At 42.6% G+C, this 144,179-nt stretch overlaps 1 protein-coding gene across 2 annotated transcripts; it reads left to right on the plus strand.

Annotated features, from left to right (window-relative positions):
• The first annotated feature begins 25,734 nt into the window (after window positions 1–25,734).
• Window positions 25,735–101,427, plus strand: LOC123364542 (opsin-5-like). Of its 2 annotated transcripts, XM_045006756.1 has the most exons (6): window positions 25,735–25,954; window positions 59,730–59,817; window positions 70,382–70,544; window positions 72,827–72,954; window positions 75,441–75,775; window positions 99,738–101,427. In XM_045006756.1, the coding sequence occupies exons 2-6, from the start codon at window positions 59,730–59,732 to the stop codon at window positions 100,353–100,355; spliced, it is 1,332 nt and encodes a 443-aa protein (XP_044862691.1). In that variant the 5' UTR covers window positions 25,735–25,954; the 3' UTR covers window positions 100,356–101,427. The 2 variants fall into 2 exon arrangements, with proteins under 2 accessions (XP_044862691.1, XP_044862692.1); XM_045006757.1 differs by lacking the exons at window positions 25,735–25,954; window positions 59,730–59,817 and adding an exon at window positions 61,816–61,936.
• Window positions 101,428–144,179: the final 42,752 nt, after the last annotated feature.

Consider the following 144,179-nt stretch of genomic DNA (forward strand, 5'->3'; position numbering starts at 1 on the left):
CCAGGATTCCACCCGAAATGTATTATTTCCAAAGAAGGTATTGAATTGTAGGCCCAGGGATGCTACTCAAAAGCTATAGTCACAAAGCTTTTCCTCTAATGCAGCCTCCACTATGATAAAGCTCTTCCTGAGACAAAGATTAATCTAGCCCATATATCTAAGATAAAACGTCTCAGATTTGCTATAGCTATGTCAGACACTGATTGCTAGACATTTCTCTTCTCCACTTGCCACTGTGCCAATCAATCTGGAGTTTACCCAGTAGGATTTAGATGAAAGATTATTTCTGAATATTTAAAAAACAGAAGTGTCTGCTATAAATGTCTCTGAGGAAATTCATTGAGAGAAATTCAATTATTTCTCAGATGTACATTGCCAAGTTCTTTGGAATGCTAGCTAGAGTTAAACCTATAATATACATTGCTTCCACTAGAAAACTCAATGTGCTAATATATTTTCCAACTGCTCGCTACTTGTGACATCAAATTATTTTCAGGGACAGCAGTATTTCTGGGAGCTATAAATTAGGGTACAAAAGAGGAAAAATCACAGCATTGTTTTCTCCATCTTTTTCTCTTTTTTTCACCATGAAGTAGTGATCAGACTCATACCAGAATTTATACCAAAATTTCTTTCTTGATGAAACATTTAAATAAAGATTTAATTATAATGTGTTTATACAATTTTACAAGAATAAACTCATTGATTTCTAATACATAACTTGGATGTTGAGCTCCCCTTATTAGATTAGTATTAGTTGAAACCCCAGTTGAACAACTATAATATGACAGAGGCTGACTATAAACTACTGCAATGTTATATTTAAATTCAACTGATGTTAATGATTGTGTGACAGTATCCAATGTGTTTTACTTTTTCAGACTAGAACAGAGGTGTTATCCTCCCACTGCAATCCATTGCCTAGACCCTTTTAGCATAGTTCATGCCTGACGAAGTGGGAAAGTTCATCTTTCATCTTTATTATACTGACTAATAATTCTGAGCTGTAGATTTTCCTTTACTGAATGAGCTAATCTAGATACATACTTTAAATGTCGTGTTGAGAGAACCTTTCAAACACATGTGAATAGCACGGTAGAGCTGAATAAATCTGAGTGATTGTAAATACTCAGAGAAGCATTAAGTTACGCTTACAATACTCTGTTTACTGAAACACATGGCATATGTAATGATTATAACTCATTTGCAGCAAGTCTTTTTAGTTGTATTTAACATGGTTAAAGAAAAAACTCGTTTCTTTAAGAAACAGTATGAAGTTGTAGAAAAGGAGCAATACACCTAAACAACGACATTAACATATATAACAGATTGAAAACTAGAATGGGCCAGATTCTCAGCTGGTGTAAATTTGCACTGCTGAGAATCGTATCCTGAGTTTCTAACTGGTTTCTGCATTTAGCACTATGACAATTACATTGCTACATAGATAGTTGTATCTTTCAGACACAAATGCCTTCTGAGCTATGGGGGTATTGAAAATAGTAGTATAGGAGACGTTTCTATTTGCTGTTGCCTTCCCGTCACTCCCCAATAACAGCAACCATTTAAAACCAGGAGAAGTTTCCAGTTTCATGTCAAGTTCACAATTATACAAAAACAGTATTTAAAATAAGTGTTTCCAAATCCAGAACAGCATCTGAATCCCCTCTCAGCACCTCACAGGATTAGACCTTCTTTTGCATTTGTTTAATTTGTAATTGATGAACACTGGTAAGCAAAAGCTTTAGCTTTTCTGAGCAACTGGCCTGAATTTGTTTTTGCAATGTTCTTTCTGAAGGTGTTAAAATTCAAATGAGAAAAGACTATTAGAAGAGTGGCTTAGTACTCAAAATCGTCTATTTAAAACAGGATGTCTGCACTCCTTGCTCTGGATGACTTTACACAGTGATGTATTCTTTGCTGCCCAGTGTGCAGGAGAATATATGCAACAGAATAAGGGCAGAAAAGCAGCTCCGTGATAGAAAAATCCTTCACTGCAGCGCCACCTCCCTCCTTTATGTGGCTGGTAGGCACTAATGGCAGGAGCAGAGGAGCAGCAGTTTTCCTCTCTTAGAACATTTACAATGCAAATATGATAATGAATTACTGCTGTCCTGAAACAGCTGTTGCTCTGCCTCTGTGTCTTGAATAGCCGCCAAAAGGGTGTGGGCAGCCGGATGGCATTTGCCAAGCTTCTGGCAAGACATCAGGTGCAGGAAGCCTTAGAGGAAGAGCCTGGGCAGGGTGAGAATCTTGAGGCAAGGCTTTTGCTCCTGTGGATCTTGGTCCCCCACAACTATAGCAGCCCCGCTGCCAGCTGCTCTCCAGCCGAGCTCAGCCTCCAGAGACAAAGATGGACCAGTGGTCCAGAAAAGAACACACATCTTTGGAGGGCTGCACTCCCCTTCCACATGATGGTAAATGGAAAGATCAGAATCTGGACCATAATCTTCATTCAGACCTAGCACTTAAATAGTAAACCTCCATAGCCAGCAAATATATGGCTTTCCTCATGGAGAATGCTCTGAATTAACGGTTTAAAGAAACCACTAGGCAATTCCTTTTGTTAAACAGGTCATTAAGCCTGCCTGGTGTGTTTAGCCAGCTATGGATACTTAATGATGATAGTGTTAATTCATCATGATGTTCCCTACTCAGCAGCTGCACAACATGCCTTAACCAATGTACCATTTCCAAAGAGCCTGAAATTCACTTCACACTTATTGTCCCAAAAGTCCATTCTTGTCTGGCACAATTTCAATATAGTTCTTTGAACTCCCGAGCCTCACATCACATTTTCCTCCTAGAGAGATTACATACAATCCTGGCCCACAATAATACATCAACTTTGCATTTAACATAATAAGTTTGCCGGAGTAAAAAGTGAGTAAGGTCTACAGGATTTGGCACAGTACAACGAGACATGGACTTCCTTCCTCCATCCCTAGCATTTTCCCACTCATCTCTACATGTCTCTTTACATAATTTTTCATTATGTGAGTCAGTGCCTCAAAATAATTCAGTAATATTAATGACAGCTAACTTGTCTATGGTTTTGATTTGCCATTAGCCTATAGTTTCAATCTTTAATCACAAAAGAAGGGTGCCAAAAGAATATTCCTTTTTTTATCCAAAGTACAAAATACGTTGAGGAGGAAGGTGGTTGAGATGAAATTCAGTGTAATAAAATCCTGAAAATGCCTCTGTGTGATGAGACTATGCGTCTTTGCGCCGTGATCTGCGTGGAGTTGCAAAGTTATAAGAGAGCACTTTAAAAAAGAAAGAAAGATAAAAGAAAATCATAATATTCATACAGTTTTGAGGAAATATGGTCATTAGTTCTGCAGGTCTATGGTAAGATGTCTCGCTATTAAACTGAACATAACATGCTTGGAAGGATTTTATTTTTATTGGTAAACATCTATTTCACCACACACACAACCTGAAGAAAAAATGTTTCCATCGATAATTGAAATTTCAGACAGGCAAAGTAAGAAAAATGATGCTTGAGAATTTATTAGAGTTGGATTTAAAATTGTTTACTTGGTATATTTTGACATGTGATATGGATTTGTGGTTTAATTATTATAAAACTTTATACTTTTTAATCTCTGTATCTACTGTCATAAATTAATATTGTCTGAGCCCGCCTTGTCTGATACCACAGTAATTTCCTGCAACTGTGAAAATTAAAATCAAAGTTGGAAAAATGCTTAAATCTCATAATTTTGCACAACTGCAAAAATTTTAATGGTTAAAAACTGAAAAAATGTTTATGAAGAAACATTGATATCTGTTGAAGTTATACAAAAAAATCAAATTCTGCCAAGCCTACATAAAAAAACTTCAGAGGGTTAGCCATGTTACTCTGTATCAGCAAAAATAATGAGGAGTCCTTGTGGCACCTTAGAGACTAAAATAACTATGTTAGTCTCTAAGGTGCCACAAGGACTCCTCGTTGATTTTATAAAATTACTTGAATCTGTCTGTACATGCAACTCTATACCAATGATTCTCAAACGTTTTTTGCTGGGACCCCCTTTGAAAATATTTCAGGCTATGACGGCCCCCCTCCATACCATGCCACCCTTGTTTATGCGCTGCTGGTGGTGGCAGCACTGCTTTCAGAACTGGGTGCCTGGTCAGCAGTTGCCGTTTTTGCAACCCCCTGTCCCATACAATAGTCTTGTGACTCCCCCCTTTTGGGTCAGGACCCCCAGTTTGAGAAACACTGCTCTGTATGTTAGCTTATGCATTCATCCCTGCTTGTCTTTACCCTGATTTTTAAAAATACAATAGAAAAAAGAAGATAGTTTATGATAGTCAAGTAATAACTGTATGATAATACCAAATACTATCAGGAACAATCAAGGAGTGAACGAGCTTTTGACAGTACTTGTGATACACTTAATTATATTTTTTTCATGCTGGCTTTTGTGCACAGGGGTCCATACATCAATGACTCTGTGGTAGGTTAACCAATGGAAGAACCATGTTAAACCCAACCATTGATCTATACGGGGGCTCTGACTTTACAAGGCATGTAACATGGCCAGTTAAGGCTCTTCAATCAATTGTTTACAGCGTGTATTAGCACAAAACAAGGCCGCCTTGATGACTATGAAAAATTTGTCTACTCTGTCCAAGGTCTGTGGAATTCTTATCTGGCTTAATGTTATGAGCAGGACTGCTGCTTTACTATCTTAGCACTATAAGCATAGATGCCAACTCCATGGGTGCTCTGGGGCTGAAGTACCCACAGAAAAAAAAAATAGTGGGTGCTCAGCACCCACCAGCCACAGTTGTTTGGTGGCCCCACTGATCAGCTGTTTGGTGACTGGCTGGAGGCACTTGTGGGAGGGAGCAGAGTGGGGGCAGGAAGAGGCGGAGTGAGAGAAGGGCCTTGGGGGAAGGGGTTGGCTGAGGGCGGGAAAAATAAAAGTCAGTGCCTGTGACTATAAGGTCACTTTCCGTGTAACACACTAACCCAGGAATTAAAATGATTACTCTAAGACATGTCCCTGAGCTCATCTATTTGTTGCATCTTTTTCCTCCCCTAAATCCAAAATAATTTATCATTTTACTTTAAATCTGTAAATGATTTGTTCTGCTGGGGTGTCTATCCCCCACAAGGCCTCACTAAGTAAAAAGGGCCAATTAACCAGGCTGCACCTGCAGGAGAGTCAGGGCTGATAAGGCTAATGGTTGATGAAGCCCAGAGAGGGGAGGTAGTTTGCTTGGCATAAAGAGAGGCAGTTAATAGGAGAAGACTGTAGCAAAGAACTTTGTAATCATGAGAGAGAGAGAAAAAAAAATGTTGGCAACAGACTACTGGGCGCTGTGGTCTAAGCCTGGGATCCTGCCTTGGAATACAGCCTTTGGCAAGAACCCAAGAGGAGGTGAAATAGCCACAGGAGCAGAGGAAGCTCCAAAGGTAGCCCAGAGAGAGGCCAGAAGATAGAAAGACAAGGTAGGAAATAGCCCAGGGAAACAGCAACTAGGTCAGAGCTTAAACAGACCATGGTTGCTGGGCATAGGGCCCCTGGGCTAGAAGCTGGAGTAGTGGTTTGGCCCAGGTTCCCCTGCTAGCCACTGGGGAAGGGACACAGATGGGGCAGTGGAGCAGAAGGCTGCCTGAGACAGTTTTTGTCCAGTAGGAGTTTGATATTCCAGGAGGGGAGGACTACAGTGATCTGGCCAGAGGCACAAGCTATGAAAAGAGAGTAATCTGACTCCAGAGAGAGAGAGAGACACACACCAAGGGGTAAAAAACTGAAGGTGTCAGAATGTCATGAATTAATCCCCCACCCTCTGTGGACCCCAAGGAAACACCACAGTAGTGAGTAGTGAACCCTATGACACTTGTGTAACCTTTAATTATTATGTATTTATATAGTATTCTTCAGTATCCCATTTAGATGCTGTCCAATGCCAGACAAATTCAGATTTCTCATGCTAAAGGCTCTATTTGGTATATTTAGCATTGGTTAGAATAGGAAGAAAATGACTCTAAAGATGTGTGAACAAATTTTTTTTCTGTGGATGTAACACCATTGACTTCAGTGGAATTATGCTAACAGAGAATTCAACCTGTGATGACTAGAAAAACCTGCTGTACATTTCACGCCCCCCCACACTTCCAGATCACTCCTATATCCAGCAAAGTGTGACCTCTTTAGTGGAAGTGTTGCCTTACAAACATGATATCCCAGAACCAGAAAAGTATTATTTCTTATGATATCCTCTTACTTCAGGGTGGTGATTCAAAAGTGGTATTTATAAAAGTGACAGTGGTAATTATATTAAAAAACAAACAAACTATAGGTAGAGGGTAAATAGCAAATTATTCTAGCCATGGGCTAAATCTTGTCTGGAACAGCTGATATCTCTCATAAAATTTTCTGTGCATCATGTCTGGATAAGTAAGGGAATGGTTTAGAAATCTAGAAATGAGAGAGAGATGACAGATGTTCTTTCTCTCTGATAACCTCTCTAGCTTAACCAATGCTTTTAAAACAGTCCACAGCTGTTTATCTTTACTGATTGTTAATTACTAATTGTGTATTCATAATCTTCTTTCCTTGTTTGTTTGAGGGTGGATTTCCCACTGCATCCCTCTCTAGGATTTTCTTTGTATCTTAGGGATTTTTTTTTCTCCTTTTAAACCTTTAGAATGGTAACCTCTTGTTGCCTTTCTGCTCTGTGAGGAGGCCAATCAATCTAAATGTAACTAATTAGAATTGAGGTTGAATCTGGTTTCATCAGAGATCTTGATCTGGCACAAAGAAACTTCACTGATGGAAAAATAAGAGAGATTGAGGAGAGAAGATGAATGAAAGGCCAGTTGCAAATACAACGTACTCATCTCTAGCGAGGGTTTTATTGAAGATAACATTGCTGTTCATCAAAAAATTGAGGTTATGGAAAATGTCCTACCCAATTCTTTTCTATGAATGAATTATCCTGGAATATATGGAATGGGGAGAAATTTTTGTTTACGGAACTTCCTTACTCAGTTTGACTCCCAATTATCTACTCTGCAAATATTCTGAATACCTCTTTAAATCTTCCCCCATTTAAATATTCTTTATCAACTATGTTTTTTAGAACAGTTCTAGTAACTCTAGCATTACCCCAGTACCTGGAATTTATTATGACTAGAGTGTGGCAAACAAAGGGTAAGATACAATTTTTAGATAAAACTTATTTTTCCTGATATCAGAACTACTCAGAAGAAAATTATTGGCACCACACTTTGAATTCTTGGCATTATGCTGCCAAGTTTATGGATTGTCTTTGGCAAAACTGAAACTTAAAGAATTTTTTAAAAACCAACACATTTTTACTACATGGAAGCCAAAATCACTGTTGGGGTTTTTTTTTGTTTTGTTTTTTTCTTGCATGGCATACATAACTCATTGGTCTTAACTGTCTAATTTGAGCTGCAATCTCTTCCTATGCTAAGACAAGCTTTCACTGGGGAATAAGGAAAGGGTCTTGAAGTCAGTGCTTAATAGCAAGCTAGACTTATTCTCCTGTATATGATTTATTAGAGCCCTGAGACGAGCATTCCAAGAGAAGAGCGGGTCAGGACTCCTATTTTCCTTAGTGGTAGCAGGCTGCTTGTTTTTCAGGGGGAGGAAAAGACTAGGAAGCGGGTTCTGGGAATTAGCCATCTGTTAGTGATGGAGCCACTCTGTTAAGAGTTGGGGAACGGAAGGCCTGTCCATCCCTCTCCCCATGGCAAACCAAGCTGGGAAAGGAGAGGAGGCTGTGGCATTTGTAATACAAGTTCCCCTCTCTCAGGTAGCTGTAGGGTGGACAGCATCAATGAAGGAGTTGGTATCTGCTGGACTGATGATGGCCCGGTGAGGCAAAGCCTGTGGAACATATTGACAAGGATGTGGAGAAGTTCTTCTGCTTGGCTATATTTTAATCAATTTTTATATTGCAGAAATTCTTGAGATGTCATTTTGGGAATGTTTGTTAATCTTTGTCTTAATGTGTAATATACACCTTGGTTTTAGGAACAACCTCGTATCTCTTATTCTGTGGCATTGCAGGAACATCCTGTCATTTTGTTGTGGGCTGTTGTTGTTGTTCCATACCTCATATTGTCGTAGTGGAGGGGGTTTGTTTTGTTTGTTTTTGTTTTTGTTTTTTTGTTTTTTCCTGTGACTATAATTATGCATTTCCTTGCTACTATTTATAGTCTGAGAAAATATCAAACACTGATTGGTAGACTTCTGGAAGTGTCCTCTAAAACAAGAGGGTGATTCTTCAAGAAAAATACCTGTTAAAAAATTTCTGGAAGGTTCTAAGTACCCAAAGTGTTTTGTTTTTTTATGGACAGTTACAGAATTTGTGCGTCCATAGATGCAGTGAATTAGGGAGGTGCCTAACTTTCTGAGTTGTCTTGAAAATTCCACTAGGTACCCATTTGCATCTTTAGGCACCTAAATACCTTTGAAAATCTGTCCCTAAACCACTATTCAGACGATGAAAGACTCCCATGGCTTCTCAACTACATGTTTTATCAGTTTTCCCACTGCCATTCCAGCAAAGAAACCAAACAAACACTAAGTGACTTATCTGAATGCAGAATTTGTCCGAAATATGTTAACCCTACTTACATTTTTTTTAAAGATGCTGCTATGATGAAAGGGTTATTTAATACCCAGGTAGATAAATAACTTAAAATCTATTTGGTCTATCTTTCCATTACAGAACAAAATTGCATTCTGTGACCCAAAGCAATGATGTCTATGTATGGAAATCCATATCAAAGAGTGTACCAACACAATGTGAAATTGACTATGATAAAATGTAAATATTTCTACTGAGTTTGTGCAGAAACGTGCATGGTGTTTGTCGGTAGATCTAATGTCACATAATTTTAGCCTGGTCTACACTAAGCGTTTAAACCGGTTTTAGGAGCGTAAAACCGATTTAACGCCACACCCGTCCACACTAAGAGGCCCTTTATATCGGTATAAAGGGCTCTTTAAACCGGTTTCTGTACTCCTCCCTAACGAGAGGAGTAGCGCTAATATCGGTATTACCATATCGGATTGGGGTTAGTGTGGCCACAGATCGACGGTATTGGCCTCCGGGCGGTATCCCACAGTGCACCACTGACCACTCTGGACAGCAATCTGAACTCGGATGCAGTGGCCAGGTAGACAGGAAAAGCCCCGCGAACTTTTGAATATTTCCTGTTTGCCCAGCGTGGAGCTCCGATCAGCACGTGTGGTGATGCAGTTAAAAATCAAAATAAAGAAAGAGCTCCCGCATGGACGATGCGGACGTGATCGCTGTAAGGGCAGGCAAATCTGTTCTATCAGCGCTCCGTTACAGAAGACGAAATTCAAAATCATTTTTAAAAAATTTCCAGACAGACGCCATAGCAGGGGCTCAGCGCACTGCTGCGTGACAAGTGTAACGGAAAGCCAAAGAATCAAATGGACGCTCATGGACTGGAGGACTCAAGCTATCCCACAGTTCCTGCAGTCTCTGAAAAGCATTTGCATTCTTGGCTGAGCTCCAAATGCTTCTAGGGTCAAAAACAGTGTCCGCGGTGGGTCAGGGCATAGCTAGGCAATTTACGCACCCCCCCCCACCCACCCCCAGAAGTGAAAGGGAAAACAATCCTCTCTTGACTCTTTTACATGTCACCCTATCTTTACTGAATGCTGCAGATAGACGTGATGGTGCAGCACTCAACACCAACATCCTTGCTCCCCCCACGCTATGGATGGCTGATGGTACAATATGGCTGGTATCCGTCCTCATCATCAGCCTATTGGCACATGGGGCAGTGCAAAAGGACTGGTAACCATGCTGACTAGCATCTGTTAGGTCGATCAAGGGCGCCTGGCCCTAATTTTTCCTGGTAGATGGTACAGTATGGCTGATAACCATCGTCATCATAGCAACAGGGGGCTGAGCTCCATCAGCCCCCACCCTTCATGTGTAAAGAAAAGATTCAATTGCCCCTGGACTAGCAGAGGGATGCTGGGCTCCTCTCCTACACACTCCTTACTGTCCTGTCTGGACTATCATAGCAGCTGGAGGCTGCCTTCCACTCATATCTCACTAACAAGTCACTATTAGTTATTAGGAATGTCTTATTCCTGCATTCTTTATTACTTCATCACACAAGTGGGGGGACAATGCTACGGTAGCCCAGGAAGGCTGAGGGAAGAACGGAATCAACAGGTGGGGTTGTTGCAGGAGCACCCCCTGTGAATAGCATACAGCTCATACTTTCTGCAGGATCTGACACAGAGCAGCTGTGCTCTCTGGTTCTATGATAAAGTGGTTCTCTAGTACACTTGCCCATATTCTAGGCAGGACTGATTCTATTTTTAGATACCAAAAAGGAGGGATTGACTCACGGAGTCATTCCCAATTTTGGCTTTTGCGCCCCTGGCTAAGAGCAGCCAGGGGCACTTATGACAGCAACAGATGGTGCAGTGCAAAAGGACTGGTAGCCACGATCATCTTATTACCAATTTATGGCATGGTAGATGGTACAATATGGCTGGTAACCATCTCTGCTATCATGCAAAAGCATGCTGCTGTGTAGTGCTGCTGAATCGCCTCTGTGAGCGGCATCTAGTACACATACGGTGACAGTCACAAAAGGCTAAACAGGCTCCATGATTGCCATGCTATGGCATCTGCCAGGGCAATCCAGGGAAAAAAGGCACGAAATGCTTGTCTGCCGTTGCTTTCCCAGCGGAAGGAGTGACTGACGACATTTACCCAGAACCACCCGCGACAATGATTTTTGCCGCATCAGGCACTGGGATCTCAACCCGGAAATTCCAAGGGGCGGGGGAGGCTGCGGGAACTATGGGATAGCTATGGAATAGCTACCCACAGTGCAATGCTCCAGAAATCGACGCTAGCCTTGGACCGTGGACGCACACCACTGATTTAATGTGTTTAGTGTGGCTGCGCACACTCGATTTTATACAATCTGTTTTGTTAAACCGGTTTATGTAAATTCGGAATAATCCCGTAGTGTAGACGTACCCTTTGTTTGCAAAGCTGGCAAAATGTTTAGGTGTGGGGGGAAACATAAACTGAAAACCTTTTGTTAAATCAGCTTTTCATTTCAAGCTTCATGATGAAAAATACAATCTAAGTTGATTCAAGAAACAAAACTCAAAGCCTCAGTACGCTAACTGGCAGCATCATATAGCTATAATTACATCTGGTATCCTAGCAATTCTATCCTGCAGTTCATGGACAGTCAGGCTGAATTTTGTGACACAAATCTGTGAAAAGCAAGAAGGATAGAAGAGAACACTGATTTCTAAAGGTCAATATTGATGCTCCTTTTGGGTCGAAGTGGTTGGCCAGTATTTGGGGCCTTGCAGGATTTCCTTTTGCTAGGAGGAGAAATGAATGACGAGTCAGGCGTATTTTTACAAAGAATGTACACAAAGTCCTGCTTCCCTGAATACAGTAGAAACAAACAGTTTCCTTGCTCAAATTATCAAACCTGCCTTTCCAGTCAGTTCTGTACCCAAGAAGCTCTGTTTCTTGGCTTCCTCCCAGGGTCGTGTTCAGCACTGCCTCTCACTTTCGGCTAAGTTTTTCTTTCTCACACATGGCTTACTAAATAACCCCCTAGCCCAGGGATTTCCCTACCCCACCCCCGAATTTCCCCAACACCTCCCCCAGTTTTTTGAACTAGTTAGTTACATACAATGTTGCCAGTTTAGTGATTGTTTGGAAATTTGAATTGAAATTGAAACATTAGTACACACTTTAAAAGCATATACAGTGTATGATAAAATATGTGTATCTGAAAAAGTATAATAGATTTGAAAAGTATGAACATAGACTAGCTTCCTTGTACAGCTTTTGTTTTTTTATGACCATGTCAGTGCATTCATTTCAGGGACATTGGCCAACCTAATAATTTCAAATGATGATTTGTAAGCAAAGTCTAAATGAGCTCTCCCAGACAGCTAGAGATGAGCTAGGGGCTGGGGGAAAAGGCTTCAGGACCAGATTGTATTTACATTCACACCTAATCTACCTAGGTATCCAGCAAAAAGAGCTGCATTGCCCAAGTGATAGATTTTTGGCTGGGGTTGGGTTACACATAACTTGAATGTGGGGTTGGGAGGGGGTAATGTAGTGTTGTTGTTCTGATTGTATGAGTAAAGGGCAGTAGAACTGTACTTAGCCTGTGCTGATTGAGGGCATCAAGAAAGAGGGTGAGGACAGGTGTTTTGCTTGATGGTCTGCCTGAGTCGCAAGTACTATTTGACCTGCCCCTTTCCACTGTTTAAAGACAGAGCTGATTAGGTTCCATAAATAGTCTTTTGCTTTAAGTGACCACTACAGCTGAAATCAGGTCTAAGTGCTTAGACCTGCTGTGAGACAGTGTTTCTGTGGAAGAGATGGCCCAGTCTGTATTAGCAGTGAGGTTCCCCCCACTGAGAGCTCAGCTGAACTCACTGAGAGCTGGGTGGAACCTCAAGAGACCAACTAGCAGAAGTCACAGTGGCAGGTGGCAGCAGAAGGTGATAGCACAGGGCCACTGGCAACAGAGTGGTGGAGTGAATGGTGGCACAACGAACAACACTGGCCAGAGCGAACAGTGAACAGCTGGAGGAACGAGCAAGGTGCCTTCTTGCCCACTGCCTGGGTGGTGAACTCATATGAAAGCACCTCTGAACTCTGAGTCTCCACTGACCAAGGACCACACCGGTGAGCGTTAATGACGATGTTAAGAATGCTGGAGACACAACACAGTTCATGCGAACAAACATGGCTGTGGCATCATAGTTTCTATTTAAGCAAAAGATACCACACACTACAAACTGGAGGCCAATGTTAAGTGCATTCTCACTTGTTCATCCTGAAGTTGAACACTGGTTCCAAACAAGACTGGCAAATGCTCACTATCTTTCTGCAAGAAACACAGCTGACTGGCTAGAAGCATGTGGTGCAACAGTGAAAGGCTCAACAGTTGAAAAAATGAAGAACACTCTCACCACAAAAAAATTTTATACGTGGCTGATGAATGCACCAATGCAAATGGGCCTCAAGTATTAAGTCATTGTGTATGTTATCTTGATGTCAGCGGTAGGCCAGTAGATGCATTTCTAGATCTTCATGTTATAGAAGACATATCGGCTGTATCTGTGACAACCCACATCTTAGAGTTAAATGCTTGTCAATTAGACCCCAAATAAATGGCTGCTTGGGCATTTAATGGAGCTGCAAACTTCTCTAGAAGACGTGGTGGAGTACAAGATTTGCTCAGAGAAAAGTGTATCCCTAATTTCTCCTATACATGCTGCAGAGGCCATCTACTCCAACTAGCGCTAGTACGAACTGCAGACTCTTCAAACGACATTTAAAAAGCTATAAATTTAATGTCTTCATTAAAGACTGAATATCTTGGAAAATATAAAAGATACACTGGGACTGAAGTTCAAATGAGTTCAACCTTGGAAAACCCTTTAGCTTTCTCATGAGTGATCCTTGGCTGTTGTCTTAAAATTACTCCAGCCATTATTATTGGCTTTGTAAAATATATCTACCAAGATGGGATGGATCTAAGTAGTGAGGCTGGTGGATTACTTTCTCTACTATGTTCAGAGAAGACTATTGCCATTCTCTCTTTCGTAAGTCTACTGTTGAAACCACTTGGGTCATTAAACAATGCCATCCAGACATCTGCTACAACAGTAGTAGATCTTTTGTCCAGCAATAGAAGCTACATGTAGATCAGTCAGAGAGCTATTCATTGAAAAAGTACTGGAAGAAGCAAAGACTGTCCAGAAGTTGACTAATGAAGGCATTTATATTGAATCCTTAAATGAAGAGGACAAGAAGTGTTTAAGACAACTGAAAGTACATAGACTTGATTCTTAACCTACAACAGCGACTTACAGATTCTACTCAACCTCTACGTAGCTTTTACAGGTCCCTGTCCTATAAAACACCTCCAGTTGAGTGGAGTGAGGCACTACCAACAATGGGGCTGCTATGTGCTCAGGACAGAATAGAGAATTTGAACATTGGAATATCATACAACAAGTCAAATCTTCATTAATTTGAACTTCTTTTTTTTTATCATCACTAGTGGCTTGACCCAATCTTCATGCTACGTTTCCTGGGATGAAAGAAGTAGGGAGTTCATCTCTTGCTTCTCCCAGTCACAACAGCTACAGCTGAGCGTTCTTTCAGAACACAAAATTCTATTCAATGAGGCAAAAGAAGTCGCCTGCTGCCTGATCATGTGAATGATCTAATGAGCATATCAGTTGAAGGAATGGAAGTACCAGACACATGAGAAGCCACCAAAGATGGCTTCCACCATTCAAAAAGTTCATTAAGAGAGTTGTGCAGAATTATAACAAGAAACCAAGAAGGATGTAGATGATGTGCTTCATAGAAGGCTTGAGTAGCCAACTTTAATTTGTGTGATTTTAAAACAGTTAACGCTAATAAAATTGGTCATGAAACATTTTTCAGTTTTTTACTATGGTGCCATAGAGCCCACTTTCACCCTCACTGTCTCACCCCTCATCGGCCCTGCCCCCTGTAAATTCAAACACCCACCCTAATTTCAATTCCTGTGGAAAATGCTTCCCTAGCCCCTGTGTTTGCCACCAGTCCCAGCTAATCCCCTCAGTCCACATAGTCTAGCTTCTGACCAGACCTTACCATGTATCCCACTGCTTTGGCCTGTGGCTGGAAACAACAAGCCATCACTACATAGTGGCATTTAACTGCTCTCTCCTTTTAGTCTGATCAGAGTGCTTAGTGCACACACCTGATTTAACAAGGCCTTTGCTTGTCTATAGATCCAACACCTACTTGATGGCAGCCTTTAAGTTCAAGACTAACTATAATGTGTATATTCAGGTTCATATTTTAATAGTTTTTTACATATTGGTAAAGAAAGGACTTGAAAAAGGAGCAGTGTAATGGAGGTATTGGCATTTGCCATAAATATGGCATAAAACATGTGTATATTAAATGTAAACTCTTTTTATTGGCGGAATTCCAAGCAGTATCTTGTGGTGGTTTTAATTTTTACTTCCTGGGATTTATTAGAATACACTTGGGAATTTAGTTTGGTTCTTGTCCTCACTGTGAACATAGAGGTGGATCTTTATCTATGATTAAGTCAGGCTTTTGCTTCTTGCACATAAGCTGTCTATTGCTGACCAGCTGGGTGGTTCAGACTACTTGCCTAAACTGCCCAAGAGAAATCTGCTGCTTGCCTCGTATTCACACTCCTGCTGGGGCAGGGAAAGGGAGGGATTAAAAAGAAAAAAGTGAGATGCTATTGCATTTTCCTGTGACTTCAGAATTGGCAAAATGCTTCAAAGGGAAGAATATACATTAACGATGTTGCTTGATCTTGAGTAATGGAATTGCTTGGCACCTTCCAGCTCACATAGACATAACTGAAATAATGACTGTACAAATATTAGAAGCCTTATCACTCCAGGCTAGATCCACTACACGAGACAAGGAGGCAGAGCCCTCAGCTGATGTAAATTGTCACAGCTCCATTAGAGTGAATGAAGGATGTGCCCCAGAATATCTTCCTGGGACATCAGGAAATGTGAGTGAGAGTAAACACCACAAGGGTTAGCAATAGAAACAACCACGAGGCACCTGCAATATTTCTCTTTAAAGGCTTTATAGCATTTCACATAGAAAACACAATAAGTAGGTGCCAAGGCACATGAGCCAAGAATTCATTTGTAGCATATAATATCACATTACTGAATGCTGAACAGCATCTGAATAGGGTAGTTGGACTTTTCCCCCCCCATATACGCTCCAAGTGGAGCCAAGATGTGTAAGAAAATGAAACCCTATGCTACGTTGATAGGAAAAAGTTACATAATGTCCACAGACATCAAGAAAAATACCCTTTTGTCTAGAAGGAAATAAAATGACATGTGGCAGACTCTGGCAAAAATTACTGTTTTCCTACCTTAGGCCAGATCTGGTGGGGAACTTAGAATTTTTGGTTGCATTTGTAAAACAATTCTTTTTGCTGCCTTCAACCAAATTGTAGTCCACTCCTGTCCACCTTGATCATGCCAATGTCCATTAGGATGACCTGATGATTCTGATGTGGATTAGTGAGCTGATTCTTGTGATCTTCCCAAACTTAACTAACACTCTCTCACACTTTTTTTGTGTAGTATATGTAACCTTTAGGGCCCCATATAGACCTGCTAGCTATGTGGTGCTTCAGGGTTGAAGCTAATCTCCGTATCTGAGAAATAAGGATGAGATTTAATGTGGGAGGGCAGATTATCCCACATATGCCTACCATGAGATTCTTACTCCTTCCTCTGAAGCATCTGCCAGAAACAGGACACTGACCTAGAGGGACTCCAGGTCTGATTCAGTATGGTAGTTCCTACGTGGAGCCCAGGCTATTTACTCTGGACTCCATGCACAGTTGCCCACATTTAGAAAAAAATGGAAAAGGAGAGTTATCCAATTAAGCGGAGGATTTGTGGGCCACTAGCATCTCAGCATTTTCTTGGTGGCTAGATTGGGGGTGACTGTACATCTAGTGAATTTTTAGAATAGTACTGTAAAGTGTTTAAATACTACTATCCCCATTTTACAGCTGAGGACAGGAAGGTTAAATAACTTGATTAATCCCACAAAAAGTGTCTGTATCAAAGCCAGGGTAAGAGTGCAGGATGTAGTGTTCTCAATCCCGTGTCTAGTCCACTGGAGCTCTCTGCCCTGCAGCTATTTAGACATGAGACTGTGTAACCTCTAGTCAAGCTGATCCTCTGGCTGCTCAGCTGAGGAAGCTGGCTCAGCTGCAGGTAGCTGGTGTGGCGAGAGTAGAGGCAGCAGGGTGTGATGGTCTCAGAGTACCCAGGGCTGAGAGTCACCTTGTCACCAGGGCAGTGTCTTGTTTGTGCTTAGATGGGTGTCTGCTCCCTGACACCAGCAGCCCATTAGCCACTCAAGCACTCGTCTCTGCCCTCTGCCAGCCATTAGTTTGTCTTGCAGGCTGTGACCCAGGGTCCCAGTGGGGAGCCAGCTGTGGTCACTCGATTAGGCAGCCAAACCCCCAAAAGCTGGTGGATATTCCAATACTTAGATTCACCAACCCAGCATATAACAGCTTCTTTATTACCTTACTAGTTACTCTGAAGTCCAAACAACACAAATTCCCTTAAAGTGATCCAGCCTCAGGCCTCCATCCAGATACCCATGTCAAATATGATGAAAACTTCTTCTTTCATCACATAAAAGAGAAGGTTCTACCAATCTCAAAGGATCGGACACTTTAATGAATGAGGTTAATGAATGTTTCAGATCTTCGCCAAATACACGCTACAGCTGATTCTTATTAACTAAAATAAAATTTATTAAACACAGAAGAGTATGGTTAAAAGATCAATATACATACAGACATGCACTCAATTCATTGAGGTGCAGATTGATTCATAGCTGAGATGGTGAGCTTCGTAGTTGCAAAGAGTTCCTTTAGATTTCAGTTCATAGGTCATAGTCCAATGTTCAAATTTCATATTCAGGGTGTACTAGAATAACTGGGACCTCAGTCTTGTGACTCAAACTTCCCCTGATGAAGTCTAAGCAGTTCTGAGATGACAGAATCAGGACCCAAGGATCTTCTATCCAATTTCATGTCCTCTTTGACAAGATGGGATTTCCTCTGGGAACAAAAGGTAATTAGGATGACTTTGAAGGAGGTTCATCACTGGTACTTTGCTATATGAATTAACTTAAGGCCATTTGCTTTTTCCTCCACCATTCACAGTACATTTCAAAGAGAGATGAATACCAAGATATCCTGAAATATCCCATGTTACAATTCAGTTTAATGATATCCGAATACAGCATAGACAGGGACTGTTGATTACATTGTGGACCCTACTCGTACATATGTAAATACACAAACAGTATCTCCCTAGTCTTGTGAGGGTTATTTATTTTGCAGGATGTTTAACCCTTTCTAGCCATGCGTCACACCGGCTAACAATAGATACACCCCAATCCCTGAATCCCTTTGAACTGTTCCTTTGTAGTGTCCAGCCCCTTCTCCACTGAACACCCACAGAAATAACAGCTCTGCTCTCCCCAAAGGAACAGTACACATCAGCTTGTAAGAGTCAGCTCAGGACCAGCACTTTACATAAAATCACTGCGTTAAGATCTATTTATAGTGAAAACATGGATAAGTCTAGTATACAAGATTCAAGTGATAATGAGTAAGGGTACTGGAAACAAAAGGTTGTATATAAAACAAATTAAAAATGTGCGTTCCAGAAACTGGACTTAACTAACAGGTTAACGTCTTGTTTAAAGTCCTTTGCAGCGTTTTCAACCAAGGTTGGCCGGGATCGCATCTTCATGAATGTAAATACATTGTCTCTTTGCTTCCTATGTGCAGGATGAGGCGGTGTCTTCTTCGCCTCCTACCAGTCCTTAATTTGTGCCAGGGCTTGCCAGGGCTTAAACCTGCCACCTCTCGTTTCAGCAGTTTGTAGCCCTGGCACCTCTGGGCTTGCTGCATCAATTATGAATGTAAAAAGATTGCTTGAGCCCCAGCACCTCTTTCAGTACAAATGAAGCACTGACTCCTATATATACCTCCCACAGTTCATTGTCTCCCTTCGGCTAGGATAACCACACGTAGCTTGTAGGTTTTTTTGAGTGCAGCTTCCTTGTTGACTTTAAATTTCTTTGTAAACATCTGACTGTGTGTAAATAGACATCCATTGTTACTTTACAATGCTTAATTTATGTGCTGATAGAAATCTAGATTTCTGATTGCCTGTCTGGAGGAAAACCTCTTTTCACCTCTGCTGGTGATTAATGCCTTGATATAGCCTTAAACATGTTTTTGGTATGTGTGTGTTGTATAATTACAGCTCCTTACATAATACCTGTACATACATTTCATTAATATTGTTATGAAATGTCCAATATGACCCCAGCTTTCATTTAACACCTTGTATGACATTCTTTGCTGAACCAGAATGCATACCGCAGAATCAAGATATTCTTGTAACCGCCTTACCAGTTGACATTATGGGGTTCTTGGGCACAGATGGTCCAGTAGTTAATGTGCTAGTTTGGGACCTGGCTTCAGTCCCCTGCTCTCCCCCAGGCTTCCCGTGTGACTTTAGGCAATTCACTTGGTCTCTCGGTCAGTTTCCTGAATCTGTAAAATGGGAATGATAGCACTTCTCTACATCTCAAGGATGTTGAGGATAAATACATTTAAAGATTTGTGAGGTGCTCAGACCCTACTGCAAAGGGAGCCACAAGTACCCTAGATGGACAGTTTGTCTCAACTGTAATGTGGTTGGTGGCAAACTGACCAATGCTGGGGCCCCACAACACATAACAATAGAGGGAACTTATTCCTATAGTTCTCAGACTCCAAAAGCCAGGGATCTGTAAATAATCTTTGGGATACTGACTGTTCAACTAGTAGATTTTTTTTTAAGGGCACCAAGTGGATCAAGTGTCCAATTACTCTGGTATTTAGTGCTTTCATTTACCGGTAAATACACTTAGGTGTACTGATAGTCCATTAGTTTGTGACTCAAACTTTTGTTTTCAGATCTCCTTGCTAAAGTAGGCACAGTCTATAGTCTTTGGAGTAATTTGCTACCCATGCAATATTCTAGCTTTAAAATTTCCTGAATGATTGGCAGTTTCTGAATTCTAAGTGTTGCCTACTTAAAGATGGCTTAGTAGAAGGAATGGAAAAACTAAGCTTTTTGTATCTGTTCACATCCGATTCAGCCAGTTGTCTGAGGGCAGATCAAGTAATAGAACAGGAAGAGGCATTAGTGTTTAAGCCTAGCTGAGCAGAGGAAAGGAACATGGTATGAGAGTCAAGCTCAAGAATTAGGCTAGGGAGGAGAGCTCTTGTAGAGTGAAGAGCTCTGGGTGAAATAAGGAAAGGGTCTAACAATTTATATGGAGGTGCAGAAATCATTGGCTGCTCCACATGATGGCTTCCTGACAACATCTGTTAAGCCGTATCTTAATATCTGTGTAATTTTACTTAAATCATGGAAGACTGTTTCTTGGTTGATACAATATAGATATTCCCACCCACCCCCTTTAGTTTGGCTAGTAGAATGCTTTTGCAGGTGGGTGGAGACTACCTAATATTGACCTCCCACTATTAGGTCATGTATTTGTTTTATTTAGACACTTGTATGATGGTCTATGTATATGTTTGTAAAGAGAACATCGCGTATGACTAGTAAGCCACCAGGGCCAGAATAAACTAAGTCTGTGAATACATACACCAGTTAGGAAAAGGTTGAAATAACATCAATAATCTCCACAGTAGGAAGAGGGACCCATTTTCTTACCACCTAATTTGTTATAGGTTTGTGATAATTACTGAATTAACATTTGACATTAACTTCATTGAAGTAAAAATTTGGTGGCTTTTGTCATCACTGAATTAAATGAACAGGAACAAGCTTGACAACTGATATATAGTTCTAGTTGTTGCCTGTCTCTCTGCGGGGACTCGAACCCCAACATAGTTGAAAACAAACGTTTGGCTAGATTGTTTAGCTAGTGTATATAATTGTCTAAAGAACACATAATTAGAAAATGATTTCATCAAAAAAAATTTTTACTGGGGGAATAAACATCAAGCTTAGAACAGAAATAGATTCAGAAGCCAAAATTGTCATCCTCAACATCTCTATCAACATAATTAGACATCTTTACAGGCAAAAACTAACCAGAATAATCACACAACCACTTGTCGTTCATACTGTTAGTGGCTCTTTAAGAACTGAGCCGCCATGTTGGAGGCATATGGCTGCTTGTTTAATAAGGGGTAGTTGTTCATGTTCAGTATTTGACTTGCCAGTTATGGCTCTGATCCTGCAACCCTTTACTCATTGTCACTGCTGGGAGGGAGGGAGGGAGGGCTCAGTTTCTCCTGACCAACCCTCCTTGCTCTCAATCAGATCAGTTCTTGCACCCTCACCTTCAGTTAAGTCTATCAGTTCTTCACTTTTTGCCTGGTTGTTTTTTCTTGGAGGCAGTCTGGTGCAGGGCTGTCGCCACCTTGCTATCCCAGGCCTTTCTACCTCCCTTTCCTTCTCTGCACTCTCCCCTTTATGGCAGCCCTTGCTTCCTCTATTGGTTGCTGCTGTGGGTGCCTATCTCCATGATTGGCAGCTGCATGGGACTATGATAAAGCTGCTCGCTTGCAAACAGGAGAGACTCTCCTCTCTCCCCCCACCCATCTATGTTCAGTATGGGATTTGTAGAAAAATTACTGCCCTGAGTGCAGCAAGCCCAAGCTCTTTAAAGTGCTAGTGTAGACAGCGCTCAGAGCTAATCCCCTCGAGGAGTGCTGGGAGAGCTGTCTCCCAATGCTTGCGCCTGACCACTCTTGCACTTCAAAGCACTGCTGTGGGAACGCTTTGAAGTTTCCAGTGTAGACGCACACATGCACATGAGCAGTCCCATTGTATCACAAATGTAAAGTTAAGCATGGCCTTTATTTTCTTGTTTGTGTGTGACTCTTGTGTTTGAATGGTGCTATTTGTTGGAAATACTGCAATATATACAATGTATTTGAATTTCATTAAGAATATGTAGGCTGTCTACCCTTAATTCATTTTTAGAGTGTGTGTGTGTGTGTGTGTGTGCGCGCGCGCGTGTGTGAGAGAGACATAGTGCTTAGTTTTAGTGCTTGAAACCATTTAAAAATGGTGATATGATATAAACATTAATTTTCATTCTCATACATGAACATTAGAAAGTGTGTTCATAGGACTGGTTTTTCTTTTTTGTGTTGCTTCTATTTCTTCCCATTTGTCCTTTTGAAAATGACTGACTTCATGCTGAAACACAATTTTTTCTGTTCACCTTTCACCATAACAAATGATAAAGAGCAACCAATGATTTCTTGAGCTCACTTTAATATTGAATGTGGTTCTTCTTCTTTTTACATTTGTTTTTCCTAGGGATTTAGAACAAATGAATAAAAGCAACTGTACTGTATCTGACTTCATTTTGGGGTGTTGTATGTAGGTAGTTTCCCCCCCCCTCACAATACCTGTGGCATCCTTTCAAAATCAGTTCTCTTTTGTAAGTACTTTGGAGGCCAACACGTTTCTCTTGATGCTTTATGACAAGTGAATAATTTAGTGAAAGTGACATGAAAATACACCTCATGGCTTTGCTATGAAATGTGAACAGTTAGGCAGAGTTTTCATGTTTACATAATCCCCTGGCTCTGACTCCACATTAGAACAACACCCTGCCCCTGAAGCGCTTCTGTAGTTGTGGACACGGCCAGAATTGCTGCTCTGTGTTGGGAAGGGAACACTAAAGGCTGGAGGAAACAGGAAGTTACCCCTGACTTGCACCAAAGCTCTGAGTGAAAGCCTCACTTGCAGGGCACAGACCTGGCAGGACTGGAACCAGCTACCAAGTATTAATATCTGGACCTATTGTTGTTGCAACAACGTGTAAACCACTGCCAGTGGCCTCGCATGCTTCTCCTTCCTGTCCGCCCTGTGTCTGGAGGGGTGTTAACTGGCCACTTCACCTTGAATGGTCCCTTGAAATATGTTCAGTCACAGTCTATTCCAACCTTGTATTTAGCAGTGACAGGAGTTTCCCAGCCCCGCAGAAGAGCTCGCTAGCTGGAAAGCTATTCATATTCTCTCCCTCCTCGCCCCCCATTAGCTAGCCAAGGTGGGGAAGAGAGGCCCCCGAGGTGGGGGAAGTGCAGGCTGAGCCTCCAGGCGCTGAGGCACAGCCCCGCCTAGCGCAGGGAGGCCAGGCACCCCGGCTCTGGCTGGCGGCGCGGCTCGGGCAGGCAGCGAGCCGCAGGGGCTTCTGCCCAGAGCCGGCAGGTTGCAGCCTTGTGCCGAGCGAGTCTGTGAGGCTCGCGCGGCGTCAGCCCGGAGCGGGGCGGGCGAGGCACGTGGAGACAACCGGGGTCTGCGGGGTGTTTGCGGGTGCGGCGGAGGGGGGAGCAGTGCGGCTCCTCACGTGGCGGAGTCTGGGCCCGCGCCTGTTAACACTTCATGCGCCTGCCAGTGTCTGCGCCGCACACAACCCATTCCCCGGCCGGCAGCTCCCCGCGGCTGCGGCCCCTTCCTGGCAAAGCTCGGGGGTGGACGTTACACTCCTGAATGCGATCTGCCCTTGTGTCTGACGGGCTCTGCTTTCTATCCCTTCCCTCACCCGATCGCTGGCTCCCCTTCTCAGGCCTACCTGGCGCGGAGCCTGGGCTTGTGGCCAAAAGCCACTTGCAAGGAAAAGAGCCTCCAGGCATCAGCCTGTCTGTAACTCCGACTGCAGCTCCCCCCGCCCCGCCTCTCTTGCAATAAAGTCCTCGGGGGGAGGGGGGGAAATCCCCTGGAAAAACCCGTTGTTTGTTGTTGGTTGTTGTAATGGTCTTAAACATTAGGCGCAACCAGTGTTTTTTGGCAGCCCCAAGGAGAAGGGAAGCTCCGGGGGATGAGACCGCTCAGCAGCCTGGGCAGCGCTGCCTGCAAAAACAGTGGGAAAAGATAAAGCTGGGGCTACGTGGCCTGGATCCTGTCTATTTTTGGTCCCCAATTCCCAAACTGTTTAATTAAAGAGTACAAGCCTAGCAGCTGCTCCTGCACTAAACAATGCCAGAGCATGAAGCTTCTCCGAGCATGAGCGCTTGCAAAAACTTGGATCTGGCGCACAGACATAGCCCAATCTTGCCGACAGAAACTAGTGCATAAACTGAGAACACGTCTTAAAAGCCGCCCCTGACGTCTGCTGGCCCATCATGCTGCAAAACCCCCGCTCTGGATCCTACTGAATTCATCCAACAATGTGGTCCTTGTCCTCCAACTTCCATGGCATGAGTAGAGAACAGGTGCAGCTGCTCCCATTATACCTCCAAAATTCCAGCCCGTGGTACATCACACACCTGATACAGCATAAGCGCTACAAAACCCAGTGTCAGCGTCTGGATCCAGCTTGATTTTTGGCCGCAAGTCCCAAATGTGCAACGTAAATATGCTTGTTCCTCCTGCAGTGGAAAAGTTGGATCTTGGCGCATCCTGTCCCAGTAGTACTGGCAAAACAGATCCCTGGTGCACCTTGTGGCTAGACAGCAGATGTAGTCATCCCTTTACATCAAATACATCTGTACCCGATGCACTGAGTTTCTATGAAGCCACAGTAATCCAGGTACCGCATCTTGATCTTTCTAGATATTGCCATATTTCAGACCATAAACTTGAGATTTGGCAGTGAAAGGAATGTAGCCGGTCAGGACGACCATTCTATATGGTTTTAGCTAATGAACTCCTCACTGGAGATTTTTTTTCCCCCAGGGCAGGCTAGAGTACTTAGGAACACATCTTCCATTGGTGTTCTCAAACTGGGGGCTGGAACCCCTTCAGGGGTTGCGAGGTTATTACATGGGGGGGGGGTCATGAGCTGTCAACCTCCGCCCCAAACCCCGCTTTGCCTCCAGCATTTATAATGGTGTTAAATATATTAAAAGGTGTTTTTAATTTATAAGTGAGGGTCGCACTCAGAGGCTTGCTTTGTGAAAGGGGTCACCAGTTAAAAAATAAATAAATAAAAAATTGAGAGCCACTGCATACGTCTAGTATTCACTTGCCAGGATTTATCGTGGATGTTTATAAGTAAGTGCAGCTACATTTGACTTCTGTTAATACAGTACAATGTAGAGGTTTATGGCAGTAACTAAATAGCTGGATCCAGCAAGAACTAGGTGCCAGAAATGTGTTCGTTCTTACACTAATATTGGAGCCTGAATTTTTGTGCTCAAATAAGAGCAGCAGCAGGTGTTACCTATTTTGATACAATATGAAGCCTTCGCACCAAAAATGGCAGGCTCCAGGTGAGGTGTCTTTGCAGTGCTATTGAGCAGGAACTCACTTAGATCTGGAATGGCAGCAGCTGCCTTTCTTCTCTGTTTAGTTGGTAGAGTCTTTGGGTTTACATCAAAACAAAACACAAACAAACCACTGGAGCTGGATCCAGTAGGAGCCAGAGGCTGGGTTGATGGAAGTGGAATTTTGCAACTCTTGTGCCAGTTTCCAGATAGAGTTTGGTGGGAGCAGCTGCATTCGTCCCCCGTCCTAAATACAATACACGTTGTGGGATTAGGGTTAATATTTGGCAGGATCTGAGTTTTGTGTGTGTGTTTCCAGTGCTATTGTGGCAGCAGGATGCAGAAAGGTCCAGATATTTTTCAGCGCAAGAAGAGCGGCTGCCCTCGTTTCCTATTTAAATGGTACGATTTGGGTTTGGGAGGCTCCAGTTGCCAGGCTCCAGGTGCAGGATCTGGGTACAAGCGCTCGCCCAGGCTCTTGAATCCAGGATCTGGATCTTTTCGGGCTCAGCAGAAGTCGCTCTCGAGCCTGTATTTTGTCGGTCGCACTTCGGAGGCTGGAGCCGGCCAAGCCGCAGGATCCGTCGGCCTCCAGGGGAACTCAGCGTTCGCCTCCCGCAGAGCGAAGCCTGAAAAGCCAGGCAGGGCGCAGGCACCGTCCGCTGCCGCCTTGCAAGCCGCGGGGGGCTTCTGAGTGTCAGCCCGGGGGCGGGGGCGGGCGGCAGACCGGAAAACTCTCCCCCCACCCCAGCCTGCGCACGTCGCTCTGCTATAAGAGGAGTCCCCGAGACGGGGCGGAACGGACTGGGGTTGCCAGTGCCATGGCAAGTCCCCCCGCGCCAGCAGGAGCCGGGGAAGCGGAGGAGGGAGACGAAGAGGCGGAAAGTCCTTCAGTGGCTGCTCTGTGCGCCGCTGCCGGCGGTGCCCCTGCACGGCGGCCGCCGCCTTAGCCCCGGCGCTGGGGCAGGGGCTGGGACGGGCCCCGCCGCGTGAGCCCGCAGAGAGGATGTGGCGCCTCTAGCCAACTTCCCCCGGGCTCCGGCCAAGGTAGGTCCCCGGCGGCTGGAGAGCGCCCGGCGGGCGGCTGGGGCCGGGCAGCGGGACCCCCGCTAACAGCCGCCGAGCAAGTGCAGCCACAGGAGCGGGAGTCCCGCATTGGCCGGGCTAGGAGCTGGGGACCCAGCCGGGCAGGGGCGGGTGCAAGCACCAGTTCTCCCCGGGGAGACCGGAGCGGCGGATGGCGGCGACTGTGACTGCACTTGCGGGACAGGGGAGAGGCTCTGGGGAGTGGACGGGTTAAGGGGATCCGCAGACTAAAGGGCACCCCGCAGGCTGCAGGGCACTCAAAGGCAACTGGCTAGATCAGGAGCGTTGTGCCTGGTCTCTCTCGCACTTCTCCAAGGACCCCGGGGCTGAGTCCCGGAGCGCTCTTTCTTGCTTGATCCCATACTGTATTGCTAACCTCAAGCTTGGCGGTTGCTCTTAGTTTGCAGCGTGTGAGGTTTTGAGAGAACTTCCCTCTAATGCTGTTTGTTTACACTACTGAAGCAAAGGACAGCACCTCCTTGCCTGAATCACATCTAGTCTGGCCTGTCCTAATAGAGAGTTTTCGATTTCCTCCCCACGCCCCAAATTGCCCAGGCCCACTTGAGGACAGAGACCTAGCCTGAGAGACCAGGAAGATCTCGACGTGTTAAAGAAATTAATTCTATATCTCTTATCTCTATTACTTCGTTCAGCATTTCTGATCTACATTCGCAAGGGGAGATATGTGCGTTTATTTGGGTCTTTTGTTATTACCACAGAAATTCTCCAATCTTTTTTTTGTCATTCTCAGCTTGGGGCTCAATTTTGTAAACTTGCATGCGTTAACTACTTGCAGCAGTAAAGTTAAGTGTTTGTAGGGTCAGGCAGTTAGTCTGTAAACTCCTGGTTTGAAAAATGAATACCTATATCACTCTATGAATAACAGATCTTTTGCAATAGTTCATATGTATGTACAGTAACAGATGCCAACACTGAACCTTTTGGGCTGTAATTTCCGTGGGTTTCCTGTTCAGACATTGCCACCAGTTTTTACTGACTAAACATTGAGTAAAGGGTCATCCCTATATCCTTACTGACACATTTTACAATAGTAATATTGGAGCACTTTTAATCTTCCAAGGACAACCCTGAGGCTAAGTATTATCTCCATTTAACAAATGGGGAAATTAAAGCATATGACAGAACCAGACTGTTTTTTTTTTTATTAATAAACTAACAGTTCAATGTTTTTGTGGATTGCTTGTGAACATGCTCAGCAGGGACGGCTCCAGGCCCCTGGCTCCATGCGGGAGGTCCACTGGAGCTGCGGGACCGGTGATCGGCAGAGTGCCCCCCACGGCATGCCGCCGTGCTTGGGGCAGCTAAATGGCTAGAGCCGCCCCTGATGCTCAGCATTGCCTGCTCTCCTGAGTCTCACAATATTTGGTATTTTACTTCATGCTCTAGCTCTTGGATTCAAATTATTATGAGACTCTCAGTTCTCATTTAAAAAATAACCATAAATTCTAGCTCTTGTTATTTTGGTGAAAGGCTTGAAAACATGACTGCAACGGTCTCAAAAAAAAAAAAAAAAAAAAGGTAAAGCAAGAACCCAGAATTGATTATTTTAGAATCTGATGACTTTTAAGTCAAGCGTTTGTTTTTGTTTTTGTCTAAGGAGGGATGAACGTCATGATTTTTGAATGTTTGAGGTATTTACTGATTTGTTCTCTTTACAATTATTTGTACCTCTTCACAAACACATTTCAGCTTCTGATAAACTAAGGAATTGTTTGCTCGGATTCTTCCTTGGATTATTTGATAACAAATTTTGAGATTTGATTTGTGGATTGATTAGGGAAGGTTTTTTTTTGTTTGTTTTGTTCCCTCACTGAATGACCAAACCTTTTATAAACTGCTTCTGTTGTGATCTAAATGTAACTTAGCTAAGAAACAAGTTTAATTTAGTGATTACATAAATCTCAGCTGCTAGCCCAAAACTTGCTCTTTTGTGAACAGTCGTACAAACAAAACTTTGCTCAGATAACTGTTCTTGAGGAAAAGAGTTGAAAGGGCACAAATACTGTGGAAGTGAAATTGTTAATATTTGTCTGCCTTTACAGCCCATCAGCCACTCTGACAACATGCCCAAGTATCCTGTAAATAAGGGTATTGTGCAGCACTTGCAGTGTTGGAAGATCTGGCCTTCATGCAGTAAGAGCTATTCCATGTGTACTAAGCTTGCAGAGACATCACTGTTGCCCCTGCACTGAAGTGATCTCTGCAATGTCATCTACCAAAAGGAGACTGACCAGGGCCAGAGAATAGGTGCATTCTGTTTCCAACCTCGTTCTTCTCCATCCTATGGCACTGTACGTTTCTGTATAGAGCTTGCCCCATCCTGGAAAAGTTCCTTCAAGTTCTAACTGAGCATAGCAGGCCCCCAGCTGCAGATAGTTGGTATAATTCATCCACAACCCACCAAGCAGAATTACCTGTGACATCAAGAGCACATGCATAGGTGGCCAGTGACCTGACTGTTGGGGGAGGCTAGCTCCCGGCCCCTCTCCTTGTGCCTGAGGTCCCGTCCCTCCATCTCCGCTTCTCCTCCTTTTCCCACAGAGCTCCCCCAGCCCCAGAGCACCAGGTGGCCAAGTCCGGGTGGCAGGCTGTGCTGGAACAATTTTAATAGTGGGGGTGCTGAGAGCCATTGAACCAAATTGCAAACCCTGTATATAATGGAAGCCACTTCAAGCCAGGGGGTGCGGCAGCACCCTCCGCACCTCTAGTTCTAGCACCTATGCCGGGCAGGCAGCACAGCCCCAGTGCCAGCCACCCCCAGACCCTGTGTCAGGCCAGCTAAAGCCAGCCACCCTGTGTCAGGGCAGAATGCTGGGAACTGAAGGAGGGGATTCTGGGGGACAGGGGCACACCAGTCTGCTTGGGGAGGCATAGCCTACCGCAGCCTATGATACCCACCACCCATGGGCACACTTACTTTCCTATGGGAGGGTGTAATCTCCATGAGAAATGGCTCATAAAGAGAGTGTCTAAGCAGTGGATGAGTAAAGCTATGCCCATATGTCCACATTACAGTGTGCTCAGAGACAGCACAACCCTGACAAATCTGTTCTGCCACTTTCAGCTAGTTTGATTGCAATGAGGCTTGTACTCCAAAACGCTCTAGAAAAGTTATGATACCCAGGGAGATGCTGGTAGTAAATTCAACCTGTTTTTACATATAGTAGAGCAACAGGTGGACCTCTTGAGTCACTTATGTTTTCTGAAATTACTGTTATAAGTTGCTATTTGCAGTGCATCAAGGCATACAATTTCCAGCACTGTAACAAAGGGTTCAGAGTAGTTGCCTGTCAAAGCATATTGACCTACTGGCAATTACATGCTGTAATAAGGCACAAACTGGCCCTTTATTATACACATCATACAGGGCAAGCATGGCCTGGTTTGGATTCTGGATAGAACAAGGGAATTCTGTAAGTAGTATGTATTTCCCTGTAGGCTTGGGAATTACAGGCAATGCATGATGGGAGAGGAGCTAGGTTATAAGGAACAGGAGTACTTGTGGCACCTTAGAGACTAACAAATTTATTTGAGCATAAGCTTTCGTGGGCTACAGCCCACTTCATCAGATGCATAGAATGGAACATATAAGAAGTGTGTGTGTGTGTGTGTGTACACCCATACAGAGAAAATGCCATACCAGCGCTAAGAGGCTAATTTAATTAAGATGACCTGTTATCAGCAGGAAAAAAACGTTTTTGTAGTGATGATCAAGATGGTCAATTACAGACAGTTGACAAGAGGTGTAAGGATAGTTATCATAAGGAAATAGATTCAAGTAGTGTAATGACTCAGCCATTCCCAGTCTCTATTCAAGCCAGAGTTAATGGTATCTAATTTGCAAATCAATTAAAGCTCAACGGTTTCTCACTGGAGTCTGTTTTTGAAGTCTTTCTGTTGCAAAATTGCCACCTTCAGGTCTGTTACTGAGTGGCCAGAGAGGTTGAAGTGTTCTCAGATTTGTGTCTGTTTATACTTTTGCGTAGAGACTGGCACATGATTGTTATAAGGGGCAGCTTCTTCTCAGTATGGAATGAGATCTGGGCGACCTGCTGCTGCACTGAAGAAAGCAGATCTGGTGTGGGGCTCTCCACAGTTAGAGCCGGAGAAGCACTATCCAAAGAAGGATGTGAAAAAGTTTGTGAGGAGGTGGGCTATAGAAGGGCCCTATAAGAAGTGAAACAAGGAGAGAAATGCCTGAGGCAATATGGCTCTGCGGTGGACTGGAGGCCCAGTGTTGGTGCTGCTCCTTATTTAGGGGCCCCAGGCTGCAACTTTTGGGGAGGGCAGGAAAAAGTTCATCTCCCTCCCCCTCCTGCCCTGCAATGACAACAGAGGAGGACTGAGTCTGGCCCTAGGGAAGGTCTCGGTTTGTTGAGTCCTGGGAGGTTAAGGTACTGTGTCAGCAGGGTAAGGCTATTTTGCCTAGAAAGGAGGAAGGGGTATTGAGCCCTAGAAGGGCAAAGGACTATTTCGGTATGGACACTTGTTTGCCTTGGAGTTGGAAGGGAGGACTTTATAGTTTAAACTGCCAGCCCAGAGACTGAGGGCTAGTCCCAGCTTTTCTGGTTAATAGTTCTGTGCCTTTTACAATCCTTATTATGAGCCATTCAGGTACCTTGCAGAGTAACTATCATTACAAATAGAAAAACTTGTGCAAGCTCTCAGGTCACTTCCCATGGAGCCGGGAATAGCCCCGCTGTCTAATAGAATAGTGCCAAGTCTCCACCACTTTGTCTCACAGCCATTTGGAAGGAGGAGGCCAAATCACAGGCCGCTTTTACCTGTGTACTAATGCCATGTAGCTAGAGCATAGAGAAACATGATTCTGCTACTTCTGTGCTAAGAAATCTGGTTAGTTAGCTTCAGCAGAGAGGTCCCTCGTACAATCTCTGCTGATGACCCAACGAGGGGCACTGTTACATTTGACTCTGCTGTGTGTAATCACTAGAAAAGCCACAATCTTCTTCCAGCTACAAGAACAGAAACCAAGAATCCTGATGCTCCTCATTCTACTGCTGTCTCTCTCAACCTCTTTTTATAATCCACTGATGTATATGTTATCTATCTCCATGGTCTGTTCCACATAGAGCATAATAGCTTGCTTTTTCTCCTCCACTTAGACCTACCACAAAAGTAGTAGAAAGGATCTTTGCTGTTTGTTTGAAGGTTGTGGTTTTAAACCCTGCTGATGAGCCTTGGGAGGGGGTGGGCAGGGAAATGGGTATATGTATAAAATTTAGTTCAAGATCTCAGGAGTAATAGCTGGAATGACTTTATATTGCAACATTGTATTTAGAAATGAATGTGGATGCTGTGCTAATAATTGTTTTGCTGTTGTATTTTCAGTGTTTGTAGTCATCAAGAATAGCAGTGGTGCCAACTCTTGTGATACTTCCCAAAAAAAAGTCACAATATTTGGTCTTTAAGAAAAACTCAGCTGCTGGAGTCAGGTGATTACATGAGACTCCAATTTCACTTTTTTTAAAAGTAAGTTGCTAGCCCTCAAGACATGGAGAAGCCAGAAAACATGACCAGAGTGTACCCCAAAAGCTCTAAGTCTAGAAGACCAATAACAAGAACCCTATATATATATATTTATAGAAAATAAATTTTTATATTATATAATATAATCCCCCCCCAAGGCCTGAGTTATCACTTATGAATGTCTGGGATTGGCAGTATTAGACAGGATGTGGCACTTTCTGTGGATTATGTCTGAAACAGAGAACAGCGGGAGATTTTGCTGAGCCCAGAGGCTGCAAGACCCTGTGTCAACTCCGGAAAGGTCAGAGCTTGTTTTAATAAACCTGTATTTCAAGAAAGCAATCTCATTCTCTAAGGAGTAACTCTGGCACGTAGGGAAACTTGACGCCTCCAAGCCCTGGTAATGAGCAATTGATGCTGTCACTTATAGGTCACCAATTTGAATCCTGCCCAGCCTAGCAGGAATTAAAAGTTGTTCCTGTCTAATGGATGTTTAGTGATTGCCATATAAGAGGAGTTTGAGTCCTGGTTCCACCACCCACATCACAAGCTCACCACCATACTTTGCACTAGAATGTGCAAGCTTTTTGGAAAGAGTCCAGGAACCTTTTATACAGTGCTGAACACAATGGAGCCTTAGTCTCAAATGTATCCTCAAGCAAGAGCTCCTGCATCAGGGACCAAAATCACATGCATTAAAATCAAATGAATTAAGCTTGAGAGAGTTGGCAACACTGTTGTTGGGCTAACCACATGACTTGGGTGGGGTAGGGGTTGACTCATGATTTTTGAACTTTGAGACCAGCAATACTGGGAAATTGTAGGTCTTTAGTACTCCTGGAAAATGAGGCCCCATGCAAGCTTGGTCAACCCATGAGCAGCTCAACTTTCCTGTGGATGACCTTAACTTTTCTGCTACTAAGTCACAAGAGGTGTGTGTGTGTGTGTGTGTGTGTGTGAGAGAGAGAGAGAGAGATTGGGGCTTCATTTTATTTTGTTTATTGAATATGAAGTATTGCTTATTTTTCCTCCACAGATTTAGAGCAATACACAGTGGCTTTTCTCCAGATTGCCTACTACAGTATCTAATTGGGTCTTCAGTGGTTTGCCAAAGGATGATCCAGAAGTCAGTACTAGGATTAGAATTTGGGAGGTTTTTGTCTTCCAGGCTTGTGTTAACAATGCTCAACCACACCCTTTACATGTATGAGTACTAGGCTCTAACCCTTCACTGCTGAGCCCTCAGTCCTGTGCAGAGCCAGCACTATGCCCCTCTTAAGTTCTTAAAACAGGCCTCAAGTGGGAATATAGTGTGGAGCCTCTTGAGGAGTGAATTTTGTCCTTAAGACCTTTTAATTGATCCTGGATTGCATGGGTCATGGCAGCCAAGGTCTCAACCGATATAATATAATTACCTTCTGAAATCTTACCTAGAGGCTCATATTTATACTGGAGAGAGGAAGCCCTTTTCAAAGTCAATAAAATACTTTCAATATAGAAATGAATGAATCCCTTTTAGATACATCTTGTTGAAAAAGTGCATTCTATTAAAACAGAACTCAAGACAACAGAATCTGGATATGGTTAGTTTCCATTGAAGTCATCTTCCTGCTGACTTCAACAGGAGTTGGATTGGGCCTTAAGCATCAGAGAACATTTGGAAAGGCTTGAGGAAAAGTAAACTGATTAGTTCTGATCTTTTCCTTTCTCTTTTCGGTTCTGTAATCAATCAAGACATAAGGAAGAAATGGAGGGGAAAGCAGGAAATGTCTAGAGAAATGGAGGCCTTGGGGAACCTTGAGGGGAAAAAATCCCACAAAGGATGAAATCCTGTCTCCATTGAAGTCAATGTCAAAATGACCATTGACTTCAAGGGGGGCCCAGGATTTCACTGAACCAGTTGTCGATAATATTATGGGATGACTTTTTTTTTTCTTCAAAACCAGTCACTTAAAATTGCATCCACAAAGGGCTGGATTATGCACTTGTGTATATGTAATTGAGGAAGCATAGTATTTAATGGGCTGCGTGGTGTGCATACAAATATGCAATTTCATCCACTTTATGGTTTGGTGGTGAAATATTTGATTTATTACAATGAAGATTTGGGCAACATAAGGTAAATTTTCAGGCCAATGTGCAGAAAACTAGGTTAGTAATTCTTATTCGTGTATTGCTGAAAATGTATTTGTATAATATTTGAGTTATTGTAGGTTTGCAGACAAGCTTCCTGCCATGTACTTTAGGGTCTACTTATAGCCCCCTGTTTAGGATCAATAAACGATGTATTTAGAGTACTGACAGTTGCCACTGATGACAAACAGGCTTAAAGCCACTTTGCCAGTATCTTGTGGAGATTAGGAACTGTCACAAAGATATCACTTGAGATGCAGAAATTGCTCTCTGAAGTCCTTAGAGATAACTTATTGATATAGTATTCTAAGATTTGATTTTTAGAGTAGCCATAAGGTGCAAATGCATACAAATAAACCACAAAGAGCTCAGTTTTTATGGTTTGCATTAATTCTTCTACTTGCCTAATTTTTTTATACCCGTTTTCCCTTTATTATAAATTCACTGGCTCTGCTCACCAGACTTTCCTTTTTTTGGTGAACTACCCACTGGGCTATATACGCCATAAGGTGTTGGCAGAGCTGTGTGCTTAAACAGGAGTCAACAGTTTATGCCCTTTTGATTTTTCATCTGTTTGCTGCTCTGGCTGTGCATTCCTCATTCAGTTTCCATGAGATTTTTGTCCCATCTGCTTCCCTGTATGCTGCATAACTCATGTTGGTGAGACTTTCTGATCTGCATTCCTACCAAACAGGACTGGAGTTCAAGCAATATTGGCATCTTTTGATTCACATTTTTTTCCCACCCAAAAAGTATGACTTGTGCTGAGCTTCCCATCAAAACAGCTTTTCTACCCAGCAATTTGTTTATCCTATCTTTAGGATGTCCACCACCACATTCCCAGTTGGCAAGACACTTCCATGTTAATACAATTTGCTATAATACTTCTTTCAGAGATCTTGTAGCTCAAGTGGTAGAGGCTTGCCTTTTGGAGCTGAAGGATCAAGGTTCTAATCCTAGCTCCTAAACTGTGTGTGAGACTTGTATATAGCTGTGGCTATTACATATACATTTATTACAACCAAAGATTATCACAGTTGGGCCCTATGCTCCCTTCCATTATGCAACATGGGGGGAACAGAGGCTCTAAAATCTCAAGAAATGGAGCAAAGAGTGGTACATACAGAGTACACAGGGTTAGGTGGTATAATGTGCTGCCACTACTGTGTAGTTACCAACATGGAGGGAATGGTGGCATTATGCAACTGAAGCTCTGCGTTTAATGGAGAGTATGGCTGGCTGGTCAGAGGAACTGAAAAAAAAATGCTATACAGAACAGCTATTCCTCACTTCCGGTGTGACAAAAAACACACACAATTCCTTACACCGTGTTCACATGAGTGCACCTGTCTTTGGAGGAAAACAGCAGCACAGCAACTGAGCCAGACAGTCATGATGCCAGGGCTGGGGCAGAGATCATGCTAAACTTTGTTCTTTTGGGATGGCAAAGTATTCTCTGGAGATCTCAGGTCACTGTGTATTTGTAACAGGGTGCTGGCTTAAGAGGCACTGAACCAGTCCCTGTTAGCTCTGAACCTGCTAGCATAGCTCCCATCAAGGGGAACTGGCGGGAGCTGGCAGGGTGTGCCTCATTAAAGGAGCCTGAGAGCAATCACCTGTGAGCCTGCTGAGAGGAAGGCCTATAAAGCTAGTAGGAAGGAGGGGAAACAGGAAAGTGAGGAGTGAGGGCCTGTTGTTCCCAGCTGCTATAAGAGCAAGCTGTTCCCTAAGGGGCTACCTGACTGGTATTGAATTGTCTATAGCTGTATATATGTGGTGGTGGGAAAATACTGGGAAATAAAAGGGCACTGGTGTGTGAAAGAGTGGTCTCCAGCGAATTGTAGATGAGTGCTTTGTTGCTCGTGGTACAAGTATTCCAGACCACACTTCAGCCTGTCTCATGATCTCCAGGGCATGATGTGATGGTTATTTGGGTGGAAGAAAGCACCAAAGTTCAAGTATGCTTTTCCCTTCTGCAGGTTTTTTAACCTGGAGAGGTCTATGCAAGGGCTAGAGAGAATTATCATCCTTGAAGAGATGCTAAAGAAATGTCAGAGCCCATGTGTCCTATTGTTTGTTTTTGCAAAACCTCTCTGTACATCAGTGTGAGGTGTTGCACTAACCCTTAACTATCTGTTTATGACCTCTTTTACCTGTAAAGGGTTAAGAAGTTCACCTAGCCTAGCTGACACCTGACCAGAGGAACCAATGGGGGAACAAGATGTTTCAAAAGGAAGGAGGGAAGTTTTCCTTTGTTTAGAGTTTCAGTTTCAGCCGGAGTGAAAAAGATCAAGGAACCAGCCTCTTATCAGAGTAGTAAGTTTTAGAAAGGGATAAATAGGTTTATGTTTATTTTCTTTGTAACTTGTCTTGGTACCATTAAGGGAATTATCAAATTTGGGTATTCTTGTGTGTATTAAGATTTTTGCCCAGGGGAACATCCTCTGTGTTTTGAATCTGTTGTCTGTGAGAGTAGCTGGTATGCTAATCTCTCCCAGAGGGTTTTCTTTTACTTTTCTTTAATTAAAAGCCTTCTTTTTAGATACCTGATTGATTTTTCCCCCTTGTTTTTAGATCCAAGGGGGTTGGATCTGGATCCACCAGGAGTTGGTGGGAGAAAGGAGGGGGGATGGTTAATTTCTCCTTGTTTTAAGATCCATGGGGTTTGGATCTGTGTTCACCAGGAAATTGGTGAAGTCTCTCAAGACTACCCAGGGAAGAAAAGTAGTGCTTGTAAGTGGTGGCAGCGAAACCAGATCTCAGCTGGTAATTAAGCTTAGAAGTGTCCATGCAGGTCCCCATGTCTGTACTCTGAAGTTCAGAGTGGGGAAGGAACCTTGACAGGTGTCCTTGCAGCCAATGAAGAAAGAAGAGAACATTGTGTAAGTTATGACCCCATCTTGTTGAACTGTGCCTGTTTGTAGGCGCCTAAGACCATCAGATATTTGTCAAATGTCACATTTCACAGACAGTGAGGGGGTCTTTTCTTTTTTTGCCCAACAAAAATTAAAAAAAAAATTAATTTCAATGGGTGGGCAAAGGTTTGGGATGGTTTTTATTTGTCTTTTCCCGTGTTAAAAGGTTTGGTGCTTAAAATATTCAAAGAAACGGACTAGTGCTTCAAACAATAGGCTGTTAATGAATGTCATGCCATCTAGTGGACATAAGAAAAATAGAATATCTAAAGTTCTAGAGGTAATGACGAGTCTGTCTATTCACACATACATGGCCTGAAGTAGCAGGATTTGAACACTAATGTTTTTATGATGGTGGTTGGACCTAACTTAAGAACATTACTTAATGCCAGAAGATCCACCTGAATACCCCTCTCCATGAATTACCTTATGCTCTGTTTCTCTTTGCTTTTTGTATAGTGGAATCAGAACCTTTAAATTTTTTTTTGTTATTGGGACATCATGTGCAATTCTGTTGCCATGGCTGATACTTAGTAACATAACACTGCCCCATATTTGCTGTGAGACAGCCTCTGTCTTGCTGCTGGCTAAGATCTGTGAGAATAGCGATCTGCCTTTGTACGCAGACCTCTTCAACCACCTGCCAGCTCACCTGTCTTCTAGATACCCTTTATGGTCATTTAGACTACCACAGGATATGACAGTGGAACCTGTTCAGCACAACAAGTGGTTAGTGATGACAGCTGTTAATCACTCTCTTGTTACGGAGCCAACCATCTGTTCACCAAGTTTTGATCTGTGGTCATCTCTGAACTAGTTTTGAACAGGACCAGACAACTGTATGGCCAATCTCTTTAGATGGGGTTGTTCTAATGACCTGCAATACAGCTATAGTCAACTTCACTCTGTCACTTATCACAAGGGGCAGTAGATGGCATGCATATTCCTATTTTGGCACTGGACCACTTTGTAAGGGAGTACATCAATAGAAAGGGATACTTCTCTATGGTATTGCAGGCACTTGTGGATCACTGTTAGTGTTTCACAGACAACAAGGCAGGGTTGGTCTAGGAAGGTGCATGACACACATACCTTCAGTAACACTGGTCTGGTCAGAATAGGGTGACCAGATGTCCTGATTTTTGGGTCTTTTTCTTATATAGGCTCCTATTACACCCCCGCCCCCCGTCCTGATTTTTCACACTTGCTATCTGGTCACCTTAGTTCAGAAAGATACAATCAGGCACTTTCTTTCCAGACCAGAAGATTACAGTGGGGGATGTTGAAATGCCATAGTGATTCTGGAAGACCCAGCATATCCCTTGCTCCCATGGCTCATGAAGCCATACATGGGAGACCTGGACAGCAGCAAGGAGCACTTCAACCATAGGCTCAGAAGGTGCAGGATGACCGTGGAATGTGTGTTTGGCAGATTAAAAAGGTATGCTCAAGATGCCTTTATGGTTGGTTAGACCTCAGTGAGGAAAATAGCCCCATGGTCATTGCCACATTTGGGAATAGCCCCATTTTGTACATTGCCACATTTGGGAATAGCCCCATTTTGTACATTGCATAACATTTGGGAATCTCAGGTTTGCTCATGGTTAGAGCACTGAGGCAGATAACTTGGTGGCTGATTTTGAGCAGCCTGACCAAAAAAAAAAAAATTCTACAACATGGGGAAAAATGTGCAGAGTCTTTCAAGAGAAAACAGAAGTTTCTGTGGTAATTCCAGGGGGTACACAAGCAGGGTGTTCAGGTCTATCAATTTTTACAGTCACTATAAAGATCTTCCTATAAGATCTGATCGTATGCTGCTGGAGTTGAGGGAATTCCCTCAATAACATTATTGGGAGTAGAATTGAAGTTACAGTCAGTAACTCTCTCTCTCTTTAGAGACTGCTTGGCTCCCAACATAATAAAAACAAGGGGAAAAATGAGGCTCAGTCAAGGTACACAGAGGCTTTGGGATCAGATCCCTGTTTAAGTCAATGACATTATGCAATTCTGAATGTGAGGAAAGTACTACTGGGTCTTACTGTATGGGGTGGGGTGGGGAAACAACTGTTTAAATTGTTATAACAATGTCTTCACTCAGATCCACTAGGCACAAATAAATGCTCTTTGAATGCTAAATTTCAGTGGAAAGTTCAGGATTTATTTTTCAAACTCTTTTGGGAAGGTAGTAGGGAAAAGGATGCAGAGCTTTTCTCCCTGGCTTTCACCCTGTGACACTGTACCTCAGGGGTACACCTTGCACTGCCATGTTCATCCTTATGATATGATTGCATGGTATCCAATGCAAAGTTTGTCATGTCAGGTGTCTTCGGAAGGCTCATGATGCACTGAGCATTGCTGTTATAGTAAGGTTATGTTATAGGGTGTAATTTCATGTATATAGTTATGAGGCTGAAAATGTGTCCTCATGGCTTAAAACAAGCCCAGGCAAAACTCCCCAGGAACAGAGGGGCAGTTCACACCTCATCAGGGCATGTATGGAACAAACCCAGCCCAGCCTCACAGGAACAAAGGACACTGGCCTAGGCAGCAACAAAGGATCTGTTGGACTCTCGAGTGAGTCATCCCCTTTCCTTTGGTCAGTTTGGGACTACGATGCGGTAATGCTCACCCAACTCTGAAGGGGGTGGGAAAAGCCAATAGGGAAGAAAGAACATGAAAAAAGGGAGAGACATTTGCCATGCGCTCTCTCTTCTACCTCCATCTACAGATACCATCACCAAGCGACTGAAGCGCTGATCAAAGGGGAGAGCCTGGCCAAAGGGTAACCAGCCAGCCTGTGATGAGAAGCATCTAAGTTTGTAAAGGCACTGAACGTGTTAAGATCAGCTTAGAATGTGTTTTGCCTTTATTTCATTTGACCAAATCTGACTGGTTGTGCTTTGACTTATAATCACTTAAAATCTATCTTTTATAGTTAATAAATTTATTTGTTCTACCTGGAGCAGTGTGTTTGGTTTGAAGCATGTCAGATACTCCCCTTGGGATAACAAGCCTGCTGCATATCAATTTCTTTGTTAAATTGATGAACTCATATAAGCTTGCAGCGTCCAGCGGGCATAACTGGACACTACAAGATGAAGGTTCCTAGGGTTGTGTCTGGGACCGGAGATATTGGCTAGTGTCATTCGGTTGCAAAATCCAAGCAGTGGCTGGCTAAAAGTGCTCACTCACATAGCTGGGAGCAGCTTACATGCTAGAGGCTGTGTGTGAACAGCCTGGGAGTGGGGGTTCTTACAACAGAGCAGGGTAAGGCTGGCTCCCAGAGTCAAGGATTGGAGTAACCTAGCAGATCACTGGTCCATGTAACACCAGGGGAACATCACACACCCCCACACCCTCCAGGATTTTCACTCTTATCTAATACACATACTAGCTTTTTCAGGCACCATATGCACTTTCATATATCTGTTCCTCAAGGCTTCCTCTTCCATCTCCTCCTCCTGCAATGAAGCCTACTTTATTTCCTTTGTTTTTCATGTGTGACTTATGCCACACTTCCCTCCCCCTCTCTTCTTGCTGCCGGCATTTATTCTTCAGTGTCTGGAGGACAAGTGGCTGCCTGAAGCTAAACCCATGCAAGGAGGAGTGACATAAGTGGGAAGGCACAATCCTGATCCTTGCTCTTGCCCAGGTGGGCCCTAGCTACTGATACCAGACACCTCTGTGTTCTTGGGGAACCAGGGTGCAGTATCCAGCCTGACTCATGAAAGACCCCCTCTCCCCACCAGCCTCTGCTTAATCCAAAACCCATCAGAGGAAAAAAACTTGCAGAGAGCAGTGAAGATTGTTGGGAGACACACCTAGACCCCTCCTGACAAAGGTGACAAGATGAAGATATCTCCATTAGCATACAGAATGGAGAGCAGAGACAACGCCCCTAGCCTCATCTGCATGAAAGATGGGACAGGAAGACATCTCAATTTACAAACAGAATGGAGAACAGAGAACCACACTGAACTCTGGGACCAGAAAAAGCAGGGAAGCACTGCATCATGGGAATCTCTGCTCCAGATCCTAATGAACCTGTCTGCACACACTGAGCTCAGCAATTATCAGACCAATTCTAGTAATGAATCCTTAATTGATATCCAAATAGTGAAGCAGCCTATTTGCATTGTGAGCTCCCTGGAAGAAAACACCACTCATAGGCAAGAGTGATCAGCTCCTATCGTCTAGTCTAAAGAAAACCCTTGAATCATCAGCTTACCTATAAACAAATCTAAGTGTTCTCCCTCCAACCATTGTAATTTCTCTACAAAAATCCCCACTCACCCTCCAGTCAGTGTTCTGATGCTTAGATCCAAACTATGCATCAGTTCCACTGGGACTCTATATTCTCTTGACTGATCATGCTGGGGACTATGCCTGTCTCCTGCTCTCAGGACCCTCAGCTACCACCCCCAGCTGGGAACCCGACCAGCTCAAGCTTCAGGGAGCGGTAAGCTCCCCTTCTCTTTCTCTCTCTCTCTTTCTCTCTCTCTTCGTTTTCCTTTCTTCCTTAGGTATTAACCTTTAATAATGTATGTTATGTTGGTTTAGCCCTCCTTCTGTAGTTATCACTATTATTCAATAAATAACTTTTATAGGTAAGTTGGTTGCTTCTCTCTCTCTCTTGCTGAACTTTACTCTTTTGTGTTTTTAGCTTCCCTCATTCACTCTACAGCAACACTTCTTTTACCTAAGCTAAAGAGCCCTGCAGCGCCCAAAATACTGTGGGGTTTGCTCATCAAGTAGGTTACTGCCAGTACAATTGTGTTGTGAGAGTGAGGATAGGGATGTGCTGAATCTGGGACACATAAGGGTAACAGCTTAAAAGTGCTGTTTGACCCAATCCATGGAGCCCAGGGGCATATAAGGAGAGTCAGCTTGAAAGTGCTGCTTCATCCAGCCCAGAGAGTCCAGGTATATATAAGGGGTCAGCTTGACAGTGCTGATTGACCCGGTCCACTCAGGCCTGGTCTACACTAGGTGGGGGGGTTCGAACTAAGGTACGCAAGTTCAGCTACGCTATTCGCGTAGCTGAACTCAAAGTACCTTAGTTCGAAGTACTTACCCGTTCTCATGGCGCGGGATCGAAGTCCGCGGCTCCCCCGTCGACTCCGCCACCGCCGTTCGCGGTGGTGGAGTTCCGGAGTCGATGGGAGCGCGTTCGAAGTTCGATATATCGCGTCTAGATGAGACGCGATATATCGAACTCCGAGAAGTCGATCGCTACCCGCCGACCTGGGCGGGTAGTATGGACGTACCCTCAGACTTGCTCTGTTAATGTATGTGTGGGTGGGTGTGGGTTCATCTGGTTCTGGGGCTGGAGAAACCCAGCCCTAGGGAACCTAGGCCCTGCAAGATAGCTCCATTGGGAGGGGACTTGCAGAAGGGAGAAGTAGAGCTCCATATAAAAACACAAGTGACACAAGCAATACATCAATAGAATTACAGAATCCCCTTCCCCAGAAGAGTAACCCGAATAAATGAGCATACCCCAAAGTAATGGGCAAATCTGGTAACGCTACTGGAAAGGGAAGGGACAAGAGTGTTCAGGACCATTTCTCCACATCTGCCATTGTCATGGGTTCCCCTCACTGGTGCCACCTGGAACTTGGGTACTACTGAGCCCCCCCTGACCCACCTGCCTGGGCTCTCTTTTACACTGTACTGTTGTGACAAGCTTCCAAGCCCCCCAGGCTTCAGCCTGTACTTTCACCAGCATACATACAGGTAGGGACACACCCAGCTGCAGTTACATGCAGGCAGGCTCTTTGACCAGCCCCTGCATGGGAAGGTTTCAGCTAGGGTACCTCCCAGCTCCTGAGGCACTTACCGCCTCTGGAGTATAAACCCAAAATTATACCGCCTTGTGCTGCACAGGGAACTGTACGGTGTAAGCTCATAAAATTCACCCTCTCCCTCAATGTGGAGAGGCATATGCAACAGCTTTTTCCCCTGAGTTATGATTCTCACACACTGGTTTTGTATTAACTACAAAAGATAGATATTAAGTGATTATAAGGGATAGCAAACAGATCAAAGCAGATTACTGAGCAAATAAAAAATGCAGACTAAGCTCTATATATTAAATAGATTGGATATGAATAGCAGATCCTCACCCTACGTGATGATACAAGCAGGCTGCAGATTCTTAAGGGGCAAGTTGCACTTTCTTTCAGCTTGGAATCCCCAGGGTGTTCCATTCACCGGCTAGAAATCCCTTTAGCCTGGGTCCAGCACTGCCCCCAGTTCAGTCTTTGTTCCTTAGGTGTTTCCACAAGCCTTCTTGGCTGGGGAGTGAGGAACCAAGATGATTCTTGCCTTATATAGGCAAGTCTTGCCTTATATAGCTTTTGTTTCAAAGCTTGGTTCATACACCAGTCAGTGGAAAAATACTGACATCCCACGATGGAGTCCAGCACCAGGTGACCTGGTTACAGGTCCTGTAGTGTCACAACAGCCATTACTCAGAGGCTGTCTGTAGCATCCTCAGTAAGGCTTCGCAGGTGGGAGCTAAGCTGCTCGTAAGGCCTATTGTTTCTTTCTAATGGCTCATTAAGCTGAATGGGCCCTTCCCAGCCAGCCATCTAGACTGAGAGCATTTTGCCTAGTGGGCGTTGCCCAGCTGTAACTACATTTTGAAATAGATACATAGTCAATATTCATAACTTCAGATACAAAAATGATACATGCCTACAAATAGGATAATCATATTCAGCAAACCATAATCTTTCCAATGACATCTCACATGGCTTATCTTGCATAAAATACATTGTAATTATGCCATCCTCATATTCTAATAATATCACTGTGAAGAATATGAGGTGCAGTGTCACAGCCATAGCTAGTGCCAGGCACAGAGGGAGATGAGTGTACGCAGGGGCGGCTCTAGGAATTTTGCTGCCCCAAGCACGGCAGGCAGGCTGCCTCCCGCAGGCATGCCTGCGGGTGTTCCTCCGAAGCCGTGGGACCAGCGGCCTCTCCGCAGGCAAACCGCCGAGGGCAGCCTGCCTGCCGCCCTCGCGGCGCCGGCAGAGCGCCCCCCGCGGCTTGCCGTCCCAAGCACGCGCTTGGCGTGCTGGGACCTGGAGCCGCCCCTGAGTGTACGCCGTGTCCTGTGAAAGAGTATTAGTCTTGCCACTGCTGCGGAGCATTGCGTTCCCAAGGAATGCTGCATTCTGGCTAAGTCAGCCAAAATTCCTTCAGCAGCACCCAATGCAGTGCAGGACCTCCATGCCACCCTCAAGGAAGGCTGCAGCTCAAAAGCCACAATCTGACCCCGATGAGTAGAAATTCTGTGACACTCACAAAGAGCTGCCAATCACGTGGCCTTATGGGTATCAGGCTGGAATAGAATACAGTAGAACATGTATTAGCAATGCTATGCTGCTGATGTTATCTTGTTCCAGGTACAGTTAAATCCTTACAGAGTAGATTCATGTGGCTGAAAAAACTCCATGCTGTGATCATTTATTAATTATATTACAGTAGCATTTAGGGGCCCTAGCTGAGATCATGACCGCCACCCCCTTGTTCTAGGCTCTGTACAAACACCTTGTAAGAAACAGCCCCTGCCACAAAGAGTGTGCAACCTAAATAGACAAGACAGACAAAGGGCAGGGGAAAGTTACTACTGTTATCCCCATTTTACTGATGGGGAAAACTGAGGCACAAAGTTTAGGTGACTTGCCCAAGATCACACAGGAAGTCTGTGGCAGAGTTAGGAATTAAGCTCAGTTTTCCTGAATCACAATCCAATGTCTTAACCATAACACCATGCCTCTATGGGATAAGACACTCCTAAGCCTGTCGAGGTTTTAACTCTATCAGAGTTCAGCTTGTAAGGAGAGAGGGAGGGAAGGAGGGGTTTGGATCTGTTGGGACAGGTCAGGCTCCTCACTAGACTCAGAGTCAGAGCTGCAGCTGAAGAGCTCTTGTTGCAGCTTGTGTGTGTGTGTGCAAGGGTGGCTGTAGGTTGCTTCAGTGGTTTCCCAGTCCTGGGCCAATCTGCACCAAAATGGTCTCCCACACAACTAAGTGGTCTTCATGCTCCTCTGAATGCAGCTTTTTTAATTTAATTTTATTTTTTTTGCCTGAAGGGGCCACCATAGTTGCCAATGATCACAGGAGTATAGTAGAGTCTGGCCATCCCCCTCCACCCCCATTCCCCTGCTGCAGCAACATAGGGAGCCGAGTGTTGTAAATGCTGCTATTGCTGCTCTTTGTCCACCTGAAGGTCTCTCTCTATTGCCGGGATCTTTCAGTTAAACCGCACTTGCACCTAGGGAATGGCCCACAGCTTTCCTAATGCATTGCTGGCCTCTAGTGTGTGTAATCCTATTAAAAAAAAGGGTGGTTGCAAAATTTACTTCACCACCAGACAACAACAGACACGTGTATGGCATGAAGAAAAAGGACCCATTTTGGAACAAGGGCATGTTTAGGTTTGTGTCTCTAGGATGATACCATAAATGCAAACTCCAGCTGTATAATGAAACCCAGCAAGGCTCTTTTCTCCTCTGCAGTAGCCACAGTGAAATGTAAATGAAATAAAAGTGGAGCAAGAAACTACCCAGAATGATTCTGATGAGAAGGAAAAGCATGTTTTTGCCTATTGCAGTATCCCATAGAGAGCAGAGAAATTAGATATGGTGCTAGTGGGGGAAAAAAACAAGTTGATTAACCTTAAATGCAGGGCAGACAAACCATTTTGGAGAAAATAGATTTGTGCACATGGAAAAAATCAGCTGTAACTGGAGAGATGCTCTCAATGGTAGCAGTCCTGGAGAGGCCTTGCTTTACAAGGCAGCTGTGGCTACATTTGCAACAGTAGCTATATGGCAAACACTTGCCAAACCATTCAATTTTTTTGCCAGGCAAGGTTAATTCAATATGTTGTTGCTTGAGCCTAAACTGCTTTGTTAGCTTTTATGAATGTCTTTGTTATCTCCCCACATTGCTGTTGAATGAGCAGGCATGCAGTGGTGAGCAACCTCTGCTGATAAATAACAATTCGATGTCCAGTAAAAGTGGAGGGAGTGGGTTGGGGGACATTGCATGATTTTTGTTTCCTCATGCAAATAAGGCTGCTGTTATGAACTTGAATAGTATGAGTTGTTCATAGGCAGTACATATACTGCCAAAGCCAACACCACTCACATCTGGATGTTTTTTGTGTGTGTGATACTTGCAAATGGAAAGTGTACCATGGCATTTCATAGATCTATCCTTTTAGTCATGGACCTGTTGTTCATCACAAAGTTAATAAATAAAATGCCAAGTGAACTGCAAACCAGAGCTGCCCCCCCCACCAAAAAATATGGTACTCCCCCAGACATGAAAGTCTGCCACAAATTTTTCACAGTAGTCGTCTCTGCTTTTCTGTCAGTCAGAGGCAGTGGGAAATGGAAGTATGGCGTAACCATTGAATTTGAGCACTCCGTATCTACACTAATTACTTAGCACATTCCTTTATTTACTATTTAACAGTGAAGGTCAGGGTTATTCCTTTTTAGACCTCTTGTTAGTGAGTTCACTCAGTTTCCAGTTTTTGGTGAACTTCTCACCCCAGCTCTGGCCCCTTTACACTGCATAAAAGGGTTGGAGCGGTGTAAAGGGGCCCTAAAAATTCTGTATCCATCCGGCAGATAAAACAGTGCAGGCACTGTGGCAGATATCCATCACATTGCCTTCTGCAGACATCTCACAAAGCTTGGTGTAAGGGGCTTGCCATGGGTAGGGTTGACAGACATCTCGTTTTCGATCAGAATGGGTATGCACACCTTAGCATTGATTTTGTGCGAACCAAGTTCTATTACCTCATTCAAAGCTTCATTATGGCATCTGGCTTTTCAAAGCTGGCATTACCTTCCACATCAAATTTCTTCTTTTTAGCTTTTTAATATCCTCTTCTGTTGTAATTTTTTTCCCATTAGGGCACACACCTGCGTTTTGGATTAAAGTGAAATTTGTTTAGGGTTAAATGATACTTTTGCCTGGAGTGCCTGAGTGAGAACTTCTGACAATCTTAAGAGTTTCAGACCTGTATCTGACATGCTTGGAGTATGACTGTTAAGCTTTCCTTTGCTTTCTGAACATTTTACTTTTATTATGGAGCATGACATTTACTGGTGTTGCATGGTTGTGAAGAATTAATCATTATGAAATAAATTGCCCATCTGAAAGGAGAAGATCATTGAAAATATTTCATTATGGTAGCATACTATACAGGATGATGTACTTTGAAGCTGTTTGCTAGTTTTTAGTCATGAAGCATTACCTTAAATCTCTGCTACTGCTTCAAAATGGCTTTCACTTTGTAAAGCCGTTTTGGCTATAACCTGTATAAGCTTTTTGTATCACTGGTTCTATGGAAATGTATTTGCATGAAAACTGGACTTTGTTCCTAAAAAGGTTCATCTGCCTCTGTGCAAAGAGCATGTAGCTCAATACCTAAGACAGGTGCCCTGTATGGATGTGGTATGTCTAGGCCACCATCAACGCTCTGTCGGGGAGGAGGAAGTGTTCTGGGAAGACAGGTGAGAAGGTAGTGAAATTGCATCACAACAATCTTGCTGTGTGGTGTCTTTTAGACCCTTAAATTCAGAGTTGGTATAAGTGTGTGCAGTAGATCTGGGTGAAAATTTTTGGCTGCATTTTTTTGGCAAAAAATGCAGATTTGGGTCAGCTGAAACATACCATGAACCAATATCAATTTTGCCAAATAGTTTTGGTTGAAAAACTCCATACATTCTGAAAAAATCAAATCTTTCATTTAGACTTTTCATTTAAACATTTCCTTCCATTTTATTAAAAAGTGTTTTAAAAAGCTCAATCGAAACAAAACACTTTGACCTGAAACTAATATTTTGCCACTTTCCAGTTTACCAAAAAAATTCATTTTGTGTTGACCCAAAATAAATGTTTTCGGAATGGCCAGCAAGCCAAAAAATCAATGATTCGCATTGCTGTAGTGTACAGCTCTGCTCAAGTCAGACAGTATCTTTAGTGGACTTGCCCCCATTTACACCTATGGATTTTCCCCCATGTGACCATTGCTTATGTGTTGAGTACTTGGATGTAGGCTTCTAATCCATAGCCACTTCCCTCATGCAGTAGGTAGCTGTGGTTCCTCTGGCTGCACTTTATACAGCAAGGCTTCAAGTGTAAACAGTGGCATTTGCAATTTGGTCTATTGTGCATCATATCCTGGGGTCCTGACCACACTCGCAGAGTTCTGTGCACTTGCTGATTATGTAGTAGGAGATGTGGAGCATGGCATGTACTTACTTTCCTGTGTAGCATAACAAAGCACAGAACAGAGAGTCATTTACATTTCCATACAGTCAGGCATTTTGGCCTATAGGCACCATTGTGTTAGGGTTTTCTTTGAAAAATATACTTTGGTTTATGTTTAATGTATGTGCCTGGATAAATGGACTCCTGCTATCCTCCAAAGGTGGAAAAAACACAAGTACATATTGTCTTCCTGAGTCTGTTGATAACCTGAAGGTTATGGACAAAGTGAAGGACTCTCTGCAGGTGTCCACAACAGCCTAGTGGTTCTTATTCTATAATCATTGTTGGTCATTTTGTTGATAATGGATTTATATACAGAGTTTCAAACTGTTCACTCAGAAAATACAATTACTTTAGCTATTAATGTATAGTAGATCAGTTTTCATTAGTGCTGGAGTGAGAATTTGGGTGCCCACGGACTGCACTAGAATTCTTATTTAGTGGTGTTTTATGTGGTTGAAATCCATTAACAGGCTCAAACTGAGTGAAGAAGGTGTTACATTGCTTCCTGTTTTGTCAACCTGTTTTGACAAGTAAGCCCTGGCTTGATTTTGTCTCCCATCCGGTTGAACTGCTGCAGTACATCATGGAAGATGTAGTCTGCCCAAGGTCTTTTCCCCATAGTGGATAATTGGGGCATGAGATACCTGGACAACAAACCTCATGAGTAACTGAGGCAGCTCAGGGGAACACAGTATAAAGTCAAACTAAGCTGAAATGAAATGTGTTGATCTAGTTCAACAAACCTAAATAAAACATTTAGACGTGAGAATATCTAAACTGTTGAAACAAAGCATTGTGACACCTTTAAACTGAAATTATTCTGAACTTCCTGTTTCTCAATGTTTTGATATTTCAATTTTTCTTCCCAATTTTGGATCAAAATAATTGTTGAAATATTGGATTTCCGATTGAATGAAAACTTGGAATTTTCAACTAGATCTGCTTTTTTAACTTTTCTTCATTCTAGTCCCAGCTTTCTATAGGTAAAAGAAGTCATTTCTGGAGGAAGGGAATCCGTGTAACGTGACTCTCTTGTATACCTAGTTTGGCAATCTGGAGAGATCATGGAAACAATTTTTAGTCCTGAGCAATTCCTACAGATGAAAAGGAGGCTGTTTTGCTGGCAGCATAAAGTATTTAATATATTTTTGTAATTAAACTGCCAGCTCTTGTGTTATAGTTGGGGCTTTGGTCTATTGGATACATTCTAGGATATCTATAGAACGTCGTAAGGTTTTTTTGTATGGTATATTACCTGTCTAGAAATTATTAATATCTTGTGACATTGAGTTCAAATTGAAGACTTTATTGCAAATCTGTGGAAAATTCCCTTTTGAATAGAAAGACGCATTTCAGATGCTTAAAAAGAGCTGTTCTCAGTAGACTGTTTATTACGTTCAGAATGTCCAAATTATATATGGTTAGCATTATGAAACCAGTTTGCACTGTTATCTTAGTGGCTTAGGCCCCAATCCAGCAAAAAACCTGAAATTGATGGGACTACTTGCATGTATAAAGTTAAGTGCTAAGCCTAAGCCACTGAGATCACCTAAGCCACTGAGATCACTCCTGTGCATTTATGATCTATCTGTCTGTTTCCCAGGGAGCTCTAATGTTATGTTCCATTCTTGTGGTCTAATTCTTAACCCCGTGGCATGAGTAATTAGGCAATATTTGCGACATTGCCAGATTGTTTCCATTTGGAGGAGAAATTGATTATATGAGTCAGGTATTTCTTAGTGCAATCCTGTTTATTTACAAAGAATGTTCACAAAGTCTTGTTTCCCTGAACACAGTAGGAACAAATGAGAAGAAATTTCCTTGTTCAGAAATCCATTCCTTTCTTTTCAATGAGTACTCTGCCCAGGAGCGGCAGAAGGTCCATAAAAATGGGGGGGGCCACTGGCTCCCAAACTGTGGTCCCGTCCCCTTGCATTGCCCCTTCCCTCTGAGGCCCATCCCCTGTCCTCCATTGCTCACCCTTATAGCAAGTAAAAAGTGGGAGGGCCGTGGTCCCATAGTCCCCCTTGTTCCCGCGCCCCTGACTTTGCCCCCAAAGAAGCTCTGTCCCTTGGCTTCCTCCCCGGGGCCAGGCACCACTGCTACTCCCACTATCTGCTGGCTTTTTCCTTGCTTTCTGGTTTTTCTCTCTCTCTGACTCTCATGCTCCTGCAACCAATCAAGGTAGCAGCCCCTGCATTTGCAATCAGTCTCTAGGAAAATCCCTTAGGTCTCATGACTTAGGTTATGCTCAGGTCTTTGCCAAGCTGGTTCCTGCCTTGGGTGGTGGCTTTTGTTTCAGCTCTCACCAAGCAAAGGGGGCATTTAATTGTTCTCTCATTTAGCCTGAATGAAGGGTGCTTAGTACACCTATTGACTTTTACCAGGTCTGTGATTGATGGCTGACATTAATACCTTGCAGCGTAACACTATGATACTGCCATAATGGAAAAAAATGTAAATGAAATTTGATATTTTTCTAACAGGTTTAAAATTCCATCAATATTATAACTGCACATTTGCAGTTTAAAAATCTTTGCTTGGTAAATTTATCTCAGTGAGCATATGAGAGACTGTGAGTCAGTCACAGATGTCTCTGCCATAGCAATCTGCTAGCTCCCACTAGAGCCTAGATTTTTATTTACTTGTCTCTTGCCTCCATCTCATCCACTTCTGAAACTGATGACAGATCAGACAGTTTCAGCTTTAGCTGTACATAGTCTTTTTATAGTTGAAAAACATTCTGTCTCCTAGGACTACAGATCTTTGAAAGACAGAGATCCATGGCTTGAACTCTAGTGTTACTTTCAGGAGATGGTGAGGATGATAAAGAAAATACATTTTCAAGATAGGCATTGCCTCCATACATTAGGGCTTCAACTCTTGTGTCTGATATAGGCTAGAGCATACTGCATATAAAACTCCTGGGAATTGCTTTTCTTGAGGCAGAGATGCTTCAGTGATCAAGCAAAGCAACTGTGTATTTGTTTGACTTGCAAATACTGCTAATTATTCAGTTATTAGTGGAATTCCTCTTGCTAGTTGGAATCAAAACTACTTCTAGAATATCCTTATTCAACAAAGATTATCATAATTTATTTGACAATGTAACTCTGTTTATATTATTACCCTTTCCCTTAGTGACAAACAGAATCTAATTTCCGCAAACTAAATCAGATTTTTAGCCCCTGAGTCAAATTAATTGTTTTTTGACATTAATTACAATGTTCAGTTGAACAACTGCAAACATAATCTGCTGCCTCCCCTAAGAAACATACAGGGACTAATCAGGACATTAGAGTTTCTACTAATCTCAACATTCAGAGGAAAATTGCTGACAATAGAAAGGAGCAAATTATTTGAGAAATTCTTTTTTTTCCCCTATTAGTGAACAGACTGTGAAATAATGAAATGATTCGTTGTTTGAAATTGTTTGTAAATGTCTTCAGTGAATAATGCTTGATTTGCATATTGTTTACATATTTGCAATCTGCACTATGTATGTCTCTGATTGGATGTAACCAACCAACGTAGCATAACTTGCAAACTTTGCTTTGACCAATCAAATATACAATTCAAAACTTACTTTTCACAAGTATTTTAATGGCCTGATGACAGATCAGACAGTTTCAGCTTTAGCTGTACATAGTCTTTTTATAGTTGAAAAACATTCTGTCTCCTAGGACTACAGATCTTTGAAAGACAGAGATCCATGGCTTGAACTCTAGTGTTACTTTCAGGAGATGGTGAGGATGATAAAGAAAATACATTTTCAAGATAGTGCATCAGAGTTCAAAGTGCTGTCCAGCGCGGTCACATTGGAGCACTCTGGGATAGCTCGTGGAGGCCAATTCTGTCGAATTGTGTCTGCACTACCCCAAATTCGACCCAGCAAGGTAGATTTTAGCGCTAATCCCCTTGCCTGGGAGGAGTATAGCAGTTGATTTTAAGAGGCCTTTAGGACGATGGAACGGTGTTGGTTGTGTAGACGGATTGCTTATAAAATCAACCTAACATGGCTAAATTTGACCTAACCTCGTAGTGTAGACCAGGGCATAGAGAGTACACTTATAAAGTTTGCTGATGATACCAAGCTGGGAGGGGTTGTAAGTGCTTTGGAGGATAGGATTATAATTCAAAATAATCTGGACAAACTGGAGAAATGGTCTGAAGTAAATAGGATGAAATTCAATAAGGACAAATGCAAAGTGCTCCATTTAGGAAGGAACAATCAGTTGCACACATACAAAATGGGAAATGACTGCCTAGGAAGGAGTACTGCGGAAAGGGATCTGGGGATCATAGTGGACCACAAGCTAAATATGAGTCAACAATGTCATACTGTTGCAAAAAAAAGTGAACATCATTTTGGGATGTATTAGCAGGAGTGTTGTAAGCAAGACATGAGAAGTAATTCTTCCGCTCTACTCCACGCTGATTAGGCCTCAACTGGAGTATTGTGTTCAGGTCTGGGGGCCACATTTCAAGAAAGATGTGGACAAATTGGAGAAAGTCCAGAGAAGAGCAACAAAAATGATTACATGTCTGGAACACATGATCTATGAGGTAAGACTGAAAAAATTGGGTTTGTTTAGTCTGGAGAAGAGAAGGCTGAGAGGACACATAACAGTTTTCAAGTACCTAAAAGCTTGTTACAAGGAGGAGGGAGAAAAATTGTTGTTTTTAACCTGTGAGGATAGGACAAGAAGCAATGGGCTTAAATTGCAGCAAGGGAGGTTTAGGTTGGACATTAAGAAAAAATTCCTAACTGTCAGGGTGGTTAAGTACTGGAATACATTGCCTATGGAGGTTGTGGAATCTCTATCATTGGACATTTTTAAGAGCAGGTTAGACAAACATCTGTCAGGGATGGTCTTGATAATACTTAGTTCTGCCATGAGTGCAGGGGACTGGACTAGATGACCTCTTGAGGTCCCTTCCAGTCCTATGGTTCTATAAGTCTGTGCAAACCTGGTAAAGTGGTTCGTAATGACCAGGATATACTCATACCCGCTGCTTTTCTCAAAATGAAGAAAGTCAGTTGAGACTAGTTCAAATGGTTCTGTGTTACTAATAGGATGTAAAAGAGCTTTGGTATATTGGCTCAGTCTCCTCTGTTTCAGGCACTGACAGACCTGAGTTACATAGTGCTCAATATCCTCCTTCATATGAGGCCAATAAAAATGGTCTCTAGCAATGTTAATAACTCAGCATGTAGGTGACCCATGTTTTTCTGTTACTCTGCATAGGAACTTGTCTTTGGTACCTTTCAGGTACTACCAACTTGACTGTGAGTAGTGATTTTTGAGATAAAGAACATCAATTGACCAAAATGGATCAGGAATTTGATAGGCCCCTAGTCACAGTACTATTTCCTTCCAAGTAGCTCCAAAGACTTGTTCCAGGGCAAATTGCTTACCCACTGCCTCTATTACTTCTGGTTCTGAATAGCTCCTTTGTAGTCCTGTTTCTATCTTATGGACCAGACTAGAAAAATGCAGTCCATCCTTCCCATTCAAACCTCCAATATGTTCTGTCACTTTGAAATCCTTCCTTATCAGGTGTACCCACTGCAGAGCTCATATCACTGTTGTTTCTCTCATTGGGATTGCATTCTCTTTTGTGTCCTTCATTAGAGGTGGATTGGCTATTTGCCATATCCTGTCCTTTTGGTCTAGCAACACAGACATGCCCTGATCTTCCGAACTGGCAACAGCCTCACTGTATAAGTACTGACTAATGTGCCTGAAGTATTGACCAGGTCTTTCCTATAATCTGCTTTGCTTATTTCCTGAAATATTTGAGAACAAATAATGAGATCTTTTCTCTGTATCTGGAAAAACTGCTTCTCTAGCTGTATGCGTAGATTCTTCCAGCACAGCATCAACCATCTTTGTGTCCTGTGCTCAGTGTATCCATCTGCACCGCTCAGCACTGCAGCTGTTAGCTGTATTACTTTCTAGACTCTGCTGTCTGGAAGGGTTGTTTTCCAGCCTCAGGGACCTGCAGCTCGCAAACCCTTCTGGGTGGCTCAGCAAATGTGGCACACTTCAAACTCAGATTCAGTTCTTTGAGGACACAGGATTCTTTACTTCAGATGGTAATATGTGAACACCTGTAATACAGAGCACAGAGAATCAGACGTCTGTTTGAAAGAGGGATCAAACTAAAATGCCGGCTCCTGTACCACAACAACTTCAAACAGTAGGGATACAGAGGGCTTAGAAATTACACCCTTTTGAACACTGTGTGTGTGTGTGTGTGGCGGGAGGGAGGGGTGTCCAAAAAGTTCAACCACTGTGAAAACTTCAGTTAGTAATGTAAGATCGTAGCACTCCCTTTTGTGTACGCCTTGCATATGCATGAAAAAGGACAACAAAACTGTCCTTGGTGTCATGGATCCACAGGTTTGGTGCTACAGCCCTAGTTTTGGAACAGTCTGTAGCAGGAACCCCTTCAAGAGTGCCAGACCCCTAAGTGGTCTCAGCTTCCTCCAGGGTAAGCTACGTGCTTCACTGCCTCCTTAGACTGGACCTCTGGACGGGCAGCACTCCTTCTTCATAATGTGAGCTCCGTTCAGTGAGTCTGAGACGGACCCTCGATGGACAGTCACGCTCTAATACACCTTGCCAAGCATTTGCGGTGACACTCGCACAGTGTTGTGAAAACAGGAATGATTAGTAGTCATCTGGACCATAGCACAGGGAATTCTCAGGGTAGCATAGAGGAATGAAGGTTAAAGCATAGTCCATTCTGGGTAGCCCAGTGCCCGAACAAGCTGTAGTGAACCCATTGTTCAAGGTCTGTCTCTCCATCTGTCTGACCTCATTGGTCTGAATCCCAGGTCAGAGCTCTCAATTGCCTCCAGCAGTCAACACTTATCCCCCACCTCACACTTCTCTAGTCCTTTTGCCCCTGAGTTGGGGAAATGCTGCTTAGACCCTCTTTGAGAGGTGGGGAAGTGTCTGGGTCACTAGTTGTTAGGTATCAATATCTGGGCAATTGGATCTGCCATTATATTCTCATTGATATGGGATGTAATACCCAGACACTGAGGTGATACCCATATCTATGTCTCTTTGCCTGCCCTGAGAGCAAACTGCCCTTTTCTACTTCCTAGGTAACAGTGCAGCACACAGAGGAAACTGAGACCCACACAGGCTTCATAAAAATATAAAAAAAAATTCCCACTTTGTCACATTTAGTTTGAAATGCTGATTGTGTTCCATGAGGAACCAGCACTCTTAAACTGTTTTCCCTCATTTCCCCCATACATTATACATCATCTAGAAGCCTGATCATCTTCCAGATGCAGAGCTACAGAAAAATTAGGCCCAGGATAGATAAGTCATAAAACAAACAAAGCTCCGAATTCCAGATAAAGTCTGAAGGCTGAGTTTACTTGGTGACTCTCAGAAATGTTGGTAGTTGTTTATAGTGCAAGTAGAATATGTAAGTTTCAAGGTGACAGAGAGAGAAGTCCTGGCTCCATCCCAGTGCAGTGCAATATGCTGTCAAACAACCTGGTAAATTGCATTCAGGTAGGGTGCATCTACACTGCGCTCTTGTTTTGGTGGCATATAGAGTACACACCCCTGTAGCCCCTCCCCCAGCACAGGTATAAATAGCAGTGTAGTGATGAGGTGTGGTTTAGGCGACTACAGTTGCTCCTGAAGGCAGAGGTGAAAGTGGGCCGGGTCAGCGTACTGGTAAGAAGTGGCTGCCGGTACTGGCAGTGCTTTAATGTCGCTACCCCTTTTGCCCCACCCCAGGGCCGCCAACTGGGGGAGGCAAATGGAGCAGCACGTCCCTGCGGCCTGCGCCGCTTCCTGGGGCTCCCATTGGCCGGGAATGGCAAACCGCGGCCACTGGGAGCTGCGGGCGGCCGTACCTGCGGATGGTCAATGTAAACAAACTGTCTCGCGGCCCGCCAGCAGATTACCCTGATGGGCCGCAGGTTGTCCACCACTGCCGTAGATGATTTTAAAGGTCAAATAATTATTTTAGCATTTCCTTGCCCTACATTGGACAAGCATGCAAAGTTTGTAAAGCAGGCTTAAAACTGATAACTGATCAAATTTACTGGAGTGATCAGTTTTCCATTCTATCTTACAAAATAAAAGTATAATCTGAGGTGCAGGAGGCAAAGGAGGATAAAAAAGATAGAAAAAAGTAGCTGTGTTTTAGTGGTTTGCGGGGACAGCTGGAGCAGCTCATGGGTCGGCTGGAGGAGCGGCGCAGCTGGTGGAGTGGAGCCAGTCGTGGTGAAGGCTGCAGCAAAACTCCACGGAGAGGTGGGGCAGTCGGCCCTGGCCCACGTAAGGTACCCCTTAACACCCTGTGTAACCCCACCCCATTTCCACCCAGGCTGGGGGGGTAAAACTCTGCAGATAAACTTTTGAACTCTGGGGCGGCACTGACCAGGGACAGAGACTTTTGGGTGTTGGACTTTGAGGTGATTGGACTTAAGACCCTGAGGGGAAAAGGACATTGCCAAACTTACAGGGTGGGTCTTTTGCTCATGGTTTACGTTATGAATCCTGTTTGTGGTGTTTCCCCAATATGATGCCACATTGTTTCCCTCCTTTATTAAAAGGATTTTGCTACGCTCAGACTCTGTGCTTGCGAGAGGGGAAGCATTGCCTCCTCGGGGGGGGGGGTGTGGTATGTAATTGTCCCAGGTCACTGGGTGGGGGCTCGAGCCGGTTTTGCATTGCGTTATTGAAACGGAACCCCTAGATACTGAACCCGGCCTTTGTTGCTGCTAACTAAGAGAGGCAGAAGGGTTACATTATAATAGAAGTGTCTGTGATTTTTCTGTAAATGTCTGAGAGGACAAAAAAGATGGGTCTTACAGTGTATCTGAAAGGCTAATTAGGTGCAGGCAGATTGATAGGGGAAGTGAATTCCTGAGTCGCAGACTACTCCTGTAAAATGCCCTGCCAGCTGCCCTATCTCATCTAAAACCAAGGAAGGGATGAACTCTAGCTTCAGCATTTCCATTGGTTGTTGCTGCACAGTTATTGCACAGAGAGGGAGGTGGCTTCTCAAATAACCAAATCCTAGAACACCTAGGGATTTATAGTTTAAAACCAATATCTTGAATTCCATCTGGAAGATAATGGACAGTGGATCATAGAGCATTGACATTAAGGATTCCAGTGAGAGATTGTGTCTAATAGAGTGGTGGCACATTCTGTTCTAGCGTCATCTTCTGGCTAATCTTCAGATATACCCCAGCGCACTACAGCAATATAATTTTGATATGACAAAACAAACAACTGTGGCAAGGTTCCATATCTGAAATAAATGGACACTAGTAAATCTTAGAATCAGGCTTCTGCTGTGAATAGTCACTGCTGCAGTTGATGGTTAATGAGTGATTTATTAAAAATAAACTGAATAAAATTCAAATTTCACTTTCTGTTGACTTAATTCTGTTTCAGAGAACATTCCTACCAGTCAATGCATTTGCTAATAAAGACAACTAAGAGGCATGATTGCCATTGGAAGTAAAGATCCAGACCCTTAGGTGGTCTGAATTAGTGTAACTCCATTGATTTTTAGTGAAACTACACTTGTTTGTACCAGCTGAGGATCTAACAGTTTGGTTAAAAAGAATCCATGGAATAGTGAGAGTGAAACTTAAGAATACACTTCATTCAAATTCAGTTAAGAAAAGCTGAAGTGAAGACAGACCAACTGAATGCAGATTACCTCTATCTACAGCATTGCAGGAGTGAAGCAGTCTGTAACCTTATTACTAAATGCGTGTATACAGTGGTTGGCTGAGATCCAGAATGTCAAGTACAGACCCTGCTTAGACCATTTGTTAAGATGATGTGTGTACTTTATTTTTTTTTTTGACATTTCACATGCTGCACTAAGATCAAATGTGCAAAATTGCATGAACTACATCATTTCCTGCTATTATGCTAAGGGATGTGGGGTGAAATTGCCCTTAGGGCACTTAATCATATGACAGTTACGGAACAGGGAGAGCAATGAACCTTTATTTTTTTATCAAGAAGCACAATCAGAGAAACTTGAGAAGGGGAAAAGGCTGCCAGTAGCAATTATATCTGCCATTACCTATGGCAATGACTCATGGCCAGGCTTAGGGAATGTTGCTTTACTTTTGTCAGTCTATTTGTATAGCAACTGTAATTTGTCTCATCTACTGAGGAAAAGCTCCAGCTAAACCTACCAGCCCCATCATCCACATTGCAGTAGCCTCTATAGGCCATGAAAATAGGAAGGGACATGACTTTCTTAAGTCCTCAATAGTCTATTTCTTACAGGTCTATATAGTATCACTTAGAGATGTGTAGATCCTGCAGTTAGGGTGACCAGATAGCAAGTGCGAAAAATCGGGACAGAGGGTGGGGGGTAATAGGAGCCTATATTAGAAAAAGCCTCAAATATTGGGACTGACCCTATAAAATTGGGACATCTGGTCACCCTACCTGCAGTTTAATTCATAACAGATTGCATTTGGCAGTGAAGCATCTCTTTATGTTCAATGAACTGCAGCTCATTTGCCCCAAGGGCCCTGTAGCCTTCAGCCACTCCTCTCCCCACTGAAGGCCAAGGAAGGCTCAGCAATTTCTCCAGCTGCACTGAGACCAATGGAAGTTGAGAGCCTAAATACCTTTGAAGATGTGTCCCTTGGTGACCTCCTCCCCAGGCTTCCTGTCAGCATTCAGTGATTGCTGGCTCTAGCATGCCCTTCTAGGGCTTTTTCGTTGTGGGCTTCTGTCCTCACATGCGATAAATAGATTTGGAAGGATTAGATTTTTATTGGTAATATTTCTATTGATGATGATAGAAATTTACAGATAGACAAAGTAAGAAAACTACTTTTGGAACACTTACTAGAGTTTGATTTAAGGATATTTACGTAGTATATATCTGACATGTGATGTTGACAATTTGTAGTTTAATGGTTATAATGCTTTCTCCTTTTGCATCTCAATGTCTTTAAACAATGGTCTGACTCCCGCCCCCAATAATTTCCCACAGTCATAAAATTTTACATCAATAAAATTGGAAAAAATGGTTAAAATAAACTGATATTATCCATTGAAATTATATAAAAAAATAAAATTCTGCCAAGCCTAGCTATAAAGTTGTTCTTGAGGGCAAGATGCATTCTCAGTAGGACAGTGGGAGATGGGAAAACACTAGTGGATGCACTGCTAGCTAAGCTAGCCTGATTCGGGGCAAGGGCAGAAGTGCTCCATAGTTCCTAACGTAGTAGCTAGAGAACCCCTGGCAAGATACAAGTGGCTCAAGTTCACCCATTGGAACATGATTCCAAATTCTTCTTGCGCGCTGCAAGCAGTTCACTATTTTCTCTGATTTATTGTTGAATATCATTTGCTGAAGAATTTGATGTACCACACATGTTGAAGAGGTGGGGGAGAAGTGTAAATTATACCTATATTAGACCTCTATATTTTCTTAGGCTCACTTAGGGTCTGATTCAGCTCCCGTTGAATTTTAGATTTTCTTCCATGGTTCTTGGCCCTTCATGCCTCCTATCTTTGGAAAGTGCTGAACAGTCACTCTGTGAAATTCAGCCCCCTTTTAATGTGTCTCAAGTTGAGCATCCAAAAATTGAGGCATACAGAATCACAAAACGTTTCTTGGAAAATCTTGATGAATTCGTGTTCTAATGAGTCAAAGGGACACCACTCAAGGGTGCCCTTCCTCAGCAACAACCCCATGCAACATCTCTGATCTTCAAACTTGTCATTGCAAACTCTGGAAAAATCAAACCAAGTCCCCCCAACAAATAGCTTATTGCTAGTCTCGCAGAAAGCCAACAGAGAGATTCTCAGATGCTGAATTCCCATTTTCTTGTTTTTCAGATGGGTTCCTATCTTGTTAATGCAACATTCCAGTCCAAAATAACAGAAGGGGCAGATATTATTATTGGAATGATTTATACAGTGTTTGGTAAGTATGCTTTCATGGTAAGTATGTTTTGGAGCTTTTCCTGAGTTGTTTCATGATTATTATTTCACATTCCAAAGGTTTGATGAGAATGTAGAGGGTCTGGAAATGGAGTTAATTACTGACACGGATTACTTCAAAATTTTAATAACAATAAAATAAAAGAATAGATTGACCCCTGATTACAACTTCGATAACACTAATTAGTGACATATTTTTCATCAAAAATAAAATACCTATTCAATTTTAATCTACTCTAATAGTTTGACAATAATAACAGTGTTAACTTTGGAAGCCATTAAATATTTTTAAGAATGATTTACTGCAAAATATTGTGTGGTTGGTCCAACTTATACCAGCTGAGGTTCTGGTTAGCACTATTTTGTATTTCTGGTTATGGTATTAACATTGAATCCTTAAATCCCAATCCAGCATCAAAATCTAGTAGTGCAAACCCCTGTATGCATGAGGAGTCCCAGGAACGTCAGTGAGACTCCTCATGGGCACAGTGGCCCATGAAAGTAGATCCAGATGCAAGTTTAGAGCCTTAAACATGAGCAATGAAGCCAAGTTACTCCTGGAACTGTAACACTGAATTTCTCTGCATCTAAAATCCTCAGTCATTGACTTCACTAGATTTGACCCCAGTTATACCATTGGTGAATATGGTCTTATGAATTCTTTATGGGTAAGAAACAAAATGCATATTTTAGCTGAGAAAAAGCCAGATCCTTGGCGGTAGCTGAACTGCATACAGCACAAATTGCATGGAGATAGGGGAAAAAGTGCCTTAAAATCACTCTTTCAATACCTGATGCTGCTCATATTGTATGCTGGGCCAGTCTACCTGGTAACTGCTTTAATTTATGACTACTGACAGCCAGGGATTAGTATGATGTAGAAAGAATGAGGAGTACTTATGGCACTTTAGAGACTAACAAATTTATTTGAGCATAAGCTTTCGTGGGCTAAAACCCACATCATCGGATGCATGCAGTGGAAGGATGATGTAGAAGGATCCCTTTCTCCTTTTCCCTGCTACATTGTCAGCAGGGAATTATGTAGACATCTCTACATTCATTGTATACCACTGGAGGACCTCCTTTATGCTAGTATGGTCTTCCCAGCGATGGATGTTGGCTTTTGAGCTGTGTGATGCAAATCCATATGGGAGAATTTGATCTCTAGTCTCTGCTTTCTGTGAACCAAGTCAAGTGTTTCAAATGCAGAAACTGAGGGTTGTCTGTAAAGAACATCTCCTTCTAAACAACATCACCCCCAAGACAAGGAGCACCGGTATAGTACATCAGTCCTGCTTCATGGCTGGAAAAGCAAATAAAGAATCCGAGAGGAGAATTGTGGCATGACTGGCCATTGGAATGTAATTGGAAATCTAACTCTTTCTGTAGCTTTGCACGAACTGGTATATATATTATAAAGTACTTTCTGATTAGAAACAAATATATGAGTCTTGCTGTTTGCTCATTGCAGGTGAAAACTAGAATTTTCTGGGGATGCTTTCATTCTGTTTCCGATGTTCTGCATGCAGATCATCATCAACAAAGCAAGGTGCAAACTTGCTCTTGCTGGAAAGTGAACTGCACATGAAATTGTGAAAATTCCATCTACTACAGCAGTATATGTTATGCCCCCCCTTTCCCACCTTTTGCTAAAAAGGCATTCAGCAAGGTGTGTTGCCTGCTAACTTCTTTTATTTTCCCTTTCAGATCCCATGATAGCCAACCCTGCTCAGATCACTGGCTCGCTTCAGTGTGACTTTACAGCATGCACTATGTTAGTGGTGTCACAGCTGCTGCAGGACCTTGAAAGAGAAAGGAGCCGGCCTTTTGGGCAGGGGGTCAGGTAAGTTGCTTTTAAAAGAAGTACTGTGCAACTTTTATGTTAGATATAATTTTGTAATTTATTAATTCCCCTCTCCCTCCACAATTTAATAACTAAAACACTAACAACAAAGCTGACCTTCCCCAATATTCATGCTCCCAGCAGAATCCTAAAGCAGCTGTGACATCCACATGGTGCATGCTGGGATATCATATCAGAGCTTGAGCTGGTAATCCAAACAGGGCTGGGTGCTGTGGGACCTTGAAAGCAAACAGAAAAGGTGAGTTGTTGTTATGGAGCCAAGTGATGATCGTAGACCGGCTACTGAGAACATTCAAGTATTACTAACGTGGATGGAATTTTCATATGCTAGTTGCAATCCGTTTTGATAAGTGAAAGTAATTCTAATGGTTAAGTTCCCATGCCTTCAATGGCCACATGTGATCTCATACTCTCAGATCATGTCTCCTGTAGAGATTATGTCATGAAATATTTGGTAGAACTGGTGGAAAAATGGAAAAACTATTTCACAAAAAGCTTATCATTTCAAAGGTGTTCCCATTCTATAAAGTTCAAATCAAAATTTTTGGTAAAATATATTTTAAAATGTTGATATTTTGAATGTTAGGTCCCCCTTTTGTCACTAAATGAACAATACCCAGTTTTTTCTTCACTTTTTCATATGGCAAAAGGAACTTTCTTTTTAAATGGAAAAAAGTCAATATGTATTAAGCAAATCAGGATATTGTTCATTCCGTGCTTTCAGTGTGTGTGGGGGAAGCAGGTGGGTGCATGTGGGAAATCCGACATTTCAAAATTGTAAAATTTTTGGGTTTGGTGAAAAATAAGGAAAATGTTTAAAGCAGTTTTTGAAAAGTTTTCAGTTTAGAAAAAAGGCCATTTGTATGGAAAAAAGTTTTGACAAGCTGTGATATTATTACAATTGGACTGGATCTGGGGAAGTTTAATCCCTCTTCTCTTCCTTTTCAAGAAAGTCCCCACCCTCAGACACCTGGGATAGGTTTAATACGGTAGAAAACAGTTTGTTACTGCTTATTACAATTCCTTGTTAATCAAAATAATAATGAATCCAGCTAGCATGATCAATATCAAGTGAAAGCAAGATCATTTGTGGGGAACATTTGAAAAACTACTGAGAGGATGGGGGTGGTGGAAATAAAAATCTACTGGATTGGTAAATATAAGGGTATATTAAGTGAAGTAAAGCCTCTTACTGCTGTGCTGAAAGGTCAATACTGGGTTCTGGTATTAGGATTTGAATACATGACTTTCTAACCTAGAAATCAGCATACTACTAGTTAAGCCATACTTTTCTCCACAACTATAAGAACAAGGTTTTATCCTACTCATTCAGAGCTAGAGAGCAAATTAATATTCTTTCCCTGTTATTCCTGTTGGAATGTTGGAAATAGTATATCGTCTACGAGAATTATATCAAATCCTAAGAAAATGATCTTTTTAATCTGGCAATAATAGAGATATCATTTAAGTTCATTTCTCCATGATTCACTTTGTATCCTTAATCATTATCGCAAATGAGTCTTTGTCAGAGTCTACCCTCACTTGAAACTGGGCGGTGTCAAAGTGAGGACCCGCATGTCTTCCCCCCACCCCAAAATCCTAGGGTAGGTCTCCCCTTCGGCTGCCACCACCCGGTCAATTCCGTGGGCCGGGACACCCCTGTTTCCCCCCTTGGGAACACAGATCAATTCACAGAGGAGGAACCTCCCCCCCTCTTCCCTCTCTCCAGCCTGCTCTGGAGACAGAGTTGCCTGGATTCAAACGCCTTGAATCTCTACACACAGGGAAGCAGCCCACTTCCCCCTCCCCTTCCCCTGAATTTCCCCAAGGGAAGGAATTAACCAAGTCCAAAGAAAAGAAAGAATTTATTAAGAGAACAAAAGAAAATACAGAATCTCTATGAATCCAAGCTGGGCACTCATAGGGTATAACCTTGCTAAGTTCTGGAGAGAATCCTCTCTCTTTCTCAGTACAACCAGTACAAGCAGAATTAAGAATAATCAATAACAAACACACAGAATTGCAAACATAGGATTATTAGATAAGGACACAAAGTATCTTTCTAATACTCACTATCTTGACTAGAAGAAATTAGTTCAGAAAGGTGGAACTTGTAGGGACTTGATTAACTCGTCTGGTCTCTTGAACTCCAAATGGCCAAAGACAAAGACCCCCCCAAACAGAGGGAAAAGTTCCCTCCTAGGAGTTTCAAATTCTCTTCCCTGATTGGTCCTCAGGTCAGATGCCCACCAGGTACTATGCTTTAACCCTTTACTAACTATTCATGACACGCCCCCCAAATCGTCACAGTGGGATCCACTGGCGGCGATTTCCTCCTAGAACTGTAAAACAACCAGAGTAATAAAACACATGCACTATTACATCGACTACTAAGCATGAAAACATATTAAGAACAGTTTTTAGCCACTTGATTCTGGGAAACTTTCACGAGAGAGTGCATCAGCAACTTTGTTGGAAGCTCCTGAAATGTGTTGAATGTCAAAGTCAAAGTCTTGGAGAGCTAAGCTCCAGCGGAGAAGTTTCTTGTTGTTTCCCTTGTTGGTGTGAAGCCACTTTAGCGCAGCATGGTCAGTTTGTAGCTGGAACTGCCGGCCCCAAACGTATGGGCGTAGCTTTTCCAGGGCATACACAATGGCGTAACATTCTTTTTCACTGATGGACCAGTGGCTTTCCCTCTCAGACAGTTTCTTGCTGAGAAACACGACAGGATGGAAGTTGTGATCCGGTCCTTCCTGCATTAGTACCGCTCCTACCCCACGTTCAGATGCATCGGTGGTAACTAGGAAGGGTTTGTCAAAGTCTGGGGCCCTTAATACAGGGTCCGACATGAGCATCGCCTTAAGCTGGGTAAAGGCTTTCTGACACTCATCAGTCCACTTAACTGCATTTGGCTGGGTTTTCCTGGTCAGATCAGTTAGTGGGGCAGCGATTTGGCTGTAGTGTGGTACAAATCGCCTGTAATATCCGGCCAAACCTAAGAAGGATTGGACCTGTTTCTTTGACCTTGGGACAGGCCACTGTTGGATAGCCTCCACCTTGGCCTGTAGGGGGTTGATGGTTCCTTGACCCACCTGGTGTCCTAGGTAAGTCACTCTGTTTTGGCCTATTTGACACTTTTTGGCCTTAACAGTTAGTCCTGCCTGCCTGATGCGCTCTAAAACCATTTTCAAATGTTCTAGGTGTTCGGGCCATGAATCAGAAAAAATGGCCACATCATCGAGGTATGCAACTGCACAGTCTTCCAATCCTGCTAGTAGACCATCCACCAGCCTTTGGAAGGTGGCAGGTGCATTCCGCAGTCCGAACGGAAGCACAGTAAACTCATACACCCCTGCATGGGTGATGAAGGCAGATTTTTCCCTGGCGGGTTCATCTAGTGGTACCTGCCAGTATCCCTTGGTTAAATCAATGGTAGAGATGAACTGGGCACATCCCAACTTTTCCAATAGCTCATCAGTGCGTGGCATCGGATAGTTGTCTGGACGAGTTACAGCATTTAGCTTACGGTAGTCCACACAAAAGCGTATTTCCCCATCTGGTTTGGGAACCAGAACCACTGGAGATGCCCATGCACTGGTAGAAGGGCGGATGATACCCATCTCCAACATGTTGTCAATCTCCTGTTTAATAGCAACTTTGGCATGAGGTGACACCCGGTAGGGTGGTGTTCTAATCGGGTGAGCATTACCTGTGTCAATGGAGTGGTAGGTTTGCTCAGTCCGTCCTGGGATGGCTGAGAACAAGGGGTCGAAGTCAGTGCACAGTCCCTTGATCTGTTGCTGCTGTAGACGTTGTAGGGTTGTGGAGAGGGTCACCTCTTCCACACCACCATTTCTTTTACCTTCGTAGTAGACACCTTCAGGCCACTCGGTGTCATCTCCTTCCTGAACTGTAAAGTGACAGACCTGTAATTCTCTGGGATAAAAGGGCTTTAGAGAGTTAACATGAAACACTTTAGGCTTTAAAGAGGAATCAGGGAATGTTATGAGGTAGTTAACAGCTCCCAGGCGCTCCTGGACCATGTATGGTCCTTCCCAGGACGCCTCCATCTTATGGGCCTGTTGCGCCTTAAAGACCATGACCTGGTCTCCTACCTTGAAGGACCGCTCCTTGGCATGTCGATCATACCAGACCTTTTGCTCCGCTTGAGCATCTCTTAAGTTCTCTCGAGCAAGGGCCCAAGAGTCTCGGAGGGTGTTTTGAAGGTTGCTTACAAAGTCCAGAATGTTAGTCCCTGGAGGAGGTGTAAACCCCTCCCATTGCTGCTTTACCAGCTGTAATGGCCCCTTAACCTCATGGCCATACACCAGCTCGAATGGTGAGAATCCTAAACTCGGATGTGGAACAGCCCTGTAGGCAAACAGCAACTGTTGTAACACTAGATCCCAATTATTGGAGTGTTCATTGACGAATTTGCGGATCATGGCCCCCAAAGTTCCATTGAACCTTTCCACTAGGCCATTAGTTTGGTGATGGTACGGGGTGGCAACCAAGTGATGCACCCCATGAGTTTCCCACAGGTCTTTCATGGTCCCTGATAGGAAATTTGTTCCCGAATCTGTAAGAATTTCAGAGGGCCAACCCACCCTGGTAAAAATGTCAGTTAAGGCCTGGCACACAGTGTTAGCCCTGGTGTTGCCTAGAGCTACTGCTTCCGGCCATCTGGTAGCAAAGTCCACAAAAGTCAGTATGTACTGTTTTCCTCTGGGGGTCTTTTTTGGGAAAGGACCCATAATATCCACAGCTACTCGCTGAAATGGGACCTCCATTATGGGAAGTGGTTGGAGAGGGGCCTTGATCTGGTCTTGGGGTTTTCCTACCGTTTGGCATACCTTACAAGACCGGACGTAAGTGGCTACCGCCTTGCCATCCCCTCCCAGTCAAAGGACCTTCCCAACCTGTCTTTGCTTCGTTTCACCCCAGAATGGCCACTAGGGTGATCATGGGCTAAGCTTAAGAGCTTTTCCCGGTACTTGGTCGGAACGAGCAACCGTTTTTGAGGATGCCAGCCCTCCTGGTGTCCACCAGAAAGAAATTCCTTGTATAACAGTCCTTTCTCCACAACGAACCGGGATCGGGTAGTAGAGTTGAGAGGCGGTGGGTTGCTGCGTGCCGCCGCCCATGCTTTCTTGAGGCTGTCATCGGCTTCCTGCTCTGCTTGGAACTGTTCCCTTGAGGCGGGAGACACCAGTTCCTCTGGGAGCGATGTAGGTGATGAGGTTGTTTCCGTTGACTGTGAACCGCTCTCCGCTGGTGCACAAGGCGTCATTTCAGGCTCCGGCTGAGCCTCTTGGGTAGGGTTGTCTGCTGGTTTTTCCAGTTCAGGCCCGTTGTCGCCCTCTGGCGGTGGAGTTGTAATAGCTGGCGCCGGTGCTGGCGCTGGGTGCCCTTCCAGTTCCGGTTCTGGGACTGGATGAACTATGGCTGCTGTCGGTGTTGGCCTGGGATCCGGTTCCACCACCTCTGTCTGGGTCTCTGGTAACACCGACGGGGTCCCGGTGGATGGCTCAGGAACAGGGATGGGTCCGGCAGCTCGTCTGGCTTGGCTGCGTGTAACCACTCCCTCTGGTTTTTTCTGTTCAATGTGTCGGGCCAAGTCGTTCCCCAGTAGCATGGGAATCGGATGGTTGTCATAGACAGCAAAAGTCCACTTCCCTGACCAGCCCTTGTACTGGACAGGTAAACGCACTGTAGGTAATGTTACAGGTTTTGACATGAAGGGTCGAATTGTCACTTTGGTTTTCTGGTTGATGAATTTGGGGTCCACGAAGGTTCGGTGGATAGCTGACACATGTGCTGCAGTGTCTCTCCATGCGATGATCTCCTTTTCGTCCACTCTCAAAGTTTCCCTATGTTCTAAGGGTATTTGAGATACATCTATGTCCGGCTTTCCTTGGTGTGAAGGTGCAAGGAGTTGCACTCGGTTTAGGTTCTTTGGGCATTTGGCTCTGATATGCCCCAATTCATTGCATTGAAAACATCGCCCACTTGATGGGTCACCGGTTTGTGTTGGTCTACTGGAGACTGGTGAGGTAGAAGAAGAGGTAGAGTGTGACTGTCCGTGGGTTGTAGGTGTGGGTTTGATTGGTCCGCGACGGTAGGGTTTAGTGTCGCTGTGTACCCTGTTGGATTCGCTCCCTTGGCAGTAGCTGTCGTGTTGTCTACCGATGCCATCCATCTGGCTCCAATCTCTCCTGCCTCAGTGAGAGTTTTTGGTTTACCATCTTGGATGTAGCGTCTAATGTTCTCAGGAACACCATCCAAGAACTGCTCCATCATCATCAGGAGGGTTAGCTCGTCCATGGTTTGAACATTGGCTCCTGCTAACCAGGAAGAAAAATGCTTTTCAATGTAGGAGGCGTGTTTTGGAAATGACTCCTCCGGTGTCCATTTCTGGTTTCTGAAACGCTGACGGGCGTGATCAGGGGTGATGCCCATTCTGAGTCTGGCCTTGGTTAGAAATAGTTGAAAGTCGTTCATTTGGCCCTTAGGCATTTCAGCTGCCACCAGGGCTAATTGTCCGCAGAGCTGTGGCCTCAGCTCTATCATGTATTCTGTTTCAGGAAGACGGTATCCCAGACAGGCCCTTTCAAAGTTTTCTAAGAAGGCCTCAACATCTTCACCTGCCCTGTAGGCGGGAAATTTTCTCCGAGAAGGTTGATCATTAGGTTGAAGAGGGGTTGGATTGGGTGGAGTTTGCTGTTTAGTTTTTTCTAATTCCAGAGCCTGTCTCTGGATTTCCAGTTCTTTGTCTTTTAACTCTAATTGTCTTCTGTGCTCAGCCTCTTTGGCTTGTATTATCTCCATTTCTCTCTTGTGATCAGCCTGTTTGGCTTTTTCTTTCATTTCAATCTCCTTGAGTTTTAATTGTAATTCCATGTCTTGTAATTGCAGTTCTTTGTGTCTTGTTTCCAGTTTAGATGCGGCCTTGGCACTCATTGTGTCTGTGTCCTGGCGCTGGCCACACCCCTCTGCAGTCCGTGAACTGTTTGTGGTGTTTGACAGTCCCTAACCCTGGCTATGATAACTTGAGTACAGAAAGATAAAGCAATCCTCTGTATAGCAAACTGTGGTTTGTGTAATGTTACTGCTTTGTACTGAGAAAGAGGGAAAGAGTAAAAAAAAAATTCCTCTGTCTCCCTCTGCTCTGAGTTGCTGTACTCAGCAGCCCAGCTGAAAGGCTGCTGCTAACAATACCCCTGAGAAAAATCTGGTCTATTCCTCAGGGATTTGTGTTCTCCTGTCTTCTGATCCTTTCAAAAGACACAGGGAGAGAAAAAAAAAAAAACCTGGCTGGAGGGTTTGTCTCTTCCCCCCCCAAACCTGTTTTTCCTGTTGGATGGGAATGTACTTTGTCGAGCACTTCCCCCCACCTTAGGAATCCTGAGTGATACCTGATATCACAAAGGAAGGACACACCTCTAGGGAAGAGTTTTTCCTCAGCATAGCCAGCAGAGAAAAAAAAAACTCCTAACCCTGAAAACTGCTTCAAGAAAGAAAATCTGTTTCCCAACAAAGCCTGCTGGAAACTTAATTTCCTCCAGCCAACCTGGCTGAAACTGTAAACTCCCTCTTCTGTCAGGTTGCTTTCCTGCTATAGAAGAAGAGAATAGCTCCCTTCAGCGTAGCCTAGCTGAAAAAACTCCTTGTAACAATGGGTTCGAAACTCCGCTGCCACCATGTCAGAGTCTACCCTCACTTGAAACTGGGCGGTGTCAAAGTGAGGACCCGCATGTCTTCCCCCCACCCCAAAATCCTAGGGTAGGTCTCCCCTTCGGCTGCCACCACCCGGTCAATTCCGTGGGCCGGGACACCCCTGTTTCCCCCCTTGGGAACACAGATCAATTCACAGAGGAGGAACCTCCCCCCCTCTTCCCTCTCTCCAGCCTGCTCTGGAGACAGAGTTGCCTGGATTCAAACGCCTTGAATCTCTACACACAGGGAAGCAGCCCACTTCCCCCTCCCCTTCCCCTGAATTTCCCCAAGGGAAGGAATTAACCAAGTCCAAAGAAAAGAAAGAATTTATTAAGAGAACAAAAGAAAATACAGAATCTCTATGAATCCAAGCTGGGCACTAATAGGGTATAACCTTGCTAAGTTCTGGAGAGAATCCTCTCTCTTTCTCAGTACAACCAGTACAAGCAGAATTAAGAATAATCAATAACAAACACACAGAATTGCAAACATAGGATTATTAGATAAGGACACAAAGTATCTTTCTAATACTCACTATCTTGACTAGAAGAAATTAGTTCAGAAAGGTGGAACTTGTAGGGACTTGATTAACTCGTCTGGTCTCTTGAACTCCAAACGGCCAAAGACAAAGACCCCCCCAAACAGAGGGAAAAGTTCCCTCCTAGGAGTTTCAAATTCTCTTCCCTGATTGGTCCTCAGGTCAGATGCCCACCAGGTACTATGCTTTAACCCTTTACTAACTATTCATGACAGTCTTAAATAAGGCATTCCTGGGAAGATGTACCAAATAAGGAGTATTAAGTGTTCAAAAAAAATTGAGTTGAATTAATTTCATGATAGAAAAAAGATCATCCCATAAACACTGACTAGGTTGGTAATGCATTACTCCTTGCAAAGTGTATTAAAAATGAAAAGCCAATAAATGGAAATAATGAATTCCTCTTTTTTATTTTATATTCCCCTATAGGAATATGCTCCTTGTGTGGAAACAGTATTCTTCTGTATGTTTCCTACAAGAAAAAGAATTTACTAAAACCAGCAGAATACTTCATGATCAACCTTGCCATCAGTGACCTTGGTATGACTCTGACCTTGTATCCTCTAGCTGTTACATCCAGCCTTTCTCACAGGTTTGTTCAATATGCAAATAGTATTTAACATCCTCTGCACAGACTGGAGGCCTCTGCCAGCAGGGAGGATTGAATTATTCTGCCACTTTTGTAGAAAGGACAGGGAAGATTAATTACAGAAATTGAGAGAAGTATGTTACGTAAGAGCAGCTTTCTGAGCTGCTGGCTGCATTTAGTTTTCTAGTCCGAGGCCATTGCAATTTGTATTCCTCTTGGGAAAGGGGCTTGGGATATTTCTTCCATACAATCACTCTACCTGCTGTCTGAAATCTTCTGTGGGAGGAATTGTAAAAGCTATTGGAACGTAGCTGTTTGCATATTAGATTTGTGGGTTTTTTTAAACAAATCTGAGGCTGTAAATGACTCCTGGGGATTAAATTTAATCCTGGGATTTAAAGTTATGGTTAATGTCCAATTCACAACTGGATTTCTTTCCAATTTAGCTCTTCTTTCTCTTGTCTCTACCTCCCTCATCCTTGCAAGTTTAACCTAATAGTATTCCATAATACCTGGCTTTTGTGATCTTTACATGGGGCTCAGAATCTCTAATAAATGCCCTTGCTGGATCCAAGACGGTATTTGGTATGCTGTTGAGTTCTCCTATGGAAGCTTTTTGGGATTGTGGAGAGGAAAAAGGGGGTGCTCAGAGGATGGAGGAGAATGTGAATCTACCCCCCCCAAGTCTAATTTATTCAGATCAAAGGGATTTAGATACCTAGCTGCCACTTTGGGTGCTGAAGTCCAACATTTAAGAGCAAATGGCATTTGCAAAACAATAGCTCAGCTGCTGCCACTGAGCCCTGTAGGTGCCTTGGAGACTTTAGGTGCCTACATTTTAGTGGCTGAACATGCCCATAGCCAAGTCCTGACCTGCCCATCAGCTCTGTACCTAACTCCCATCTATGTCCCAGCAGGATTCACGAGCTGGCATTCCCCTTTTGGGCCCCATCCAGGAGGTGTGCTCACAGCATGTTGAAATCCACACAAAATGGCTGGAGGATGGGGGCGGGGGAAGGGGAACCTTCCTGGAGAAAGTGATTTTTTTTGATGAAATTTTTGTTGGAAAAAGGTTTGATAAAGATCAAACAGAACATGACCTCCGGGGGATGGAACACTGCAAATGTTTTGTTTTGAAATGACTTTGTTATGAAAGGTATTGTACTTTAAAATATACATTGTAATATCATTTAAAAAAACCCAAAATTGGAATGAATTTTATCAGAACAAAATATTTTGAAAACTTCATCTCATAGGAAATTTCCAAACTTTTTTCATTCTCATTCAGAACGGTGGGGGGAGGGGGAAACCCCTTTGAATGTTGGAATTTCCTGCAGAGCCGCTCTAGGAAGCAACAAGGTACTATGTAATCTAGCTAAATGGCAGAGTTCAAGAGGAAGTCTTTCAAGCCAGACTGTGATCCTTGTGGGAGAGCTTGCACAAAACCTGCCCCCACACTGCCTAGCTCAAGTCAGTGCTATTGACTGTTAACTTTCATGACTCTATCACCTCCTGAGCAACCTGCTTCCAAGAGCTACGGTCTAAGATCACCTCTTTTAACTGTTCCGTATGACTTGGGGAAACAGGAGAAGGGAGAGAGGGATTTCTGAGATTCCATCCCCTTACTGCAGGACTATTCTCCTAATTAGTGCTACTTTCGGAATACGTCTCTTATCCTCCCCAGCGGCTTGTCTACACACACACACTTGGGGACACTCTGATTTTGGTTTGGGTAGCTTAATTTGGTTTATCTTAAACCAGTTTCTAATCTATTTAAATTAAACTGGAATAAGCTACTCTTATACCGAAATACGTGTCCACACAGGGGACTGCATTGGTTTAACTAAATCAGTTTTAAATTCATATCTTTAGTTAAACTGCTGCAACTCTCCATATAGACAGTGCCTAGAAGTGTTGCAGAGGAAGAGGAATGAGGAGACCAGAATTCTTAGCAACTGGTGCCAGAGAAAAAGGGGCGAACAGCTTGGCAGAAGTGGCTGAATTGAACAGCCTCTCTTTTTTTTTTTCTTCTCACCTTTCCTCAAAAATGAAGGCAGGCAACAATTTTCTTAATGGCACGAGGATATTCTAGTAAGAACGTCCTCCTTCAGTTAACTGCCGACCAAATATTAACATCACAGTGATGCTTGCTACTTTCAAATGGTAAATGTCAACATTATAATAATGACCACCACAAGGGACTTTCTACCATCTGCCTTTGAATTACAGGAAGAATGCTGGCATCTAAATCTTGACTCTTGTTTTTGTTTTGTTTGTTTTTTCAGATGGCTGTATGGTAAACAAGTTTGCTTGTTCTATGCATTTTGCGGTGTACTTTTTGGGATCTGCAGTCTGTCAACACTAACATTACTGAGTACTGTGTGCTGCCTCAAAATTTGTTTTCCAGCTTATGGTAAATTAATTTCCTTCTCTCTCAGATTGTTTAGTATTTGTCTCTTGAACAAAGACAGCCATTGGCTAGTCTGTATCTTGGAGAACGTTTATATAGAAAGGTGTGTTACATGGGGGTGTTAAATGATTATATATCTGTTCTCCCCAGTAATTGAGTTTGGTGCTATATATACCTAGTTTATTATATCCAAACCCGCTTATGCTGAGGTAAATGACTCAGAAGAGGACCATGAGGTAACTGTTAAAATGACAGCAAGGTTGGGTTAAGTTGCTACCATTTTTAAGATTCATTTTGTACAATTATCTTTGACAGGTATGAGCAGCATTTCAGTACCTTAATTTTTCTGTAAATGGTAGAGATGCATACTATATTCTACTGACCTTTTCAGATGTTTTCTTATGGTTTCTTTTGTTCATCTACTCAAGTTCTTTCTTTATTACCTCACTCATTTCTTAGGATAAGAGGAATGCCAGTCAATGTAACATAAAAAAGACAAATGTAGCATCAGATTTTACTACTATTCAAAGAACAGCTTTAAAATTCTAGTATCTCATTGTTGTGAGAGTGGAACTTTAGGTGGAAAAGATCCTGTGTTAATCAGATTTTACCTTGGGCTCAAACTGTCCTTGTAGTTTTTAAATTTGTTAAAATAAACTTGCTTTTGTGTTAAAATCTCACCTGGTAACTTTTAGCTTAGAAGATGGTTTTACATTTGATTTTTAAATCCCTGAAGATGTTATGTTGCAAGAAAAATGCGCATGATTGTGGTAAGTGTAGCCATGCAAATGGTGCCCCTCTCTTTTATATTCAGTACCAACAGAACTACTTATTCTTAGTGAGATAAATTTTCCGGAACAAAGATGACCTTCTCTTGAATCAAGACGCACACTAACTAACAGTATCTTGTTTCTTTTCTTGTCTATGCATGGTGTTGGATTGTTTAAAGAAATTATAATTGTGAGGTTAAATAGTTAATTAATGTGAAAGTGTGTTGAAGCTGCAACATCCCTGTTAAGTACATATAATGTCTTATCATATAAACTGAAAAATGACAGATATAAACATTTTAGGCATGGATCATGAACTCTGACCTACAAGTACTTGGCGCTACTTGTGTGGGGCAAAACATTTAGTAGAATCTCTCTAGGTGACAGCCCTTCTTTAGAAATCAGGGTGATCATTCTTTAGATTCATTGTGTTTGAAAGTCATACTGTGTCTGTGAACCATTCTAAAATGGAGCACATTTTGAAGCTGCAGGGAGCCAGGTCCTTGACTATGACCAAGGAACACACAGCACAAGTTGTAGGAACAGGGTTGTAAGATGACCATGAAACTCCCCTTTGCAATCACCCCTCGCTCCCCCAGTTCTGTGCTAATTTGTGCTGGTCTGGTTTCCCAGCATAACTCCAAGCAGCCTGAGGGTGCCAGTTTTCATTTTAAGGTAATCTGTTTGAGTTCTTTTAAGTTCTCTTGAATATTTCCTTGCATGTTTTATGTTTCCACACAATGTCAACTGAATTTCAGTGAAGATTGTTTATTTATTTCACGATATGAGGGAGGATTTGCAAATAGCATGATCTGAAATCCCTGCACTTATTGGACATATGAACTGAAAGCTTGATTTAGTACAAAATCAGCTTGAGTCTCTCTCTGATGTACAGTATATTCATTGTATGCAAAAAAAATACCATACCTCATAACAGCATAAGAGAAATCATCTCAAACTGAAATCAGGAAATAAGAGTTATGGTTTGAGTGTCAGAGATGAGTATTTTCTGAAGTACCGTGTATGTATTGTATTTGCTCTATTCTGTTTCCCTGGATTTCCTGACATAGCTTATTCCCAAGAAATGCTGCCTCTTCAACCTCCCTTTGGCCAGAAGCTTAGACAAAGGTGAACAAGATGGGACCTGAAACATCTTGTCTCTGCAGCCCACCCAACTTGCAGTTATTTAGAGTTCAGAATATTGCAAACTCGTTTTATGGTGCCTTTAGTTTGAATAACAAGGAGGTTTTTTGACTATTTATATTGTGAATATTATTTATTTCTATTGTGCAGAAAAGACCTAGTCTTGTTGGACCAGCACCCCATTGCGCTAGGTGCTATACAGAAAACTAAGACAATCCCTGCCCCCAAAGAATTTATAGTCTAATTTTAAGACAAATGAAAACAAGGGTGACAGACTGGGAGCACAAGGAAACAATGAGTTAATATTGGCCAGCATGATAGGCAGTGATCTCAGCACATCTGCTGCTTATCTGTTAAGGCATCACAGAAAAGGGAGAGTTTAATAGGGGATTTGAAGGAAGACAATGAGATAGCTTTGTGGATGTTTATGGGGGCTCCTCCCAAGCGTGAGGGGGTAAACAATTGTAATACCCAGTGTCCAATAAAAAGGGCCTATGTATTGTTTTCTGGCTTGTATAATTAGAATCCATCATACTATTGCAAGCAGTTCTTCACTGATTGTTTCATGTCTTCCAGGGAACAGATTTAGGCAAGAACATGGACGAATCTTGATAGCCTGCACATGGGCCTATGCAGCAATTTTTGCCTGTTCACCCCTAGCTCACTGGGGAGAGTATGGAGCAGAGCCCTATGGTACAGCTTGTTGCATTGACTGGCATTCATCAAATGTAAATACAGTGGCAATGTCTTACACCGTAGCTCTCTTTGTCTTCTGCTTTATCATCCCCTGTGGGGTAATTGTTACGTCCTATACCTTCATTCTGATAACGGTCAAAGAATCCAGAAAAGCAGTGGAACAGCATGTCTCAGGTCCCACCAGGATGAGCAACGTGCAGGCTATTACAGTCAAGGTATTTGAAAATTTGTGTTCTCAAGCCACATTCTGCATGCACGGGCAGCACCATTTAGAGTGCTAGAGGGATTCCGAGAGAGGAATGAGAAAGGAAAGATCATCAGTCCCATTTGTTTCTGAAACAAGCATGCAATGTTACCTTTTGCAGATTCACCACATGCAAATGAATTGTTCCTGCAAAACCCCTTATGTGATAGCTGTGAGGTTTCTGTAACCTTTTCTTTAGGCTCTACTAACAAAGGTATGACAGAAGTTCTATTAGAGTTTTGTGAAAATTTCAGACCTTTTTTTTTTTCTTTAAAGTTCTAGATATTTTACAAACTATTTTGGAAGACTGTAGGATTTCTTTGGCAAACCTTGTTTTAAAAGGGAAAATGTATGCTGAATGCAATAAAACTTTGAAACTTTCAATAGAAAAATGTACTACTTGTAGCATGCAAGCAAATTCTGTACCTAAACATACAGTTGCCAGTTATTTCTAAGGAACTCTCAGAGTTACATTTTGGCCTTCTGTATTCGGGTCATCTTTCTTTTGGCTCCCAGGTCCATCTGTCTTTCCCCTTGTTTTCAGGGTCACAAACCTCACTTTCCCCCCACATCTGTTTGCCGTTAGAGTTCTGGGGAACACTTATCTTTCTATTTTAAAAAAATTTGAAACCCAAAATATATTCCTGTCATTCCTAGTATGATATTTTATAGATATTGTCCCAGATAGGCAAAGAGATGAGATGTTTTGTAATGACGGATGTGTAGTAACATTGTATTGCAGTGTTTTTTGTAGCATATAGTTTCATTTTAAGATTGCAGTATTACTCATAACAGCTTGGTAGCCTTATCTAGATCAAAAGAAAATCAGATCACATTAAAGAAGTGAGAAATAGCTAAATATTGAGACCTATGCTATGTGCTCGGGAATCGGTACCAAAGGAAGAGGATTGTGTTTTGACAAGAGGGAATTACTGAGCGTAAACAGGGCTAAACAAATGAGCTGAAAAATGTTTATGCTCCTACAATATCCTGAGAGAATACGAGGTTAAGTAATTCATTTATACCGTTAAAACATATTTTGAAAGATTTTTGCATATTGGATGCTATTGTGTCTATTAGAAGAAATGTAGACCAAATCTGATAAACTTTTATATATTTGGAAAAAGGTTCTGAAGTGAGATATTTTAAGCCACACATCTCACTGTCCCATATGTTAAAAACAGGGCTCCTAAGCTTGAAACATAAAGATAAATCACAGGAGTTCTCCAGAGAAACTTTGACTTTTGGATAAATCTGAAAAAAAACCCACAATTACATAAAACAAAGATCCGTCTCTCTCAAGTGATTTGGTAGAACCTCAGTCTGAGTCATTTAAATTAAACTGGAGAATACAGTGCGGGGAACAAGCTTGCATTGGGAAGGTGATGGACTCTGTTAGCTTTATGCATTGTTTGGAATAGAGCTGGTTGGAGCAACTTCAGTGGAGCCATATTCTTATGGAATATGCAGTTCTGCCAAAATTGAAACACTTTGTGAAATCTGGTTAGTTTCACTTGTGTTTCTTTCAGAAAGCAAACCAGACAAATCCAACAGTCAGAACATCCCATTTTGAGAATTTGAACAAAAACATTGAAATGTTTCATTTCAGAATGCTTTTGGTTTAAAATGACTCTTTATTCTGCAATTTAAATTTTGTATTATGTAGTCTAACCTAACACACAATTTTTAAAAGTGGAAACTGAAACAAAATTTTTTTGTTTAAATGAAATATTTTGAATGATGGGAGGGAAGAAAACAAACCTCAGAATTTTCTTCCTATTCAGAACAAAGCCAAATTTCGAAATCTCAATATCCTTTGCAAAATGGAACTTCCATCCTCTGTTCAGCTCTAGTTTGGAGCTTTGCTTGGGCATATACTTTATCTCTTGTTTCTGCCTAATCCGTTTTCAGTGCCCTGTTTGACATTGATCCCAGGCAAGATAATGGAGCAGCTGATACAGGACTCAATAAAGAATGAAAGGAGGGTGTATATAACTAATACAAATCAACATGGGTTTCTGGGAAGTAGATCCCGTCAAACTAATGTTATCATTTTTATTTTTTTAAGAGATCACAGGTTTGGTTGATAAAGATAATAGTGTTGCTGTAATATACCTAGACTTCTGTAAGGTGTTTTTCTTAGTACCATGTTACATTTTGATTAAAAGAACAAGAATGATATAACATTAACATGGCACACATTAAATGGATTCAAAACTGGCTAACTGATCGGTCTCAAAATATAATTGTAAATGGGGAATCATCATCAATCAAATATGTTTCTAGTAGGGTCCTGCAGGGATTGGTCTTTGTCCTACACTATTTAACATTTTTATCAATGACCTAGAAGGAAATATGAAATAATTGTTGACAAAGATTGCAGTGGACACAAAAATTGGGGGAGTGGTAAATAATGAAGAGGACAGGTCACTGATTCAGAGCAGTCTGGATTATTTTGTATGCTGTGCGCAAGCAAAAAATATAGGCTATGCTTACATGATGGGGGACTCTATCCTGGGAAGCAGTGACTCTGAAAAAGATTGTGGGTGGTGGTGAGTAACAAGCTGAATATGAGCTCCTAGAACAAAACTGTGTCCAAAAGGGCTAATGCAATCCTTGGATGCATGAACAGGTGAATGTTGAGTAGGAGAACAGAGCTTATTTGACCCATATCTTTTGCAGCAGTGCAACCACTGCTGGGATAGTGTGTCCAGTTCTGATGTCCACAGTTCAAGAAGGATGTTGATATATTGAAGAGGGTTCAGACAAGAGCCACAAGAATGATTAAAGGATTAGACAACAGGCCTTACAGTGATAAACTTAAGGCGCTCAATCTATTTAACTTAATAAAAATGAAGATTAAGGGGTGACTTGATCACAGTCCATATGTACCTATCTGGGGGAAAATATATAATAATGGGCTCTTCAGTCTAGCAGAGAAAGATATGACATGAGCCAATGGCTGGAAGTTGAAGCTAGACAAGTTAAGATGGGAAATAAAGTGTATATTTTTATCAATGACAGTAATTAACCACTGGAACAGTTTACCAAGGGTAGCGGTGGACTCTTCATTACTGATAATTTTTACATCAAGATTGGATGCTTTTCTAAAAGATCTGCTCTAGGAATTATTTTGGGGAAGTTCTATGGCCTGTATCCTACAGGAAGTCAGACTAGATGATCACAATGGCCCTTGCTGGCCTTGCAATCTATGAAACACATGGGACTTGCAATGCCTGAATTCAATTCCAGAACTTTCATCTGCTTCAAAAGAAACAAGTCTGTTCTCAGGAGAAGTATGCAGTGCCCAGATGTTTGCACAGCATGAAGTGTTGGGCCAGCACATTGCCCACTGTAATTAGAACACTGATGTGCTCTTTGGCTTACTATAAATAATCAGGCTGGCCTGGATAAGTGGGAATACTTAAGAGAAACCCCTAGAGTTAAGAGGAGGAAATAAGCCATGGTGAGAAGTCTAGTGAGAGAACAGGGGGCAGTCTTCTTTCCAAAAGATTATTGCTGAAAGATGTTGCCCAATTTTGTCCATTTCCTGCATATTTTGAAGGAGCATTCATTACTGGTTGCATTCATTTATGGTTTTGGGTTCACAGTAAAATGTAAATGAGTCAAGTTCCCACCTGCTACAGTTCAGCATAGTTCCACTGAAATTATCGTCCACCAGCTGATGATCATCTGGCCTAAGTGAAAATGTGTTTATATATTTTGTTGGAGCATTTCTAAATGAAAAGGAACCAGTCTATTTCCTGAATGTTACAAATCCCACCCAAACTTTGCCTTGTCACACTTACATGATGGCTGTGCAAGGAATCTGGGCAACAGTTAGCCCTTCATTCCAGTTGAATGGAGGTACAAATATTCATTTGTAAAACATAAGAATTAAGAGCTGTAGCATAATTTGGTCTCAGATAAGTTTTCAGCCACAGTCTGGTCCAAATTATGACATTTGGATTTAGGCAAATAATTTTCCTACCCTTTTTAGTGCAAAGCTAAATATTTAGGTGAAAGAGCTGCCTCCTCCCTACATAACTGCTGCTTCTCTCTTCCCAACAGCCAGTTCTGATAGCTGAGAGTGGAGAGAAGCTCAGGAGGATGCTTTCCTTCCTTCCTTTTGCATCCCCATAACAACAGTGACTACTACTTGCTGCTTTCTCCATTTAGCCAGTTCATGTTAGAGCTTCCCAATACAATGTACCTCCTGCCCCCTTCCAAGTATAGATTCTCTCTTCTGCTGTCTCTTTACTGCCATTTCCTCCCCTCTTTGACATCAGCCATTTTCACTCCGGTACCCTGGCAGACTTCAAATTTGAGATGTGCCTCAGGAGCCTGATCCGGCCCCCATTGAAATCACTGAGAGTTGGATCAGGCTTATAGACCCAGATCCTGAAAAGGATTTAGGCACCTAACTCTCATTGATTAACTCCCATAGTCCCTAAAACAGCTACATATCTCATTCCTCATTCTTATACTGTTTGGGCCCAATCCAGCTCCTGTTGAACTCAATTGGAGTTTTACCATTGATGTTCCTGGGAGCAGGAACAGGCCCTGCATTTTTAAACAACTGTTTTGCCAATGCACTTGAAATGATGCTATTAGTATCAGCCTCTCTTTGCTTGATTATCTGAGCTTCCAGCTCAATAGTGTAACTACAAGCATTCAGATTAAGGTCTGTAATTTTTCCAGATCATGTTAGAAATGGAACAAGTGCAGAAAAAACATTTTTAATTAAAAAAAAAGTTACTAACATCCATTCATTATAATTAACCTCATGTAAATTGAAAGTAAATTATTTCGACCTGTGGTGCTTTTCTCACATGCTCTGATGACAATAGCAAGTTATTAAGAAGATTTAGTGTGGAACAAATGACTCACTAATATGTTTAATTTTTTTGTGAGCCTGAGGTTGGTAAACTGGTGTTTTTATTATTAGCTAGTTATTGCAATATACCACCAAATAAAATATATGTGGACTGCATTGTGTATTGCTCTGTTCTGATATCTGTGTGGGGGTATGTATTTGTGTTCCACTTCTAAAACCACTATGAGAGCTCGCAAAGAGGTAAACTCCCAGGGGGAGGGATAGCTCAGTGGTTTGAGCATTGGCCTGCTAAACCCAAGGTTGTGCATTCAATCCTTGAGAGGGCCGCTTAGGAGTCTGAGGCAAAAATTGGTCCTGCTAGTGAAGGCAGGGGGCTGGACTCAATGACCTTTCAAGGTCCCTTCCAGTTCTAGGAGATTGGTATATCTCCAATTATTGCCTTAAGTAGAGAATGCCCTCCTAGCTGTGGAAGTCACTCTGTTAATTATGTTGGTCCTACAACACATCCTGTTATTATTGGGCTGTGAAGTGCTCAGATACTATAGTACTATATTATAGTAATGCAGGCCATGTAAGTACATTAGATATCAGAACTAGATATTTAGCCTGATCACCTGCTTAAAATTAAGCGCATACTTCAGTGCTTTGCTGGATCGGAGCCTGCATGGTATCTATAGTATGGAAAAGCGCCCACTCAAATGTACGCCACTGCCACTGTGTGCATGCATGTGCAAATAGCTAGTGATTTGTGTGCATGTTGATGTGATTTGCTTTCACTCTAGCAGTGATTGGTCGCTTGTGTACACATCTTTTTTGCACTTGACCCTGCATATCTGATTCCTTTGCCTGCAATATGTGTTCTCAACACATGCAGCAAATGCACTCATGCCTACTGAGGCCAAACAAAAACTGGTGCAAAAGACTAAAATTAATGTAGTTATAAAAGTGATTTGAGTCCATTTGAATTAAGATGAAATTAAATTCAATTTACAATGTAAAAACTGCTATTTTTCTTTTAGCAGCAGAACAATACTTGTGTGTCACTTACATCAGTATAGAAATAACTAAGAATCTTTATCAGATTTTTACTTAATAAATAGTAATGTTCTATTTTAGTCTGGTCATCACTTGTGATAGCTTGAAAATGCATGATTGTAAGCATAGAAGTGCCACCTGGCTGCTGGTCTGAATAGCACGTACCTTATTTTTAATTGTATTCATTGAGGATTTGCTCCTCTCAACATGAAATTCTCCCATGTACAGAGAGCCAGCACAAGCCCCAGTTAAGCACATAAAATATGGTCTAAGTTGGACTTAAATGGTGCACAGGCTTAGTGCCAGTCTCTTTCATCTTTACTGAATTAAGTGAAATTTCGCCACGACTATAATGGGAGTAAGATCAGTCCTTGAAACTAGAGGTATATATGTGCCAATGGACGTGTGCTTGAAAGCTGTGGTTGATTATGATTTTAAGTGTTGGGGAGAGGCAAGAATAAATGTGATAGAAATAAAACTGCACGAATGATGTTCTGCAAAGAAGATGAACAAGATGTGGATACAAGCTCACAGCACCAACTCCTCAGAGGTGCTGAGCACCTGCAGCTCTCCTTAAAGTGAAAGGGGAAATTGTTCAGTGCCTCTCTGGATTTGGGCCACTTTGAGCAAATATTTTACTTGTAATGCATTAAGTCACTGTGATTTGCTGCAGGGAGTTCAAAACTATTTGGGGATCTTGGTGACTACCAGTTGGACGTCATTCAATTTCCAAATGTCAGTTGTATTGGCATGATGTATGAAGGGAAGTAATACAGAAGCCAAATTAAATCTGAATTCCCTCCACTACTGACTCCAGGTAATGTTTATTGATTCCGGAGGAGGAGGCAACAATGCTCACCTTGCTGGTAAGTGTATGAGGCTGGCTGATATATGGAAAAAATGGGAATGACAACCTGCTGTCACAGAATTTTATGGCAGTCAGCAGGGAGAAGTATGATTTGGAAGAGGTACAGTCAGGACTTGGTCATTTTGAAATAAATGATCAAACTTTTGATTTTGTTTTTATTTTACAAATAGTTGTAAAAATGAAGGAAGGTTTTGATTTGGGGTCTTTTTTGGGCTGACGGGTTTTAGATTCTTATGTGAGCACAGCACAATTCCTACAAACTTTCATTATATTCTAACTCCGCTAATTTTTTTTTCAGTTTCCTTAAACATAGCATGAGAATCAGATCATTCTGTGGAAACATGCGGGGGAGGATTCACAAGGGAGACTTAGGTGTTTAACTGCCACTTTAGGTGCCTATGTCCAACACTTCAGTGCCATTCACAGAACTCTACCCAGGTTTCTAAATCTCTGTCATTAAAATCTCCCAAATGCCTAAATTTTGGCAGCAGGGCATGTGCACAGCTGCCTAAATAGGGATAGAGTTAGAATGACTCTATAGCCCATTAGTTAGGGTGCTTATGTCAGAGCTGGGTTCTAGCTGCCCTGCTCCAAGGACTATTTAATTATTTATACACGGGGAATGGCTTCAGCAGGAGAGACTGAGAGAGAGCCCTGCCCCAAAGTACTCCATAGATCAGTGGCTAGGCCACTGTCCTGGGAGGTAGGAGATCCACATTCAAATCCTTGCAGCATATCGGGCAGATGAGGGGTTTGAACCAAGGTCTCTCAGAGCCTGGGTGAGTGCTCTGAGCACTGGGTTATAAGGAGACCACCATCTATCTCCACCTCAGTTTTTCTTGAAAAAGGACTGACTGGGCCTAGGCCTACCTCCAGGAGAGGGTTCATGGCTGAAAATCCCATGTAGAAACTGGTGCCTCCCTCAGGCCCAGACTTAGGTGCTTAACTGCCATTGAAGATTGGGGGTCTGGCCCCACCAGACTCCTCAGCATTTTTTATTGGCTAATTTAGGTGGCTCCAACTCAGTGTGCTGGCTTCTGTGAATCCTGTTCTCAGGTGCCTAGCTCTCCCCATGCATTACATAGACAGCTTGGACCCCTAATTCAGTGAATTCCAGTAGGCAGCAGGGTGCCTAAAAGTTACAGGCTGCAATGCTGAGCACAGCAGTATCTAAGCCTTGTGAATTCCACCCTCAGTCAAAAAATGAACATGTCTTTTTATCGTGGGTCCAGTTCTAAAAACTTCCTTTGACTTCAGGTCTGTGTGAATCTGGCATGTGCAGTAATTGTGGGATTAAGCCATTAACCAGGAATCAGCCTTGCTAAAAACACTCTTGCTCTAGTGGTCACACCATGTTACATAGGCTGGCCTGACAACTTGGGTTTGTTGGTGATGATTCTTTGGGACATCTCCACTTTTAATAGAGAAAGTATGTAGGGGGAATGTCTGGATTCTCCCCTCATCATGCCCACTGCTTCTGCTGCAGTAGTAAAGGAGCCCAGCTGATTGTGCTGATACACTGGCATAGCTGCCATCATTTAAAAATGTTTTGGAAGGGACAATTGTCCGAATAAACTGCACGCCTGAGGGAGTCCTCAATTCATGGAGTCTAAAGCGAGAGAGGACCAGTGTGATCATCAAGTCTGACCTCCTGTAGATCCCAGGCCATAGAACTTCCCCAACATAATTCCTTTTGAACTAGAGCATGTCTTTAAAATCAAGACAGAATTGATTTTTTTTTAATTGCCAGTGTTGGAGAATCCATTACAACCCTCGGTAAACTGTTCTGATAGCTAATTATCCTCACTGTTAAAAATGTATGCCTTATTTCTGGTCTGAATTTGTCTATCTTGAACTTGCAACCATTGGATCTTCTTACCCTCTTCAGTCTAGCAGAGAAAGTTTATTATCAAATATATGTTCCCTGGGGTACTTATACACGGCACTCAAGTCCCCTTTAACCTTGTCTTTGTTAAGCTAAAAGCTTGAGCTCTGTGACTAAGCTGCCTGATCACTAGTGTTATGTTTATATTCTCTCACTGAGATCTTTGTACCTGGATTAACACAGAGGGCGTTATTCCCAGTGACAGTACATGCGAACAGTGCTCTTACTGTTTTTTACAATAGAACTGGATAAATTGTTGTGCCAGGAAGTCACAAATTAGATCAGGGATCTCAAACTCAATTTATCTTAGGGCCAGTGCCAGTCCTCAAATCCTCCCTGTGGGCCAATAACGTCACTGAAGATGGTTTTTCAGAAAAGAAAACATTTATATTGTATTTTTTATTTCGAATTTCTTAAAAATAATAAATCTGTCATACAACTTTATACAATTCTTTGCCTGCCAGAGAGTTTTTAGTGTTTGCCAGACACCTGGCAATGCTTCAGTTCTGTCAGTTTGTTGATGTTTGGCCTCAGTGACTAAGCAGTTGAAACCTTCAGGATTGCAGCAGATGTGCATCAGCTAGTTGTGTTCGGTATTTTGACTTGTTTATATTCATTGTGGAAAAAAATGACGCTGCCTCCATGGCTGACTCTGCCCGGCATCTAGTGATGGTATCTCTGTCCCTCTCCCCCAGCCAATGGGAGCTGTGGGGGGCGGTGCCTGCAGCAGACATTGCCGTCAGCTTGTCTGCATGCGTCTGTCCTCCGTGGGCCACAGTGGAGAGGTCTCGGGTCGCAGATGGCCCATGGGCTGGGACTTTGAGACCCCTGAGTTAGGTCCTCAATGGAACCTAGATTTCCACTCACACACTTAGGTTCATGAGAGTGGATACTCTCTAGTCTGAGAATAGGATGGCTTGCACAGATCAGTTTCAGGCTGTTGGAGCTTTGGCTAATGTGTGAGTGCTAGATTATCAAATTGCCTTTTAGATGTAGAATAGGAGCTACACCTGCGCTTATAATCACACAACAGAATTGGCATAGAAGTAGTTGTTGCATGGGTACAACAGAGGTCAGAATTTGGCCCTAAACGTGTTTTCTTGATAATTGTATTTGAAATGTAGGAGTCCTTATGATTAGAAGCCAGGATGGCATAATCACTGGGGAAGAACTGGTCTTTCGATGCAGCAGCTCTTTCAAAAGAGTTTTATTCTTTGGATGGTGTTGAGTACCTGACCTTGGCTGTGGCTCTGGAGATGCCTTTAATTCATTCTCTGTCTTCAAAACTTGGATGCTAAACTGGAAGTGACAGCCTCACACAGGCTTAGGGATAGCAGAGAGAAGAAGACAGGCTAGTATTGGTTAGATCATTTGGATTTGCAGGGCATGCGCAGGGTAGGAGTAAACCTCTTTGGTTTTAAAATCAAAGTTGAGTTTTTAGTCAGCCCCTGAGTGGATGCACAAGCTGAGGAAAGGCACAGAGGGCTCCCCATCATCTTGTGCTGTTGTGCACATGACCATAATGTCCCGGCAGGTGTTAGGTGCCTAAAAGAGGGTGGGATGAGTATGTGACCATGGCTGTGCCCCCACCCCACTGAGTGAGCTAGAATTCCTCTTCCTAAGAACTCCAGGTACCGTACAGACTAGGAGCACCAGAAGGGCTGAGGAGGAAGGTACACAAGGCAGGCATTAGCTCTAAGTGGAGACCCATATCCTCAAGTGGGTGTTGAAATGTACTTTAGCCCTGAGGCTGCATAAAGTGATCTTATTAGCAAGATTAAACACTGAGAATATCACATCAAGAGTCTGGGGGAGATGCTGTTGGCACAAAGTAATATAGCCAATTTATACGGATCAAAGATAATGTTTACACTACACAATGTCACCCTTTCTATTTAAAGTTACAGGCATTATGCTTAAGTGCCCGTGTAAATGAGAGGCTAGGATGGAAGACAGATTATTATTTTGGTAAAGTGTGTGCTGTGTTATGGGTCCACTTAAAAAAAAAATTCCCTCAGCCAGCGATCAGTAATTAACAAAGCAGACATGACTGCTAGCTGTTGGCTTTGATTAATAAAAACACTTTAGTACATAGCAATTGCAGAAAAAAATACCGTGTTTTCTGCATAATTCAGCCGCAGTAAGCTTTTTGCCAATCTTTGAATCCTGTTCAGTGTCTCTCTCCAAGCACTCTCAGAGGAGCTGGTGAACAAAATACTACCAAGGCACCTGAAAGTATCACGTTGCTCCAAAGGCTGGTGAATCCATTGGAAATACTCCCATTGACTTCAATCGGCTTTGACTGATTCAGACCCCAAGTGAGACTCAGTAGTGCTGTTGAAATCACAAGGCAATTTTCTGAACTATATAACTCTAGCAGGATCTCATTGGAACTTTGTGCTGTGGGAGGGAGAGAGGTGGAGGGGAATATGTGGCTTTTATTTTCCAAACAGGTTGCTAATTTCTTTTGCTCCCCAGCTTTTTTTCCTCCTTCCTATAAGTGAATAATATATTGGTTCTTTGTCCTGTGCTATGAAAGAGATCAGACTCGATCTTTCTGGTCTCTTCTGGCCTTAAAATCAATGAAACTGTTTTGGCCTCTGTTCTCGTGCATTTGGACCAAGTGTTCTAGATGCTGAAGGTAGTTGCACTTAACCAATTTGGAGCAGTCCTAGAACTGCACAAGTTGTGGGAAGGAACTGTTTCTGTACTTTCTGTTCCCAGCAAAATACCCTGAAACACTTCTGGCAACAGCAATTATGTGAAAGAGAAGAGGAACATACAATTGATTACCTCCAATATAGCCCTATTCACTTATCTTTTCAAAGATGCTACCTGTGTTAGCATCAGAAAAGATTTTTTCCCCACCCATCAGGAATCTGGAGGCCTTGAACAAATGTGTTATAGAAATATAGTGAGAAAACTAAAATACATATTGTAAATATTCATTTTTTCTGCAAGCAGGAATTAATTCAGCTGCCAACAAGAGTGAAATGCACTGTACCACAGAGAAATGATAGCAAACCATGTGATTTATGTAAAGCATGGCACGAAGTGCATGTTAATGAGACTTCCAACTGTTTATGGCTGGTGCTAAAGTCTTTGCTCAGAAGCTCTTGCAAAATATTGAGTAGAAATCAAAAAGTACCTTTTAGCCTTACAATGTAGTATTATTAAGAGGCGGCTTCACTTCAGTGGTAGATGAAGTGATTCCTAGTTTACGTAGGGATGCATACAGCATGGGCATGGAGGATGCTGGATGCAGGAAAAGCCTTATGCCTTGCCTATGGCTAGTATGGAATTCTGCTGTGCTCAATGAGCTGACAATGAAAGCAGCAATGAAACTGCTAGCTCTCCCAGTCTGTTGTTCAAGTCCCCTACCACTCCCTCTGTGTAGACACGCACTCCCAACCCAATATTCAGACCCTTCATGTAAGGTCTGTGGAGAGACAGGATTTCCAGCCAGCTTTCTACCATGATTTAGGAGTGTCCTTCCTGAACCTAAGGAGAGAGAAGGGGAAGGGAGCTGGGAGACTCCACTCCCAAGCCCAGAGATAGTGGCAAGAACTACCACCTCCCCACCAAGTCTCCAAGAGCAACTTGAGGAACAGGAAGTGTGGGAGGGAGTCCAGATATGAGCCGAGGGTCTAGGGAGCAGAGAATGACCATGGTAGCTCCTGCAGCTAGCAAAACTAACTGGGGATTTGCTAACTTCCATCTTTCATAATATTTAAAAATTGTTAAGACTGTAATCTACTGACTCAGAATAGCCATTTCACCATTGGATATGTCTGCGTAGTTCCTGATGTAATTCTAAATGCAGTTCCTCTTCCTCAAACTACTATGTGCAGGGAACCACAGAATGTACAAATAGCCCTCTACCTTATCTGTCTGAATGCTTGGTGTGCAGCATAGTGATAACCATGATGTTCCTAGGGGATCTGTTGTTAGCGTTATTAAATTTAATAGAATTCAATTTATATTTTTTATAATTTCAACCAATATCAGTTTGTTCTTTTTTATCAATTGAGATTTTCACACCTTTTGAAAAATTATGAGTTTAAGCATTTCTTTTTTGATTTTTATTGATTTAAATTTTCACAGTTGCGGGAAATCTGGGGATCAGACAATGGGAGGAGTCAGACAATAATTTAATGACAGAAGACATTGAGATTCAAAAAGTTAAAACTTTATAACAGATTTTAAAGATTATAACTAAAATCATTTTAGTCAGGATGAATGGCTAGAACATTTTGTGGAATAAATCTTTGAAATGATGCACCACACCAGTAGAATGTATAATTATATATATGGGTTGGCTTTTCCTAATTCTCATACTTGCTTTCTTGCTCTTCTTTTGTATTTCATCTAGTTCCTCATTAATTATCATTAATAGCAGTAGTGAATTTCAGTGTGTAGAGTTTATTGCAAATTATCCTGTTGTATATGTGTGCACAAGTGGTAGTGATGGGGTTGAGGGTGGAGGAAGGGCTGTTACTCAGAAGAGGAGATTGGGTGGGAAAGCTGTATTTGTACAGCACCACTACTTCTCAACTGCAACAAAGGGTCTCGGGCTTTGTTTCCAGGTCTTGCTAGTTCTCCGTGAGGGAAGAATGGGTTGCTTGAAAGACCTGTGCTATTTTAAAGGAGAAAGACAAACCTTTTATTTTAGATTTTGCTTCATAAAACATACCAATGAGCTTATGTGTGATTCTTTAATTTCCCTTTTTACAAATACGATGGCTAAATTGATACAGGTGGAATCGTAAGGGCCACATGCAAAAATACATGCTCACTTGCATGCATGATTACAACTGCACGTACACATGGGTTTTTACCTGTCTAGATACCAATTTGCATTTTGGATATGTAATTACAGTGGCTGCATACACAATCTCAGTATGTGCTTGTACAAATGCATACACACTTTTGCATGTGAAAGTGAGGCATTTTCCATTGAAAATTTGGCTCAAAAGGTCCTTCCAAAAATTAGCAACAAATATTCAATAAAAAGAATTTGAATACTAGATTTTGAAAAATTCAAGATCTTACCTTTTAAAACTCAGTGTAAAACATTACTATATAATAGATACTAAATTATTTCATAGTATCAATCTTTCATATATGTGTGGAACCAATTATACATTTTATACATAAAATATGCTTTGCAAAGACTGTTTTCATACTACAGACATCCACAAAATTGTGAATCAGTTGTATGTTTTGTGTAGTTTGCATTTATTGCTCAAAGGCAGCTAATGATGCTTATTTTATAACAGGACTGAGATTAGTTTATTTCTTCCTCTTCGTAATAGATTAATTTGCTGAATGTAATGCCATAGAGAGGTTATCAATGATACAGACCTCTTACTGGGTTTTTCTCTTATTTAATGTTTCATTATGATCTGTATGAGAAACTATCTCCTATTTCAGAGAATATGCATCTTTTATCTTGAGTACCTCCTGGAGCATGAGATTTTTATCTTAGCAGATGTAGCTACAGTTCTGGAGCCTTAAAATTCCTTCTATCATGCAGGGGCTTTCCTGGTCCAAACGGTGAAACCTATCGAATCATTTTGATATCTTGTAAAACCAGATGCACCATCCTGAAGGACAGGTGAAATTTTACTGTTCTAGGACTGTGCAAATGTTATTAGTCCTAAAATTATCCAGTCGCCCCAGCTGATTTGACAGTCTCATGTGGCAATGATTACTACAGGTTGACTTTGCTCTGTGTGCAGTAACATTTCCTTTCCTTTGTTGTAAATTCCCTAGCCAGGAATATCTTGACTGAGTGGGCAAATTAAAATGCTGAAGTGTTCACATTTAAAAAGATTTAATTATACACCATTTATTTAAAGTGTCTCTAATCCAAACATATTAAATTCACTATATACTCATAATACACTCGTCATTTGAACCATTCTGGACCAGATCCTCAGATGATGTAAATATGTATAGCTCTATTGAAGTCTGTGGAACTACACCGATTTATAACCTCTGAGGATCTGGGCTTCCATGTGCAGGTAACTTTAATTGTGCAGCTGGAAAAACAGTCTCTCCTTTTCTTTTCTCTACACCTCTGAGATATAAAAGCTTAATCCTGCAGTCCATACTCCTTCCTTCAAAGTTTTCATTGCAGTCTGTTAAAGTTTTCCCTCAGTTACCTCTTCAAAACTTAATTCTTATTCACAGACACATAGACTCTAAGGTCAGAAGAGACCACTATGATCTCCTGTCTATGCAAGCTGTAGAATTTTTCCCAGAAGCCGGATTAAAGCATATTCTTTAGAAAGGTATCTAAAGACTCCAAGTGATGGTGAATCAATCACCTACCCTGGTAAGCTGCTCCTGTGTTTAATTACACTCACTGCTAGGAAATTGTCTTATTTCAAGGTTGAATTTATCTAACCTCAACTTCCAGCCATTGGATCTTGTTATGTCTGTGCCTGCAAGATTGAAAAGCCTCAGACATCTTTTCCATGTGTAAGTATCTACACACAGTGATCAGGTCACCTCTCGACTTGCTCTTAGATAAGCTGAATAGACTGAGCTCTTTAAGCCTCACATTAAGCTTTATTTCCAGCCCCTCCTTTGAATTCGCTCCAACATTTCCACATGCTTCTTGAAGTAGGGACACCAGAACTGGACATGAGTATTCTAGGAGTGGCCTTACCAATGCTGTGTACAGAAGCAAGACCACTTCCCTACTTGATATTCCCTTTTTATGACAATGAAGGATCACACTGGCCTCTCTTTGCTGCAGCATTGCACTGAGAGCTCATGTTCAGGCAGTTATCTATAATGACACTAGTGGGGAGGAGGTTAATGAGGGCCTGTGGACCCAACTGGCCCTGTCCTGCTACACTGGTAACAGATGTGGAGATGGGAGTTATGGAGAAGGCCAAGCTCAGTTTGAGGCTGACCAGGATGGAGAACAGAGCTCCACTTCTCCCTTGGTGAGAGAAGCCTGATATCAGCCAAGAGTCTGAGACCACTTGCTGCCTGGACCAACCTTCTGGTGGATGGAACTAGGCCTATGGAGACTGATCAAAGGACTGGCTGCATGAAGACAAGCCCTGTACAAAAGAGTGGGGTTCTGCTGAAGTGTCCTTGGATTGACCCTATTTTGAGTTTTAGGATTCCTTTTATTTTTGCATTTTAACACCTGGAAGGGATGGGACTCAAGTGTGCCTGAGTTGAAGAACTAAAACGCCACTGCTCCAAACACATTAGAGGTGGCAACTGACCAATGGAAACCCTGCAGTAGTCTGAGTAGTGCCCATTGGGGCACCATGGAGACAGGTCCTGGCAGAGACTCTCTAAATCATTTTCTGAGCCATTGCTTTCCAAGAAAATCTCCCATCCTGTAGGTATAGCCTTCATTCTTTCTTCCCAGATGTATTCCCTTGTATTTGGCTGTATTAACATGGATTTTGTTGGATTGCACAGTAACTGTTTTAACCAGGCAATTCAGATTACCCTGGAACAATAACCTAACCTCCTCATTACTATCCAGCAATCTGTGTCATCTGCAAACTGTACCAGCAAAGATTTTATATGATCATATATTGTTGATAAAAAATTGGCATTGGACCAAGAACCAATCCCTGAGAGATCTCACTAGAAACAATCCTGCTTATTGATGTCTCCCCATTAACAATTACATTTTGAGATCTGTCAGTGAACCAGTTTTTAATTCATCTAATGTATACCTAAGAAGTGTTTTCAATCAAGACGTCATTGGTACTAAGTCAAATGCCTTGGAGAAATCCCTAGATACTATATTAACATATCAGAGGGGTAGCCGTGTTAGTCTGGATCTGTAAAAGCAGCAAAGAATCCTGTGGCACCTTATAGACTAACAGACGTTTTGCAACATGAGCTTTCGTGGGTGAATACCCACTTCTTCGGATGCATCCGAAGAAGTGGGTATTCACCCACGAAAGCTCATGTTGCAAAACGTCTGTTAGTCTATAAGGTGCCACAGGATTCTTTGCTGCTTATATTAACATAGTTGGCTTCATTGACCAGACCCGAGATCTTGTAAAGAAAAGAAAAAAAAAACAGTTTTGTTTGACAAGACCTACCTTCCATGTAGCCATGTTGACAGACTTTCATTATATTTTAACCTCTAATTCTTTGTTGATTGAGAATTAACTGTTCTATTATTTTACCTGGGATTGATGTCAGGCTAACTGGTCTCTAGTTCCCTGCGTCCTCTTTTATTCTTCCAGCAAGATTTCTGCCAGTAAACTCCTGTGCAGTACTAACTACACTCACTCTGTTGCCTGACATTAAAACCTCCCCGCCCATAAAATAAAATAGTAACTAACAAGAAATACAATGCAAAATATATTTTATGATCTGATTCATCCTCTTATCACTCTTTAATTGTTCTCTCCTCCATACTTACTTAACCAGTATGGTATGTGGATATTATTTATCTAAAACACCTGTACAGGAACCTCAACATGGCCTCCATTTGCATTCATACAACTTTGCTAGAGCAATAGCTTCTGTGAAGAATTTTATGCCCATGAGAATTTTTGTGCAAAAAGTGCTTGTTTTTACACACACACACAAAGGAGTTTTGCATGTTGATCATTTGTAGGATGAGATAGGAAAGGGATAATATATAGAAAAATGCCTAGGTATGTGATTTATTTAGGCACAGAGTGGTTTTTTTTTTTAAAATCTGCCTCCAAGCCAAGCTTGTATTGTTCAGACCCTACTGTACAGTAGTGGCCAAGCTCACAGGCAGGGCAAGGATGAATATATTCCAGCACTGAGAGATGACCTGTATCTGCCAAGAATTGGGGGAGGGGAGCACAAGTAAGGGCAGAGTGAGGGCAGAAGCTTCAGCAGATGTTACTGAGCATGCTCAGTGTGTGTGAGCATGCTCAATACAAGCCAAGCAGTTAAATCTGGGGCGGCACATGACCCTGCATGCCCCCACCAATGCATTGCCTCTGCCAGCATTACATAGGAAATCATTATCATTACTTTACATTTGTATTCTTTTGAGTCCTAACAGCATGCCATGTGAGATATATTTTACAAACTGCATCATTCACTGAGGAATAACTAGCTAAATGTGGGTGAGCACTAGATATTTGGAAATACCCCCATTTGGATCTCTCTCTCTCTCTCTCTCTCTCTCTCTCTCTCTCTCGACGTAACCATTTGGTGCAGGAACTGACATTTCATCATGTGTGTGTATTGTAGCTAGCACAATGGAGCTCAATTCTTGCTGGAGCTTCTAGTCACTGCCTCTGTACAAATACATAAAATAATTCTGCACTATATACAGTTTTACATTTTGTTTCTTTCATCTACTTATGTCTTATTTTCAACTACTTTTAAGCTTTTGCAGGCAGGGGTTGTCTTTACTATGTCAGTAGAACACCTATGAGAGTGGGACACTGATTTGATAAGTGTTAATTTAATAAAAATTAATGATGATTTCCCACAAATGCTTGCAGTCATTGGAAGATAACCATTGTTAATGTTGTTTGATTTTTAATCCTTGTTCTTCAGTAGTAAATAGAGGTTTGAGCCAAAGGCTACTGGAGTCAGTAGAAGTCATCTTTCCATTGACTCCAATGGGCTTTGGATTAGGCCTTAGGTTCTTGATGCTTTTTACAAACCTCAGAGAGTTATTTATTACCTTATGGAATGATTTCATTACTTAGATAGGAATCTTATCAATCTAAACATTTATTTATACCTTTTTTATTACATTTATGAATGTCACCTCTTCAAACTGTCCCTTGTCCAGAGTCGTATTTCTCTGTGACCCATTCTGGATTAGTGTCCTCATAGTTGCTGCTACTGCAGTTTCAGCAATGCTGAATTACAGCCTGAGTCTAAAGTTAGAGAAATCATTATCTTTCTCATTTTAGTGTGTGGAACAGTTGGCCCAAAGCCCGCAGTTAGATTATCAGAAGGTCACAAAGTCTGTTCCTGCTTGATTTTAATGTCCTGCCTGGGCTTTCATTGGATAGATGAGTGCACAATTTGCCAAGGGAGATGGTATCACCTTCACCAGAAGATATTCAAGGCCAGAAATGACATCCATCTATCAAGAATGGTTTAACAATAATTAAATCAATCTCATTCTGGGGGGGTGGGGAGAGGAAGGATGGGTTAGATGACCCATCAGATCTCCCCATATTGGTGTGAAAGTTACACCCACTTACAGTTACTTCTCTGTGGTGTATATAGCTGATACATGAGTAAAAGGAATATACAAAAATATTAACAAATCACTTAGGCTGAATGATGATTTCTGGATAAAGAGAAACGTAGATTTCTAAATAACCAGCATATTCTGGTCAAACACTATTTTTCTAGTCAAGGACAAATGCTCTGTCCTTTCACTACCTAAAATGTTTCTTTGGAATCCAAATGTGTAAGTCCGGAATCTTGTATCCTATTCAAAATGGTTTTGGTTGAGAAAAGTTTATACACTAAATATAATATTGGGGATCTGATAAAATTGTGAATGCTAACAAACATACCAGTCAAGTACATCTGGCTTTAAAAGATAAGCCCATAAAGCTGAGAGTATCCATCCCTATTGAATAGATTGATTTGAAGAGTAGTCATAATTGATCCTACAATTCTACATTTGATCAATGTGTCTTTAGGACACAAACACCTGGAATCCAAAGGTCTACTAAATAAAAATTAAATGCATAAAGACTCGATTAACTATGGCTTAATCCAATTTAACATCTCTCATTCTTTTAGGGGCACTTATATAGCTGTTTTGTGTAGTAAATGATCAAGGTGCTTGCTTTACACACTAGATTTTGGTGAAATCAGCCTTTGCCACTCAAACATTTGCACAATTTGATCTTGTAAATGGTTTCCACTATGCTTTTGTAACCTTCTGAATCAAATTTTTGGTCCTGTCTATACTGGAATGTGGTGGTGGTGAGGGGTGAGGGTTTTTTGGGGGGAGGGAGGGGTGTATTGGTGTATTTTCACCAATGGAGGTACACCAGTGCAACCCTTGAGGGTACATACACTGCAGTTAGATGGGGCTTGCACTGGTGCAATTTGCCCAGGTCACATTGATGCTAGTCCTATTTTGCACCAGTGCAAACAGTGCATTACATTGAGCTGGCACCCAATGACACTTAGATCTTTCCTCTAAGTGGTTACAGCTGATTGAGAGCACTGCAATATTTGTTTTTCAGTATGAGTAGTTCAGATTATTTCTACAAATGTAGTTCATTTTTGACAAATGCAAAATAATTCACATCTGCTACCTTGATGCCAATTTGTCTAGTCCGGTTGGATCCTGCTGAGTCTTGATTAATTTTGTACCACCTGTTGTCACTTCATTGTTTAATTCCATTTTTTCAGATCATTTATGAATGTTCTAAACATCACCAATTCTAGTGTGGAAATATAGACAATCCACTGTTAATCTTTTACCATGACCATTTATTCCTGCTCTTCATGTTGTCTCTGCTAGTTTCTAATCCATTACAATCCAATCTCACCCCACAATGACCTTTTTTCAATAGTCTCTTTGTCAAAGTCTTTTTGAAAAGTCCATGTCACCCAGTTCCCCTTTGTGATGGGGTGTGTAAACCCAGCAATGATATGGAAGGGATTCAGGAGCTACTTTGGGCTGGAGTAGCCGCACCCTGCTGCACCTGCATGTCATGTCAGGAATGGAGAAGGCATTTAAACAGAGGAAACTCCATTCAGTAGTGGGCAGCCCTTGAAAGAGAGCAGGTTGTTGAAGGGAGCACTAGGAAAGCAGCTAGAAGAGCCTGGGAGTTAGCAGAGACTCTGCCCTCACAGAAAGTGAAGACAGATCCCCTGTGCTAAAAAGGGGGAAGAGATTGTATCCTATTACTTGTGCTGGAGACCCGAAGAACTTTGGAGTGGACTATAGCCCATCCAGGCCCCTCTAAAGAAAGAGATGCCAAATATCTTGGCTAGAACTGACTATAGGCTTTTTTCTTCTTCTTCTTCACCCTTTTGTTTAATCTCTCTTGCTAACTTTGGATTATTTGTCTGTTTCACTTGGGACTCTGAAATGGGGAGAAATAGTCAGAAGGCCTTGGCTGGTGGGCTGAGAGCCAGTCATTGCTAAGCTGACATCAAATGCTTCTGATGGAAGGATTGGACTTGTGTGTCTGCACTTTTCGTGTAGCATCCAATGCGGGGACAGATCTCTGACATCCGTCTTCCTCAATTTTTTTGAGGGTCAAAGAATGTTAGTAATTAGTGATATATGATTTTTCCATTACAAAACCTTTGTTCTTTGCTCATTGTCAATCACTTTCAAGAGCTGGCGATGGTACACTAGATGGGAAGGATTCTGAGTCACTACAGAGAATTCTTTCCCAGGTGTCTGGCTGGTGGGTCTTGTACATGTGCTTGGGGTCTAACTGAAAGCCATATTTGGGGTCAAGAAGGAATTTTACCTCAGATCAGATTGGCAGAGACCTTGGGGGGGTTTCACCTTCCTCTGCAGCATGGGGCATGGGTCACTTGTGGGTTTAAACTAGTGTAATTTGGTAGATTTTTTTGTAACTTGAAGTATGTAAATTTGAGGACTTCAGTAACTCAGCCGGAGGCTATGGGTCTATTACAGGAGTGGGTGGGTGAGGTTATGTGGCCTGTGGTGTGCAGGAGATAAGACCAGATGATCATGACTCGTTGATCTGTAATTCTCAGGATCATGCATACTACCATTTAAAAAAAAATAGATATGGGTATGACATTTGATACCACACAATCCTCCAGTAGTGGCTAATTTTAATGAAAGATTGCATATTTTTATTCATTCTTAAAATCCTTCAGAATGCTTGGATTGATTCCATCTAGTCCTCACGACTCATTGCTCTTCAATTTTTTTGGAACAATTTAGCAAGAATTGTGGTGGATTCTCCAACACTGATCATTTTAAAATCAAGACTGGATGTTTTGCTAAAAGATCTGCTCTAGGAATTATTTTGGAGAAGCTCTATGACCTGTCTTATAGACGAGGTCAGACTGGATGATTACAATTGTTTCTTCTGGCTATGAAATCTCTGAATCTCTAAATGTACGAATTTGCTCCAGGACCAACTCTTTTAACACCTCAATTTTTGAATGCGCCTCCTCTGTTGCTGAAAAGAGCAGGTCTAAGACAAGTATGACTCCAGCTTTCTCTGCTGTGAGAATTGATGCAATCAAATAATTCAGCTTCTCTGCAATGTCCTTATTCTCCTTCATTGTGCCATATAATCCCTGGTCCTGATATACTTAAATAATTTCTTGCTATTTGTTTTTGTCTTTGGCTATTTGCTCTTCAAATTTTCTCTTAGTCCTAATTACATTTTAACGTTGAAGCCTTTCCTTAAATGAAATGGTAGTGCTGTGTTAAACCATAGCACCCTCCTGAGGCCTAGTATGGCTAAGCTGAAATCTTACAGGCCTTAGCCTATAGGCCTTGCATTATAGCCTTACCTTGCTTATATACCTAATATTCACCAGGGACACTGTGATTTAACTCAGAACTATCCATTCAATTTAAGGAAAGGCTACAACCTCCATAATTTATGCTCCTTTGTCAACTGGGTTGGAATTCCATTTTTTGAAAAGGGTTGGCTGGAATAACCTATTCAGAATCTTGTATTACCCTTATCATTGTAGGAGCTGACAGCCTTCCAGTAGTGTGTTAAACTGTGCAATTTAACTGTAGTATTTTCCTTTGTTTTTATAAGTTCTTTATTGTTTTAAGGATGTATGGCTCTTGTGGTTCTGTTATCCTGTGCTAAGCCTCCATGCTGAGTTTTTCAGGATTTTAATTTCATCTTTGACTTAAAGGATATTGTTTTGACTAGCTTCCTCAGTTTTTGTTTTACATCCCCATTTCTAATGCTTAGTGTCTTTTGGACTGATTTTTCTCCCGAGGATGTTGTACTTAATTATCCTGCAGTTCCTGAAATTTGCAAATTTAGGGCGAGACTAATTAAAATCTTGGGAGAGAGCCGCATGTTTTAAAATAGATTGCACTGCACAGCTTGTACACATGTTGGTTTTATTCTGGGCTCAGAAGGCCTTTCTCAGTATCGCCGTTACATAAACCAATGGAACTTGTGAATATAAACATGCTTTTGGAAGCTGAGAGTTTGTAGCCTGAACCTGCCTGGGGGAATGGTTGAATTTTAAAGCCAGATGAGCTAGTTACCACTACAGGCACAGAGCACAATAGGCTTTTGGAAACAAGAGTGCATTCATTGCCAAAACACACCTTGACCTGACGCTGCTTTAGGTGAAATGGATTTTCTTCATCATTTCTCATTTTGAATTGCAACTCTTGACCAATTCAGAGCTCATGCAACTCATTCAGAAATCTGACACTTATCTGAGAGTATTCTTGTCTGTATATATCTTTTTAAGTGTTCAGTACAGTTTATTTCTGAATGATGCTCAGAATGGTTCATAGTAGATTATGGTCTCTCTGTGTGAATGAAAGTTTACAATATATCTGGGATTTCTGGCTTTTGGTGTTTGTATTCCAGTTCTGGTATTTACTCTCATATTTTTGCTTTATACATATACACTTCTTTAAATGGTGGGTTTTTTCCCCAATGTTTTTTAAAAGCAGCTATCAAAACTTCATCAATTAGCTGTGCAACAGCAGTTCATATGAATTAATTCATTTGAGTCAGCTGCTGGTTTAAATATTTTAACTGCTTTAAAAATATTAAATGTATTTTTTAAAAACCAGTGGCCAGACTAATCCATCAGTTGCCTGTGTGCAACTCCCGTAGAATTCTTTATTCTGGATACTGGTGATGAGATGAGTCAGCACAGATTAAGTTTTATAGATTTATTACAGTTTAGTTTAACTTCTTTCCTGTCTCTCTAAAGGAATGGTGCACACAGTAAAGTCAATATAAACCAATTATTTGGGCTAGGAAATAGAAAAGTCTATTGTTGATGGTCAGAAGAGAATTTCCTCTGATTTTGCATTTTTCCTCAGGTGTTTACCAGGGCAATGTTTGCCCTTCTCTGACATGAGAAACAGATAGGATTAAGATGCTAGAGCTGACCTCAAAAAACTCCAGATACAATGGAGCCTGGTATGCATCTTATCTGAAACAATTATCCAAGTACAGAATAGCTGTGTACAGAGTAGACAAGATGAAAAGTGAGGAAGGCATAGAGAGACACTTCAGCAGATGCATTAGTCATGATAATGTCTTATGCCCACACTAGTTTGGAAGTATGTTTCTCACGTATGCTGTTTTAGCTAACACCACTTCTTTCCTCTTTCCTTTCATTGCAAGATGAGCATTGCTGTATGCATTGGATTTTTTGTTGCCTGGAGCCCCTATGCCATCATAGCCATGTGGGCAGCCTTTGGATCCATAGAAGGGATTCCTCCACTAGCCTTTGCTGTGCCAGCTGTCTTTGCAAAGTCCTCAACACTCTACAACCCAGTTACCTATCTTCTTCTGAAGCCCAATTTCCGAAGCACCCTTGCCAAAGATTTTGGAATTCTCCGGCAATTATGCATCAGGACTTGTTGTTGCCTCAAGGCCCTACAGAGCTGCAGTTACAGGTCAGTTCTGGAAATCAGCCTGAAATCATTTAAAGGGAGAAATGAGTCCAGCTGTAACTCAGTGCAGACTGTGGAAGGATGTTCTTACTTCCCTTGTGAAAAGTGCAGTGATACTTTTGAATGCTTTAAGAACTATCCAAAATGCTGCCAGGAGAGGTTAAGCACTATGGAATATACTCCTCAAGAAAGTGTGTTTTTGGAGAGTAGTCTCCAAGCAAAACAGAATCAGGGTGCCAAGAAATCTGTAAAGGTAGTTGTTCAAGGAGAAAAAAGCACTCAAAATGATAACTTTGAAATCACCTTGGAAACAATACCTGCACACAGCAGATTTGCAAATCTGTAGAGTCTGGAGGGTTTCATTTAAGAAACAATAAAGTAATGGTACCAGACTTTTGAATGTAACCTTTTCTAAACAGCCCACCCACTGCCCATTTTCTATACAGTTTTCCTGGTTCCCTCACGTGTCCTTTGATAGAATGCCTAATGGAGCATGAACTTGTTAAAAAGGATGTTTGACTCTCACGATGCAGACTTCAGTAAGTATCTTGTGCTAACTCTATTCAAACAGTACTATTGCAATTAATTTCCTTCCCACTTTGAGTTTTGGAGCTCTTGTTTACTTTGTTTTCAAGGAAACAGACCCCTGGGTACTATGAGGACATTTCTGTAAGGTGTTGTTATTCTTTCTAAAAGTTGTATGTTTTAAATTCTGTACACTCAAGACAAATAGCATAATGCATATAAGAATTTTAAAAAGACAACCTCATGCTGTTCTAACTGTAACAGAAATTAAAAGGTAGATGCTGTATGAAATGCCTATTTTCCAAAAAGCCCTGGAGAATAATCAAGTATACTGCCTTCAATGTTGGTAGCAAAGATAATGTTGTTCATTACCATGAAGAGACAAAGAGGCAACTTTTGCTCCAATTTACGCTGGAGTAAAATCAGAGTAACTCTGTTGATTTTTAAACAGATATACTCCATATTTACACTGGTGTAACTGACAGGAATTTGACCCAGAAATGTCAAAATAATAGTCCCAGTTTTCTAATAAGGACCTTGGAATAACTGGGGTGAAGAGAAGGAGTAGAGAGAACTCAAAGGGTGAGAATCTGGATAATTTGGTAAGCTGGGCTCAAGCAAACAATATGAGTTTTAATACAGCCAAATGTAAATGTACTCATCTAGGAACAAAGAATTCAGGCCATACTTACAGATGGAGAACTCTATTCTGGGGAGCAGTGACTCTGAAAATTTTTGTGGGGGTTATGGTGGATAATCAGCTGAAAATGAACTCCCAGTACAAAGCTGTGACCAAAAGCATCCTTGGATGCATAAACAGACAAATGTCGAGCTGGAGAAGAGAGGTTATTTTACTTCTGTCTTTGGCACCAGTGTGACCACTGCTGAAATACTGTGTCCAGTCTGGTACCCACAATTCAAGAAGGATGTTGATAAATTGGAGAGGGTTCAGAGAAGAGCCATGTGAATTATTAAAGGATTGGCAAACATGCCTTATAATGATAGACTTAAGGAGCTCAATTTATGTAGCTTAACAAAGAGATGGTTAAGGAGTAACCTGATCGTAGTCTGTAAGTACCTAAGTGGGGAACAGAAATTTGATAACGGGCTCTTCAATCTAGCAGAAAAAGGTATAACACAATCCAGTGGCTAGAAGTTGAATCTAGATAAATTTAGATAGGGAAATAAGGAGTAAGTTTTTAACAATGAGGATAATTAACCCTCTTACCGAGGATTGTGGTGGAGTCTTCATCACTGTAAATCTTCAAATCAAGATTGGATTTCTTTTTTAAAGATATTCTTTAGTTCAAACAGGAATTACTTTGGGGAAGTTCTATGGCATGTGTTATACAGGAAGTAAGACCAGATGATCATAATGATCTCTTCTGGCCATAGGATCTATGAATATCAGATGGTGTAAATCAGAGCAGCTTTGCACTGATATTGATGAAGCTGCATAGTTTTACACCAACTGAAGATCTGGTGCCTATGATGCCGGGGTTTTCTGGTTGGTTTACAATCTTAGTCTTACTGGATAGAAATACACAGTTTTTTCTTTGTGTTTGTTCCCAGTCTCTCTTATCTGCTCCTTTCTTGTTATCCTTCCTCCTCAGTGGTGCTCCATTTTGCAACACATTATAGATCTCTGTCAGGGTTGTGCAGCTGCAGAGGTTATGATGTTCACTTGCTTGACCCTGGTGTTGTGGTTTTTGTTTTTCCGGAGATAGGAGAGAGAGCAAAAAAAAAGGGACTTCTAAAACCTAGGGTTGCCAACATTATATTTCAAAAGTAAGGGACTGTTTTCTTAGCACCTCACGCCCCACCTCTCATCCCATTAATTATTATTATCATTATTATTATTTATTAATAAGCATGACTCACTTACATTCACCTGGGGTATTTCTTGCTGCTTTTTGCAGCACTCAGCAACTCCTGATCTTGTTGTACAGAGATGAAAAAATAAGGGACGTCACTTGTAATAAGGGACTGTTGGCAACCCTACTGACACCCCTACTAGTTAGTGTAGTGGGCTGGGGAGGAGGTTGGGTCACCTAACACCACCACTACCCTTTTTTTCTATACTGCCACACCAGTTCACGGCTCAGTCAACAAGAAGTGCTATATTATTTCCTGTCATGGAAGCAGAGGGCACCCTGACAGTGCCAGGCTACCATCTTGGTCAGGCCACAGCCCTGTGGTTCAAGTATGCAGTCATCATTACTTAATATTTATATTGCAGTGGTGCTCAGAGGCCTCTCTCAGGATTGATGCTGAATTGTGCTCGGTTCTGTATAAACATACACAAAGCTGCAGTCTCCGTCCCAAAGAACTTGCAATCCAAGTAGTTAGTCTTACATTCTTCAAGAGACACCACCCAAACCATCAGTGAAATAAACTGCATGTGTTTAGTTCTATAAATAAACATGTGGCATCAGCACGTTTCATTGAAGTTTCTGTGGTGGCTGCATACTTGAATGCCAGTGACCTAACCATTTAAACTCTACCAGTGATTCTGAGTAATCATCGTCATCATGTTCCCATTATGCCTCTAACGAAGCTCCTCCACTCCTGTCTGTTTCTGGTAAGTCTTTCAATGACTCCTCAGCTGTGCCCCAGCTTGGCTTCCACAGCTCTTCACCATGTTGTTTTCAGGCAGCCTCGTTTTCGCTTGCCTTCAGGTGTCCATCTTATTGCTACTCTGATGATTAAATCAGTTTCCAGTTGAAGCACATAACTGATCCATCTCCAACGCCTCCTGGCAATGATGGTGCTCAAATCCTCATGGCTGCACTGTGTCAATAGATCTTAGTTTGAGATTGTTCTGGGCCAAAAGATAGAGAGGATTTTTCTGAGGCAGGTTGTATGGACTGAAGACAGTTTAGACATCTCATACTTTCTCATTCCCTAGCATTCTGCACTATAAAGTAATGTTGAAAGTACACAGATCTGATAAATCTTGAGTTTGGTTTTGGTGTTGTATTTTGATGGTTTCCAGACTGTATTCCCCCCTGAAATTCTGAGTAAGCCGCTATTTAAATGGATGTTATTGCAGCAGATAGTATACAGCTCGTTTACTTGGGACCTATAGTGTGGCTTCTTGCCCTCTACTTAAACTGTCTCCCCCTTCACCCTCCATCTATTCCCATGTGCATGATGCTTTTGATGTTTTTGCTAGTTTCCCATAGTTGCAGAGATTTTAAAATTCCACGAGTAGCTGTTTGTTGCAGAGTATAAAACATTTAGAATGTATTAGAGAAAAAGCTTGTGTGTGGCTAAAACACCACACCTCTTTAAGAGCCATGCACTCTGTAAATGAGCTGCATTGTTTTTTGAAGGATGTGCAAATTAAAACTGAAGTTTTGATTAGCATCACTGCATCACTGAGGTTAAAGGAAGTTCTGCAATTGACTTCAAGTGGAATAGGATGAGGCCTTAAACTAATTATGGATCCTGGTCACATGTCACCTGAGGCATGTTGCGCATACGCTAAGAAAAAGCCTCCATGCCCCGTGGGTGTCTACACAGCATCTGGGAGGGTACTTCTCAGCCTGGGTAGACCCAGTCTAGCTCTGCTCAAGCTGTCACACTAAAAATAGCCATGTGGCCGTGGCAGCATGGGTGGCAGCTTGGGCTAGGTGCCCTAATGCTATCCCAATGGACTCCCCGAGGGGGTACTCAACAGCTAGCCTGAGCTGCTCCCTGTGCTGTTGCAGCCACACTGCTGTTTTTAGTGTGCTAGCTCCAACAGTGCTAGCGCATCTTTCTGCGTATGCTGGGAAACACCCTCCCAGCTACTGTGTAGATATTCCCTGTGAGGAGTCCTACTGGTTTCAATGAGATTTCTTACGGCATGCACACACGCCTCTAGAGCAGGGGTGGCCAACCTGTGGCTCCGGAGCCACATGCGGCTCTTCAGAAGTTAATATACAGCTCCTTGTATAGGCACTGGCTCCGGGGCTGGAGCTACAGGGGCCAACTTTCCAGTGTGCCAGGGGGTGCTCAATGCTCAACCCTTGGCTCTGTCACAGGCCCTGCCCTCACCCCTTCCTTTCCTGCCCCCTCCCCTGAGCCTGCCATGCCCTCACTCCTCTCCCTTCCCCGCTGAGCCTCCTGCACACCACAAAACAGCTGATCAGGAGGTGCGGGGAGAGAGGGGCAAGTACTGATCAGCAGGGCTGCCCTGGGCAGGAGGCACTGGGAGAGGGGGTGGGGAGCTGATGGGGGGGTTGCTGCCATATTACTGTGGTTCTTTGGCAATGTACATTGGTAAATTCTGGCTCCTTGTCAGGCTCTGGTTGGCCACCCCTGCTCTAGAGGACTGGGGCCTTAGATGGTTGGCTCACTACTCTGAGATGAATGATCTGTACATTGTGATTAACTGGAATACGAAAAGAATGCAGGACTATATAAAACAGGAAAAAACAACTAGTAGGCTGGGATTTTCATAGCGCCCATCTTCCTTAGGCCTGTCCATATCGGTTGTAATATTCCCCTATTTAAAACACTCAGGAAATTCTGAAGCCTCTCGCTGTATCTCTTATTTGTGCCAGGCTGTACATCACCTATCTGATGAGCTAATGTTCGGAATAACCAGATTGAACAGTGAAGATTGTTTTTGTTTGTTTGTTTGCTCCATATAAGCAAATCAGAAAAAAACTCAGGCTTTCAATCGAAAACATATGTTGGGGGCGGAGGGAATAAGAATAGTTTGCACTATACAGTGTCTATGTTCTCTGGAAAATTCATGAGTATTTATACACTGATTATTATATAATGTATAGAAATAAAGTTAATGTATCACTGTTTCTTCCCTCCAAGTCTGCACTGGAGTCCCTGAACTAGTCATAAGTTCTGACTGTGGATTTTTTTGCTTAAAAATCAACATGTCACTTTCAACTTTTCTTTTCTCCACTGTTGAGATTTCAGATTTTTTTTGTTTTACAATGAACGTCGAACTCTCAGCTTATTCCTTTTTGGAGTTAATGGGAGCAGGATTGTGCCTTTGAAGAGAACTATGAAGCAATGCCCAGTGGCCACAAGCAATCAGACTGACAGTCAAATTCTCGATTATGTTTGTTGTATGAAAAAAGTTCTTCTTACATTAAATGCTTTTTCTGGTGTAATCAGTCACAGAAGATTCTTCCCAACCTGTCTGCCTTTGGATTGGTCCATCTATCATTTTTCAGAGTTAGACTATTGTTATGAATTACTTGCAAATAAATGTATTTGCAAATCATGATGCTGCTGATTACAGGGTCTTCTTGACATTATATATTAAGGTCTTATGAAAAACTCTGTCAATTATTGGAAGAAAAAAAACTTGTTTTTCAAGGTGAAACAATAAAAGGAGTGATATCATCATGTCTGGGGAGTTAATTCATACTTGTTGCTGATGATGTGGTGCGATTTTTAAATATATTGAGTCAAATCAACTTTTAAGGACAGGTTTCAGAATAAATGTCAATAATAAGAGCAGTGGTAGCAAAAGCAAGGGCATTTCTGCTGCAGGTTGTAGTCTTTCATGCCCAACACAAAGAATATAGTAAAAAATGTCGTGCCTATCTACAGAAGTTGGTAGAGTAAATGATATTACCTCATCTGCCTTGACTCTCTAATGTCCTGGGCTCAATATGGCTACAGCGACACTGAAATACCACCTTTCTCAAAGTTTAAATATTTTGTAAGAGAATATGATTGCTCAGGATATTTGTACTGGAATATGAAGCCTTTGGCTCTCAAGGTCACCAATTCAAATGTGATCCCAATCAGAAGTGATTGAAAGTCATTCCCAGCTGGTGGCTGTTTGAAAGGTTTGGCGATACATGTGGGTGATCTCAGATCCTAGCAGATGGCTAACCTCATCACACATACAAATGCTATCACAACTGCCATGAAATGGCATTTTTGTTGTCAGGCAGGTGGCCAGTAGGAATGATTGATGTTAATATTACTGGTTAGTTTAGATCTTTAAAAATAAACACCTTTGGTTTGAAACCAGATGATGATTATGTACATGATTATAATTGTTATAAAGAGGACAGTGATCAGTTTTTCTCCCTGTCCACTGAAAGTAGAACAAAAAGTAAGCAACTTAGTTTGCAGCACGGGAGCTGTAGGCTACATATTAGGAAAACGTTTCTTACTATAAGGATAGTTAAGCACTGGAACAGGTTATCTAGAAAGGTTGTGGAACCCCATCACTGGAGGTTTTTAACAACAGGTTAGACAAACACTGGTCAGGGATTGTCTAGATATACTTAGTCCAGCATCAGTGAGGTGGGGTGGACTAGATGATTTCTTGACATCCCTTCCAGCCCTACATTTCTATGATTCTGTGACAGCTAGTCTGTGTAACCACATGAAACTACTACCCTCATCCTCTCTCTCTCAGACTTTCCACTTATTTGGTACACCTTCTTGTCATGTTTTTGTGTTAAGATAGGTTGTAAATTCCTTGGGCAGGGACAGTCTCTTGGTATGTTTCTAAAATGGATTGCCAATCCTGCCTCGAGCCTCTGGACCCTACTGTAATAAGAATAATAAATAATGATAGTGTCAAGTATATTCAGTGCCATAGGTTCAAGCTATGCATGTCTGTATTTTAATAAAATAACTATTTGTACAATACTTTTGACACAATGGCGATGAGCATTTCTAAAGGACGACTAATCAGTCAGTGCTTACTTGTCATACAGTAATTCTCATTATAAGGAATTAGATTTATTAGGGTGGCTACTATGAATTATTGAAACAATGACTTAAAATTATATTTGAGGCTTTAAAACCATGCAAGCCAAAACCTCGTCAGGACAGTTAACATCACAATAGATATATTTTAATAATCCTCTGCAGGTGACTGTGTGTGACATACGGGGGTACAATCCAGACTAGTGAGGGGCTGTGACATTCCTGCCCTGCAACTGTGGATGGGTTACAATGCCTTGCTGCAGTGGCTCCCACCTGGACCACTCACAAACAGCCTTCCAGCGTGCAAGCCACACCGTGAGTGTCAGTGTGTAACTGCAGCCCATCAGCCACACTTGGGTTACACTCTGGCTTTTACCAGCCTGGGTTACCCCAACAGCCTCCCAGTCCCAGATTTTTCCCCCTGCCCCCCAATATATGTCTTATACTGCCTAACCCTTTCCTGGACAGTACATATATATGAAGGCCATTATTCCTTCATCTTATTATCTTAAATAGAGCTACCCAGACACTTTAACTTAAGCACAGTGGATTAAATAAAACAATAAAACAAGTTTAATAACTACAAAGAGCAAGATTTTAAGTGAGTGCAAGCAAAAAAGCAAAGGCAGAAATAGTTACAATAAAAATAATACACTTTCTAGTGCCTAACATAACAAAGTTTATTAGAGTTAAGCGAAGTTTCTCAACGTATGTTTCCAACAGCATTACCCACCAAACTCTTCAGGTCAGGACCCTCCCCTGGAGTCCAATGATGGCTTCTCAGGTGCAAAGAGTGAGAGAGTCAGGGAGAGAGAGTGGAAAGCTGTCTTGGGGTGTTTGCTCTCCTTTTATAATATCAGTTCTCCTCTTGAAAAACATTTCCAGCTGAGAACCAGGGGACCAAGAGTCTATGTAGAAGGATGTCCACCTGTATGAGCTTCCTTTGTTTCTCACTCCCCCACCCTTCCATAGGTGCTGGAACTAGGAGCATAGGCTCTGACTCCATGGGTGCTCTCCCATATCAGCATCTCCCCCTCCCTCCCAGTGCCTCCTGCCTGCCACCGAATAGTTGTTCAACAACTTGCAGGAGGCTCTGGGAGGAGGCGGGAGCAGTAAGGATGGGGTGTGCTTGGGGGGACGGAATGGAGTGGGAAGAGGTGGGGTGGGGGTGGGGCAGGAAGAGACAGGCAGGGTGGGGCCTTGGGGGACGGGGTGGGGCCTGGGGTGGAGCCCCCCTAAACATTAGAAAGTCTGTGTCTCTGACTAGGAGTGTTGGGGTGTGCAGTAGCACCATCCCCCCCCACCCCGTTTGAAGTGGTTTCCATTATATACAGGGTTTGCAGTTTGGTTAAATGGCTCTCAGCACCTCTACTGTACAAATTGTTCCAGCACCCTTTCCCCCTTCTGCTTGACAATTCTGTTTACTGCTTAAATGCAAATTAAGATAAGCATACACTGCTTTGTTCAAGACAGGTAGGTTGACCAGTTTGATGCTACATGAGTCTGAACATATATTTTTAACATCACACAGGGGAAATGTATAACTTTACACATAAAGCACATCCTACCATGCCAATGCTTACCAGCAAGTTATGAGTTTTCAAATGATCCCTCACAAGGCATACTTTGTGTAAAAAGATTATTACAATAGGGTGTGGAATGTGAGTATAGAGGGACGTTCACTACTGATCCCTGCTACTGCAGAAATCTTACTCTTGCTACCACAAGCTTCTCTTCATTTCCATTTGTGACAATTTTTCCTGTGGTCTTATGCCCCGTGTCTCTCTTCCTGCCCAGGGGCGGTTCCAGGCATCAGCACGCCAAGCATGTGCTTGGGGCGGCAAGCCATGGGGGGCGCTCTGCCGGTCGCCGTGAGGGCGGCAGGCTGGCTGCCTTCGGCGGCTTGCCTGCGGAGGGTCCGCTAGTCCCGTGGCTTTGGTGGACCTCCCGCAGGCACGCCTGCAGGAGATCCGCCAAAGCCGCGGGACCACCGGACCCTCCGCAGGCAAGCCGCCAAAGGCAGCCTGCCTGCCGTGCTTGGGGCAGCAAAATGCCTAGAGCCGCCCCTGTTCCTGCCCCATCAGTTAAAATATTAGCACTACTGGGAATAATGTGCATTATAAACAAAGGGCTCTTCACTCTCTGGGTCCTGGCTACTGCTGCTGCTAACTAGAAATCCATTTCCCTAGAAGTACAATCTTTTTTGTTGTGATTTATTTCTGATTTATGTAGCTTTTCCCTTTAAGTTTGGGCTGTAAATACTATATCTTTCTATCTTACATATTTTGTACTGTGTTCTATATCCATTTGCCCCTCCTCTTTTGGAATAGGGGTCTGTCTCTTTACAAGTCCGTAAAGCACCATGCGTATTTATGGTCCTACTTTAATATAGAAAATATGAAAAATAATCATTATGGACTCAGACTCATCATCTAGTCTGACCTCCTTCACATTGCAGGCCACAGAACTTCACCCACTCACACCTGAAATAGACCCCTAGCCTATGGTTGAGTTACTGAAGTCCTCAAATCATGGTTTAAATGGAGAATTCACCATTACACTAGTTTAAACCTGCAAGTGACCTGTGCCCAATGTTGCAGAGGAAGGCAAAATCTCCCCAGGGTCTCTGCTAATCTCACCGGGAAAAAATTCCTTCCAGGCCCCAAATATGGCGATTAGTTAGATCCTGAGCATGTGAGCAAGACCCACCAGACAGATACCTGGGAAAGAATTCTCTGTAGTAACTCAGAGCCCTATCCAACTATTCTCCTGTCTGGCCATTGGGGATTTTTCCTATGGAAATCACTGATGGGCCACACGCCATCATAGGCAGCCGCATCATACCATCCCCTCCATAAACTTATCAAGCTCAGGCTTGAAGCCAGTTAGGACTTTTGCCCCCACTGCTCCCCTTGGAAGGCTGTTCTAGAACTTCACTCCTCTGATGGTTAGAAACCTATGCCTAATTTCAGTCTAAATTTGTTCATAGCTGGCTTATATCCATTTGTTCTTGTGTCCACATTGGCACTTAACTTAAATAACTCCTCCCTGGTATTTATCCCTCTAATGTATCTATAGACAGAAGCGGCTCCAGGCACCAGCACGCCAAGCGCGTGCCTGGAGTGGCAAGCCATGGGGGGCGCTCTGCCGGTCGCCGCGAGGGCGGCAGGCAGGCTGCCTTCGGTGGCATGCTTGCAGAGGGTCCACTGGTCCCGCGGCTTCGGCAGACCTCCTGCAGGCGTGCCGCCGAATCCGCGGGACCGGGGACCTCCCACAGGCAAGCCGCTGAAGGCAGCCTGCCTGCCGTGCTTGGGGTGGCAAAATACCTAGAGCCGCCCCTGTCTATAGAGAGCAATCATCTCTCCCCTCAGACTCCTTTTGGTTAGGCTAAACAAGCTAAGCTCTTGGAGTCTCTTCTGATAAAATAGGTTTATCATATCATCCTAGTAGCCCTTCTCTGCACCTGTGCCAGTTTGAATTCATCTTTCTTAAACATTGGAGACCAGAATTGCACAGATGAGGTCTTGCCAGTGCCTTGTATAATGATACTAACACTTCCTTATCTCTACTGAAAATAGCTCGCCTGATGCATCCTAGGACTGCATTAGCCTTTTTCACTGCCGCATCACATTGATGACTCAGTTATCCTGCAATCAATCAATACACGCAGGTCTTGCTCCTCCTCTGTCGCTTCCAACTGATAAATAGACATCTTATAGTAAAAATTCTTGTTAGTCCCTAAATGCATGATCTTGCACTTTGCACTATTAAATTTCATCCCATTTCTATTACTAGAGTTTACAAGGTCATCCAGATCTTCTTGTATGATATTCCAGTCTTCCTCTGTATTGGCAATACCTCCCAACTTTGTGTCATCCACAAGTTTTATTAGCACATTCTCACTTTTTGTGCCAAGGTCCGTAATAGAAATGTTAAATAATATTGGTCCCAAGACCAATCCCTGAGGAACTCTACTAATAACCTCCTTCTAGCCTGACAGTTGACCTTTCAGTATGACCTGTTGTAGTCTCCCCTTTAACCAATTCCTTATCCAACTTTCAATTCTCATATTAATCCCCATCTTCTCCAATTTAACTAATTTCCCATGTGAAACTATATCAAATGCCTTACTGAAATCCAGGTAGATTAGATCTACTGCATTTCCTTTGTTTAAAAAAACAGTTATCTTCTCAAAGAAGGAGATCAGGTTGGTCTGGCATGATCTACCTTTTGTAAAACATGTTGTATTTTATCTCAATTACTGTTCACCTCTATGTTCTTAATGACTTTCTCTTCCAAAATTTGTTCAAAGACCTTTCATACAATTGAGATCAAACTAATAGGCCTGTAGTTTCCTGGATCACTTTTTTTCTCTTTCTTAAAAATAGGAACTATATTAGCAATTCTCTAGTCATAGGGTATGACCCCCGAATTTACAGATTCACTAAACATCATTGTATTTGGCTTGCAATTTCATGTGCCAGTTCCTTTAATATTCTTGGATGGAGATTATCTGGGCCGCCGAGTTTGACTTCCACCGCAGATGTGGTAATTTCTGCCTCCATATCATCGTTGCCATTAGCAACCCTAAGATCTTCATTAGTCTCATTAAAAACGGAGGCAAATTATTTGTTTAGGTGTTGGGCAATGCCTAGATTATCTTTAATCTCCAGTCTATCCTCATTGCTTAGTGGTCCCACTTCTTCTTTCCTTGTTTTCTTTTTATTTATATGGCTATAGAACCCTTTGCTACTGGTTTTAATTCCCTTTGCAAGTTCCAATTCTGCTTGACTTTTGGCAGTTCTCACTTTGTCCCCACACCTTCTGACCTCCAAGAGGTAGCTTTTTTTGCTGATCTTTCATTCCTTGTAGGCTTTCTGCTTTCTCTTAATCACCTGTTTGAGATGCTTGCTCATCCATCTTGGTCTGAAACCCTTCCCTATGAATTTTTTCCCCTTGCTTGGGATGCAGGCTTCAGATAGCCTCTACAACTTCGACTTAAAGTACCATAATTCCAAGCCTCCTCCACATTCAGAGCCTTGAGTTCTTTAGTCCAGTCCACTTTCCTAACGAATTCCCTTAATTTTTTTTAAAGTTAGCTCTTTTGAAATCAAGGACTCTTGTTGCAGATCTATTTTTGTTTAAACTGAATTAGCTCATGATCACTCGAACCAAGGTTGTCCTCTACAACCAGTTCTTCCATGGAGGTCCTCACTACTCACCAATACCAAATCTAAAATGGCATCACCTCTTGTTGGTTCAGCAACTCTTTGGTGAAGAAATCTGTCAGCTATCACATCCAGGATAATCTGGATCCTACTATTATTATTAGCACTTGTCCTTATCTGCAAAGTTAAAGTCTCCCATAACTGCATAATTCCCAAAATTATTTATTTAATTAAAAACATTAAAGAGGTTTCTATTCATATCCAGATCAGATCCTGGTGTTCTGTAGCACATCCCAAGCACTGTATCAGGGGAACCTTTAATAGCTTTCTTCCCCAAAGTGATTTTGACCCAGACAGACTGTCTTATCCATTCCATATCTTCTAATTTCTTTACAGTCTACCATATTATTAATACACTGTACAATGCTACTCTGCCACCTTTGCCTTTATTTCTGTCTTTCCTGAACAGCACATACCCTTCAATACCTATACTTCTGTCATGACTACTATTCCACCATGTTTCTGTTATCTGTATAATATCTGGTTTCACTTCCTGTACCTGTAGTTCTAGTTCCTCCATTTTGTTACCCAGGCTCCTTGCTTTGGTGTACAAGCATCTTAATTGTTGCTGCTTGGCTTTGTCCACATTCCTTGCCTGATTGGGTACAGTCATTCTAATGCTAATATCGCCTATCTGACTATTATCAGCACTATCCTTCCTCTTAAAGTCCATTCTCCTATCCACTGCTGTTCCTTTCTCCAGTGATGTATCAAATGCCCAACCAGAATTGGAATTGAAAGTGTCTTTACCGTTGTCCCCTGCTGTATATATTGTTGTTTATTATTACCATGGCATCTAGGAGCTCCAGTCCTGGACCAACACCTTATTGTACTAGGCACTATAAAAACACAGAACAAAAAGACAGTCCCTTCCCCAAGGAATTTATCATCTAAATATAAGACAAAAGGCAACAGATAGATACAGGCAGATAGGAGTAAAAGGAAACAGAGACACAACATGGTCAGCATGATAGTCAACAGTCTCTGCACACCAGAGTTTGTCAAGTTTTTTGATAGTCAACATGGGACTGGAGAGTTTTGAGGAGGGATTAGAAGGTCAATAAAGAGGTGGCTTTGCAGATGTTCTCAGAGGCTCCTCAAAAGCATGGGAAAAGGAATCAAAAGCATGAACAGCAGAGGATACTCTATATGTCTACCACATATATTGCTCCAGTATGTAAGAGACAGGGCTTTATTTTCGTTCACTTTCCATATTTTATGGAATCCTAACAAGGATTGTGCTGTTATTCTGTTTGTTTATTTCATTCTCCATGGGGTGTCTTTGCTCTGGAATTGAGATATGTTACTGAAGCAGTTAATACTGGGGGAGCAAATATTGCAGAGTAGTATATTAAGTGAGAATCCAGTTTACAATTATTAGATATATGAAAAATGGTCTTTTGGGAAAGCTGAATTAACCTTGCACATTTTTGAAGCTTATCATACGCCCATTTGAGATTATACAGAGATATGAACTACTTGTGCAATTTAACCTTATTTTCCACATAGTACCACCTATTCCAATTTTGAATTGGGAACCCAGGAGAGACAAGGCCTGATTCATAATTCTGTTACATTGGCTTTATGCTGATGTAATTTCACTGGCATAAACCAGTATAGCAGAGTGGAGGATTAGACCCACAGTATATAAATTTTCCATTTTTGATTCTTATGGCATTAATGAAATCATTTCTGAAGTAAAACAGCATTGACCCAGTAAATTGTTTTGGCACAGTACATAGGACTTTATATTAAAAACAACAGCCCAGATTTCAGCCTGCACCAAAGGCAGCTCAGTACAGATTGTGGTGACTGTCAGGGAGCCAGTTACAGATACCTGATTCTCAGGTTGCCCTGACACCAGGCCTGGGGTAATTTAGAGCAGCTGTTCTAATTTATACCAGTTGGTTATGGTCCCCAAGGGGCTGCATGCCATTTGCAAGTTGGCAAGATCTGGTTGAAAATTTCAGATTAATTTTATTATTGATTGAAAAAATTGTTTCTCTGCAAAAAAATGGACATTATCATGAAAATTCCCTTTTTTCAATGATAAAACTAAAAGCCTCGTTTTTTCTTTTTCAGTTTTCCTCCCCTTTTCTCAGTCAGAACTAGCATGCTAAAAATAGAAGGTAACTGCAACAGCACGAAAGATGAAAGGTGCTAGACATCCCGAATATGTACCTAACATCTCTGACGGGCACACACTTGGGGTGGCTAGCCCCCCTCACACTGCTGCAACTACACTCTATTTTTAATGTGCTAGCTCAGTCAGAGCTAGCCCAGACATGTCGCTTCAAGCAGGGAATCACACCCCAAGCTCAAAGTGTAGACATACTCTTTGTCTCTTAAGTTCATCTGGTTTGAAAAGCATTGTATAAGTGTGCATTATTATCATCATGGTCTTCAATGTCTGAGAAATGACTTTCCCAGGTCTTATCTTCCCAGTAGCACCAGTAAACCCTTCACACAAACTTTGTCAATAAAAGAAAACAGAGTTTCAAACAGGAAGTTTCCAAGAAATGCTAGAATTACACATCAAAATCTGGTTACTAATACTTAATTCTATTGTTCATGCTCTAGCAGAAAACATTTGGAGGGTGTGACGGAGTGTGCATACCCTGCACTGAACAAGATAAGGTTAATCCCACATTATGGGTGGCAGAAGTCCCGCCCCTCAGGCCATGCTGGGCATGCTCCAACTGCTGCCTCAGTATAAAAGGGAGCAGCCCAACTCATTCTAGGCTGACCACCAAGGAGGAAGGATGCTTGGTGGAGGCTCTAGCCCAGGAGCCACTTCAGCCACTGACTGCAGGGACCAGAGATCTGAGGCCCAGACCGGAGACCTGTTGCCTACAGCTGCTCGACTGGAGTCTGAATTCCAGCGAGCTACCTGTGCTGAGGAGTTCAGTACCCCTGATGATGAATGGACCCCAGCTTCAGGACACATGGTAGGAAGTGGTCTGGGGAGGCGGGTTGAGTGGTATCTCCCACCTGAGGAAAGTCAGTGTGGTGTTGTATGATTTCCCCTCTGACTGGGTGATGATCATACTCACTGTTGACAGAGCCCTGGCCAGGACCTGGTGGAGCAGGGAAGGCCTGGGTCCCCATACCCCAGCTGTCACTATCCCAGGGTGGTGACCCCTGACTCTGGCCATTGGGCCAAACAGCCCTGCCCCACCCCGAAAGAGGATGGAGGTGTGCATACCCCGCTACAGAGGGCTTATTGTCAGTCTGTTTTAAATATTGTCACAGGAATTCCATAAGAGTATTCCAACAGCATAAATCATACATGGTAATTTTCCATACAGATGTTTTCTAAACTCTTACTAGCCACCTTTATAAAACTGAAGGATCCAATCAATGAAACTTCTACTGCCGTAGCATGGACAAGTCATCTATTCCCTGCTCCCTGCAGTAACATTCCACTTTTCTGCCCCATTTCTCCCTCTCCCCAATTTTGTGCCTTGAGCAGCTGCCCCACGTGCCCCACCCTGGTTACAGCCCTGTGCCAAGGCTTCCAAAGGGGGTCCCTGGAAGACTGGTTTAAGCTGTCTCTCTCAGTCCTTGCACTTGGGGATTTCCCCCCCAGCTGGAACTGGGGCTTTTAGAGCCCCTCTACATCTCTCTGGCCCTTTTGCCCAGCATATGCTGGGAAGAGAATCTCACCAGAAATGATCTAGTATGTGTAGGCTCTAGCATGGTGGCACTTACATGCTGGAAAAAACAAGACACCTATGAAATCAAATAAGAGGTACATTTTCAGCCTGTAGAAGCAGCAAAGAATCCTGTGGCACCTTATAGACTAACAGATGTTTTGCAGCATGAGCTTTCGTGGGTGAATACCCACTTCTTCAGATGCAAGTGGTGGAAATTTCCTGGGGCAGGTATATATAAGCAAGCAAGAAGCAAGCTAGAGATAACGAGGTTAGATCAATCAGGGTGGATGAGGCCCTGTTCTAGCAGTTGAGGTGTGAAAACCAAGGGGGTGCAAATAAGTGATGGTCACATCAACACCACCCTATACCGAAAACCTACCGACCGCTATGCCTACCTTCATGCCTCCAGCTTCCATCCCGGACACACCACAAGATCCATTGTCTACAGCCAAGCACTGAGGTACAACCGTATCTGCTCTAACCCCGCAGACAGAGACCAACACCTAGAAAATCTCCACCAAGCATTCTCAAGACTACAGTACCCACACGAGGAAATAAGGAAACAGATCAACAGAGCCAGACGTGTACCCAGAAGCCTCCTACTGGAAGACAAACCCAAGAAAGAAACCAACAGGACTCCACTGGCCATCACATACAGTCCCCAGCTAAAACCCCTACAACGCATCATCAGGGATCTACAACCCATCCTGGACAATGATCCCACACTTTCACAGGCCTTGGGTGGCAGACCAGTTCTCGCCCACAGACAACCTGCCAACCTGAAGCATATTCTCACCAGCAACTGCACACCGCACCATAGTAACTCTAGCTCAGGAACCAATCCATGCAACAAACCTCGATGCCAACTCTGCCCACATATCTACACCAGCAACACCATCACAGGACCAAACCAGATCAGCCACAACATCACCGGTTCATTCACCTGCACTTCCACCAATGTAATATATGCCATCATATGCCAGCAATGCCCCTCTGCTATGTACATCGGCCAAACTGGACAGTCTCTAAGGAAAAGGATAAATGGACACAAATCAGACATTAGGAATGGCAATATACAAAAACCTGTAGGAGAACACTTCAACCTCCCTGGCCACACAATAGCAGATCTTAAGGTGGCCATCCTACAGCAAAAAAACTTTAGGACCAGACTTCAAAGAGAAACTGCTGAGCTCCAGTTCATCTGCAAATTTGACACCATCAGCTCAGGACTAAACAAAGACTGTGAATGGCTTGCCAATTACAGAACCAGTTTCTCCTCCCTTGGTTTTCACACCTCAACTGCTAGAACAGGGCCTCATCCACCCTGATTGATCTAACCTCGTTATCTCTAGCTTGCTTCTTGCTTGCTTATATATACCTGCCCCAGGAAATTTCCACCACTTGCATCCGAAGAAGTGGGTATTCACCCACGAAAGCTCATGCTGCAAAACGTCTGTTAGTCTATAAGGTGCCACAGGATTCTTTGCTGCTTCTACAGAACCAGACTAACACGGCTACCCCTCTGATATTTTCAGCCTGGTGATTTAAGCCCTCGCAATCACTGGAAGCTGCACTGGTCACGAGGGGCCTGATCATGCTGTCAGGGAGAGCTTTGCATGTGGAATGACTACAGGACTGGCTCTAACCTTATGCCAGAGGAACCCCATGATGTTCTAAGCATACCTCTGCTATTTCCATATCTTTGATGTCACTCTTCTGCTGAGAAGCCCATATACTTAGAATGACTTAGGGCAAAACCAGTTAGCCAGCTCAGGGACAGAAGAGCCAGACAGCTCTGTGTGTGTGTGTGTGTTTTAAGGACTCAGCTTAACTAATTTTTTGTACATGTTTACAAAATAAAGTCCTTCCATTTTTCCTTCAGCCTTTTAAAAGTAAAGAATTGAAGGGCCATTCAGGAAAAGCGTCTGATAAGAACATTTTATTCTCTGTACAACTGATACAATGAAATATCCTGTTGGAGGTGACTGAAAGGATTCATATTTTGCAGAAATAGTTTGCATAGTAGCCATCGTTTCCAGTTATGAGCAAAACAGCTACATGTATCTCCGAGGAGTGGATCAGTCTCAAGCAAAAAGAAGCACTCAAAGCAGTTAATTGGCAGTTATAATCCCTGTCTGCACTATGAAATTGAACTGCTGCTGTCAAGGTTACTCAGCAGGGGAACCAGCAGAGCCAATACTGACAACTTCACTAAGACATCACCAAGTGCCAGTATTTATTCTGAAATTGTACCACAACTAGTTTTCTCCTGTTTATACTAGCAGCCAGAAGGATCCACTGCTGAAAACTATTGTGAGCAATCATTCAAATTCCTAGTGTAGATGGAGGCTATAGTTTCTGGTTGAATAGTTCTGTAGTTAAGCTGAAGGAAGAATTATTTAGGATGGTATCACTCAGATAGTAAACTCCAGGGACTGACTTTTGGTATGGGTTTGTTCAGGCCCTAGAACAGTGGAGGCCTAGTCTATGGGTCCCCGAGGTGCTACCACAATACAAATTATAAATAATCTGTATTGACTACATACTTGTGCCACAGAGGTGAACTGGGGAACGGCAAGGAGAACTAGTGAAAAGAAAATGAGCCTGGAAAAAGAGCGAAGTAAAGAGAATTAAAGAGGGGCAGGTTGAGGAGAACTGTAATGCAGAAAAGGGGAGTAAAGAAACTTGGTTGGGGAATGAGAACTGGAAGGAGAAACTTTCCAGCCCCCTTTTCTCTTCAACCTAAGCACTGAATTGAGAGAGGGTGAGGAGAAGAGGAGAAGTGAGGAAAAAAAAGCTGAAGAAAATAAAACCAGAGAACAATGAGCAAGGAGGAGTGAGGGGCAGACATAGAACAGGGTAAATGTGCCCAGAGCAGGGAGTGAGGGAGAAACTGGTGATCTGTGTCATTGCTGTATTTTCAGAAATGGTTACTTAGTCATAAGCAATAATTTCTGGAAGCAGGAGTATGCTGTTGTGTCAAATGGGGATAGATGCATAATGGATCCAGGAGTCGCTAATAACAGGAAGAGGATTATTGAAGTTTAGTACTCGCCAACGTGGAAACTCCCGGCCTAGCTCTTGGATGCCCAGAAGGAACAGCTGGAGACTTGCAGAGCATTGGTATTGCCTTCCAATGCTTTCATTATAGCCAGGAATGGCAGAACCTTAAGGTTTCCGATGCTCAGTCTAAACTTCCTTTTTTCAGAAAATTCATAACTCCTCTTTTCCTTGCCTCTCCCTTTCACTTTTCCTATCCAGTCTGGCCTCAAGCCTGAGTGTAGCTTTGTGCATAGGAGAGCCCTCTGTACGTACAGGAGTACCTTTACCTGTGTCTGTCTCATTTAGTCAAGTTCCTCACCTGAACTGTTTGCGGGACCAAGCTCTCTGTTCATTTAATTTATTTCTCAGTCTCCTGCACCTTTTTTTACCTTTTTCCTTCTTTTTCCATCTTTTCTTTTTCTCTTTCTTTGTCTTCCAAGCACTGTTCTCTCAGTGCTTCTTCACTTGCGATCTGGTAAACAACTGAAGGTAACAGTTACCTTTTTATATCTTTTTCCTTTCATCCTGACCTATCCTCTTCTGCTTTGGTTTCCACCTTTTCTTCTCTAAAGATGCAGGTTCCCATTAAAGTTGCAAGTGAGCTGAGTCTCAATTGAGCCCTGTTGGCCATTTGTCCACATCGTAAAAACACCACAGCATTTCCTAGTGTTTGTTGTGGCTAATCATTAATTCCATCCCTGTAATAGTGCAGTTTGAAAAGATCTTTGTCTGCTGCTTTGCAAACAGATTTCTCTATTACTTGTTCACCAATTGCAGGTGTCATCAGACCTAATCAGAGGCCTGCAGGAAAATCATAATCACTGTTCTGCCTTCACCCTCATTTATTATGATCACTTTTCCAAAAAACTGCTCAGTTCTCTTAGGCACCAATGCTCAGGAATGCTTAAAAAGTCCACCTCCAGCTGACACATCAGGTCATTCCAACAACATATTCCCTTTTCTAGTATGCAGGGACAGTAATAGGATTTCCCTGTTAGTAAAATTTACAGATGTTTTGCAAATCTTTGTTTTTTAATTGGCATCACATTGCCTTCTCCCAGGCCTCAGGCAGAGGTGTCCCACTCTCCATAATATACCAACGTGGACCATGTTCTTGTTATAACATTCAGACAACTGTGGTATTCAGTTCCACTTGATTTTGGATGGGCGAGGAGGTGATGAGAAAGCTTGAATCCTCAATTAGAGCTATGGTGTTATGGAGACAGGCAGCTTTTAACTATGGGCCTGGAATTAATTTCTGTAGGAGTTGACTTGGATAAACATTGCTAATACACTCCAGCTACAACCTTGGAAATGCTCTTTTTACTAAACAGAGTCAGAAATATATATTTGGCCGTTGTTCTAATTGCCCCCTCCCCACAAAAAGCCTTCACTTTATTTAGGAGTAGAGAGGTTATTTTACCTCTGTTTAGCAGTGGAGCAACTGCTGCTGGAATAGTGTGTCCAGAAGGTTAAGGGGTGCCTTGATTACAGTCTATAAATATCTACATGGGGAACAAATATTTAATAATGGGCCCTTCAGTCTAGCAGAGAAAGGTAGAGCAGGATCCAATGGCTAAAAGTTGAAGCTAGACAAATTCAGACTGGAAATAAGGTGTAAATTTTTGATGGTGAAAGTAATTAACCATTGGAACAATTTACAAAGGGTTGTGGTGGACTCTACATCACTGCCAATTTTTACATCAAGATGTGTATCTTTTAGAAAAACATCCTTTTAGGAATTATTTTGGGGGAAGTTCTATGTCTTCTGTCATAGAGGAGATCAGGTTGGATGATCGCAATGGCCTTGGAATCTATGAATTTATACAGTGATCTTTGCTAGCCCCTGGTGAAATATACATATCAAATCTGTTTGTTTGCTTTGGTAACATTCACTTGTTTAGTTGCATACCAGATGGCTTCTCATCTTACAAAACTAAACTGTTTGAAGCTGTGTTGCATCAACCAGGCAAGGTACTAACAACCTTCAACAGGACTTTATTTTTAAAGTGGAAACCTCTCTACCAAGCCGCTTCTGCACTCTCTGTAACTCTCACTCTGTCTCCTCAACTCCTCCCCCTTCCTTCCTGTTTCCTGTCCTTCCAGACTCCCAGCAGCCAGTGCTCCCAGTTCTAATAATCACAAGCAATATCTAAACACCACAAGCTGTTCAGTCAGTTCATAAATCAGCAAGATATAATTCTCCTCAAAACTGTCAGCATCTCTAGTGCCTACAGAATAGGGACTTATTCCCCCTCGTTCTGTTTAACTTCACAGTTGCATGTCGTATGCCAGACCAAGACATCGTCTTGGCTCATTTTGAGGCCTACATCAGATTTTGAGATAAATTGTACTTGACTAGTTCAGCTTGGATTAGTTTCAGTTCCGTTTGTTTGTTTGCAGAATAACATTATTTTCCTGCTACCTAGCACTATTTTATTGCATTCCCGCCCACTTCCATATACCTCTTAATTAAACATTAAATGCAAAACCTACATTAATGGAACACTGAAGGTTACACAATTGTTTTTAAAAAGTCAGGAATTATGAAAGTTATGGTTCCAATAACAATTTTGTTAATCCATGTTTAAACCATCTACATAGACTCTTCTCTACATAGAGCAGAATTATGACTTGTGTGTATAAATATATGGCCTGCTGGATGGCTGTGTATATGCTCTCTCTCTCTCTCGCTCTCTTTCTCTGCAGGGCCAATCCTTGGGTCCAGTGATTTGCACTCAGTTCAGGGGAAAGCTGTGTGCTACTTATACGTTTCTTTTCCCCTCCCTCAAATCCTGGAGTTGACTGGGAGGACTGTTTCAACCAACGGTGCAAATTAGAGCAGGCTCAGGATATGAGGTGTTTGAGATCTGGATCCAAAATCAAATTTTACTACTCGAACCAAGTTCTACTCATTGGCCAATGTTGCCCAAAAAGAAAAGGGAAAGCTAACTCCAAAGACAACCACCCAGCACTACTGATCCCTTGCAGGGGAACCCAGTACCAGAGGGCAGGAAAAGGCTTTAGGAATCTCACACTTGGCTTGGAGACATGGAGCTCTTTGTATTAACTCTACATATTCACTAATACTTGCACATTGAGGACACACAAAGCTATAAAAATGGTGTGCGTTTTTCCTACCAAGGGCTAAAGCTGCCATTGGGGACACACATGCAGTGTTTCCATTGAGGTTAAAAGGCTGCAAATAAGCATGTGAAGGCAGGATTTGGTCTTCAAAAAACTTGATTAAATTGATGACCAGGAGTTTTACAATGACACTAAAAATTAAATGCAGCCTATTGAATACCCCAAAATAAATCCTGAAAAACACAAACAACAACAATAATAATAAATAAATCACAAAACTTTTCACAAGATGAGACCCTGGCAATCAAATTCTGTTTTAGGCAAAGATTGCTTAGGCTCTGTCACCTATGAAGAGTGGTTTATTTTCAGTAAATGATTACTGGTGCTTTCAAGCCAGACATAATATATTAGTTCCACCTACAGTACAACTGTCACTTTCCATTATACCTTCTGCTTCTCACTAATTTTAACAAAACAACTTAATTTTATCTTGGCTTTCATTTTATGCACCATTAGTGCCCAGCTGCTAATGCATCCTGCACTATCTATGGCCCTAAGAAAGACTTATAAAATGACATCTTTGCATTAATCCCTAAATTAAATTAATTGCAGCACACCAACAATAGCTTACACATTAGAAGGGAACTGTCTTGTGAAATGCAACCTAATTTGGCTAATGGGATATCAGTTAATGGGCTGGGAATTTTCTTCAAGGATAGTCTTGATGTTTTTGAATGCTCAGTGGGAAAATTAAGAAGGCTTTCTGTGTGTGTATTGCTGCAGTTTGTCAGTGCCTTCATAAAACCAGTATAAATCAATGATGTAACAGAGGAATAAGATCTCGGATAGGAAAAAATAATAACCCCTGGGCAATTTGCTTTATGATCTCTCCATTCCAGAAACCATGTACAAAAGTTGCTGTTAAAATCTCAATATCTACCTACAATTGACACACATAGGTATCTGAGGGTATGTCTTCTTCAGAGACTATGCCAACATAGCTGCACCATTGCAGCTATGCTGACATAACCCAGTAGTGTAGATGCAGCCTACACCAACAGAAGGGTTTTTTTGCCATTCGTGTAGGGATTGTACCTCCCTGAGCAATGGCTGCTAGGTCGACAGAAGCATTCTTCTGTAGATATAGCTGCAGCTACACTGTGAGTTAGATTAGTGCATTGGTCAGGGTTTTTTTCCCCCACAGCTGGTATAAACACAGCTAGGTCAATGGAAACATTCTTCGGGTGATCTAACTACCGCTTCTCAAAGTGGTGGATTTACTACAGCAATAGAAAAATCTCCCCTGTCACTATAGCAAGTGCCTAGACTGCAGAGGTGTAGCTCCAGCACTAGAACTTGCTGCTTTAGCACTTGCAGTGTAAAAATAACCTAAATATTGAACATCTGCAGTTTCTCAGGCTTGGTCTACACTACAGAGTTAGGTTGATGCAAGGCAGCTTACGTCGACCTAACTATGTTAGTGTCTACATTAAAATTTTGCTCCCACTGATGTAACTCACCTGCTATGCTGACTTGGGCCATGTCTACACTACAGAATTAAGTCGACGATCAGAAGTCGCTATAACAACATTAGTGGAGCAATTCTTTCTGTCCCAGCATTCCATGGGTTTCTTATTTCGTTTTGCACCATTTTTCAACAGTCCTTGTAAACTGTGCGTCCGCCATCTCTGCCTGATAGCATGGCCTGAGCTGCTGATTAGTGTGGTGATGATTATTATGAACACAACTCAGCTGGGGTCCTGCAGCATTGTGATGGTGGAGTGGAGAAAGGGTGGAAGGAGCTATCTCCCTCTGTAAAGAGATGGCAAATATCCCCAGTTCACACATGGGAAAACTGAGAAACAGAGATATCAATTCCCAAGTATGCTTTCCTTAATAACTGTTAAGTATAGAAATTATAAATAAACTAACGATCAAAACCTGGGGGTGGATTTTACATATTTTACTCATTTGATTAATTTCCCCATTGGCTGCTGGATTTGGCCACTTAATCCTAACTATTCAACACACTGTTGGGGTGTTTTTATACAGCACTATCTGTGTAAGCATAAAAGTAAAGAGCCAAGGATTGATTTTAGCAGTACTACAAAAGCCAGATGTGACCATCTGGAAGACCTGCTATGTAAAATTTATGAATTGGTAATTTTATGAACTCTTTGTATAACTCCACTTCCAATGCATAACAAATCAACCATAGTCAGACAAGTCCCCTGTCATGTATCATACATGCTACCTGGAAAAAGCTACAGAACAAACAAAAGGAATCATTAACATTGTAATGACGCTGCTCTATCAGGACAATGGGTTTGTTAAAGAGGGTGCCTGAGCTGGAAGAATCCAGTTACATTCCAGGCGATCTGCGGGGATGAGGTTTTGAAGCAGAACAAAGAACCCAAAGGTTGATGCAGCCCTTTAAAAAGTCTCAGAAACTGAGAGGGTGGGGGAAGAAGACTCGGAGAGGGACTCAAAGAGGAACAGAAAGACAAATTTGTGGAGGCTTGTTGACTGCCAGCCCAGCCAAAGGTGGAGAATGCTGACTGTAAGTCAGAGAGACTTCATGTTCTAAAGGAGAAGCCATGTGCAGGAGAGGAAAGATCCTAGATTCTGTAGAAGACTCTGCCTAAATCCCAAGGAATGCTGGAGAGTGAGGCAAGGATTCATGGGCAGATGCTTCTTATTTTGCCTACATCTGCATATCTCTTGTGCTGTCTAAAGTATAGTGTGATTATGTAAGAAACCCTATTCAGAGTCTGTGTTTATTTGCTTCAACTGTCACAAGCCCCTCAAAGGGTGAACAGTAAACCAGAGTGCTCACAAGGTTGGAGCTCTGGGAAGGAGGTGCTTAAGATACTGGGGAGTCTGAGGGAGCCAGAACTAGCCTCAGGGTGTAGGCAAGTTGGATTGCAAAGTCCCAGCTCTCAGGAGGGCGGGTGCTAGACAGAGGATCTATATACACTGACCATGAGCCTGGTGCAAGTGCTAACTTTATGTTGCCCAGGAACCAAAACAGACCCATGAGTGAGTTTAAGCAAAATCAGGTGTTGAAGAATGAGAAGATTTAAAACTAGGTAAATAGCCGGTCAAAATATTTCAGGTAATAATAAATATCACTAGCTGCTTAAGGAACATTTAGAAGGTGCCTCTGTCTCCCACCAACTGAGTAGTGTTTTACGCTGATGGAAAAGATTCAAATGTTAAACATTTTCAAAGGGAATGGAGAAAAATATTTTCCATTTTTTTACAAGCTCTAGCAATATTTTAAATTGTATTACTGTAAGAAATCTTTTACCCAGGGCACAGACTCTGAGAGTGCAAGTGTGGGTTTCAGGCAGGTTACATTTTTATTTCTAGGCAAGTGTGATGGTGTGTTTGCCCCACACTTACCCTGCAAGCATTATGGCAAATTGAGAAGGGGGCTAATTAACCCACCAGGCCACAGCTGAGAGGAATCAGGTGGGTAAGAAATCACCTGACTGAGTGAGGGAGGTCATCTGGGGAAGAAAGAGCTGGGCTGGACTTATAAAGTTAGGAAATCAGGCACAGAGGCAGCTGCTGGGGAAAGTATCCAGTTACTCCCTGGCTGAAGGAAGGTGTGTTTGGAGACCATGGGGATAGGTACTATTGGGTTATCCGGGAGAGGGGGCGGGCGGAAGCCCACCCCATGCTAACGGATCCCCCCCCAGCCTAAGGGGAGGATCCACAGGGCCACGGAAACCCACTAAGTGCGGGGGACAACTAATAAAAGAACAGGGACAGGAGTGAGGTCAAAGGGTTATAAGGAGGGAGCCTGATGGGGACACCGAGCAGAGAACCCCGGACAGCGCCCACTGCTCCTCGAAGGCGTCAAGGGAGCCAGCGGACGCCGCCCAGAGGAACTCCGCCCGGAGACGTGAGCGGACGAGGGACCGGAAACAAGCCCCACAGTCGCAGGAGTCTCCGTCGGCCAACCTCCTCTCCCTGGTCGCGTGGATGGCCTTTTTAGCCAGGGCGAGGAGGAGGTTGACCAGGAGGTCCTGCGACTTTGTGGGGCCACGGATAGGGAGTGCATGGATAAGGAGGTGAGGGGAAAAGTGCAGCCAGAAACGTAACAGAATGTCGGTGAGGAGCCGGTATAGGGGCTGCAACCTGGCGCACTCTAGGTAAACATGCGCCAGGGTCTCCCTCACGCCGCAGAAGGGGCAGGTGTCCGGGACGGGGGTGGACCGCGCCAAGTACATGCCCGTGCTCACGGCCCCGTGAAGGAGCCACCAGCTGATATCCCCGGCGGGCCTCGGGACCAGGGTGGAGTACAGGCTGGCCCACCGGGGCTCCTCACCCTCCACAGGTGGCAAGAGGTCCCGCCACTTGGTGTCGGGGCGGGACACGAGGGTGAGGAAGTGAACGGTATGGAGCACGAGCGCGTAGAGTTGTTTCCTTGGCGCGGTTTGGAAACGGACCGGCTGCAGATCGTGCAGCCGGCTGGCAGAGAAGGGGCGGGGGGGCCGGTCGGGTCCACAGGGCAGGGGCCCGATGAAGAGGTCCGGAGGGCTCGGGGTGGGGGGTGGGGCGGGGTGGGGGGTGGGCCATGGGGATAGGTAGCCCATAGTTACTTTTGGGAGTGCTAGACTGTAAGGGAAGGGCTCAGGGAAAGGCAGTAAGGTTAACACTCCTTGACTGATGACTAGACGGTCCCTGAGCCAGAACCCAGAGTAGAAGGCAGGTCTAGGTTTCCCTGAGGAGTCATAACAAGGGGCAGTGAAAGGGGAGACTCACTCTGGTACCCTAGAAGGGGAAAACATGTAGGGTAACTTGGCTGGAGGACTGAGTCATGGAAAGAAGGCTGCAGCTTGAGGAGTGAGGAAGAGGTGATAGAGGAGGGAGGGGAGCAGAAAAACTGTGTGCAACTGCAGGAAGAGGTGTTGACCTGGTGAGCTATTTCCCAGAGTGACCAGGAGGAGGTACCATCCTAGAGGTGAGTGGAACACCCTGTCACAGCAAGGAAAAAATTGTGAGGGGGGGGGGTCTCAACCCTACTTTGGTTTGGAGAAGATGCCTTTTCCCAGGGATTAAGCACAACCCATCTTTTAATGCTGACAGGGGATGGATCTGCAGGCATGCCTACTATCTCAGTGTGACAGATCCCCTGGCGTACTACTGAGCTCCCTGACCCACCAGCCTGGGCTCCCTTTATGCTGTACTGCTGTGACCAGTCTGCCAAGCTTTCTCTCAGGCTTCAGCACAACTACAGGTACGGACACACTCAGTTGCAGTACGTACAGCTGCTGTGATCAGCTCTGCATGGGGAGGCTACAGCTAAGGAACTGCCTAGCTACTCAAGTGCACACCCCTGCACTGGGGTGTAAACCCCAAGTTATACCATCTTGTGCTGCACAGGGAACTGCACAGCATAAGCTCATGAAATTCACCCTCCCTCAATGTGGAGAGGAAATATACAACAGCTTTTTGCTCCAAGTTGATTCCCTCACACTGATTTGTGATAAAGTAAAAACATTTTTAACTACAAAAAGTAGCTTTTTAAGTGATTATAAGGGACAGCAGCGAACAGATCAAAGTAGGCTACCTAGCAAATAAACAAAAATGCAATCTAAGCTTAATAGACTAAAGAGATTGGATATGAGCAGCAAATTCTCGCCCTAAATGATTCAAGCAGGCTGCAGAGATTCTTAAGGGACCAGCTGCACTTGTTTACAGTTTAAAATCCTAGGTGTTCCTTTCACAGGCTAAAAATCCCTTTAGTTTGGGTAATAAATGGCATATCTCCAATTATTACCTATCTCCTAGAACTGGAAGGGACCTTGAAAGGTCATTGAGTCCAGCCCCCTGCCTTCACTAGCAGGACCAATTTTTGCCCCAGATCCCTAAGTGGCCCCCTCAAGGATTGAACGCCCAACCCTGGGTTTAGCAGGCCAATGCTCAAACCACTGAGCTATCCCTCCTCCTAGCACTCCTCTATCCTGTGTGCACCCCTCACCTCCTCAGTTCAGTCCTTGTTCCTCAGGTCTTTCTAAGAGTTTCTTTGGGGCAGGGAGTCAGTGAATAACCATGATGATGTCACTCCCCTGCCTTAAATAGCTTTTGCATATGGCGGGGACCTTTTGTTTCAAAGCTTGGTTCCCATGTCAGCCAGTGGAAAAACACTGGTATTCCAAGATAAAGTCCAGCACCAGGTGACCTGGTCACATGACCCTGTAGTGTGGTCAGCAGTCATGAGTCAGAGGCTGTTTACAGCATCCTCAGGAAGGCTTCCCACTTTTTATAATTGTGGGTTTAGAACTCTGATGAATTTCACTGGGATTTTGTTGATGATTTTTGGACTGATATTCCACTGGGTGCATAACAGCACAGTAACTTTTTTCTCTCTGCTGTTTTTGTTGTGCATAAGAGATGCTCTGAGATCTATTTAGTTTACTACCCAATGCTGTCTCTGGGTATGTCTATGTTGGGTATGTCTATGCTGCGATGTAAGCCCTGGCTCATACTCGGGCTTTAGTCCAACCCCCCTTTCTGTTTATACACAAATAGCTCAGACTTAGGATCCTACAGGGATGGAGAGTCCAAGCCTGGGTCAACCCAAGACCTAGGGTTTGAGGCCTTTTGCTTTGCAGTGTAGATGCAGCCTCTCAACTCAGATTCTGGGAATCTGCCAAAAGTATCCCACAATCCCATGGGCTAACTTTCTTTGTCCCAAGAATCTCCAATCAACTCCAGTGAAAACTGAAGCAACTCCCACTCACCATGCTCCTTTGGTGTAGTGCAGCAGCTCAGTGAGCCAGTGTTTAACTCTCATTGTCTTCTGACTACCAAATTGTAAACACACCATCGGAGAGCCTTCTGTGTTTGCAGTGGAGACTGAACAGAACAAGCCTTTTGCATAGTGTTGCTTCATGGTCATGGGAGCGCAGGCAAATTTTGGTAAATCTCTGATGCAAGGCCAGCAAAATTGTGGACTTTAGTAAGAGGACCCGAAATGACCATACATATCAACATAGTGAAGAAGCTGCCAATGTTGCAAATTTATCAGACTGGTTAAGCAGCTCAAGACTGAATATAGGAATCCAGGGACCAGAACCACACCCTGGGCAACTTGCTGACATTGTGCCCATTTTATTTTATTGTACTGGGCCGAGTACACAGTCAACAGTGGTGCATGATGACCTACTCAGCTGGGATGGCCCCAGAATCCACCATGGAGGCTCAGGGCTGGCTCCAGCCTGTTTGTCACCCCAAGCGGTGAAGCAAAAAAAAATGATAAAGCTGCGATCGGCGGCACTTTGATGGCAGCTCTACCATGCCACTTCATTCTTCGGCAGCAATTTGGCAGTGGGTCCTTTGCTCCGAGAGGGACTGAGAGACCCGGTGCAGGACGTGCTGCCCTGTGGAGTCTGATGAAAGCCAAGAGCAGGGGCCAAGTGTGGACAACAAAGTGACTCTAATGCTGAAATTGGTCCCACCGAAGGCTTTGCCGCAGGAGCAGCAACCGATCATGGGGATGTACTCAGAGGAGCTGTTTGTCCACCCTGAGGAACAGCCCACTACAGAATTTGCAGCAGACACAGAATGGCCAGAAGCCACCAACTCATCCTGCCGAGCAGTCATTTTGGTCTGTGTGCTCCCAGCAACCAGAGCCAGCAACACGGATGGAGGCACCTTTTGAAGGTCTTCTCTTGCTTGCACTTTCACTCCTGTGTCAGGAACCAGGCAGAGCTTCTGTGAGGCACTGATGGAATTTTTGTGGCCTTTTCTGACACACTCAAGGCAACCAATAGAGCTTCTGATGGAGCAGGAGGATGAGGATACAGACTTTGCAACCTTAAGGCTTTTTATCTTAGTATTTTTGTGTATGTATGTAGGCTGTAAGATCCATGGGCCTTTTTTGCTTTGTAAGCATTGTCAGCAGCTACAGTATGGTACAAGATGAGACGAGCCTTTAAGGGATTCCGGTCACAACAAAAATCTGCATCTAGTTTTACTTTCCCCCCCCCACCAAGTCATGTGACAGACCTGGTGAATGAGCTAGGCCTGCTGGGAACTGTAAAAGGAAGCTTGCTTTCCGTAGGAGAGGGGAAGTTGGTGGGACCTGTGGTATTGTGAAATTCTCCAGGAACTGGGGAAGGATTAGCAGTGGCTGTCTACTGAAGCAGTCCAGGAAGAGTGTATCGAAGAAACTAGATAAGGGCCAGAGAGGAGGCCTATAGGTGGACCCTGAAGGAGGGGTTTGTATACTGTGGTGGGGGAAGCCTGGTAAAGTCTGACCAGCAATAGGCACTGTATGAAGTGGTGCAAGAAAATAGTGTAGAATGGAAATCTTGGATTTAAGGTAGATTGGGTCCCAGGGTGGGCTCCTCCTCTGAGAGGTGGTGAGGGTACCTTGGCACTACTAGAAGTACTCTTGAGTCTCAGGGATGACTGCTGATGGACTATTGAGACTGGGGTAAAACTGCTTCTAGGAGGGGGACTGAGGCATAGTGATGTCTGAATATCAGAAGCCAGTGCTGTATATAAGGCTTTGGCTACACTTGCATTTCAAAGCGCTGCCGCGGCAGCGCTTTGAAGCGCTAAGTGTAATCAAAGCACCAGCGCTGGGAGAAAACTCTCCCAGCGCTGTCCGTACTCCACTTCCCTGTGGGGAATAACGGACAGCGCTGGGAGCGTGGCTCCCAGCGCTGGGGCTTTGACTACACTGGCGCTTTGTAGCGCCGCAATTTGCAGCGCTGCAGAGGGTGTGTTTTCACACCCTGCTGCAGCGCTGCAAATTTGTAAGTGTAGCCAAGCCCTAACTCACTTGGACCAGTCAGAAGTTATGAGTTAACTGAACTGTTTTTTTGAGCTTAGAATCATAGAATATCAGGGTTGGAAGGGGACCTCAGAAGGTCATTTAGTCCAACCCCCTGCTCAAAGCAGGACCAATCCCCAACTAAATCATCCCAGCCAGGGCTTTATCAAGCCTGACCATAAAAACCTCTATGGAAGGAGATTCCACCACGTCCCTAAGTAACCTATTCCAGTGCTTCACCACCCTCCTAGTGAAAGTTTTTTCTAATATTCAACCTAAACCTCCCTCACTGCAACTTGAAACCATTACTCCTAGTTCTGTCATCTGCTACCACTGAGAACAGTCTAGATCCATCCTCTTTGGAACCCACTTTTAAATTGTTGCAAATTTCCAATAACTCCATTGGAATTATACTGGACTTACATCAATACAGCTGAAATCACAATTTGGAACAGAGTATTTGCCATTTATTTACATAATGTTTGTCTTGATGCTGGAGGGGGGAAGGCATGATGAGTTCTTTTAAAAATGAATTTTGAGGTTAAGTGGCCAGAGTCGCATTAACTAGAGGAAAAGGTTACTTTTATTAAAATCTAAGATGTGGAACAGTAGTCCAAGCTGTTTTGACAGGTCTTAGAGCTAAGGCAATATTGAAGGACATCTCTTGGGGCAGTCTGCTTGAAACCGGCTGCCAGCTAGACATGGAGCCATTGATCACTACACGTTGAGCCTGACGATCTAGCCAGCTTTCTATCTACCTTTATAGTCCATTCATCCAGCCCATACTTCTTTAACTTAGGCACTCAGAAGCTCATTCCCTTAGCTCCATAAGTCCTTCTGGGTTCAATCCTTACTATTGTGCTGTTTATGTTAAATAGTTAAACATTCATTATTACATAAAGTTGCACCTAATAGCTATGTAGTCTCTTAAACAGATTACACAGTACTTCTGCTCCTATTTATATATTGCTTAAAGGACCAGCCCAGGGTTCTGTCTTCTTTCAGGTTTCTTAGCTGTCGCTGAAAAGCCTGCAGAAAAGTGACTGGGGAAATTCTTCAGGAACATTAAGGAAATCTGTATTAGAAGACAAGTGCTTCCTGTACAAAGGAACTCATAAATCTTTAAAATAACAGGGTTTTTTGTGTTCCCTGGCTGAATTAGTTTTACCACCTACTACTTGGTATTAAATGACTTCTTCCCAATTTGTTCTCTCTAGAGCATTTCCTGAATTCACAGTAATACTAGCATTTGTCTTAACACCTATTCACATTTGGTTGCTACTACTGAATTTTTCACAATATTTCATTTCTTCTGTTTGTTACAATGACAATTTCTCTTTGAAACATACTGGACTTTCTCCTAGTTGAATTGCATATTTCTTACTTCCAGCATTTGCTATATTTCCAACCATCTAATTCTTATGTGTGTGTTTCTGTTTTTCTCCCCATTACTCTTAACTGTAAGTGCATTTGACACCTGTGAATGCCAACACCTGCATAGCTTGCATGGGAAAACCTTGCGTCCTTTTATGGTTTCTCTCAGGTTTCAGCTAAAAATTACCACATCGGTGCCCTATGTATCTGTGTGCTGCACCAGGGACCCAGAGCAAAATGCAGGGTTTTGCTAGTGTGGACCCCAGAACTGTGATTTATTGGTGTCTGTGGGTAGTTAGTGAGCTGCTTGTTATAGCACTGGAAATTTCCCCTCACAAAGTTTCATCTGTTGCACTATAATGTGATATGCCACATTAGGTTGTTATAAGACATGTTGAATTATGTCTCCTGCACTACTTCATTGATGGCTCAATTTACACAAGAGGATTCAGGTCCTGCATGCAAGTCATTAAGGCTCAGACTTTGTCCTTGTCTAATTTTCTATTTCTGTGTGCAAAACAGCAAGGTTCTGAGGCTTCCAGACAGAGGTCCACTGTAATGAAGCTGTCCAGGATCAAATTCTAACTTCAACTCTAAATTTCATTTTTCAAAGGCCTGTATAGATGTTATCTAGGGAAGGAATTGTGCACTAGTGTGTTTGTTTGTATTTATTAAGTCCTCCAGCCAGGTTCCCCATGCTTCCACCGCCCACACCGTACGCCTGCTCCCCTGAGGCTGCGGGTGAACTTCCCTCCCTGCTCTCCCCTGTTGGCCCCACACCGGTGCTGAGCTGCCCGGCGGCGCAGTGAGCTGAGGCTGAGGGGGAACAGCAGGGGAGGGTCCAGGGTAGCCTCCCCGGCCAGGAGCTCAGGGCTGGTCTGGCTTGCTGACCATACTTTGCCCACTTCTGGTATAAACCACACACTTAAAATTAGGATCTGGATTCAAACATTTTACGTTCAGACAACTATGGAGACTGGCCCACTGTGAAGATAAACTGAAGATCAGAATTTCACCAAAGCTTGGGATCATTGGCTCCAATACTTCTGGTTACTTGGTCTTTTCTATTAAAAATCAACAAAGCCATTTAAAATTTTTAAATAGGACCTAGTCCAAAGCCCCTAGAGGTCAGTGACTATTCTCCCCCACCCACCATTGATTTCAATGGGCTTTGACCCAAGTCCATAATGAACCAGAAACACAGGCTTTTTCAATATGAAAAGTCTTATGAGCCTTCCTTACTCTTACGGAAGTATTTTTTTTTCAAGTCAGCCTAATTTGTTTGCTTTCAGTAAAGAACAAGATAGATCAGGCAAAATACATTCAAGTGGTGCATAGGTACATAATTTCCTGTGTGTGTGGGTCTATAATTTTATCTTTCTCCATCTTTGAGGGAGTGTCTTTGTTACAAAATGTTACCTCAATAAGCCTGGATTGGAACTTCATATTAAAGACACCTGGATAGTCTAGTGAGAAAAGGTTCCAAAAAAGTGTAAGTGTGTGTGTGTGTGTGTGTGTGTGTGTGTGTGTAATGAATGAATGCTAGGTACTACAAAGCATTAGCTCATGTTCTTCAACGATGTTCTTCATTCACTTTGACAATAGAGACTGTCTATACTGCAATCATACAGTGTGACTGCAGCTCATGTAGACACACCCAAGCCAGCTAGTTTTAATCTAGCAAGCTCAGGTCCTGGAGTAGTGAAGCCACAGCAGCATGGGCTTCAACTCAGGTTAGCCTCTAGAGTAACTTCCCAGTATTTGGTGCGGGCTTGTACAGACCACAATGAAGCACACACTGCCACTGCTTCACTACTTCAGGACCTGAGCTAGCCAGATTAAAGCTAGCTCAGATATGTATACACAAGCTGCACTCCTATCCGATGACTGCAGTCTAGATGTACCCTGTGTTCCCAGAAATGTGCCAAAGACACATAGAACTAACGTTTTCAAATTCCAAGAATCATGTTTCTTATAAGTGACCTGTTAATCTATCATGTATAGATTGTACCTCCTTAGATGGATTTCTGGGCTAGGTTCTTGGTTCTGTGTTGATTTAAGACAGCTAAGGACCTGGCATCCATATTTCTGAGAGGCTCTTGTTTGTATGCATACAGCTTTGATGCACCACTGTATAATGAGGCAGATGTTAGCAACTTTTTAAGTGATATGCTTTTTGCTAAATTTCTATTATTTTAACCTGAGTTGTTCATCATTCAGTAGTCTGGATTTGTATGTGGATTTGAGATGGAAGTGTAGTAGGAAGAGAGCCTGAGACATAAGCCCTGTATCAGAGGCCTGGTACGAGGCTGGACCTGCTCACAGTATCTGGCAAGAACAGGGCTGATGTTGCAGAAATACTCATTTCTAAGAAGTGCTAAGCACAGAGGACTTACACAAACATATCCTGATATCAAGTGGTACCAGAACATCCCGATATCAAGGATGGTACAAGCATTCCCCAAGAATAACAGAAACATGCTGACTCCTCTTAAATGGTAAAGTTAGGTTGACAATACATAATAGAGATGTTTTGATCAAACCAACAAGTAAAAGGTGGTGATAACTAGCCATGTCAGGGGGCAGTAACTAACTATGTCCGAAGCAGTAAGTAACTTGTTTGTATCAGGGTATAAAGAGATATCTCAGAGGGAGTATCTTTGTCCAGCTGAGGGGGGAATGGAAATGGGAATGGAGCGGGGGGAAAGTCCCGCCATTCACTGAGCTGCATCCATTGTCATGGGCATACATGTGTTAGTACCCTCGCAGAGTCTGTCAGGTGCTATTACCGTGCTTTGTCAACAATAAACCTGGCTTGGCGCCTTTATACCTTAACAGATCTTGTGGTTATTGGGTGGTTTGCTCAAGGTCTGCCATGCCGGCTGTCTGTGCAGAGCTGGGACAGCGCACGCGCGCGCACACACACACACACACACACAGCCAAACATCTAACCACAGGAAGAATTCAAAGTAAACATTTTCTTAAGGGTTGTTTGTTAATGTAGTACAAATATCTAAACTGTATCATTAAATTTATTCACCTAAATTTGGGTTACTGCTGATTATATATTTTGACTTTTTTAAAACAAACTTTGTATTTTTGGATAATCTAAGCACTATACCCAGATGTACAGATGCTCTTTTCTTAACCTGTGTATTAAATTTATTATATTTTGATAATTATATATCAAACATGCACTTTGCTGCATACAAGCATGTACTGAGACAAAAGACCAAGTTCAGAGGTGAGTCTCTAAATTGGTGTAGCTTAAATAGATTTGGGGGAGGCAAAACAATTTGCTACTCAAACCTTCTGCCTGACTGCCCACAAATATGTAAGTGGCACCAGTTTTGACTCCCTCTTCACTCTTAGACTGACTTAGATACATTCACACCCACTTATCAGAACACTAAAAGTATTTTATACTCATTCCCACCACAGATATCTCCCAGGCAGGGACAATTGATGGACCACAATCTCAGCAGAGAGAGTATATAATCCTCCCAGAATGAGGCCAAGACACACTTAAAAACCTCCATTTTTTATTAATAATATTATCTCCTACAGAACACTTGAGGAGAAAATAATTATTTCACACAAAGGAGCCTGGTTCTTGGGTTTAAAAGGCCTGTGTTGCACCGCGAGTCATCCTGCACAGGATGACTCGCGGTGCAATCAGTGAATCACTGGAAGATGTCTAAGCTGTTTTCAGCAGCACATGGACGAAGTCTGATAATGGTTATAAAGGCTGAAATTTGGCAACCCCCAGAAATGAGCATGACAACATCTCTAAGCACTGGAAAAGCTTTGTTTCATGCTGGCTTGTTACAGAGCATAAAGGCACTGCATGTGGAGCAGCTTTTTACAGTAAAATAAAACAGGGCTGATACTGTGTCTTCCTTGAATGTCCAAAACTCCCTCTGAAAACTGATGCTACAATTACCTCTACAGGATTTTGAAACTTACAGATAGTGTTAAGGTTGGTCCTAAGATCACATCGTTTTAGTGGGGTCATTGTTCCATGATGTGACACACACAGTTATTAAATCCTGGCTTTCAGATTTAAAAGTTAATTTATGGAAACTTCCACCATGAAACTAGAAAAACAAAGAGCCCAATTCTATTCTTTTAAATTGTTGCAAATCTCCAATAACTCCATTGGAATTATACTGGACTTACATCAATACAGCTGAAATCACAATTTGGAACAGAGTATTATTTGCCATTTATTTACATAATGTTTGTCTTGATGCTGGAGGGGGGAAGGCATGATGAGTTCTTTTAAAAATGAATTTTGAGGTTAAGTGGCCAGAGTCGCATTAACTAGAGGAAAAGGTTACTTTTATTAAAATCTAAGATGTGGAACAGTAGTCCAAGCTGTTTTGGCAGGTCTTAGAGCTAAGGCAGTATTGAAGGACATCTCTAATTATAGAAGCTGGTGGCATTTGAGCAGTTCCTCAGCCCGTGAGTGACCTATAAGAATAACTGGGCACATTTCACAATAAGATTTATTTTCCCCCAGCACCCTCCTCTTCTCCCCCACCCCAATTCTATTATCCTAGGCGGATTGGATTGGCCCTTGCCTTCTGTTGTAAATGGTCTGGCTGATTAGATTGGTGTCATTGACCCTGGTTTGTATTATGTCCATGTTTCACTACGCATGATGCTGTTTCAAAGCCCACTTTGCTGGTACTGGGCTGCTTGGTTTTGTAACACACAAACCTTAAGGTTACCTTATTAATTATAATAGAAGCAGCCAAGGGACAGATAGTTGCCCTTTGTGCTGCAGAAGAGGAGGTGGGTAAGGAGAGGCCAACCAGCAGGGAAGTGAAAAGAAGGGAGTGCAAACAACTCTTTCTCCCTGCCCCTCATATCATGGAAGCACTTGTATATTAGAAGCCTGCTCCAGTGCTCACTGACATTAATGGAAGAACTTCAGTGGAATTTGCACGAGACCCTAGCATTGCATGGCTGAGGCTCAGCAGCTATTGGGATTGTGTGTGGGGGGGGGAAGACATATTGGACTGTAAGATGGGAAACATCATGGTCTCCTGCTAAAAGAGTTTAAATACTTTAACAAGCAACTGTGGTACTTGGCACATCTGACCAACACTTCCTTCCCCAGATGGAGTAGGAATACACTGTTGTAGTGGAGGAGACAATGCAGTACAGTTTTCAGGGACTACTAGCTACTAGGGGGCTACAAGCTACTAGGGAGAGGTGGTCTCAGCAGGGCTGGCTCTAGGTATTTTGCCACCCCAAGCAAAAAATTTGCCACCCGAAGCTCCGAGAGCGCATCTGCCCAAACAAACACAATATATAAATAAAAATGGCCGGAATGCCACCCTGGGAATTGTGCCACCCCAAGCACGTGCTTGCTTTGCTGGTGCCTAGAGCTGGTCCTGTGTCTCAGAGCAGCCATTAGGAGCAGGACCTCCCTGTAGATATCCTGGAATCAATAAAGTTTAAGCCTCCTTTCCTTGTTTATTTTCTAGCTCTGTGGAATTTGAGGAACATCACTCCCTCCACCTTACCAAGAAATCCTTGGGCCTGTACATAGAATCATAGGACTGGAAGGGACCTCAGGAGGTCATCTAGTCCAGTCCCCTGCATTCATGGCAGGACTAAGTATTATCTAGACCATCCCTGACAGGTATTTGTCTAACCTGCTCTTAAAAATGCCCAAAATAGAGATTGCACAACCTCACTGGGCAATTTATTCCAGTGCTTAACCACCCCGACAGTTAGGACGTTTATCCTAATGTCCAACCTAAACCTCCCTTGCTGCAATTTAAGCCTATTGGTTCTTGTCCTATCTTCGGAGGTTAAGGAGAACAAGTTTTCTCCCTTTTTTCCTTGTAAAACCTTTAATGGACTTGAAAACTGTTATCATGTGCCCCCCCCCCCAGCCTTCTCTTCTCCAGATTAAACGAACAGTTTTTTTGTTTTTTTTTTTCAATCTTTCCTCAGAGGTCATGGTTTTCCAGACCTTTAATTATTTTTGTTGCTCTTCTCTGGACTTTCTTCCATTTGTCCACATATTTCCTGAAATGTTCTACCCAGACCTGGAGACAATACTCCAGTTGAGGCCTAATCAGTGCAGAGTAGAGCGGAAGAATTACTACTTGTGATTTACCGGTATTAGCAGGAGTGTTGTAAGCAAGACACAATGTTTCCTATTTTTTTTTTTTTGCGCGACAGTGTTACTATTGCCTCGTATTTAGCTTCTGATCCACTATGACACCCCCTCCGCCCCCGATCCCTTTCTGTAGTATTCCTTTCTAGGCAGCCACTTACAATTTTGTAGGTGTGCAACTGATTTTTTTCTTCCCTAAGTGGAATATTTTGCATTTATCCTTATTGAATTTCATCCTATTTACTTCAAATCATTTCTCCAGTTTGTCCAGATCATTTTGAAGTTTAATCCTATCCTCCAAAGCATTTGCAACCCCTGCCAGCTTGGTATCATCTGCAAACTTTATGCCATTATCTATTGATTAAGATATTGAACAGAACCAGACCCAGAACTGATCCCTGTGGGACCCCACTCGTTATGTCCTTCCAGCATGACAGTGAACCATTGATAACTACGCTGTCTGGGAATGGTTTTCCAACCAGTTTTGCACCCACCATATAGTAGCTCCATCTAGGTTGCATTTCCCTAGAAATCCTTCATTATTCACCCCCATTTATTAATGATACATCTGATGGCTCTGGGAGTGTAGTTGGCTTATGTGTAAACCCATTTCTGGAGATTTAGTGATTTCTAATTGGTTTTTACCCTTCTTTATTGGAAATGCACAAGTTCAGGGATTTTTTTTCTACCCAATTTTTTGAATTACTAAAGATTATGCTGTAGGGGCAATGTTCCATCAGCTGAGAAATCACAAAAATTGTAAAACCTATTTTATGGTGTTCAAAAGCTGGAATCAAGATGGTAAGACTGGGACCATGCAGTTTAAAGAGGAAATTAATAGTAAGCAGCATGCTTGATATATGTGAAATAACAAATGGTGTAGAGAAGATAAATAAGATGCTCCTATTTGCTCTCTCAGTATAGGAAAGTGATTGTGAATGGAAAGGTAACTTTTAAACTGAAAAAGGAAGTGCTTTTTTTTTTTTTACACCGCACACAATTAATCTGTAGAAATCCATTGTCACAAGATCTCCCTGAGAAGCAGTAACATCAGATAAGATTTGAAAAGTTAGGGTTATCAACCCTCATGTTTCAGGAAGTAAGCCAACCATAATGGAAAGGGTTAGTATGAAACTCTATGTGAAGATTATTTCATAATTGTCTGCTATGGGATTTCTTGCACCTTCCTTGAAGCATTGGGTACTGGATACAGTTGAGTTGAGACTATATAAGGGTCACTGATCTAATCTGAAATGGCAATAACTTCATTCATAAGACTCAGTAAAGGAAAAAAGGGAAGTTTTTTAAATTTGTAACATTATTAAACACTCCTCCAATGTCAGACTTGCAATTTCCTCAGCATGGGTCCCCTAACTTTGTCTCATCCCTAAATTTTGTATTGTGGCAGTGGACAATGGACTCTGGGATGACTGCAGTGGCTACACCAGGCCAGGATATGCATGAGGATGTTTGTTTGAGTCAGCGATAGTTGGAGAATAGCAGTTCATCATTATGGGTCTTCTCCCGTTGGCTCCAATGGGATTTTTACCCTTGACTTCAATGGAAGTTACCATGAAAGCCCTTGTCTTAGACCCCTTTGTCCCTTTGAAGTGCACCCTCAGGTGACAGGCCTGGCAACTGCAGATCACTCAGGGTGGAATCCAATGGTCTCTCCAATCTTAGACTGTCTGTGAGAAGCAAACCATCCTGCTTAGCCTTTGGAAGAGTAGATCATTCTTAGCTGGGATGGAGCCATGTAGGGAATATTCCCCATTGCTTCCTCAAGGACTCTTTTCTGTGTCACTATTCTGATTTTTCCTCCTTGGTTCCTCTTACGCCTTTTGACTTAACACTGTGCATTCAGGCAGGAGAATATCATGCAGGTAACCTGAAGGACACATACACATACAATTATCATATGTGTAAACTACAGACACCTCCCTCACTCTCCAAACAGGCATAGACCCAGTGTACCTTTCTGCACATCTCAGGCTGTATGTACATTACTAGCTGTGGGGGGGGAGGAGGAGAGTGTGAGTCACAGCTTATGCAGATATACTTGCACTAGCTCTCCTCTGAGCTAGCACACTATAAAAAGAGTAGTGTAGTCATGGTAGCACAGGCAACAGTGGCATGTGCTAGCCACTCTAAGTACGTACCCAACAGGGTTCAGGTGGGTTTGTACTTGGGGTGGTTAGTCTGTGCCACTGCTGCCTGTGCTACCACTACACTACTATATTTAGTGCACTAGCTCCATTGAGAGCTAGTTTAAGTATATCCACTATAGCTTGGGCTGTGAGTGCTAGCTCCCATATAGCTGTAGCCTCAAGGGTCATCATCTACTCTTCTCTCTTTGATTCTAGCAGGCAGATGGCAAGGTCAGGGGTGTGTGTGTGTGTGTGGGGGGGGGGGGTTCTCAGGAAAGTAGCCAGGAAAAGTGCCAGACTGTCAGCACACATCAGTTCAGAGGTGCTCCAAATTTTGTGCAACAAGAAAAGTTGCAGGAAAAAGCATTTTCCCCTACAAATAGTATGTGTGAGAGAGGACTAGATGCTTGCTCATGATATGCAGGTAAGGAGTCAAGTGAAAGAAAAAACAAACTTGGACACGTTGTCTGGGATTCACAATGGGAACCAATTCTGGCAGAATGTGTGTTGTGTGGTTTTTTTTTTTTAATGCTTCTGCTTTTTTCCTTTGTTTGTCTCTGTCTCTTGTTTTCTTTCTTTCCATGCCAGCTATGCCTTTCTCACCACCTCCTTTGGCCCTTCTCTTTTCCCATTTTCCTCTTTTGCTATGTAATACCTTACTGATGATTCAGGAGAGCATAGTGTTTTCTTATCCCAACAGATAAATGCTCTCCCACTCCTAATTGACTGAATGCTCAGGGCGTAATCTGACAGCCTAAAATTTAATTAATTAATTAATACAGTTGGTTAGTGCTTAGACCTCCCTTTCTACATTTATGCTGTTAAGGTAATATTCAGTTAAATTCTATTTATTTTTATTTTGCAAAAAGTAGTATTTTACTTTCACACCTATATCCCCAGTTTTGTGGATTTAGCTAAATTCTGAATTTAAGGCAGAAAGTGGGCCAGTATTTGGCTAACTCACAGCCAAATCCAAGCACTTCCACACAACATTTCATCTGTGAAATTGACTCTGTAGCAGCCAATCCCACTGCTTTCTTTCTTGAAAGCTTAATAAGAACTTTTGCATAATCACTCTGTTAAATAATTATGTGTAATTACTTAATTGCTCATCACAATTGTTTGACTTATTGGTACTTAACGAGATGTACCATAATTGCATGTAATAATTAGCTACAATTAATTTAAAGAAATTCATACAATAACTTCTAACAGTGACTACAAAAGCATAGATGGCAGGTGGTAGCATGAATAATATGCAAAATACTTATTCCTCTTGAGGACTGCACTTCCCCTGCCCAGCAAGCTATCAACGAGGCCAAGAGTTCAGCTGGACTCAAAAGAGGATTGGACACTAATATGGATAACAGAAAGATCCAGAATTATAAGAGGAAACTATAAAACACCAAAAGTTTGTGGTAGGGTTATAAATCCTCATACTCCAGGGCTTTTGCCAGTCCCCCTATCACTGGGGTTTTAGGAGGAAATTTTTCCTTTGGGCAGATTATCACATAGCTGTCTACCATAAGCTTTCCTGTACCTTCCTCAAACAGTGGCCGATACTAGCTGCTTCCAAGATCAGAGGCCCTGCCTGCGCTTACTGGTAGATCAGCACTGCTGTGATTGATGCAGCAGTATTGATTTAGCGGGTCTTCACCAGACCCGCTAAGTTGATGGCAGAGCGCTCCCCCATTGGCTCCTGTACTCCAGCTCACCGAGAAGAGTAAGACATTGTGGTAAGTCGACCGAAACTACGTCAACTCCAGCTATGTTATTCACGTAACTGAAGTAGCATAACTTAGGCCAACTTACTGTGACAGTGTAGACCAGCCCTACTGAACAAAATGGACCACTGGTCTCATCCAACATCGCAACTCCTGTGTTCCTCTGAAGTCATACAATATTGCTGCATCTTGAGCGCCTCATCAGTCATATCTGTTGGTATCTTGCCGGAAGGTGATCTGCAAGTATTTGTAATGACATTGTAGTAGGCTTATGCATGAAACACCTGAAGTCATGGGTATGAGGAGGTTTCAGCATTTACTGTAACTTAAATAAAGAAAGATGAATGCTTAACATAATTAACAGTAGATGCAAAATGCCTCTTTTATACCTATGTGATTGGGGATATTCCCTGCATAATCCTACAGTTAGTTCATTTAAAAATGGGCTGGTTATCTTTAATTTAAACATAGCACAATTCCTGGTCTTGCCCTTTGTGTTTCCCTGCAGAAAATATCAAGCAACTTTTGCTGTAGTGTCTCCATTTTTTTTTCACCTCAGTCTTTGCACTCCACTGCCATCTATAGTTATAAATAGTTTGCCTGCTCTCATGCATTAGACTGACAGGGTAAGACCGCCACATGCTTCTGTGCAACGTGCTCTGAAATCCTTCCCTGGGTGGCTATTTTGGAAGCTTAACATTCTTGTATTTTTTATTTTATTTTTTTCAAAAGGGAGGAAAGCTATTCTGAGCTCTTAGTAGCTGTTGCCCTCTGGAGTTGTTTGTGAAATGATAAAATGTGCCAAAGCTGGAAAGCAGCTAATTTGAGTTGAAAATCCTTTCATGCTAAACATGAAGTTTACGTTGTGCAGGGGGCATAGAAGCAATAGAACCTCAGTAAGGAAACTCAGGACCCTTTCAGGAAAAATTCTGCCACCTCTTGCAGATGACTTAACTTGCCTTTTTAAAGCACTGTCATCAATTCACAAGAAATGAAAATTATAAAAATCTTTGGGGTTCAATTCAGTGCTCAACTTCCTCAGTGTGGCTGAACTTGGCTTTGTGCAGGACCCAAGAGGGAGAGGTACAGGTTGCTTTCTTACTGTTTGCACATCTCTGATCCATGGACCAGTAGGGTTCCCAGCACAAATCAATGCTGACTGAAGGCTGCTTTAAGTAATCCTGACTGGTAAACACCCCTAAGGGACTGTTATTCCAGCTACAAATTCCGAGAGCATAGCAGCACTTCAGCTATGCCCTCTCCCACTGCTAAACTTCCCCCGCAAAACCAACCCTCTCCATCTATAGGAGGTCTCCTAGTGAGCTGGCTGAAGGTTAGCTCCACAGGCTCTTTGCTCACCTGAGGTTCCCTTTCTGGTCAGTTAGGCTAGTTTTATGACCCCTTTGTGCCACAGAGAACAAATGTCTTGCAGAAATGTTTACTGTACTGCACACAAGTTGGAAGGTCAAACACTACATTTTTAAACAACTTTCCTTTACTTTAAATGAAGTCTTTATTTTCTTTCCAATTTTTAAAAGCCTGCAGTACAGTTTGTTTGGGTTATGTATAAAAATGGTTCATTTTATCCCATGATAAAATTGTATTGCATTCAAAATACCATCCTGGGCATAAGCTTGTGAAAATAGAACATTTGTATATGGTATCCTGAAGGTCAACAACATTGGCCCGTGGAGGACCACCATGAGCATTGAATTCCATGGTTGAGGGTCCTCAACCAACTCCCTTGGGGCAGTGGTCCCAGCAAAAAG

Source organism: Mauremys mutica, chromosome 2 (genome assembly GCF_020497125.1).
Source record: "Mauremys mutica isolate MM-2020 ecotype Southern chromosome 2, ASM2049712v1, whole genome shotgun sequence".
NCBI classification, from domain to species: Eukaryota; Metazoa; Chordata; order Testudines; family Geoemydidae; genus Mauremys; species Mauremys mutica.

Coding starts and splice junctions, on each gene's coding strand:
- LOC123364542 (XM_045006756.1), top strand. CDS start 59,730: ATGGGTTCCTATCTTGTTAATGCAACATTCCAGTCCAAAATAACAGAA. Junction 70,545..72,826: donor ACATCCAGCCTTTCTCACAG/GTTTGTTCAATA, acceptor TTGTTTTTTCAG/ATGGCTGTATGGTAAACAAG. Junction 75,776..99,737: donor TGCAGGCTATTACAGTCAAG/GTATTTGAAAAT, acceptor TTTCATTGCAAG/ATGAGCATTGCTGTATGCAT.